Source organism: Pinus tabuliformis, chromosome 1_2, assembly GCF_031772625.1.
Source record: "Pinus tabuliformis cultivar Carrire ecotype Pingquan chromosome 1_2, CPIR1, whole genome shotgun sequence".
Lineage (NCBI taxonomy): Eukaryota > Viridiplantae > Streptophyta > Pinopsida > Pinales > Pinaceae > Pinus > Pinus tabuliformis.
In genome coordinates, this window is record NC_142298.1 from 210,396,052 (window position 1) to 210,540,230 (window position 144,179).

At 37.3% G+C, this 144,179-nt stretch overlaps 1 protein-coding gene, 1 non-coding gene and 1 pseudogene across 2 annotated transcripts; 2 read left to right on the plus strand and 1 right to left on the minus strand.

The window, feature by feature from the left end:
- Positions 1 to 14,261: 14,261 nt before the first annotated feature.
- LOC149205190 (importin subunit alpha-1b-like) lies at positions 14,262 to 106,697 on the plus strand. The gene is made up of 5 exons (XM_089397338.1): positions 14,262 to 14,341; positions 105,812 to 105,870; positions 106,081 to 106,212; positions 106,315 to 106,441; positions 106,535 to 106,697. Exons 1-5 carry the CDS (start codon positions 14,262 to 14,264, stop codon positions 106,695 to 106,697), a joined length of 561 nt encoding a protein of 186 aa, XP_089253464.1.
- LOC149205191 (small nucleolar RNA snoR83) lies at positions 21,987 to 22,108 on the plus strand. The gene has a single exon (XR_016253189.1). It is a non-coding gene; the product is annotated as a small nucleolar RNA snoR83 (small nucleolar RNA).
- Positions 106,698 to 109,988: 3,291 nt separating the features above from the next.
- LOC149205192 (protein CDC73 homolog) lies at positions 109,989 to 118,207 on the minus strand (annotated as a pseudogene).
- Between the last annotated feature and the right edge of the window lie 25,972 nt (positions 118,208 to 144,179).

Below are 144,179 nucleotides of genomic sequence, written 5' to 3' on the forward strand. Positions count from 1 at the left end.
AGGGATGAAAAAATATATGTAAAAGTCGATGAAAACCTAGATGTATATGAGGATGAAATCGTGGATGCAAATTTAGAAGGAAAAAAGGGTGCAAAGGGAGGTGTCAAACTAGGTGCAAATTATGGCACAAGAAAAATGGATGCAATAGTGGACACAATAACAGATGAAAAAGAGGATGTAAAACAATATGTAAAATTCAATGCAAAAAAAGTAGATGAAAACTTAGAGGCAAAACTAGACACAAACCTCGATGTAAAACTTGACACAAAGGGGATGCAAAAAATATGCAAAAATGGATGCAAAAAATTATTTAAAAAATGATGCAAAATAGGATGCAAGAGATGATGCAAAAGTTGATGCAAGTGTAGGCGCAAAAAGTGGATGCAATAGAGGATGCAAAAGTTGGTGAAACAAAATTAGGTGCCAAACTTGATGCAAAACATGGTGCAAAGGATGGAACAAAACTTGGCATAAAACCTGGCGTGAAACTTGGTGTAAAATCTAGTGCAAAACCTATTACAATACCTAGTGCTAAACTTGATGTAAGACTTAGTGCAAACCTCGGTGCAAACTTTGCATCAAGTTTTGCACCATATTTGATAAATGGAGACAAATAGCACCAAAAATGGGCTCTAGAGGAAAAAAAGGAAGAAAAAAAGGATGCTAATCACAGGGTTTTGTTGTAGTGTAGCCAACTCTTCAATATGTCTCTTGAGTTTGCACTACTGCTCGGATTGGTGAGGAGTGCATCTATTTTGTTCACCGGCTGTGATACATGATACATCTCCTGAAATTTCTCTTCCCTAAAGGTAGCAAGTTATGTTCCACTAACATTGCTCAGTACCATTGTCTTTGGATCAATATGCGAGACAATCTAGTGGATCATGTCTGCGCATGGAAATGCGGGATACCTGCATGCAACTCGGTACAAGCGTGACTTGTGCATGTTGACATAAACTATGTGATCCTCCATATTCTCCTCAAAGTTGCCTGAAAATATGTCATTGATGTCCTGCCATGTAATATTGATCTCCTTGTCTATGAACAACTTGATATCTTCATAGATGGGCAAGCTCACAAACACTTGATCGACAAAATCTCCAGTTGTGCTCTCAATGGTGTCCTTTGACCCTTCTCTCTTGGAAGCCATTGTACCTATATTGTTGAGAGACCGATGAACACTAGTGATACCTAGAGAGGAACACTCATGGAAAGCAAACTATCAGTTGAAAACCAAAGGTAACTTGAGGACTGACATGCAACACACTTGATGCAGTTTTCTCTAGGAGAGGCTAGGATACTGACTACTGAAACTGCACAGAGCATAGTCCAGAATTCCAGTGAGTTGACTGACTACTGAAACTGCATAGAGCACAATCTAGCTTGGCCTGCTGAAGACTGGAACTGCGTAATGCATATTTTCAGTTAGCATGACTACTACCCGGAAAATTGCACTGCACAATCCCGGGGGCCAACTGAGGCACTGTCTCTCAAAATTGTCAAGAGCACAGCCTATGAGGCCATTGTGAGGTAGGCTCAATGCAATTCTTGGGAGCAAGGCAAGGGCTTCCATCCTAGAAATGCGCAGTGTAAGCCAGGAAAGGCAAGGTCTAGGCCAAGGCATCTCAGACTTGCCAATGGGTGACTGAAAATCAGTAAGGACTAAATGCATGTGCAAAGCTGAGTGTAGACATGAGTGAATGAACATTCATGCAATTAGTAAATGAAATATTCAGTAAGATGGGAAAACAACGAAGTGTGTGAAGCGAGTTGCCACAACAATGACCATTAGTGCAGAAACAATGTAATCCATGTAGCAACAAGGAAATGCAATGAAAAACTCAAAACAGCACTTCTACAAGCTAACATGAATTTAAACGACAAAAAATGGTCAATAAAATCAAGAAGAAAACACTCACACAAACCAAAGTGTAAAAAGCGACAGAAAAGCAGCAAAAAACATGAAAAGCGAACCTACCTAGAAAAAGTTGTGATGAGTGTACCGAAGGTTCCTAGATGCGTTGGGAATGCTAGAGCTCGAAGATCGAAAGTGAATAATGGGCTTTGAGCGATCGAATAAATATTTTTGACAAGATTAAGGCTTGTGACGCACATGCCACAAATCTAGGAAAAATTGACACTTGGCGGGAGGTTTCTGAAATGACTTTTGCATGTACCTCTCAGCTGCCACAAATGGATCCCTAAAATATAGCAATGTTTTTTTCTTTTTTGGAAAAAATTTCCCATGCATGCAAGGCAAGATTGCACAGTCCTCAAGGGAACCGGTCAACTTGTGAGCACATGCAACAGTCAGCAAGCCATGGAATGACTTCTGCGCATTTCTTGGGCTGAGTGGCTCTAGCTACCCCTTAAGCTCTACGCAATTTCTAGATTGAAGCCAGGGCTGCTAGTTAGCACTGCGCAATTTCGGAGTAAAAGCCCGATGATGGGCTGCTCTACGCAATTTTCTTGGGGAAGGTAGCCTTCCTTCTCTGCGCAATTCTGGAGAGCAGTGTTGGCTTCCAGAATGCACTGCCCAATTTTGGGGCGCATGGTAGGTTGCCCTCTGGTGCTGCGCAATTTTCCAAGTTAGCATAAGAACCGGTTTGAGACCAAGTCACGGGAGGTCAACTTGTGGTTGAAAGACAAACAAGTTAGAAAACACAAGTTGATAAGCCAAAGAAACTCAACTGAAAGCATAAGTACTTGGGTAATGCAAGACATGCTTCTAAGGATGGTTGGTAGGGAGGCTCCAAAATGAAGCTAAGGAAAAATTTTGGAGGATTCTTATAGCCGCTACAACAGACTATGCATGCTCAAATATGTGTGGAGATGGGTTTCAATAAGGGTTTTATTGTTAATATTAATCTGATAGCTCCATAATATGTTTGGGTTCAAAAGTTTGATTATGAAAATGCTTCATTTCGATGTGGAGCATGTTACGAAACAAGGCATGTAATTAAAAACTACCCCAAGAGTTCACAAAACAATAGAGTCCAGAAAATTAATTGAACCCAAATGGTGGGAAGGAGCTAAGAGCGACCACTATGTGATATACAAAGAAGAAGAGCCTTTGGAAAATAAATAAGTAGAAGATAAACATGAAGAAGATATCGTCAAGGAAAATGCATCAACGGTAGCAAAAAATAGCCAAGAAAAATTGAATGTGCCAGAGGACCCTCTGGATTCAATGACAAAGGAAACACAACAAACCTTTGTGAAGGATGGACCCCAATAAATCCAAAAGGAAAAATGCTGGAAAAGCAACTTCTTAGGCAAATTAGGTAGATGAGGAAGATCCTAAAAATAGCAATTCTCACTCAGCGAAGAGTGAGCCATCATAATTAGTGGAAAACATAGGTTGGATTCAAGTTGGGAAGGATGGATAAAGTATTTCGTCAAGGAAAACAAGAATCTAGTCAAAATCAAATTAAAAAATAATTAAAAATGGAATGTAAATGTATGTGGATGAATGTGAGTTTTTTGGAAAAAATTTAGCTAGAAAGGGACTAGGATTTGTGTATCATGGGGTACTCGCTTGAGGGTTTGGATTGAGCCTCCATGCTCAATCTCGTACTTGCAAGGAATATGGCTAATTTTGAATATGTAAAGGTTTTGGCCTTGTAACTAGATGATTATTCAATACAAATCATAACTTGTTTCATTTGAAAAGGATCATTACTCTAAGTCACCCAATTGTTGAAGGAATCTTAGCTTAGAAGTCACAAGTCTCTGTGATTACTTCCACTATTCAAATACCTCAATTTAAAAATAGCTACAACCATAAAAACAAAAACAAAACAAAACAAAAAAACATAGAAAAAATAAACTGAAATAAAGACAATGGCAACACTAAAATGCTAAGACTAAAAACTCTATTGAAATTTTTGGAATGCCACTATGGATGTTGGGCCTTCCATAGATTTGAAGATGTTTGGACTTCATGGATTTTTTATTTTTTTCCCAAAGAAGAGAAATCATTCATTTCATTAAGAAGGATGAGTGCAATTACAAATATTTGATCCAAAATACTTCAAAGACATACAAAACCACAAGACCATCTACTATATCCAACACAAAATTGAAAATTTTCTGGTAGGAACCAAGAAACAACACGATACGAACAACATAAGGCTTAGAAGGAAGAAAACATAATTTTTGAAAAATGGTATGATGTTAGATAGACTGAGATATTAAAAGCTTCAATGGATAAGAAGGAATGACTAGTTTTCGACAAAATTAAATTGTTCATGAGTAGCCAGATATAAAAAAATCACTTCACATGTCAAAAGATATGAACCAATTGAAGATCACTTGAGATCTAAATAGATCCCCTCCTCTGTAACTAAATTCCTCTTCTTTCTTCAAAGAAGATGTGTCCTTCATATACCTGTAGAGATTTCTTGGAAAGATAATCAACTTTTTGGTTCCATTCTCTCAATACATGCTAAAAGTAAAGATTAAGAAAACAACCGTTAAAGATTTGAATTTGATCCATCCAATTCTTGAGCGAAATAACCTTCAAATTGCCCCTCCACATTAGTCAGTCCATCACACACTTTGAGTCTCCATAAATTTGAAGTGTAATAAAGTTCAATGAAACAACAATATATAAGAGGGCCAAAGCAACAATAATCTCTGCTTTGGTATTAGACCCTGAACCTAGATTCATCCAAGTTTGAAATGTCACATTACCTAGGAGAAATGTGATTGCACCCCCGCCACATACACCATAATGATAATCACCATAAAAAACCCTACATTTTCAGTGAGAAGACTAGGATGATACCATATAGTGTGACTCTGAGAAAGATTCAAATGTTCGAGGTAATCAATCAAAAAACCAATTATCTGAGGCAAGATTTTTGCGATCTTGATGGGTTTACCTTCACAAATATATTTATTCCTAAGTTTCTAGATGCCCAGGTGATGAACATGGGTATGGCTTTATCATTTCCCTTATTATGCTCCCAACAGAGGAGATAATGATCATGAGGAGACTAAGGACCAAGGCCAAAAATATTTAGAAACCTGAGTGCAACTGCCCCAACAACCTTCACAAGTTCACACACAAAAAGCAAGTGATTACCAGATTCTAAATCTTTAAAGCAGGATACAAATATTAGCCCTATATATCCTTTTCCGTAACAAGTCCCATGTTTGAATCTGATTCTCAAAAGCCATCCGGATGAAGCATTTCAGTTTAGGAGTAATAGGCCAATTCCATATCTTTTTATACCACTAGTTTTCCCTAGGCATAAAAGAAATAACTGAAAAAGCATTGTAGGCATGACTAGCAGTAATTTTCCTAGATGAGTTCCAAGCCCAAGAAATTGGATCTCCCTACTCTGATAGTATTAGACCACATAGAGTAATATTCTTAAAAAATTTGTCCCATTCGACAACAAGAGCATCGTTAAGACCCAAATCAGAAGAACTTTTCCATCTGCAATAAAAGGGTGCAACAATGATAGCTAGAAAGAATGGAAAAGCCTAGAAGCACCCTGAATATTGAGTTGAGAGATGAGCTCTGGGGATAATTGATACAAGGAAGCTCCTCTAATGAAAGGGTCAATCCCCAACTTTACCTATTTCCATCTCCAACTTCCAGATCAACCATTAGTGATCCAAGGAATGGTGACTAGTAAGCCCCTCTAGATGTTTGATCCAACATTATATTTGTGAGGCTCAAAAGGCCAAAGCCCCTCCGAAACATAAATATTGTGAATATATTTCTGCAATATAATTTTACTTCATCAACCTTTCCATGTGATAGCTTGTTGAAACTCTTCATAACCAATGTAGAACCAAACCATTAGAGGTTCTTAAACCCCCTACCACCTTGACCTTTTCGTTGAGCAAAAATATCCCACTTGACCAGGTGACGATATGTGCTTATGATTTTACCCATTAGAGAAATTTTGAGGTATCAAATGGGCCTCCTAAGGAATATATAAAATAATATGGGAAATAATAAATAAGGTTAGATTACATCATCAAATGTTAGAGGGAAAAAAAGAAAAAACTAATTTTTCAACTTGTATTTTCAACTTAAGTCCCTATTGTTTTATTTAAATTTTGAATGGGAGCACCCATTGGATGCAAAATTTAATTCCTCATCCAAGGAGTACCCATGTTACATAATTTCGATGGGCCCTACCAAACGAAAAATAAGAATCACACAAAAAACGTGTTTGAAATCATGATTTTCATGCATTTCTTATTTTTTTTTGTAGTAGGGCCCATTGAAAGTATGCAATATGGGTACTCCTTGGATGATGAATATGCATCCAATGAGTGCTCCTACTCAAAATTTGAGTTAGAAAATATGGGGATAAGTTGAAAATACAAGTTGAAAAGGTAGTTTTTTTTTTTTTAATATTTTTACTTGTTTACTCCAAAAATAGTGAATCATCCCCCATGGTTGATATTGTCATCTTGAATCCTATTGGTTCTTATAAAGTTTATTTTGGCTGTAAATTTTTGTTTTGAGGCCTATTTTGACCTCAAAATTTCTCTAATGATTCCATAGAAATTTGGTCATACATTGTGAGACCTTATGAAGGGTAGACTTAGCAATATTTGTGAGTGAAAGCCAATATATAGGAATACTTTCCAATACCGGGTTGATTAAAGTAATTTTTCCACCAATCGAAAGCCATCTGTAGCACCAATTACTAACCCTGTCCTCAACCCTCTTTAGTAACCAGTTCCAGTCCTCCACATAATAATAATTTGGCTTTAAGATAACCAAAATAGAGGAATCCTTGTTCCAAAGTAGCCATATTATATGGAAGCAAAGATTCGATATAAGAAATAGTTTGAGCTGGTAAATTTTTGTGAAAAAAATTATAATTTTGTTAACTAATCAACATTCTAGTAGTTGACCAAAAGATAAAGAAAATATTGCTAAATGTGTTCAATTCAGATTCAGAACTATAACCCATAATTAGGACATCATACACAAATAAGAGATGCGTTAGATGGATGGATTTCGATACCTTAACTCCTTTTAGACGTCCCTCTCTCTTTGCAACAATAAACATCATACTTAATCCTTCAATAACTTAGATGAATAAAAGCAAGGACAAAGGACATCCTTGTCTTAAACCCTTGGATGGTGAGAAGAACGTAGATGGAGACCCATTGATGAGCACTACAAAGTTAGCTGACATAACACATCCCATCATCGAGTTGGTCATCATTGCATCCAGACCAATACAGAGAAGAAGAAGGTGAAGGAAGCTCTAGGTCACCCTATTGTATGCCTTGACAAGATCCATATTGAGAATGAGGGCACAAGATTTCCTCATTTTGATATAGTGAAGAGCCTCTTGGGCTAAACCAATGGAATCATGAATCAATTGACCTGAGAGAAACCAAATTTTTCCTTTGTTAGAGCTGAAGAAAAAATATTTTTCAACCCAGAGGACAAGATATTTACAATCACCTTGTATATAAGATCATATAGATACGGGGAGATAGTCGTTAAAAGGTTGAGGCTTAGATAATTTAGGAATCAGAGTTAGAAAAGTAGAGTCAATAGCTCCAAAAACCTTGTCAGTCACTCTCGCCTGCTCCACCAGACACAAGATGTCACCCCCAAATAGATCAAAGAAAGCAAGATAAAACTCAAAAATCCACCCATCTGGCCCTGCAATTTTATTTTTGGCGAATGAATTTAAGATATCATTTATCTATTTTAGGGTTATCAGCTAGCCCATTATGGTAGAGTCCTCATTAGAAAAGATACTAGGAAATTTTGAATTACATTAAGTTGATTATGCTCTTGACAGTCACTAGGATCCTTATATAGCTTAGAAATTGAACACTGGCAAGCTTCTCCAGATCTTGTTGTGAGCAATGAGACTTAACCTTAACACCCAGGATGTCGCAAATAACATTTGTATTCTTCCTATAAGAGGCAAACTTGTGGAAGAGTTTGGTATTATGATCACCCTCCTTTATCCAAATTGCCCTGCTTTTGAGTCTCTAACGTTCCTCCTCAGATTTGAGTAGGAATGCTTTCCTTTCGGCTAAGGAGCATATCCTTTTTTTGAGATCTTCTGGAAACCCTATATGAATGAAAGAATGTTGCCATAAATTAATTTCCAATTCATTAGACTCCAACACACATTATTGCTCACAAATTAAGTTTCAGAACCATATTTTAACATTTGGTTTTGAAATTTCCATTTCTATTGTCCATGAATCCATAGCTAATATGGAGGGATCAACATGGAAATTCATCCACCAATCATGGACCAGGGATTTAAAGGAATCCTCGTTAAGGTAAGATCTATTAAATTTAAAACGGAACTTCGAAAAGGACACATTAAAGTCCAATTGCAATAATTTAGGAAAATGATCTGATCTGACCTCTTCGTAGATCCAAGATTTGTATTTACCCAACTTAGAAATCAATGGGTTAGCAATAAGGAATCTATCCATCCATTTTTCCACCCCCTCAATCCCCATTCTTTCATTTTTCCATGTGGGTCTGAGAGGAGTTGGGCATACATCAATGAGATGAGATTCACATGTGATCTAAGAGATTACCTGAGCAAAGGGATCAGGTCAGGCATTTTATCCCCATATTTCACTATTAGAAGAATTAAAATTCATAGCTCCTGAAAGGATAAGGGAGTGTTTTGAAGAGGTCCACTATTGAACAAATGATTCCAAAAGGATTCTCTATTAAGATACACACCATAACATTTAACAAGAATAGCCAAATCATCCACTCCTCAGAGATGGCCTTCCGAGATTATACCAGCTAAGGAAGAGTAATATCTGAGGGTAGCATTCCTTGGGTTCCATAGGGCAACAAGACCTCCAGATTGACCCACTGCATCCACCGAACAAATGCACCAATTTGGGCAAATATGATGCAAGCCTTCTTTGGATTTTTTTATAGAGACCATAGTTTCTTGAAATTTTGTTATCGAGGGGTTATGTGGAGACACTAATCTATGGAGGGCTCAAAGTTTGGTAGGACCCCCTAATCCCGTGATCTTTAGGGACATGATAATCATCGATAATGGAAGGGAGAGGGTTGCAATGCACCAAGGGCCTTGTTAGGTTCAGAAAGTTGTGATGACTCCACAAAATGATCACCCCAAGAAAAGGATGCTTGAGCGAGATCTTTTTTATTAGACCTCTTCTTTCGAAAAATGACATTATTGAATAATACATCAGTTTATCTTTTAATTGTATTTTGGATAAAGGGTAGGGATATGAGGGAATAAAAACTAGGTTTAAATATTAGGAGTATGAGGGATTGAGAGGGAAAATGGCCTCTTTACAAGACTCCTCCTTAGAAGAATTTGGTAGTAGGTTTTCAGAGTAATAGGCCAAGCATCAACACAGGGGCTAATGGTTGGATCCTGGCTATTTAAAAGGCCAAGTGTAAAGAGAGAGGATTTGGGGATGTCTGAAGAGTAGAGAATGGGGTTTTTATAGACACGGGGAGATGGTTTGGAAGAGGGCAGAGCATGAAAGACATAAGAAGTGAGAGGGTTGCAACGAGGATCATAGGAAGGTGAACTAACATAAGATGAATTATTAGTAGCAAAGGATTTATAAGCATAATTTACAAAATTATCTAACAAAAAAACATCATCTATCGAGAGTGTTTGAAGGAGCTTACCTAAGATGGTGTCCCTCAAAGCCATCGAGTCCCAAACTGAAGAAGGAGGATTTGTAGATCCATCACAAGGGTTTGTGAGAGGACCCTCGCTAGCTTTAAACCCATGTATTTCAGCCATTGAAACTAGAAGAGATGGTCCAATCTCCACCACACAAGAAACATCTGCCACATAATAATTTAGATTGAAGGGATCGTTTCTAAAGGATTCTTGGTTTGAAACACCCTTTCCAAGAGGAAAATTCAACATACTTGTTTTTGGACCATAAGGAGTCCAACCTGAACCTCACAACTCCAATTTACCTACCACATGACCCTAAAGGACATCATTTGAAACTTTAAGAACATTACGGGTCAAGAGTGAAGCCAAATCTCCCCAACTAGGGTTTTGTGAACCCTTCGAACTAAAAACATGACATGTCATCTTGAGGTGGCCCATTTGATGATAGATTGAGCACCAAAAAATGGATTTCCAGTAGTCTAGACATTGTGTGAAGATTAAATCACCCAAAATGATATCCAATTCTGATGGCAAACCCTTTTCTAGGTCCATATCCATAGGTACCCACATAACCCGCTTATTAAAGGATACCAGAGACATATCCTCAATGAAAATGAATTTTATGATGTTGTTGGCTACCTTGATGACTATTTGTCTTGTCCAAAGCTCTAAATGAAACCCTATCAGTTTTACCCATAGGTAGTGAGACTTGGATTTTATAGTAAGAGGGTTAAACCCAATCTGCCAATGTTGCAACCATAAAAGCCTTCAACCAATAACCCGAGCTTGGTCCAGAATAGTAAGCAGGTTTCCTTTATCTAGAAAATGAAAGTGAATCCAATTTTTCATTGGAAGGCTAAAGGTAGGGCAGTGTCCAAGTAGCGACTTCCAATGAATGTTAAACCATGTCAAAATCTTGTCCCTTGAGAGAGATATATAATTGAACTTCCCCATTAAGGCGCATACGGAAAGGCTCATAACCCGATTGATTTCGATATCACTTCCTAGAGAAAGCATAGGCTTCTTAGAACTAAGAGATAATGCCTTTTGGTTATGAGAAAGTGAAAGCAGAGAGATCCCGTTGTTGAAAATGTAGCTAGTTTCGGTCTTCATAATTGTTCTACTCATTTCGATATGTACCCTATGTAACAAACAAGAGAAGAAAAGAAAAATTTATTATTATGAAGCATGGGTTTCATGCTCATTATTGATTATCTTCTAGGCAAAAACATGTTCTTTGTTCTTCTAGGGTCTCTTAAGTATTAATATTTATTGTCATGAGTCAAAGGAGTCAACATCATGTTTATAAGAATGTTGCGGGAAATTTGTAATTGTAAAAAGAATTATTTTTTAGTCTAAAAAGTTTGGGAAACTCCAAAAGTACAAGTTGGCCCTCACAGTTACAAGTTGGCCCGAAGGAGGGAATTCGACCACTTGAGAAGGCTATATAAAGGAAACAATTTGACCTCATTTGGAACTCACTCAACTCAAGAAGCTCAATCTCTCTTAGAAGCTACAGGGCCAAAGGTACAAAACCGGGTACGAAACATGCCTAAGGTACTGAACAGGGTGCGAAATAGGTCAAAGGTACAAAATTGGGTGTGAAACAGGTTGAAGGTACAGAACTAGGTGAAGAACAGGCCGAAGGTACAAAACCGGGTGTAGAACAGGTCAAAGCTACAAAATCGGGTGTAGAATAGGGCAATGATACTAAACTGGTTGCATCACAAGTTGTAGGTACAGAACTGACCGAAGGTGCAAAACTGAGTTGAAGTTGCAAAACTAAGGTAACAGTTGTAGGTTGTAGTTGGTTGATGTAGGTTCAAGGAAGGACTTGTTGGAAGGACTGACTTGGTACTTGGAGAAGGACTTAGTCTAGGGTTTGGGTCTTTCTGTCTTAATTGAAGAAGATTCTAAGAAGAGAGGAGTTTCTGGGTTTTTCTGTTGGGGGGGTTTTTCCCTGGCTTGGAACCTAATTTCTGTAGAAATTTTATAGTAGATCACCTGATAATGCAATATACTAAAGCAAAATACTTGATCTACTTCTACAAACAAACTTGCAGAAGCTTAATAAATTTTGAGAAAGATCAAATAGAACACATATAACATATGAAGAAGAAATCAATCACACATGAACACAAAAGAATAATTTGGAGAAAGCCTCAGCTAAAAATCCCGATCTCTGTATTATCATACAAGTGGAAATATCTCAGGATTACACAAAGCTTTAGCTCACAAGCTATCCGACTCTCAGTACAATCCCTCACTTCTTCTCATAGACAGAATAGACAACACATATGACTTCCTTCAGTCCTCCAAGCCTCCTATTTCCTTATGTAGTTTCTCCTGGGTCCTCTAGCTGTTCTTGTGTGATTCTCACCTCACACACTGCTCTGACCTCTGAAATAACTGTACAATTATGAAGGAGATGATTCCTTCTGCATGGACGAGTTTCCTTTATAGGAAAATTCCTCCAACTGATAGTACACTGTCCCTTCCTTTAATCTCAACTGGGTCTTTCTTTGAACTGACATGCATGAGTTATTTATGAGAGAATATTCAGTTATCTAGAGAACACTAGTTTGCATTAACTGACTGAACTCACAATTTTTTTTTTCTCGATTAAGACTAATTCTATTAAGCAGAAAAATATTGTACAAGAGGATACATTCCAGAGATGCAGTATACCAGCAACCGGAAATGATAGGACTATCAACCTCGATTCCGGGGAAGGAGTTAAGCAAGCAAGGAGCTACAACTAGTCACTGAAAGCTTAAAGAAGCATTGAATGCTACCCTGAAAGGGTAGAGGCTTCAACACGAAGCTTTTTCCCTTTCCTTTTTTTAACTTCAACCCAACCATTTTGGGGTGGATGAGCGATTACAACTTGAAGATTGGGGTCCTCCACAGGGGAGCCCTCCTTTTCTAAATCCGAGGAGGAGGAAAAATGGACACGTTTCTGAGCAATGGCTGAATCAGAGGAAGGCGCCAGGCCATCGGTGGAAGGGGCCACGAAATGAGGGGCCTGATTCAATTCTTCATCGCCATCTTCATCTTCAGAGCTGGAGGAATCAGAATCCACGACTGGAGGAGGAGAGCAGGGAGCCCATCGTTTGGACTTGGGCTTGGAGACGTTGGCCTTGTGCGAGATGGGCAAGTATTCTGCAAATGCCCAGATTGGTGGAAATGGCGGCACTGAAAAGCAGTATTCTCGTAATCCAATGTCTGGGTCTAGACAAAGTCATTTATCTTGAGATTGATTTGTTTTGGAAGACCTTTGCTCAGGTCTAACTCCACACATATTCTTGCATATGAGTAGAGACCTTTGGATTCCCGCCAAAAATCTCCACTGATGAAGCTGCCTAAGGTGTCTCCTATAGCTCTGAAGACACAAGTATTCCAAAGGTGGGCAGGTAAGTTTGGAAGCCGAATCCATACTGGTGTCTTGGTAATGACTACAGTGGCTGGATCAAAATCTGGGAACCAGGGAGTCAAGAATAGCCCTGCAGTTCCCATGAACCAAGGGCCCTCTGCTAAGGCCTTTTCATAGTGCTTATTGTTATCAAATAGAACAATGAAATAACCTTTCGAACAAAAAAAGATCTTACAATGATGTGTCCAGTTTGCATGGATCCATGCATAGAGATCCTGAGATCGCGGCCACAATCCATTAAATCTGCAAATGATGGCTCTTTCTGCAAGTTCTTGAAGATGGGAATCCATCTCTTCATGTATGAGTTCAACAGAGGGAACTTCTTCAATTTTGTCAACCAAGAAGGCCTTAGATTTAAGGGCTTCCGGGGGTTTGGGGTTCTCAGAGTGAACTGCGTCCTTATATGAGAAAGGCCGAGTAGAGGAAGATTGTCCCGCTGCACCTCCTCTCAAACGAAGGGTCACCACCACCGAGCTGTTCCTGGAAATGCTGTAAGCAGAGAGGGGAAGAGGGTTTTCCAGTTGTTTACCTTGAAAGAGAAGTCACAGAAGGCTAGATGGGATCCCCATTTTGCGCTCTAGATTCAGTTTGAGTTCCTGCACCAGATCTGAGGGGCGAACCCATTGCATGATGGTACTGCCTGAAGGTTGAGAAATTTGGATCTGAAAGGAGTCAGATAAGGGCCTTGATCCCATGCAGATCACTAGATCTGGCCAGAGCGCGGGCTTTTCTGCCTTCTGGATGACCAGATCTGGCAGATCTTTGTCAGATCTGAAGCTGAGACTGCGTTTCGGAGAGCAAGTGATTGCCTCAGATCCATACAAAGACCATGCGTATGTTGCATTTTCCTGCTCTCTCTTGCTTGATTCCAAGGTCGGCACGGAAGGAAACAAAGCCAGAGCCGTGGCCTTGACATCTTGAGGCCCTTGCTGCTGAGGGTGCGACAATCGAATCCACCGGGGGGTGCGCGTCCGAGCGAGCGCAGCAGAGGCACTGTCGTCGGTGGCGAGAGCGAAATAGGTCTTCACCTTTACGCCGCGCAAGACCCTGGCGGCATCATCGTATGCACGGGCTGCCTCCTGGGCTGTGTCGAATGTGCCGGGCCACACACGAAATTTCCTCCATGGATCTCTGATCTTCATTGCGAGTCTCCCCCAGGGCCGCTTTCTTACGCTCCTGAGATGGGTTTCTTTGAGGGCCTGGGATTTGTTCTCGTGACCTCCGATCCCTCCACTCGGTCTCCACATCCATCGTTCCAAAGGTAGTGGGCTTGGCCCGGTTTAGACTAACTACTCGCACGACGAGCTACGACCTTGCTCGGGATCGAACACAAGACCGATCCGTCATGACGAGGCCGACTTTACCACTACGCCGCCTCCACGACCTTGACTGAACTCACAATTAGTTCCTCCAACTATTTGGAATTAATTTAACTCGACTTAACTAAGTTAACTCAGCTAACTAATTACAACTCATCCTTATCTCCTTAAGTAAGGGATAATTTCCTCAATCAAAGGGATAACTGTTGCATGTCTTCACAAAGAATTCATGTTTGATTTTCTCCAACTAATTAACTCAAGATGAATTAATTAATTATTTTTCAAACAACTGGTGAGACCAAATTTGAATTTTAATTCTCAATTTTAATTTAGGGACTAATTGAAATTGGAATCTATTCTGAAATGTTATTTATAGTAATGCTATTTTTAGCATTTCTATTTTTTGCTATTTCGAACAGAGTTGGAGTATATCCTGAAATGCTATTTATAGTAATGCTATTTTTAGCATTTCTTGTTGCTATTTTCAACACTCCCTCTCAACAAAAAAGGCATTCAACTCGAACCCAATCCTGAACCTTTAGAATGTTTTGCATGCAACACTTCTCTCAAGTGTTCTTGCTCCAACAACTCTAGAAATAAAAAATATCCAACCTAAATCAGAATGATGCCTCTATCAACTGAAAACTCTGCACCTCTGTGCCTTTTAGTATCTGACTACTCTAGCCTCTGTCACTTTGATCTTTGACTGCATCAATCACACTGATTCCTCCCACTGCATCTGTGCTGCTATTGGTCCTTTCTCCCAGCACTGCATTTGCACTACACCTCCTCTCATCATGTTGCATCATGCTGCCCACTGCTGCACTGCAACTCAGTTACTAAGAAGTAAGTAATTGATCTCCCAACTGACCTCCCTATTGGACTAGAAACACCCTCTGATGTTGAAGCTCCCTCTGCTGCTCCATCCACATCTGTCTCTACCCACTCAGTCAGTCCTGCTACTCCTCGTTGGGGCTCCCGTAGCAAGGTTTAATCAAAGAGGTTGGGTACCTCAAGGATCCTACCCCTATTTCAGCCTTCTTGGGACTATCACTTCACATTGCCCCACCTCACACCTGGAGGTATGGATGCATGTGATCCCTCTACCCACTTGGCTCGAAATTTCCCCCTACTGGACGTCTCTGCATGAGTGGATGCCTCCAATCAGTCTCCTCTCTGCTTCTCCAGTTGTGGCTGCTCCACAACCTCTTAAATCTTTGCTCTAATAAACTTGGCTCCGATATCAATCTGTTTCATCTTTCCCACCATCACGAAATTTTCTAGAAAAAGAGCTGATTTTAAATCAACGATATCTCCCTCATCTGAACTCTGATTCAGCTGATTTTTTTTGAATTTGGGTATTTTTTTTGTAAGGAATCCAGATCTGCTATTTGTTTCTGAAAATTTTGCACAAAAATTTTCAGATTTTCTCTGCAAAATCGTGGCCCAATATTTTTATTTTTTTTTGTACTTCAAATTCTCTTCTTCGTATACTGTTCACTGCTCCGATCATCTTTGCTCTGATACCTTGTAGAAATTTTACTGTAGATCTCCTGAAATGCAATATACTAAAGCAAAATACTTGATCTACTTTTACAAACAAACTTGCAGAAGCTTAATCAATTTTGAGCAAGATCAAATAGAACACATATAACAGATGAAGAAGAAATCAATCACACATGAACACAGAAGAATACTCTAGGGAAAGCCTAAGCTAAAATCCCCAATCTTTGTATTATCATACAAGTGGAAATATCTCAGGATTACAGAAAGCTTTAGCTCACAAGCTATCCAGCGCTCAGAACAATCCCTCACTACTGCTCATAGACAGAATAGAAAACACATATGCCTTCCTTCAGTCCTCCAAGCCTCCTATTTCCTTACACAGTTTCTCCTGGGTCCTCTAGCTGTATCCTGTGTGATTCTCACCTCACACACTGCTCTGACCTCTGAAATAACTGCGCAATCCTGAAGGAGATGATTGCTTCTGCATGGATGAGTTTCCTTTATAGGAAAATTCCTCCAACTGATAGTACATTGTCCCTTCCTTTAATCTCAACTGGGTCTTTCTCTGAACTGACATGCATGAGTTATTTATGAGAGAATATTCAGTTATCTAGAGAACACTAGCTGCATGCATGCATGCATTAACTGATTGAACTCACAATTAGTTTCCCCAACTGTTTGGAATTAATTTAACTGGACTTAACTCAGTTAACTGAGTTAACTAATTACAACTCAAATATAAGTCATCCTTATCTCCTTAATTAAGGGATAACTTCCTCAATCAAAGGGATAATTGTTGCATGTCTTCACAAAGACTTCATGTTTGATTTTCTCTAACTAATTAACTCAAGATGAATTAATTAATTATTTTTCAAATAGCTGGTGAGACTAAATTCAAATTTTAATTTAGGGACTAATTAAAATTGTAATCTATCCCGAAATGATATTTATAGCAATGTTATTTTTAGCATTTCTATTTTTTTGCTATTTCCAACAGAGTTGGAGTATATCGTGAAATGCTATTTATAGCAATGCTATTTTAACATTTCTATTTTTAGCATTTCTTGTTGCTATTTTCAACAATTTCTGTGTCCTCTATTGTTGTTTCATTTTTTATATTTGTTTGATGAAAATATATAACTAAAGAACACAAGAAGAATAACTAAATTAGATTTTAGAGTTTTGTGATTCATATTGATAATAAGATTATCTTTCGGATTAATCACATTATAGAGATTTGGTTAAGGAAAATAAGATTTAAATAAGCTTTCAATTTCCATTTTCCAACATGGTATTAGAGCTAAAGTGAAAAAGGAAGGTAGCTGGAAGGACACTAGAAGGATTTGCTTGTCAAGGGGAAGGAAAAAGGAAACTCTCAAGGAGTGTCTCTTGAAGGAATCAAGTTAAATAATCATTGGTATAATATCTACTGATCTAGGGTTTCTACATTGAAGAAGACCAAGACTACATCAATCTTGTAAGAAGGGTGTTGATCTCGCAAAAGGAAATCTATTTGGAAGGTATCAACCTTGGAAGCTGTTGGTGGAAAAATCCTAGGGAACATATTTCAAGAGAGTCTCTTCAAATATCTTGAAGGCATCAAGAATATTGAAAACACGATAAAGGAGAATCTCAGTCTCAAGTAAGTATCATAGTTTTACATCATGTTTGAATCCTCAAGTCATATGGGTTCTTTCTGAAAGGAGAGAAATTAGCTCTTTGGGGCATCAAACTATCTAGCATGGAAGAAAAAAATTGACTTGATACTCACGAACAAGAAGTGATGGAATATATTACTAGGGAAATCACTTAACCAAGCAAAGACAAGACATAAGAACTAGAAAAGTACAAGAAAGGGGAAGTAAGGGCTCAAAGGATCATATTGAATCAAGGATTCTCTTATTCCATTTATTGTAAACTTGAAGACTTCCAAGGATATGTATGACAAACTAGTGAATTTGTACTCTGTAAGCACATCAAGACAAAATATGTCCTTGTCGAATAAGTTATATATAATGAAGAAATCAAAGGATGAGGATGTAGCATTCTTTCTCATGACAGTCTCTCAGATAAAAGACAATCTGCAAGGACTTGGGGAATCAATTTATGATATGGAAGTGACCTTATGTGATCTAAATCCATTGCCACCAGAATGGAACAACTTTGCAACAAGCATCTACTCCAAGAAGGATTCAACTCCCTTTGATGAGTTGTGTGCCCAATGCATATTGGAAGAATTGAGGAGCAAGGTCAAGGATGATATTGGATCAAATGAGCAATCTCAAGTCTTTTTATCCCAAGTCAAGAAGACAAATAAGGGAAAGTTTGGTAAGTCCAAGAAGAAAGACATGCCCAAGGTTCAATGCTTCAAGTGCAGCGAGTTTGGGCACTTTAACAGGGACTATCCAAGTCAACAAAACAACAAGAGAAAGGAAAGAAGTGAAGCTCATGTAGCGGAGGTAGTGGGAGAACCTGAGAAGAAGGAAAATAATGAAGAAGTGAAGGATCTTTACTACTAAAGAAGGTTCACTAATTGTCAAGTTCTTTATAAAAAATGTTCTTTCCTTTAGATAATATGCATTGTTGATTTTGACTATGTATAAAATCATAGAGAAAAACATATGATAGTAGCATGTCCAGAATTTAGATGATTAAGTTGCTTTGTAGATATCATCGAGATAGATGGATAGATAGACCATTTTTGCATAATGTTCATATAGGTATTATCTAACATTATGTTAGAAGTTGTCATCCTACTTAGTTGGATCATCATGATTCATAAAGGACCATCATTTTGAAAGGTCCTTGGGAAAAACATCATGACAAGGTTAGTAGACATTCCATGTAATATGGAATCAATATTGTTAAAGGGATGAAGGAATGAAATGGGTCAAGTTGCAGGCTCACTTTAGGGCAGATAGCTAGATGATTGAGTGAAAGCATAGGAATGCATGCTAGATGTAAAACTTTGATAAGATTCATCTGTATAGAATATTGTGAAAAGAAAGTTGGTCATAGAATATGCTTACGTATATGGATATATGATGTTTGAAAAAGTAGGATTTGACTTATTTTAAGGTGAATAAAAAAGTAGGACTTTCTCTAAAATATATAAATAGTGATTAACATGCAGTATAAATCTCTGGAAGAAAATTAGTAACTTGGTAATCAAGTTCGATCCTTGATCACTCTAATGCATGAAGGAAGTTTCAAGTGGAGATGGTATATGAGGATGTTGATGGTACGAGAAGGCCATTATGATGAGGTATGTCTAATTTTAATTTTTGTTTATCTAGTTAACATATTATTTTGTTACCTGGAAGAATGTTGCAGGAATACATGGTGACATTTGAGGTAAGTTCAATTGTATAGATGAAGAGTATTAAGGGAAGCTCAATATCTGATAACTGACAACTATGAAGTCAAGATATGATCATCTTGAGGGTAGCAGGGTGAGAAGATAATCTGAAGGTCAAATAAGATCACTTTCATAAGAAAGCCATGATCAAGCTTGAAGTTTGGGAAGGCTCAATGCAATGCCTTCATATCGAAGAAGAAAGTGATGAGCAAGAGAGATGACTTGGATCCTGTCACAAGAACGAAGAGTAGAGATGGCTCCATGATACCTTAAAAAGAAAGCAAGAGATACGAAAGAAAGAGGGATCCACGTAGCTACGAAGATCAAGTAGTTGGTACTCTCATGAAGACAAGCTGAAAGACTTGTGGTGTTGACTTCCCAAATAAAAAGGAACTCTGGAATCTCACCTGGTTTTTGAGAGGGAGCAAAGGAGTCTCATTGGATAAGGAGCAAGGTTCTATTCTCAATATTAAGGGAGAATGGGGATGTCCTCTCTGATTGAGAGGGAGTGATGATGGACATCACATGTGCATTCTATTATTCAGGTGATGAAGAGAGGATGATAAAGGATTGGATGAGCATCTATGGTTTCCTTGAGGATATAATAAAGAAAGGAAAGGCACTAACAGTCTTTGAGGATGGGACAAGAATCTAAGAGAAGAGTAGTTGAAGATGAACAATATTCTTTGAGGGCTCAAGATTGAAGATCCAAGATAAGGATGGTCCTAAAGGGGCATACCTTATGGACATGCAGATGGGGTAATTTCCTTGTAGAGCTAGTGTGGTATCACACATAAAGCCTCTCAAGATAATGCTCTTAATTAAAGAAGAGATTGTCTAGTTATGCTTCAGGGACATTTTTAGTTTAAATGATGATGCTTTATGGCTTATCAATTTGACTCTTCTTATGGGAACTCTTCAATGTGAGAATGGCATTATACAATTATGAATACCCCCCGAGTTAAGAGGGAGCATTGAAAATGTAACTAGTTTCAGTCTTCATAATTGTTGTACTCATTTCAATATGTATCCTAAGTAACAAACAAGAGAAGAAAAGAAAAAGTTATTATTATAAAGCATGGGTTTCACGCTCATTATTAATAGTCTTCTAGGTAAAAGCATGTTCTTTATGATTCTAGGGATTTTTAGGTCTTAAGATTTATTGTCATGAGTCAAAGGGATCAACATCATGTTTATAAGACCCTTCCAGACAATTTGTAATTGTAAAAAGAATTATTTTTGAGTCTAGGAAGTCTCAGAAACTCCAAAATTACAAGTTGGCCGAGGTAGTTACAAGTCGACCCAAATAAGGGAATTCAACCCCCTGAGAAGAATATATAAAGGAAGTGGTTTAACCTCATTTGGCACTCACTCAACTTAAGAAGTTTGATCTCTCTTGGAATGTACATGGCCGAAGGTGTAGAACTAGGTGCGAAAGAGGCCAAAGGTACAAAATTGGGTGCAGAACAAGGTGTAGAACTAAGTAATAGTTGCAGGTTGTAGCTAGTTGATGTAAGTTCAAGGAAGGACTTGCTCGAAGGGATGACTTGGTTCTTGGAGAAAGACTTGGTCTAGGGTTTGGGTCTTTGTTTGTCAATTGAAGCAAATTTTAAGAAGATAATTTTTTTTGAGTTTTCCTCTTGGAGGGCTTTTGCCGTGGCTTGGAGCCTAATTTTTGTGTCCTGAATTATTGTTTGGTTTTTTATATTTATTTGGTGAAAATATCCAACTAAAGAACACAAGAAGAATAAATAAGCCCTCAAAACAAATATTAAAATTAAAAAAAATAAAATTTAAATAAGCAACCACTTTCCATTTTCCAACACCCATCTCTATCACTTGGTATTCATGAATTTGGATGCAAGGAGTAAGATCATTTAGAAAAAAAATCACATAAGACCATTTATTAAAAAAATCACATCAAAACTTAACACGATCACTTGGTATTCATGAATTTGGATGCAAGGAGTAAGATCATTTAGAAAAAAAATCACATAAGACCATTTATTAAAAAAATCACATCAAAACTTAACACGATGCCTAGAAATTTCACAGTGAAACCTAACATGATAACTAAAACACTTTAAAACCTAACATGATAACTAAATAGGGTAAAACTTAATATAGTGTGCATTTATAGAGTAAAACTTAATAGAGTGCGAATAAAACAAGTGGGATGCTAATTGTTATGCAACCGTATAAAACATTTTCCAAAATAGCAAAGAAATTTCAGCATCATTCTTCAAACTTTAACCCCAAACTAACGAGATAATAAACGGACGAATTTATACAAGTCGGGGATTCACATATGCAAAGGGAAGGCCACGTGCTGTATTTACAATCCCGTTGTGCCCAGCGCATATAACATCCTAAAGGGGAATTCTGTAAAGAAGATTTGGTTGTGATCTTAATCCCCCGAGTTGAATAAGGTCCCACCATGTGGAGTTTTAGGTTTAGGGTTAGGGTTTAGTTACAAGGGAGGATGCTACTCTTGATGGGAGAATGCTGCAAGAAACCCAGGAAGGGGGAGGTAAACAAGCTGCTGCTGCTGCTGCTGCAGCATTCGAACTGATGAGAATGCGTTCATTCTCAGGCTCAATTTCTATGACTTCTTTGTAATAAGCTGTAGAATAGCTCATGAGTTCTTCACTGTTCCCATCGCTGAATGCTGCTTTGCGTTTATTATTTAGTCGTTATCCATCTTCTCTTCCATTGCCTTCATAATCCCAGGTAAGCCCTTTAAATTGCTTATCTGATTCATGGGAGGCAGAGATTAACCATGGAAGTTTCGCTGACAGCATCCTTATTATATGGGTGTTTTCTGATAGTAGCTTACCATACAAGGAAAGTCTATCAGAACCTCTAAGCTAAGTTAGTACATTAGGATATATTTTGTTGGTTACTTGGACATATTGTCTGTTGCTTATTTTGATATTCTGGTTCAGTCTTTTTAATTTAACTATTGTGGCAGAAGCAGGCCTTCAACTCCCAAATAAGCTATTTGCATTACGTATATATTTCACTTGGTTCACCGTCTAACACTTGAATATTTTGACAAGGGTGTTTTCTGATCGTAACTTTCTCTACTAATCCAGCAATGTCCCATATACTGTGTTTTATGGCGCTAATAAGAAATACATATCTGCTTCTCTTTTATATTATCTAATCATATACGAAATGAATATCTGAGTGTGCACACAAACGCATCGCTTTTATTAATTTTACCTATCCTGAAATGGAGCTTCTCTTTGCACCGGATCTGTCTGTAAAAGGGTTGGTCTTTGTTACATAGTCAAAGGTTTTGCAGTATTCTTCTTTTCTGCCTGATGTCTCGTTCACTTTGGCATAGGCATTATCCTAAATGTGCATTTCAATTCCATTGTACTAACACTACTTGGCAATACATGGAAAATAACCTAGTTATTTGATTTTTACACAACACGAATTTACTTGACAATTCCATTTAACTAATTTGGTAATATATGGAAAATAACCTAGTTATTTTATTTCTGTTCACTTGAAATTTCTGAAATTGATCAAACATAAAAGAGATCAAAAGAATAAAGGTTTAAACTTCTACTGACTGAGGAGCTCCAGCTTAAGATGGGTATTTGGGAGTTGAACTAATTTGGTAATATATGGAAAATTACCTGGTTATTTTATTTCTGTTTACTTGAAATTTCTGAAATTGATCAAACATAAAAGAGATTAAAAGAATTAAGGTGTAAACTTCTACTGACTGAAGAGCTCCAGGTTAAGATGGGTATTTGGGAGTTAAGGCTCCAGGTTAAGATGGGTTTTTGGCAATTAACAACTAAAAGAAAGAAATAAAGGGTTTAGCACTTCAGCTATTGGACATATATGTTTACCCTCTTTTTTAATCTGCTTTACACCATTGTTGCAAATAACTCTGATTCCTCTGAATATTTTTATTTTTATCTCAGTTTCTCTGGTTTTTTCCAACGTTTTCTGAGTTTTGGAAGTCCAACTGTGTTTGTTGATGCTTCAGTGAATTTCTGATATATTTCCCGATATAAGTTTGTTTGAAGACGCTCAACAATATACTCCCCTAAAAATATTAGCGACACTGCTTTATATGATGTGGAGATCTCACTTACTGGACTTGTAAGAGTATCTCACTTTTTTGGGTACAACCATTCTATCATTCACTGGTTCGAAGAGTTTTTAGTGATCGCTTATAAAAATTTAGTCATTGCATTTATCTGCTTGCAATATTCCAAATGAGGGGGTTCTGATTGAACGATAAAATCCGAGTGCAGCTTTATGTGGTTAATGACTTGATTTTGTTAAGAGTTAGTTTTCTTTTGACATAAGGAAATAAGTTAATGACTTGAGACTAGGCATTTGGCAAGAGTGACAGATCTCACAAGTTAATTATCCAAGATGTAGAGGCATTTGACAAGAGTGACAGATTGCACAAGTTAATGATCCAATAATGATCCAAGAGGTAGAGAGATTTGGCAAGAGTGAATGATTGCCCTCTTCCAGACCAATCAGTAATTCTAGGTGGCATGATTTTCCTTGAATAACAATATAATGTGTCAGTTTGCATTTGCAGATAACAAGTGATCGTTGTCCCCATATTGAGATTCGTAGTCAAAATTTTGTATAATGATAAAACAAACTAAGAGTTAACAGGTAAACCCCACCCCATGAAGAAAAATAATTGCAACTATTAATCTATTGGCCTCCAAATCTTTATGAATTTCTCAAAAAAAAAAAAACAAGTTCTAAAAAAACATAGAGATAGTAAAACACTCTAGTTGCGAGGGCAATTTTTATCTTCCCACCTTTCAAGATAGAAAAGAGGGTTTGTAGTCCTATTTGACCTATTGTCTTTTAATTGTGTTTAAATCTCTTTCGTGATATTATGCCTAGTCAATTTTCTAGGTTTCTCATCTTCCTATTACTAAAGGTTGAGTTTCTTGATTGTCATCATTGAGTTATTTACACCTTTGAATTCAATCTTAGAGTAAAGTAGAGATTATGCACCACACATCCTATGGGACTTTCCTCCATATGCGCTTTTGTAATCCTTTCAAAAATAACATCAAATATAATAGATTGCAGTGGGGACTATTTTCTTTCACTCTTAGTATGAAGGCCCGGATTCTTCTTTAGTACATATAATTTATTTGTATTTTTTTTATCTTTGCTATAACTTCTTAGTGTCTTCTTCTATAATCTTGCATCTAGTTGATGTGAATATAATTACATGCCCTTTATCAATTATTTGGGCTACACTTTGAATGTTTTACTTTAGCCTTTCAACCAATAATACATTAGATGCTTCTTTATTCTTAACATCAATATCAACATTGTACATTCCTAGAACCTTTGCAAGTGTACTATTTCCAAGATTAACTTTACCACTCTTGTTTTTCTTAAGAGATAAATTTTCTCTTATTTCTAGACATGTGATGAGAGCATCCCCTACCTATGTACCATTGGTCTTCTTCTTCAAATGCATAGAAAGGAAAGGAAGGCCACACTTCACTTGTTTCTCTTTCTTCTACTTATTATGAGTAGTGTTGGTGGATCCAACTTTGGTTTATTTATAACAATATTCTTGTTTGGCTACTTGCTTTGGAGGGAATCAACTTATTTTTATACTAATTCATCGTATTGTTTCCACATTCTTTTGCTAAATGTCCAAACTTGTTACATGTATAACACCTTACACCTTTTTTTCCAATAGAAAAAACACTTTCATTAAGATGAATTAAGAAAGTCAGAAATCTAATATGACAAGTCTATCTTGATTGGAATACAGGAACAAAGGTCATTTCAAGATCATCATGAGATGTCTTTACAAAAGCATTAACAAAATAAGAGGGGAAACAAAGAGAAGTCAGTTTAATAAAATAGAGTTACCTTGCAAAACATCAAGATTCCCTCTATTGGCATCTATCAAAATATTTCTAGATCTAGGTGATGCATTGAGGAGCACATGGAGGAATTTGGGAAGGGTCACAAGAGCACGAATGTCAATACTCAAATGTAGGAGAAGACTCTACTATAGAAGAAGTGATGAAAAGTACACCTTCCATGACTTGATTTCTCCATATGCACTTCAAAAATAACATTAGATATAATAGACCATAGTGGGGACTATTTTCTTTTACTTTCAGTCTAAAGAAGTGGTGTTAGATCTCTTATTTTTTACTGGATTCTTCTTTATTACATATAATACATTTGCATTTTTGTATCCTTTTGCTATAACTTTTCGAGTGTCTTCTTCTATAATTTTGCATCCCGTTGATGTAAATATAATTACATGCCCTTTATCAGCTATTTGGTCTATAATTAGAATGTTTTGCTTTAGCCCTTCAGCCAATAATACATTAAATTCTTCTCTATTTTTAACATCAAAATCAACATTATCCATTCCTAGAACCTTTGCAGGTGTACTATTTCCAAGAATAAACTTACCACTCCTGTTTTTCCTAAGAGATAAAATTTATCTTATTTCTAGACATGTGATGAGAGCATTTGTTGTTTAAGTACCATTGGTCTTCTTCTTCAAATGTGCACAAAGCAAGGCCACACCTTACTTGTTCCTCTTTCTTTTGCTTAATATGAGTAGTGCTGGTGGATCCACTTTTTCCAAGTCTATTGATAACAATATTCTTGTCTGGTTGCTTGCTTTGGAGGTAATCAACTTGTTGTTTGTATGAATTCATAGTTTTGTTCTTACATTCTTTTGTTGTGTGTCCACACTTGTTATATGTATAACAAATTACATGGCCAGAGAAGGGTGCAAGAGAATCATAATATTTCCACCTCATATTTCTCCTATTGCAATCATTAGCTCTGTGACCAAATACATTGCATGTAAAATAATACCCTTAAAAGAAACTTGAGTACCTGGGAGCTAGTGATCTTCATGTGGAGTAACTATTTACTTGAGACCTGCACAATCTTCTTCTGCAATTGGTTGCAATGTGTCCATAGTTATGAAAAATAAAACATTCAATATCATTGATCAAAGGAGAGAGTCGATTGTTGTTTCTATTATTGGGAACAAATGATTTCTTTTGAAAATTCACTTTCCTTGATTGTTGATCTGGTTGACTTCTTAATTCTTTACTAGGATTTTCAGAGTTTTGTTTGTTGACCTTAGAATAAGCTTGAGAACAAGATTTTACTTTAAGAGTTTCATAAAAGCCAAGGCTTGATTTGATGGAGGGGGTTGTTGATTGTTAAGAAGATTGTCCAATATCTTGGTACTATCATGAAATTTCAAATGTTTGTCTTTTTCTGTTAATTTACTTTTTAGAATGCTTACCTCAGCCTCCAATCTCTCACACTGAAGGCTACAACCTCAACACTTTCATGGACCATGTTTCAAAATTTTCATCTTGGTTCCACTTATCTAAAACATGCATGCCACCAGCCACACAAACCATATACCAAGATACCAAACACTGAATCATTGAATTACTAAATAATGAAATAATCATTAAATCCATTGAATACTAATATACCAACCATTGAGTACTAATTAAACCACTGCAACCAAGTCAAACCAATATGTCAATGATCATTCAAATCATTGTCTATACCAAGTCAACCAAGCCATAACACTATCTCATCAACCCAAGTTATAAACCAAACCATCAAACTCTTTTTTTCATTATCACTGTCAATACTAAGCCAAATACCAACCAAATCACAACCCTATCAAATCTCATCCACTAACCATCAAGTCACAACCTCTTAAGTCAATGTACAAAGCTTTGCACCAAGCCAATATCATGGCCAAATGTTATATCACTGTCAAGCATCAAGTTCATCAAATTCCTTTTACTACACAATGTAAGACAATAACAACCAACAACACAACACTTCTTTCATTGTGGCTCATCAAACTCATAAGGATCAATTATCAACAACAACACAACTAGATCTCCTATACACAGTCACTGTCAAACCCTTCTTTGCATAGACAATTATCACCATAAACTCATATACTGACAGTTCATCTATGTCAAAGTGTTCTCTATCCAATAAATCACTATAGCAAAGCAATAAGTTCTTAATGAGTGCAATCTCTAAATCATTAGCTCATTCCAATCACAGTTCAAACATGTGTCAAACATATCAATGTTCAGATTAAAAAATTATCTCATTAATAATCCAAAACTCTCTCAACAAACTTTGCAACAAGCCATACAACAATATGGAGTCCTTGCAATATCATATCACTAATCAAAGATGAAGATCATGATACTTTTGTCACTATCAAGCAAAGGTCACTGCTAGCATAATCAATAAGTGTACTCTTGCAACAAACTCAATCTAGGAGAACCAACAACAATGTCAACAAGAGATAAGTACCATTACTCATAAGTTTTTGCCCTAAAGAAATCACTTCTGAACCCTTTTCAACATAAGGATCATCATTATAAATTTTAAATATAACAAGTAATCCATGCATAAAATTTTATACTCTGTGATTACCATCTCTGCAAATCCTGAATACAAACATTTGATCTCTACATATTATTCAAGTCTCAAATGGTTTACTAGCCAACTAGATATACAACCAATCAATACAACCAAGATCTACATACATATGAAGCAACTACGAGCACTAGAGTCTCTGTTACATTGATCCCTACATACACCATTCAAATCTCTTCGATCATGGCATACAACACTTACCTGTAATGGTGACTCAAGACCCTTTGTCTATTTTTTAATAACACATCGAGGAGCAATAATGATCATTCACTTACTATGATTAGAAATCAAACCAAGCATATACATAAATGGAGCTTCACTGTCACAAATAATTGTGAATGAGGATCTCTATAAGTTAATGAACCTTTGAAGTAGATCCTACTCTAATATCTCTACATTAGATCCGCAATAAAAATGACAAGCAATGCACATGGTTTATATATTCAAATCATATAAGTCTTTGACCTCTGGCACTTGCAAACAAGTTATAACACGAGATCTTCATTGCTTTATCTCTCTGTTCTCAAATCACTTCTGATCTACAATTAAACTAGTGAGTATACAAGTAAATCCATCATTAGATTCTCTAGTATCAACTCCATATCTTCAAGCAGACATATCTGAGCCTCCTCTTACCCTTGGTGCACACCTGTTCAAGCCAAAACACATGAAGAAATCATTGAATGCACATGCTCATTGCTCTATTTCAATCTCCTTTTATATCCATATAAACTCCATAACCTTGGGAAAAAACTAATGGTCGCCAAATACTAGAGGCATAAACTCTAAGGTAAAGTTGGACCATGTCAATTCCACCCCACATACATGAATTCTTATGGGCAAAACCATGGTTTTGGTCCTAGTTTTTTATTTTTATTTTTTCCACCTTATTGTGTTGTTCAAAAGCCCCTCCATTTTTTGATTTAACAGTTAATATTCTATTAATAAATGATGACCCTTTATAAAAAATCCTCCAAGAAAAACTTAGCACTTAAGCATTTTTTTTTATCAAGTCAGATCCCTTTAAGAAGAGCAATTCTAGCTTTTATCACATATCGCTGGACCAAGTGTGTCAAAGTTTAATTAACAATCAGGATCCACAAATTGTGATGGAAGGGATCATCGTAATAAACTTAGGATATCATTAAACTTTCCATTTAAAGCTAAGTTGTAAAATGAAGTGCCTATTGTAATCACATATCGGCTTTCACAAAAAGCACAACTCACAAAGTTTGCTGGAATATGTGAACTGCGATATTGTGGTAGAGCAAGCCAATACTTATCGCATCGTGACACTTTACTTAAAGGCCAATCTTGTGGATTACAAAAGTTTGCGAAGCGTGATATAACCCAGACTTGATAAAAATTAATGTTATAAACTATAAGTTAAGTTTGACGCTTAGTAAAAAGACACTTTATGCAATAATTATTTATTTAGGCAGAGTGCACTCTAAACAATGAAAAGTATGCCACTCACCTTGCATCTCGCAAAATTCTAAAAAACTCCAGAAAAACACACAACCAAAAATGCAATATTGCGATAATATTATCGCAATCGCATAATCGGCGTTTCACACTTTAAATTCGCCACATTAAAGTTTTTCCCTTCCAGTTTGCAACGCGGTAATTTAAATGAGTAATAAAGGCAATAATAAAAGATTGTAGTGCCTATTTAACAAGTTTAATGGCATTTATGTTAAGAGCAGCTCGATATGATTTGATATCTTTTCATCTACATTTTGAATAAAAGCTCCTTTCTTGTCACCTTTCGAGGATAACTGTATCATTTAATTCTCACTGTCGTTGTCACTTCGTGTTTATCTGATAACTTCCATTTGCTCCATTTCGGGAAACCTCCGCAGAAAACATTGTCAGAAAGAATGACGAAGAAGGGAAAGGCGACTGCATCTGAGAAATCATACATGGTACTATTTTTCTCTGATACTACATGCAACAAGGATGGAGGAACCATGACATGGGAAGCCATGTATAACCTATTAGACGAAGAGAAGCCCATGCCATTGGTAACAAAGGCCACGGCTGATGCTCAGGAGTCATCTGACGCCTCCTATTTTGAAACATCATGTTCATTCTTACACTGAATAGCTGTGAGACCAAAGATAATACAATACACGAATATCGTAAAATGGGTAATTGATGAGGTAGACATCTCAGATAGAACTTTCAAGAATAAAAGGCAACAGGTCATGGGGTCTTTCTCATCAGACAATTTATGCCTAATGTACCAGCTACTAGAGCCTCAAAAGTTATATAACAAAGAGTTCCTTGAGAATTTCGCCAAAGAGAACAAGGACCCGTTGGATGTTACACAAACTTGGAGGTCAAGCGGAGACAAACTCAAAAGAGATAAAACTGGTATGTACTCAATAGCATCCATCTCTCCCCCTCATAGTTTCGCAGCAGCGATGATGTGTAGGTTATTCGATAGACCTGATAGCACAATATTTTCTATGGGGTGGCTCCTGTTAATAGATACAACAGTTAATGCAACAATTATGAATTGGGGTCAGATTTTATCAGACAATTTAGCAAAGGCCATTATGGAATATAGAAAGAAGAGAAGTGTTTATTCAAGGATTTCCCCCCTTTCTTTATGAGTGCTTTTGTTCTCAATTTCTGAATAGGGGGTGGAAGTGGACTGTACAGAACCCGCTCCCCATCCATATATACCATAGAATTTTTTTGGAATCTCAATTCCACCCCCATTTTTATAAAATTTGTCAGGGTGTTATGCTACCTATTCATAAAGTAGTTTTCCATAAAAAAGTCGTTGGGTTTTCTAAAGAGGCAGAAGTAGATATCTTGCCAGTAGCTAAATGGTTCGGGGAAGAGACATTCACATACATTAGAGTTTTTGGGAGCATTTTTTCTTTGCATGTCCTCCCATATTATGTCCCCGACAAACTAATGGCCAGAGAAATAGCCTACCAGACAATAGAGGAAGGCAGTTTAACCAGAGAACTTAAAGAACAAAAGAAAGCCATCTGGCCAACCTTTGCATTACAATGTGGTGCTTTCACACTACACGATTATGGACATGCAGTGAAGGAATCATAAATTATTATGTATTTGAAATTGGCTACAGTTCCAGGAAGGCAATATGACCCAAATCACGTTGTTAATGAATTTACTACTATGGTAAAAGTCAAACAACACACCCATGAAGAGGATGCCTTTGATGACCTCTTCCAACAAGCATAAACATTTTCACAAGTTCTACATATGACAACATTACTGTTGACCCTGGAAGATATTAACGCCTTTCATGTGTACAGGGATAAGAGAGTGTTAAAGGTCCCATTGGACCTATTGCAGATTGAACCAATAATAGAGCTAACTCCTAGCATAAGCTTGTAGGGAAGTTCCAAAGAAAATTCTAAAGAATAAACCCAAGAGAAGTGGACTCATGATTCAGAGCACTCAGAACGACAATCTCAAAATGGAGGGGGAAACACAAATAAAGAGTCTGAGAAAGACACAACTGGAAGTATAGAGGAGACGACCGAGCAGGCCTTGGCAAAGAAGCAGGCAGAGGTTGCTTCTACTTCAACTCAGTCAGGTAAAGCTCTAGTCATTGACCTGGAACAAAAATGGGAGAAATTCAATAAGAAGCTTCATACAAACACAAATCTTGAGCAAACATCTGAACTGCAAACCCCCAAGCAAGCCCAACAAAAAGGGAACCTAGAAACAATAGGGGAAGGAGCTATAGGTACTCAGGATATTGAGATTATTCCTCTTATTCCTACTTCCAAAATTTTCTTAAGAATTGAGGAAATACCTCCATTAGATATATTCTATAGTCCTACTCACAAGGCTGTAGTTAAAAGACAAAGGAAGAAAAGGAAATAGGACACCACTGCTGTTACAACTTTGGAAAATGAACCAATGGATGTTGGGTGGAAGGACAAGCCTGTCAACCCATAAGAGAATCTCACAAAGTCGTCGCAGTTCGTAGGAGCTTATGCCACAACAACCATTGATAAGACAATGGATGTCGAATGCTGCTGAAGGAAAAGAAACAAAAGTTCTGCTCCTTGAACAACAATTAGTACAAGAAAAAACTAATAAAAAAGTAGAGCAACAGGTAACCCAACTTCAAAGAGAATTCAAGCAGATGATAGTGCAGTACTAGGCCAACTTGTCATAAAAGGATTAAAAAATATGTCTAATGTAAGCTATGGTAGATAAGTTTAGAGATAACCCACAAATTGACGAATTCATCAAAGAAGCAATCAGCCTCAATTCCATATTAATGCAGCAAGAAGAAATATTCTGCCAGAAAATCTCGTAAATAAATCCTTACTGCGAGACCAATGATAAATTGACGAACCAAGTAATTGATATGAGGTTTGAGTACAAAGAAATCCACAAAAAGGTTTCTGAATTTATCACCTGGCAAGAATCTGAGGATGGAAGAAAGTCTGACCTACCAAAATTGGAAGAGTCCCACAAAAGTATTTTGTGTACGGATTAGGATTCTTGGTTGAAATAGGCAGAAAGGGCAACAACGATAGCAGTAGGAGCAACAAGTAGCATAATAGAAGCCATAAATGAAAACCTGCCAACCTTGTTAAGGAGTGTGTACTAGGGTTTCTACCGAATGTCAAACAACTAGAGCAGCAGTGGAAACAAAAAGCATAGGAAAAAGAAGAGGCAACTAAACAACGAAACAAGTTGAATTGGGAGACATACGGTAGTTTCTATTAAAATCACATAACCAGTGGATGACTCTAAGGTGTTTAACAACCTCTACACAAAATATGGTGCCAACATTGATAGATGCCATATTTGCTGGGCAGTTAAAATCTACAATCAGCCAACCGCCTCAGCTCAAGCCAATGATCGATATTTGTGACCTCAGAGATCAAGTTAGCAGATTAACTTAGTTCAAGTTCAAAGGAGCTAGTCATTAGTTTATTTTATTTTTAGTTTATTTTGCCTTTTCCGAGGAAGGTTGTTTGAAACCTCCTCAGCTATTTTTGTAATAATCTATTTTGAGGCAAGTATTTTAGTATTTAAACCCCTCTCATGCATTTAGAGAGGGGTCTAGAAATTTTATCAAAAACACTTTTCAAGACATTACACTTCTGTACTTTTGAGAAGGTTTTGATGAAATGAATGGAACATGATCTATTTTTCTTTGAATATCTAGCATGCTCTACTGAAATGCACTTCTATACTCTTAGAATGTGTTGGATTGAATGAAATTGGGTCAATATTGCTGAAGCACATGAGCATGACTTATCATATATGGTACTTTTATCGTATGATTATGTTTTATTTATGTATTAAGCAATACTTTTTCTATTGATTGTTTTATGTATGAAAGTCAGAATTATAGTTCTGCATTATTGCACTTCTGTATGATGTTAGCTCTGATTCCATTTTTGAATACATGAACGATTTTATATGCGATATATTTCTCTCAATTGTTTTGTCTAACTATTTATCCAAAACAATTATTGTTAAACGATTTCATTTCTTTTGGCAGTTGAATGATCTTTATTACCAATTATTGTAAGACATCATTGTAGATCACATATCTTATTATATTCTTAAGTATATTTATAGTTAGATAATGTTACATTAAGATATATGCATGTGTTTAGTAGTTAGATTAGATTATACTTAGTTGAATCATTTCCCATTACATCCTATATCATCCCATCAACATTATCAAATCAATTCTCTTTGGGAAACTAGTCCCATTATCCCTAGTCAGAGCCACTATACCAAACGAAAAATGAACTGCTTTCAAGGTCCGGATCGGGTGGTGATCCCCCATGTTGCCACAATGAATTTCGAGGCTTCAACATTTTGGCACTAGAAGGAGGGCCTGACTATGAATGGCAAGAAAATCTAAATCAGAAAGCCATTCTAAGAGTAAAACTCCCTCACCATCACCTTCGACTTCTCAGTCACATTCTAAATCCCCAAATCCTAGGCGTGAAGTTGTGAAGAAATCTTTAGAATCCACTACTGTTTTTCCAAAGAAATCAAATCAATCTTCTTCTACAGAAACTACCAAAGTTCAGTCTTTAATCCATAAATTGCAAGGGATTTCCCTATCTCAAGAAGAATCTAAATTATCCCAAGCTAGTGTTTCTTCTCAGTTTCCTTCCTCTCAAAGGTTAACCAAATCGCAGAGCAAAAAATTTGGGATTCCCCCATTTGAATTTCCTCTACCTCATCCTCGAAGGAGAACTAAGAAAACAAAATCTGAAACTCATAGTAAGATTCTCTCATCATCACCCAAAACACCCTCATTCATTCTCCTCACAAGATCAATCATCCACCTCACAACTCCATATCGTGATTTACACTAGTACTGGAGCACAAGTCTCCTCTACCCAATGACCTTCAACTATTGGAACATCTACCTCTACATAGATACCCATGATGGCTCAAAGACCATGGAAAAATCCAGGAGCTGTTTGAATGGCTAGACCATTACATCCACTACCTGCACATCTAGAAAAATGGTTGCCAAAATTCAACCCTGATGATGGTCTCCCTGCTGAAGAACACATAAATAACTTCATGTTTTCCATAAATCTGAATGAAGTGGTAGAAGAAGATGCAGTTGTAAGATTATTCCCTTATACTTTACAAGGATCTGCAGGATCATGGTATTTTTCATTACCATCTGGTTCCATTAATAGTTGGGATGCCTTTCAAGAACAGTTCCTAACCAAGTTTGGAGATGACCGATCGACAACTACTCTTCTCAATGATCTCTCCAACTTGAAAGTTGAACCTAGAGAACCAATTAAGGACTTCAATTCACATTTTAATAAGTTATTGAACAAAATCCCAACGACATCCAAACCCAGTGATGAAGTTCAAAATGAATGGTACATTTCTACTCTTCCCTCAAACGCAACTATTTTTGTCAATGGGGCTGCCTAACCCACTTTGGCAGAAAACATGAAAGAATCCATAGCTGTAGAAAAACACATTTTAGCTTTAGATAAGAAGAATGCATTAGAAGAAATAAAATCCAAGAAGGTCACTTTCAGGGATGAATCCAAGAAGAAAGCACCTAAAGATCCTTTTGATCTTGAAGGTCTACAAAAGGTCCTTAAAACCATGTCCAATGAAATGGTTGATATTAAAAAGTAGGTAGCTGAGACTTCTTCAAGGAAATATTACAGACCTTACAAAATAAATCCTTCCTCTGATCCTAAACCTCCAAATACAATATCAAATGCTGAATCAGATGTGGAGGAAGAGGAAGTGTCAACTGCTGAAGAAAAACTAATGATGAAGAGGTAGTTGAATTACAAGGAATGTGGGATTTCATTCTTCCTAATGAAGAATCACAAGAAGCATTACCTATCGCAACCAGGAGCAGGAGCACTGTTGATTTGCCACAAACAAATCAAAAACATAAATCATCAACTCCAACTCTCAAAGATAAAGCAATAGGTAAGAAATCTTCTCCCAAATCCACTCAAACGACTCCTCCTCAATCAAATTCTTCACCTTCAGCCAAAACCCTGCTAGTATCTGATGAAATGGAATACAACATCATTGAAGATATGAAAAAGACTAGAGCTAATATTACATTTCACGAGCTTAGCAAGTTAAAACATCAACAGAAGCTATTTCTCAAAGAGCTAAAAGCAGTCCCCACTTCTCCTCTTCCCGTTGTTGTAATCTCATAGGCTTCTCAAGAAATGGGTAGGCCTCCTAGTACTTCATCAGACAAAATGAGTTCAACTGATATTTCTTTAATAGGTGGAAGATCTAAATCTCATACACCTCCATTTCTTTTGACTTTTGAAGTTTTCAATAAGAATTTGCACAATTGTTTAGTAGATTTTGGAGCTTCATCCAACATTCTACCAAAAATTGTTTGTGCAAAATTGAATGTGGAACCCCAAAAATCTGTTGTTCGCATTGTGCAGTTAGATCGATCTCAAGTCAAAGTCATAGGAGAACTCAATCAGGTCACTATTAGACTCTCATCTAACCCAAAAGTATGTCAAGTGATTGACGTTCTTGTGGCCAATATCCTTGAATTCTATGGTTTAATCCTCAGTAGAGACTAGTCTGAAAAGCTTCATGGCTATTTTGCAACAGACTGGTCCCATATGTGGCTTCCTTATAACAGCAAGCCAAATCAAATAAGGGTTGACTGTGAGAAACATCAAAAGTATATCGTCACAGAACTGGAGGGAGAAAATGAGCCCATTGCATACAGTAACAATATCATTGGAAATTATTCAGTTGAGTCATTCCTAGGAAATTTTAATGCGAATACTTCACCCTTTTTGGAAAATTTTGTTACATCACAAGTCGAAAACTATTCTCAAACAGATTCTTCTAAATGTATCAATTTTGTAGATAAACCTATAGTTGAGTCTTTATTTTGGAAATTATATTTTGATGGATCTAAATCTAACGATGGAGCTGGAGCAGGTTGCATATTCGTTAGCCCCGAAGGGGAAAAATCCATGTTAGCATTTAGAGTTGAATTTGAATGCACAAATAACACTGCCAAATATTAAACATTAGTTCAAGGGTTGTACAAAGCTATCAACCTTGATATCAAATATCTTCAAGTGTTTGGAGATTCAGAAATTGTAATTAAATAGGTGAGGAATACTATACACTATCTCTCTAGACATTTGAAACATTATCAATCACTAGTCTAGGACCTCACCTCCCATTTTACAACATTCAACATTTCCCCAATTCCAAGACTTCAAAATGCAAGTGCCAATCTTTTGGCTAACATTGCATCCAAGCTCATTCCACCAGGAGATTATAGTCCTGATTGCTTTTCTATAGAATTAATTTTTAGGCCTTCTATTCCCGACAACATCACCAATTGGCGAGTTTTTAATAATGATCCGAATATCATAAATTTTCTAACATCTGATGGCTCTTATGATGACCAAATAATAGATGAAGATTAACATGAGAACCAACTTAAGCAGGAAACAATTGCAAATTCCATACCTAAATCTGTGGTTAAGCTGGAAGATTTATATGATCTTAAGGAAAGATTCAAGAAACCTACTAACTCAAAGCTTCAAAGTTCAACTTTGAGGTTTGAATTAGTTAATCTTGGAACTGACCTTAAACCTCAAAATATTAATCTGTGACTTGGTCGTACATCTGATGAAAGGCTAGCCTTTATTCATTTGTTAAAAAAACACAAATTGTTTTTGCTTGGAACTATGAAGATCTTAAGACATATGTGTTGTTGGGAAAAGTATCCAATACGGAATGACCCTATCCCACTCTAAGGGTGATAGTACCTCAGCAACAATCACAGCAAAGCTATTTGAGATTACTTCTTTATGAGATGTAAAAGAGGGGAGAAAGAGATCCACTAACCGATGTCTTTCGCTAATGATTGATCCAATCTTCTCTCTTTGCTGCTTGCTCCCAGCTCTTTGCTCTTTCACTGGCCCAGCTACAACAAGATCCTGCAAAATGGCAAGAGAGGGAAACTACAAGAAGCATACATTCATAATTGATTCAAGGATTAGAATAAATCAAATACACAAGTATAGCAACACATCATTGAGACACATGTATATAGAAGAACCTCAAATGCTTTATTAATGGAAGAAGTAAAGTTCAGGAAGTGATACAACCATAAGAGGCCCAATCCAGCATCACCTCCCAGCAGAAAGACATCTCCTCTTCACCTCCTTCAAAGCAAATCACCCAATAGTTCTATACTCAAACCAACAGCACTTCCTTACATTCACAAGACTCCAGCCTCCTCAGACCTCATGAGAGAGCTCTATATATAGGAGTTTTGGAGAAAGGATGAGTCAGCTTGAGGCTGGCATGAAGCTGACTAGTGTCCTCTCTCACTTCAGTTATTCTTCAGTTCTTGAGTCCACTTGGAGGTGCTTGCTTCCACTTGGAGATCTAGACCCTCTTACTCATTACCAGTCGAATTCCTTGATCCAAGTGTCATTCTGGAAGCTTCCTGGGCATTGACACCTTGAGGAATGACTGTGCCACATGTCCAAACTCGCCCAACGCAGGTAGCCTTCTTTGCAGTTGACATTCAGCGCAGGTAGACAGTGGAGCACTTGACATTCAGCGCAGATGCTCAGTGGAGCAGTTGACATGATCCAGAATTGCCTTGTTTTTGAGTGTTTTCAGGTGGAGAACTGATATTCAGTGCTGTGGTTTGCTGACCTTGTTCCTCTAGGGGTAGGAACAACATGTTTAGGGACTTTGGATCCCTTAGATTATGGACATTTCATGCTTCATGCTGTAAGGCACAAAAATGTCTATAACAGTTGCCCCCTAAAGTATGAGGTCGTTTATCGGGTGAAATGCTTTATCAGGAGGATCCGAAGTTCATTCAATCGCTGAGAGGTGACCTGTAATAAGATACAATACAATACATTATTTTTCATTCTGCTTTCATGATCTAGCTGAGGCGGGCATTCCCATGCTCAGCTTTATAAATTCATTTTGGTACATAGAACAGACGATCGTCTGATGGTAGACTGATAATTCTCTGTTGAAATTATCATCCTTTGAGTAGGATGATCATCTGCTGAAATGATGTACATGTCAAATGTCTTTATATTTCCTGAATATATATCGCAGCCCGGATGGATGAAACTAGATCCGGGGTCTTCAAACTCGTTCGATCTTCACTCTAAGTACAAGTCGATCCATGTGAGAATTACGCTGAAGTCGAACATGGAAAGACATCGCTTGATTACCGGTCAATGATGTAAACCGTTAACAAGCGCGAGAGGAATCACCGATAATGATAATGACCCTCAAGGTACTGCAGTACAATTCACGTGGTGTGAATAAAGGACTTGGCTTCGAACACCACGCAAAATCTTTCGGTCGAAAGTCATTGATGTATACCTGTCGCCGGAAGTGAGAAACTTGCCATTGAGGCATGCAAGCTTCAAAGTACTGAGGGGGTTGTTCCTAGATCAACTTCTCGGATAATGAGCTGAAGTCGACAAGAAGCGATCCGTCAAAGGAGGGCCTTAATGAATCCCACATCAGTGACACGGAACGGAGCTAATGATTTTAGTGGAGGTGAAAACAGTTTGTGACATATGATTCAGGGTGGCGATCATGGGTGGATGAAGGATAATGTATGGCAGTGGATGGGACACGGTTGACTCTTTCTGAACAACATCTCTTGAACATATAACGACACTGATGCGATGGATCGGTAGCATTACCCCAAATGTGGATGGTTTGGCGAGACCATGGTGATGAGACCGGTGAATGAAACAACCCAACCCGATGTGATACGGAGGAAAAGTGTCATGTTCAAGAGCGACTTGCTACCATTACAGCTTTGAGGTTCTCCCAATTTTTCCCTAGTCATTTCTGACCAGTACCTCTTTATTTTTGTCAAGCTTGAGGAGGATAACATATGCTTGTTCTATAACCTGCCCTTCGGGCAAGCCCAACGCTATGTTTTAACGAGCCTAGCGATAGGGAGACTCGTTCTCGTCTAAAGACAAGTTTGTTGCTATTTAATCATTTTAACGAGTCTAAAGACAAGGAAAACTCGGTCCTTTTCATTTTTAGAGAGTCTGAAAAGGTACATAAATTTAACTCCAAAATTCCTTTTTCGTCATCTAATCCCTTAAGTCCGAAAAAGTATAAAACAATACGAAAGGGATGAGTTTTCGATAATTTTAACGAGCCGAATAAAACAAGCGCTCGACCTTTTTGTGCAATAATCCCTCAGGTCCAAAAAGATTAAAATCTAGAGGAGGGATAGCTCTTCCGGTCACTTTAACGAGCTGGAAGGCCAAAACTCGGCAAACTTTTCATATTTTACGAGTCAGTTGAAAAGAGCTTAAAGAAGACTCGTCTTTTGAGGAACGAGTGATAAACAGGGATAGCAGCAGATTCCAGGTACAGGTTGGAATTTTCCAATCACGACAGTGTCACAAGGATGGCTAGGTGGAATCACTCTTCGCAGCTGTTCCTCAAAATAGGTAAACAATCATATGGAGGTGAACGATCGGCCAAATGAAAGTGAAGGTGGTAGGTGCACATACGACCAAGGCTTTTATGGCTGATAAATTTACGATCACAATGGTTATTTACCGGGATAGGTTCATTTTTTAGATAAAAATGAGCTTAAACTCTGGAGGAAACATTGCTCACTGCTTTTATTTATTTTTTAACGAGCATGAAGACCGCGTTAAAACTGCTCGGATCTTGCGTTTATTTTTTAACGAGCATGAACTTTATGCTAAAACTGCTCGATATACCAGTCATAAGATAAGAAATGTCCCCTGTGAGATCTCTATTTTTTAAGGAGTTTCATCTTCACTAAGCTTTACTCCATATCCTTTCTTTATGTAAGTTCGGAAACGGCTAACCCAAAAAATAGATAAATAACCGTTCTTAGCTTGCACTCCAAAAGGTTTGCATGCCCCCAGGTATGAAATACAATTTCAAGGCTGCCCCTACTTATCCGTCAAAACATTTGTTTTAAAGGGTGAGGCTTACCTCTTTCAGGCTACCCAAAGATTGTTTCGTTAACTTCTTCAAACAAAAACATTTCTTCGGCACTGTCTACCGAAATAGACAAGGGTGAATGACTCTTGTCAAACACGTAACTTTGACAAAAGAATCCTATTCCAGAACAACCCCTCTTCCTCTATGGACGGGGTACGGACTAGTCATATTCTCTCGCGGAAATTCTATCTTATACCCAAGGTTTTCTCTGCCCAAAGCAGACCAGGATGCATGCCCCCTGGGTTCCAATCCCATCTTTCCGAATCACTCGCACTCATCGGGGAGAAGGACTGGGGGTGGAGACATTTCTTGATTGAATAGACCATTCAGGGTTGGAATGTGACTATTTGCGATGCGTGATCCCGGAAATGAAAGTTGGTCTACGAGCTTGACTATTCTTCCTTCGTGTGGAAAACACATTACTCTAAAGAGTGAGGAGACTATTGCTCCCATGCAATATATATAGTCTCGTCCAAGGAGTAGGTTATAATCCAAGGGTCCTTGAACGACCATCACGTTCATTTGAACGGTCTTCCCTTTCAATGTAACAGGCACATTGGGGAGGATCCCTAATGGTCGACTGGTTCCTTTATCGAAACCTGAGAGATTTCTCATCTTAGGCAAAAGCGCCGGGGAACCCAGTGCTTTCCAAGCAACAGAGGAAAGGATACTCACAGATGCCCCTTCATCAATGATAGTTCCAGCCATTACCATTCTGTATATTTGGACCATGATTCTGAATGGTATACTGGCTGGCAACCGGGGTCTGCCTAGTTGGTTCCAATCAAAGGACACAACCAGGTTGCTTGGTGGTGGGACCGAATACACGGCCGGATATGACCCTGACGATGTTCCTTCCTGCGATAAAGGAATGGGTGCATTGCCCTGATGCTCATCAGAGTCTGTGTTGATGAAAAGAATCTGGATGGTGTCATCCTTATTCTCTTCAGTGAGGGTGTCATTTGAAGATGAATCTTCAGTGACGGTGTCATTTGAAGATGAAACTTCTGAAGGAAGAACCGGGTCAACTGCCGTTTCGACCTTTGGACTTTCGTCCGGTCTGGATTCAGTAGGCTCATTTTCAATGACTGACGCTTCAGCTGACCACTTGAGCGGGCCAGCTGTATTTTCAACCAACGAAGGACTTGGCACGAGTTTTTTGTATCCAGGAGGAAGCCTCAACGGTGAAACCGGACGATCTTCCAAAACTCTCTTTGCTTCGTCTAAGAAGGGACAACGGTGGATGGCGTGATCGCCTTCACACAGTCTACAGGGGGATCTTGCTCCCCCTCTTTGTATTGAACCTTCACTTTCGCTGGTTGACGGTAAGCATTCAACATGGCTATCAGAGGTTGATGCTCTCGAATTGTGCAAACGAGGGGACCAGTCCCTTAGTATCCGGGGAATACAGGGACAATCTCTATGGAAGTGGTCTCCTCTACATATGACACATGGCGATTTAGGCCCGGTCTGTGCTGTGTGTGGATTTTTGTCAGATGTCTTTTGCTTGCCCCCAGTCGCCTTAGGCTCCTTCTTCTTCTTCTCTTTCTTCTTCTTCTCCTTCTTCTCCATGGGAGCTTGGCTTTTGCCGGCTCTACCTTGCGAAGATGAAGGATTGGAGGAAGAGTTATAGGAAGTAGAAGGCTGGTGGGCAGCTCTAGACTGATCTAACTGTTGACTCGACTGTTCAGGAACCATGGTGTTCTGAACTACATTGGTTGAGAATAGCCAAATTGGCAGGCCAATTGTCAGTCCTGGAAGCGACAATGTGGCCATGTGGGGTGCACCAACTTCTCCCCAAGAGGAGAAAGGACTAGGATTTCCATCATGTGGAATTCCTTGGTTGGGGCGTTCCATGTTCTCAACTTACAGATCAACGCAGGAATAGGAGGTGATTATGTTCCGTTTAAAATAAATTTTATAACGACGCTTTAGACACAACTTGCTTTTTCACTTTTTAAGAGTCGAGAAAAAGCTAAAGATGACTCTAGTCTCCTTCGATGTTTTAACGAGTCCGAAGTGACAAATGCTCGGATGGACGTTTTCAGTTATATAGTTTGAAAAAGGCCAAAAGAAACTACTCTGGAGTTCTAGGCAGAGGGTGTGCCAAACTTTTCGCAAAACCACAGAATATGTTTTACGGTACGAGTGGTCGATCTTCATGAATGCTGTGTTCACTGCATTGCGATCAGTAGGGCGGCCGACACGGCTTCCTATGGATAAAGGCTTTATTCCTATAGGGGTCTCCCAATATATACGCGACGGTACGTGGGAGCACAAGTCCGTATTGATACTTATCGCTTCACCGTGGAGGAATCACCCAACCACTCAACGCTAAGATATCACGTTTAACGACGCCGGAACACGTCTCTAGCTTAGACCTCTATGTGTTTGCGTTATGTTTCAATGCGTTGTTATGTAAATTCAATTCATTTTAATGTTGATCTTGTTTAGCAGTTTGCCTTTATGGATCACCACGAGATGTATGGTACAACTCCTAAATGCAGTCTAAGATGATAAGCAAGCTTTTCAATCTTTCAACTTTGAAAATCTTAACTACTGAGGGAAAAGAAAGACATCATCTTTTCACACAGATCATAGAGCACACACTAATGCACTTTTTCCTAAATCAACATGCAAGCTGTCAAAATGCTCATGCACAATGCAGGTATTTCTTTTCTCTTTCTTAATGTTGATGTATTACAAAAAGAAAGCTGTTGTATAACTTTGAATTCAATTTCAAGTGAAAGCAAACAAGATTTGTCCAAAATCAAAAAACACCTTAAGATTTACTTGTTTCAACACTAGAAATGTATAAATTCAAACCATATGACGAAAGAAAAAGCTCAATCAGCTTATGAACAGCAAACAAACTAACTCTTAAGATCAGAACGACACTTATCACAGGTCTAGATCTAAGAGGTCACAGCAAGACTAGTTCACTTTCGTTATGGGAAACTGCAAATGATATAAGAAATACACAAAGAACAAACACAGTTTCTTTATACAACCGAGGCGGAATAGTGGCAAGGAAAGGTGGTTTCAGATAGGCACATTGACTGATAACAGGCTGCAAAAACAGGGATGAAAACAGGGCAACAAACAGCAGGGAACCCCAGTTGCACAAGGAAAAACTGGTTCAGCGCAGGTAGTACACTGTCAGTTTGACATTCAGTGTAGGTAGCCCCTTCGGGACCTGCGATGAAATGCAGACTGCCTTCACAGTGCCTGCAATGAACAGAGAAACTCTCGTTTCTCTTGGTTTCCGGGTCACAGATTGCTAAAAAATTCACAGTTTTTGGCCAAATCAAAAGCTATCAATCAAGTACACACTAAAGGGTAATTAGGAGGATGAAAAGCTATCACTAAGAGCTGTTCAGAGTCCTTGTGGATCAGCTCTTCAAATCATAAACATGCCCAGAAACTGAGCTAGAGTAGCTGCCCTCTACTTTGCATTTGAAAGATCCAAACGCAGTTCGATTCGGTACTCCCTGTGTTTATGAAATGAATAGCAAAAACACAAACAACCAACAAGATACGATCCCCAGGGGAGTCGCCAATTTGTTGTTGGGAAAAGTATCCAATACGGAATGACCCTATCCCACTCTAAGGGTGATAGTACCTCAGCAACAATCAAAGCAAAGCTATTTGAGATTACTTCTTTATGAGATGTAAAAGAGGGGAGAAAGAGATCCACTAACCGATGTCTTTCACTAATGATTGATCCAATCTTTTCTCTTTGCTGTTTGCTCCCAGCTCTTTGCTCTTTCACTGGCCCAGCTACAACAAGATCCTGCAAAATGGCAAGAGAGGGAAACTACAAGAAGCATACATTCATAATTGATTCAAGGATTAGAATAAATCAAATACACAAGTATAGCAACACATCATTGAGACACATGTATATAGAAGAACCTAAAATGCTTTATTAATGGAAGAAGTAAAGTTCAGGAAGTGATACAACCATAAGAGGCCCAATCCAGCATCACCTCCCAGCAGAAAGAAATCTCCTCTTCACCTCCTTCAAAGCAAATCACCCAATAGTTCTATACTCAAACCAACAGCACTTCCTTACATTCACAAGACTCCAGCCTCCTCAGACCTCATGAGAGAGCTCTATATATAGGAGTTTTGGAGAAAGGATGAGTCAGCTTAAGGCTGGCATGAAGCTGACTAGTGTCCTCTCTCACTTCAGTTATTCTTCAGTTCTTGAGTCCACTTGGAGGTTCTTGCTTCCACTTGGAGATCTAGACCCTCTTACTCATTACCAGTCGAATTCCTTGATCCAAGTGTCATTTTGGAACCTTCCTGGGCATTGACACCTTGAGGAATGACTGTGCCACATGTCCAAACTCGCCCAGCTGTTATAGACAATTTTGTGCCTTACAGCAACAAGCATGAATTGTCAATAATCCAAGGGATCCAAAGTTCCCTAAACATGATGTTCCTACCCCTAGAGGAACAAGGTCAGCAAACCAACAGCTCTCAGATCAGTTCTCCACCTGAAAACACTAAAAAACAAGCAATCCTGAAATCAAAGCAGGTGCTCCACTAGGTTTCTGTGCTGAAACTCAGTTGCTCCATGGTGTACCTGCGTTGCAAAGCAAGTGGGACATAGGCCACCTGCGCTGAGCGAGAAGGGACAAGTGGCACAGTGAGTCATTGCTTTGGAATCTTCCGAAAATGACACTTGGATCAGGTATTTCGCCTTGTGATGAGTCAGAGGCTCTGTTTCTCCAAGCGGAAGCAAAGTTCTCCAAGTGGACTCAAGAACTGAAGATCAACTAAAGATTAACTGAAGAGAGAGAGGACACAAGGCAGCTACACATCAGTTGCAAGCTGACTCATCCTTTCTCAATTCATCTATATATTGAGCTCTCTCCTATGAGCTCAGGAGGCTGGAATTTTGTGCAAAGTAATGATATGCTGTTGGTTTCACTATTGAGTTATTGGGTGATTGTTTGAGAGAGGTGAAGAAGAGCAATTCTTTCTGCTGGGAGGTGTTGCTGGGTTGGAGCCTTCAATGGTTGTAATACTCTCAGAACCTTTATTTCTTCATTAATAAAAGCTATTGAGGTTCTTCTATGTGCTCTTGTTTCAATTATATATTGTGATGATTGCATGTTTGGTTTACACTAATCCATGAACCAGTTATGATTGCATGCCTCTTGTAGTTTCCTTCTTTGTTATTTTGCAGGATCTCATCGTAGCTGGGCGAGCAGAAGAACAAAGAGCTAGGAGCAAGCGGCCGAAGAGAAGAGTTTGGATTCGACATTAAGCGCAAGGCAACGGTTAGTGCTTTCTCCATTCTCTTTTGCTTTCATAAAGAAGTAAACCTTAAGTAGTTTGTTTTACAGTTGTTGCTAAGGAACTGTCACCCTTAGAGTGGGATAGGGTCATCCGAGTCAGATACTTTTCCCTACAACAAACTGGCGACTCCGCTGGGGATCGTATCCGTTTGATTGTGTTTGTAGTATTTTGCTATTCATTTCCTGAACAAAAGAGTACCAAATCGAAAAGCTTTTGACTATATCAAAAGCGAAGTAGAGGGCAGCTACTCTTGCTCATTTTCTGAGCAAATTCACGATTTGAAGAGCTGATCTACAAGGATCCTTGTAAGCTCTTAGTGATAGCTTTGCACCTTCCTAATCATCCCTTTGAGTGTGCTTGACTGATTGCTTCTGATTTGAGCAAAAACAGTGCATTTTTGAGAAAATTATGACCCGGAAACTGTGAAAACGCAATTCTCGTTTTCCAAAGCAGGTAGTACACAGGCTACCTGCTTTGCAACGCAGGTCCCGAAGGGGCTACCTGCGCTGAGAGCCAGTTTGGCTGTGCAGAGCCTGCGTTGGCCCAAATTTGCCTAGTGCATTTGGGGTTTCCTTTTTTCTCTTGCCTGTTTTCACTTAGTTTTGCTGCTAGGTGTCAGTCTTGTGCCTGTTTTGAAACCAATATTACTTGCCATCATTCTGCCTCTGTTATATAATGAAATTGTACTTGTTCTTTGTATTTCTTACTCATTTACAATTTCCCATAACGAAAAGTAAACTAGTCATGCTTTTGGCCTTTTAGATCTGAACCTGTGTTAAGCATTTTTGCTGGTCTAAAGAGTTAGCTTGTTTGCTGTCCATAGCTGATTAGTCATTTTACTTTCGTTAGTATGGTTTGATTTCATGTATTTCTAGTGATTAAGCAAGTGAATCTTAAGGTGTCTTTTGATTTTGGACAAACTTGTTTGTTTTCGCTCTAAATCGAAATCAAAGTTATATAACCACTTTCTTTTTGTAATCCATCAACATTAAGAAAGGGAAAAGAAAATACATGCATTGTGCATTTTGCATTTGAAAAAGTTTGCATGATGATTTAGGAGAAAGTGCATTAGTTTGTGCCGTATGAACTGTGTGAAAAGAATTTGCCTTTCTTCTCTCTCAGTAGTTAAGATTTTCATCAGTCAAAAAGATTTGAAAAAAGCTTGCTTCTCATCTTAGGCTGCATTTAGGAATTTGTCATATACATCTCGTGGTGAACCTTGAAAGGCAAACTTTAAAAAGATCAACTTAAAATATACTGAATGAACCTAACAACGCATTGTAACATAACGCAAACATCTAGAGGTCTAGGTAGAGACGTGTTCCGGCGTCGTTAAACATAGTGACTGTCGATCTCTACGAAGGTGGGTGATTCCTCCTGAGAGTCGGTGGCACTAATACGGACTTGTGCTCCCACGTACCGTCGCGTATATATTGGGAGACCCCTATAGGCAATTATCCTTTATCCATAGGAAGCCGTGTCGGCCGCCCTACTGATCGCGATGCAGTGAACACAGCATTCACGAAGATTGACCACCCGTACCGTAAAACGTATTCTGTGGTTTCGCGAAAAGTTTGGCACACCCTCTGCCTAGATCTCCAGAGAAGTTTCTTTTGGCTTTTTTCAAACTCTATAACTGAAAAAGTCCATCCGAGCATTTGTCACTTCGGGCTCGTTAAAACATCGAAGGCGACTAGAGTCATCTTTAGCTTTTTCTCGACTCTTAAAACATGAAAAAGCAAGTTTGTGTCTAAAAGCGTCGTTAATAAAATTTATTTTAAGCGGAACATAATCACCTGTTATTCCCACGTTGATCTTTCAGTTGAAAAGTATGGAGCCCACCAACCAAAGAAACCAACCTTGGTGGAAGTCCAAATCCCTTCTCCTCTTGGGGAGATGTTGGTGCGCCTCATATGGCAACATTGTCACTTCCAGGATTGACAATTGGCCTACCTGTATGGCTCTTTTCAACTAATGTAGTCCAGATCGCCACTAATCCTGAGCAATCGAATCAACAGTCAGAACAGTCTAGAGCTACCCACCAGCCTTCCACTTCTTACAATTCTTCCTCTGATCCTTCATCTTCACAAGGAAGAGCCGGCAAAAGTCAGCCTCCCATGGAGAAGAAGGAAAAGAAGAAGAGAGAAAAGAAGCAGAAGGGGCCTATGGCGAAGGCGACTGGGGGCAAGCAAAAGACAGCTGACAAAAACCCACACACTGCACCAACCGGGCCTAAATCGCCATGTGTCATTTGCAAAGGGGCCCACTTCCATTGTGATTGTCCCTGTATTCCCCGGATACTAAGGGACTGGTCCCCAAGGTTGCACAATCCGGTAGCATCAACCTCTGGTAGTCATGTTGATTGCAGTCCGTCAACTAGCGAGAGTGAAGGACGAAGAGGGAGACCAAGATCACCCTGTATATTGTGCGAAGGCGATCACGCCATCCACAAATGTCCATTCTTAGATGAGGCAAAGAGAGTTTTGGAAGATCGTCCGGTTTCACCGTTACGACTTCCTCCTGGATACCAAAAACTCGCGCCTAATCCCTCGGTAGTTGAAAATCCAGCTGACCCGCTCAAGTGGTCAGCTGAAGTGTCGGTCATTGAAAATGAACCTACTGAATCCAGAATAGACGAAAGTCTAAAGGTCGAAACGACAGTCGACCCCGTTCTTCCTTCGGAGGTTTCATCCTCCAATGACCCCGTCATTGAAGACCCATCTTCAAATGACACCCTCACTGAAGAGGATAAGGATGACACCGTCCATATTCTTTTCATCAACATAGACTCTGATGAGCATCAGGGCAATGCGCCCATTCCTTTATCGCAGGAAGGAACATCGTCAGGGTCGTATCCGGCCGTATATTCGGTCCCACCACCAAGCAACCTAGTTGTATCCTTTGATTGGAATCAACTAGGCAGACCCCGGTTACCAGCCAGTATCCCATTCAGAATCATAGTCCAAATCTACAGAATGGTGATGGCCGGAACTATCATTGATGAAGGGGCATCTGTGAGTATCCTTTCCTCTGTTGCTTGGAAAGCACTGGGTTGCCCGGCGCTTTTACCTGAGATGAGAAATCTATCAGGTTTTGATAAAGGAACCAGTCACCCATTAGGGATTCTCCCCAATGTTCCAGTTACATTGAAAGGGAAGACAATTCATATGAACATCATGGTCGTCCAGGGACCCTTGGCATATAACTTACTCCTTGGACGAGACTATATATATTGCATGGAGGCAATAGTGTCCTCGCTCTTTAGAGTCATGTGTTTTCCGCACGAAGGAAGAATGGTCAAGCTCGTAGACCAACTTTCATTTCCAGGATCACGCATTGCAAATAGTCAAATACCATCCCTTAACGGTTTATTCACTCAAGGAATGCCACCGCCCCCGGTTCTACTTCCCGATGAATGCGAGTAATTCGAGAAGAAAAGAATGGGGACCCAGGGGGCATGCACCCTGGCCTGCCTCGGGCAGAGAAAACCTTAGGTATAAAGTTAATTTCCGCAGAAGAATGGACTAGTCCGTACCCCGTCCAAAAAAGGAAGAGAGGGTTGTTCTAGGATAAAATTCTTTTGTCAAAGTTATGTTGAAGCGGAAGAATCGCTCCCTTTGTCTAAAGAAGTGGGCTCTCCTAAGGAGGGGATCTATTTGTGGCAGCAAGAAGGCACCATCTTTGAATGTCAAGCCTCACCCATTAAAACAATATGTTTTAAAAGAGAAGTAGGGGCAGTCTTCAAAGAAAGAGAGGAAATTGCTGCAACAAGTAGTCACCATCCTTAGCAACCTAATGATAGACATCGCCGAAAAGAGAGTTTAGTTTGCGGCAGCAAACAAAACCATTTTTCGGATAATAAGTAAGAGGACCTCTCCCCCGTAACACCAATGTTTTATCTGTTGCGATCTTGCAAAAATCAAAAAGTGAACTGATGGGAAGACAAGTACCATCGGCACCGAAAAATAACGAGAAGACAAGTATCGTTAAAAATATAGCAAGACGACAAATAGAAAAACAAAGGTGGGACGGAGGAGAAGAAGAGCCTTGAAATTATACTTTATACCTGGGGGCATGCAAACCTTTTGGAGTGCAAGCACGGGACGACTATTTATTTTTTGTAAATTTTTAGGTCCTCCCTTTAAACCTGTAGGTCTAACCCGTTAAACTCGTAGGATTAGCCGTTTCCAGCTTGCATAAAGAAAGGATGAAGGGCAAAAGTTAAAACCTGCCAAATTGGAGTAATTAGTGAGGTATCGCTCCTTAAATAAGATTACCTCACCTAAAGCATTCCTTGTATTAAGACTGGTATAATCGAGCAGTTTTAGCAATGTTCATGCTCGTTAAAAAATAAACGCAAGAATCGAGCAGTTTTGTACAGAGTTCATGCTCATTAAAAAATAAACACAAGTTGTGAGCAATCTTTCCCTACAGTTCAAGCTCATCCAGAAAAAATGAACCGGTAAACAACCTCGAGAAATGTAACCTTTGAAAGCCATATTAAAAGCCCATGGTCGTGTTTATATGCCATCACCTCCATCCGTTCATTTTGGCCAATCGTTCACCTCCATATGTTTGTTTACCCATTTTGAGGAACAGCTGCGAAGAGTGATTTCATTTAGCCATCCTTGTGACACTGCCGTGATTGGAGAATTCCAACTTGTACCTGGAATCTGCTGCTATCCCTGTTCATCACTCGTTCCTCAAAAGACGAGTCTTCTTTGAGCTCTTTTCACTGACTCGTAAAATATGAAAATTTTGCCGAGTTTTGGCCTTCCAGCTCGTTAAAGGACAAGAAGAGCTATCCCTCCTCTAGATTTTAATATTTTTGGACCTGAGGGATTATTACACAAAAAGATCGAGCGCTTGTTTGGTTCGGCTCGTTAAAGAAATCGAAAATTCATCCCTTCTGTATTGTTTTATACTTTTTCGGACTTAAGGGATTAGAAGACGAAAAAGGAATTTTGGAGTTAACTTTTCGTACCTTTTCAGACTCTCTAAAAATGAAAAGGACCGAGTTTTCTTTGTCGTTAGACTCGTTAAAATGATTAAATAGCGACAAACTTGTCTTTAGACGAGAACGAGTTTCCCTATCGCTAGGCTCGTTAAAACATAGCGATGGGCTTGCCCGAAGGGCAGGTTATAGAACAAGCATATGTTATCCTCCTCAAGCTTGACAAAAATAAAGAGGTACTGGTCAGCAATGACTGGGGAAAAATTGGGAGAACCTCACAGCATTAATGGTAGCAAGTCGCTCTTGAACATGACACTTTGTCCTCCGTATCACATCGGGTTGGGTTGTTTCATTCACCGGTCTCATAACCATGGTCTTCGCCACACCATCCACAATTGGGGTAATGCTACCAATCCATCACATCAGTGTCGTTATATGTTCAAGAGATGTGGTTCTGTAAAGAGTCAACCGTGTTCCACCCACTGCCATACATTATCCTTCATCCACTTCATGACCGCCACCCTGAATCATACATCACAGTTTGTTTTCACCTCATCACAATCACTAGCTCCGTTCCGTGTCACTGATGTGGGATTCATTAAGGCCCTCCTTTGACGGATCGCTCCTTGTCGACATCAGCTCATTATCCAAGGAGTTGATCTAGGAACACCCCCCTCAGTACTTTGAAGCTTGCATGCCTCAATGGCAAGTTTCTCACTTCCGGCGAGAGGTATACATCAATGACCTTCGACCAGAAGATTTTGCATGGTGGTCGACGCCAAGTCCTTTATTCCCACCATGTGGATTGTACTGCCGTACCTTGAGGGTCATCATCCTTATCGGTGACTCCCCTCGCGCTTGTTAACGGTTTACATCATTGACCAGTAATCAAGCGATGTCTTTCCATGTTCGACTTCAAGAAATTCTCACATGGATCGACTTGTACATCGAGTGAAGATCGGAAGAGATTGAAGACCCTGGATCTAGTTTCATCCATCCGGGCTGCGATATATATTCAGGACATAAAGACATTTGATATGTACACCATTACAGCAGATGATCATCCTTCTCAAAGGATGATAATTTCAGCAGAGAATTATCAGTCTACAATCAGACGATCGTCTGTTCTATGTACCAAAATGTATTTATAAAGCTGAGCATGGGAATGCCCGCCTCAGCTAGATCATGAAAAATGTATAATGTATTGTATTGTATCTTATTACAGGACACTTCTCAGCAGATTGAATGAACTTCGGATCCTCTCAATAAAGCATTTCACCCGATAAACGACCTCATACTTTAGGGGGCATCTGTTATAGACAATTTTGTGCCTTACAGCAACAAGCATGAATTGTCAATAATCCAAGGGATCCAAAGTTCCCTAAACATGATGTTCCTACCCCTAGAGGAACAAGGTCAGCAAACCAACAGCTCTCAGATCAGTTCTCCACCTGAAAACACTCAAAAACAAGCAATCCTGAAATCAAAGCAGGTGCTCCACTAGGTTTCTGCGCTGAAACTCAGTTGCTCCATGGTGTACCTGCGTTGCAAAGCAAGTGGGACAAAGGCCACCTGCGCTGAGCGAGAAGGGACAAGTGGCACAGTGAGTCATTGCTTTGGAATCTTCCAAAAATGACACTTGGATCAGGTATTTCGCCTTGTGATGAGTCAGAGGCTCTGTTTCTCCAAGTGGAAGCAAAGTTCTCCAAGTGGACTCAAGAACTGAAGATCAACTAAAGATTAACTGAAGAGAGAGAGGACACAAGGCAGCTACACATCAGTTGCAAGCTGACTCATCCTTTCTCAATTCATCTATATATTGAGCTCTCTCCTATGAGCTCAGGAGGCTGGAATTTTGTGCAAAGTAATGATATGCTGTTGGTTTCACTATTGAGTTATTAGGTGATTGTTTGAGAGAGGTGAAGAAGAGCAATTCTTTCTGCTGGGAGGTGTTGCTGGGTTGGAGCCTTCAATGGTTGTAATACTCTCAGAACCTTTATTTCTTCATTAATAAAAGCTATTGAGGTTCTTCTATGTGCTCTTGTTTCAATTATATATTGTGATGATTGCATGTTTGGTTTACACTAATCCATGAACCAGTTATGATTGCATGCCTCTTGTAGTTTCCTTCTTTGTTATTTTGCAGGATCTCATCGTAGCTGGGCGAGCAGAAGAACAAAGAGCTAGGAGCAAGCGGCCGAAGAGAAGAGTTTGGATTCGACATTAAGCGCAAGGCAACGATTAGTGCTTTCTCCATTCTCTTTTGCTTTCATAAAGAAGTAAACCTTAAGTAGTTTGTTTTACAGTTGTTGCTAAGGAACTGTCACCCTTAGAGTGGGATAGGGTCATCCGAGTCGGATACTTTTCCCTACAACACCAGCGCAGGTAGCCTTCTTTGCAGTTGACATTCAACATAGGTAGACAGTGGAGCACTTGACATTCAGCGCAGATGCTCTGTGGAGCAGTTGACATGATCCAGAATTGCCTTGTTTTTGAGTGTTTTCAGGTGGAGAACTGATATTCAGTGCTGTGGTTTGCTGACCTTGTTCCTCTAGGGGTAGGAACAACATGTTTAGGGACTTTGGATCCCTTAGATTATGGAAATTTCATGCTTCATGCTGTAAGGCACAAAAATGTCTATAACAATATGATACTTCCATCATTCAACATACAATGCCTATGATATCTGATGAAAAGCCTGTACAACAAAAGTTGAGGAAGATTCACTCGAATTTAGAAAATCAGATCAAATCTAAATTGAATAAGCTTCTCAAAGCCAAAATATTTTTTCCTGTTAGACATTCCGGGTGGGTTTCTAACCTTTTTCCAGTCAGGAAAAAGAATGGTGATATTCGAATATGTATAGACTTTCATAATCTCAACAAAGCTTGTCAGAAGGACAACTTTCCATTGCCTCCTATGGCACAAATACTCCAATTAGTTGCACGCTCAGAACTAATGTCTTTTCTGGATGGATTTTCAAGTTATAATTAGATTCTCGTACATCTAGATGATCAACTAAAGACCACATTTCGAACCAAATGGGGAACATATGATTACCAAAAGATGCCATTTGGATTAATTAATGTTGGTGCAACATTTCAGAGAGCCATGGATATAGCTTTCAAAGGCTCAGTGAATAAATCAATGGTAATTTATTTAGATGACATAACTGTGTATTCAAAAAAGCGCAGCAATCATTTAAAGGATTTAAAACAAATCTTTGAATGTTGTTAGAGATATTGAATTTATTTAAATCCCAAGAAATCTTTCTTTGCTTTGAGTGAAGGAAAACTTCTTGGATTTATTGTATCTAAAGATGACATTCACATTGATCCTCATAGGATAAAACAAATTTCTGAAATATCTTTGCCTCATAATAAAAAATCCATGAAACCTTTCCAAGGTCAAATAAATTTTGTCAAGCGATTTGTCCCTGAACTTTCATGAATTGTTTTACCCCTCCAATCTATGATTAAGAAAAAATTTGTTTTTAAATGGGGACATACCAAGCATGAAGCTTTTAATCTGATCAAACAAGCAATCATAAATGCTTCCTCTTTAGCAACTCTGAATTTTTCTAATCATTTCTTTTTATATACCTTTGCTTCTGAGACATCATATGCAGCTATATTGACATATGTCAATGATGACAAAGATTAATGATGACAAAATCGAAGCACCAATTTCTTTCTTTAGTTCCAATTTGTAGGGGGATGAATTAAATTATTCAGATGTCGAAAAACAAATATTTGCTGTTTTCAAATCAATAAAACATTTCAGACCCTTTCTTCTCAAAACTCACACTAAGGTAGTAGTTCCATTCTCAACAGTGAGAAATTTACTAATGCAAAGAGAAGTAGGTGAGAAAAGACAAAATTGGGTAACAACACTACAAGAATATGACATTGAGATAAGACCAACTAAAATTATTAAAGGTCAAGGTTTTTGCAGAATGTTGGTAGGAGCATCCAACTTATCAACACTATAAGATTCAGGTGATGATATACAAATATGTGAGGTAAACCTCAACGATACTGAATCTAATATGCTAATATCATCTTTTATTTGAAAAATGGATATGGCCCTATGCAACCTAGTTACAAAAGAAAAAGGGCTTTGAGGATAAATGCTAAGCAATATGAAATCATCAATGATGTTTTGTTTATGAAGAATTATGATTCTGTTTTACTTAGATGCCTTGAAAATCTAAGGTAGAAAAGGTTTTGCAGCGACTCCATGATGGACTAGCTGGTGGACATTTTGGAGAAGACACAACAACACATAAAATCCTGTATGCTGGCTATTATTGGCCAACCCTATTCAAAGATGCGCACAAATATGTAAGGAAATGTAAAATTTGTCAAATAGTTGTCAGAAGACAGAGGAAACCTGCATTACAGTTGCAACCAGTCAACATTGAACAACCATTTGAACAATGGGGACTCGACATAATATGCGAGATCGTTCTTCACTCTTCAAAGAAGCATAGATATATCCTTACAGCAACTGATTACTTCACTAAATGGGTGGAAGAAATCCCACTTAAGGTAGTCAATTCTGAAAACATCATTGAATTTATTGACCAATTTATTATTACTAGATTTGGTCTACCAATTACCCTCATGTTTGACAATGCATCTTATTTCACAGGCATTGTTATGATAGAATTTGCTCTTAAAATAGGTTTCAAACTTAAATATTATGCTAAATATTATCCTCATGGAAATGGTCGTGCCGAATCTACAAATAAAAATCTCATAAGGATTATCAAACGAACTATTCATCAAAGTTAGAAAAATTGGCATAAATCTTTAACATTTGCTCTATGGGCAAATCAAATAAAACAGAAGGTCTCAATAGGCACTTCTCCTTTTAATTTGGTCTATGGGAAACAGGTTGTTCTTCCTACAAATGTATCTATTACCTCTTTAGCCCTAGTTCAATTTATTGAAGAAACTCCTTCCTTTTCTATGCAATTAAGGCAATCACAAATCCTTAAGCTAGAAAAGGAAAGAGACAAAGCCAAAATCATACATGCACATCATCAATAGTTAGTCAAATCTTCATTTGATGCAAATTCTGTAAGTCCTAAATCCTTTCAACTCGGAGACCTTGTATTGAAGTGGGATAAAGCACACGAGGAAAAAGGTAAACATACCAAATTCCAAAGAATGTGGCTTGGCCCATTTTAGATTGCGGAACAAATCGACCCATCAACCTTTTTATTGCAAGATTTATCAGGCAAGAGAGATTCTCTGCCTATTAATGGGTAGATTTTGAAGAAATATTTTTCATAGAAGATAACCTCTTCTATCCCTTGTACACTATTGCCTTTACTTTTTCTAGGAAAATAAAAGTTAAATAGTATTTACTTTTGGCCTTTCAATAAAAATCTCTTTTATATTTTGATTTTTTGCTTGTATAAGTAGAGATTGTTGAGAAGATAATTTTCACATTTGAGACATAAGCTAAGTTCTATTTCTCTGAAACTTGCTTGTTTTCCACCAAAATCATTTGTCCTTTGTAAAACCTCAACTTTATAAAGAGACCTTTGTTCTACCATCAGTCAAGAAAAATATCTTTAACAAAGCAAAGACTCTCTGCAGATAAGCACCTTTAACTCTATAATTGTCATCTAGAAAATATTAAGGAGTTAATGATTCTCCCTATCTTGTAAACTTTTCTCTTTTTAGAATGTAATTCTAAAATATACTTAAACTTAAAGGATAAGAGGTCTGATCAAGAGACGACTTACCATGTTCATAGGGAAATAATAAACTGACATTACCAATACTACATATCAAAACAGGGTAATGGCTTGAGATTATTTTAATTGAAAGACACAGGGTCTCATCACGAGCCAACTTGTTTAGTTGAGTTACAATCAATGAATGACAATATCAATTTTGGCCACCAAACCAAGACAATGACCTTTAAGTAGAAAAAATGAATTTTTCAGAAGAAAAAATAAACTATTTAGAAAAAAAAGAGAGTAAGTATATGAATCTGAATTTATCTCTAAAAATTTCACTCTTATCTGGGTGGATACCGAATCATTGATGACTAATAGGTAACCCTAATGAGGCTATGGACGCCTGCTGGTAACAAAGGCTCTACCTGTGACAAATGAGTACATCTAAAAGCTAATCTGCAAGAGCCCCCCTGCTTTATCTTTAAAACCGAGTAAAGACTCATGTAGACGCAAGAATTTTCATTTAAAAGAGGATATCAAATGGATGGTAATTAGGTGGATTTTGCTTTCTTATTCAGATAAATGTTACTTCTCTTAGATTTCATGTAATTCCTATTTTTTGAACTATCTTTATTTTGGAAGTTTTAGAAGTTTCAAAAGACTATTAGAGATAATTGGTCTTTTAGTGAATCGCCAATTCTTGTGCTGTTCAACAACCCCCCCATTTATTGATTTAATAGTTAATATTCTATTAATAAATGAGGACCCTTTATAAAAAATCCTCCAAGAAAAACTTAGCATTTAAGCACTTTTTTTTCTTTTTCTTTTTTTAGATATAAATTAAGATATCAAGTCAAATCCCTTTAAGACTAACAATTCTCGCTTTTATCGCATATCGCTGGACCAAGTGTGTCAAAGATTAATTAACAACCAGGATCCGTGAATTGCGATGGAAGGGATCACCATAATAAACTTAGGATATCATTAAAATTTCCATTTAAAGCTAAGACTTAAGGAATTTCTTGTAAAATTAAGCACCTATCGCAATTGCGTATCGGCTTTCACAAAAAGAACAACTCACAAAGCCTATTGGAATATGTGAACTGCAATATTGTGATAGAGAAAGCCAATATTATCGCATTGCAACACTTTACTTAAAGCTAATCTTGTGGATTACAAAAGTTTGCAAAGCGCAATATAACCCGGACCCGATAAAAATTAATGTTATAAAATATAAGTTAAGTCCATCGCTTAGTAAAAGGACACTTTACACAATAATTATTCATTTAGGCAGAGTGCGCTCTAAACAATGAAAAGTATGCCGCTCACTTCGCATCTCACAGAATTCTAAAAAACTCTGGAAGACACAACTGAAAATGCGATATTGTAATAACCTTATTGCAATCGCATAATCGACGTTTCCCTTTGAATAAAAGCTCCTTTATTGTCACCTTTCGAGGATAACTATATCATTTAATTCTCACTGTCATTCTTGCTTTGTGTTTATCCAATAAATTCCATTCACTCCATTTCAGGAAACCTCCACAGAAAAAATCGTTAGAAAGAATGACGAAGAAGGGAAAGGCGACTACATTTCAGAAATCAGACATGGTACTGCTTTTCTCCAATACCACATGCAACAAGGATGGAGGAACCGCAACATGGGAAGCCATGTATAACCTATTAGAAGAAGAGAGGCCTAGGCCACTAGTAATAAAGGCCACGACTGATGCTCAGGAGTCATCTGACGCCTCCTATTTTGAAATAGCATGTTCATTCTTACACCGAATAGCTGTGAGACCAAAGATAATACCATACACGAATATGGTAAAATGAGTAATTGATGAGGTAGACATCTCAAAGACAAATTTCAAGAATAAAAGGCAACTGGTCATGGGGCCTTTCTCATTAGACAATCTACGCCTAATGTACCAGCTACCAGAGTCTCAAAATCTCTATAGAAAAGAGTTCCTTGAGCATTTTTCCAAAGAGAACGAAGACTCGTTGGATGTTACACATACCTGGAGGTCAAGCAGAGGCAAACTCAAACAGGATAAAACTGGTATGTATTCAATAACATCCATCTTCACCCCTCATAGTTTCGCAACAACAATGATGTGTAGGTTATTCGGTAGACACGATAGCACCAAACTTTCTATGGGGTGGCTCTCGTTAATAGATGCAGTAGTTAATGCAACAATTATGAACTAGGGTTAGATTTTATCAGAAAATTTAGCAAAGGCCATTATGGAATATAGAAAGAAGAGAAGTGTTTCTTCAAGGATTCCCCCCCCTTTCTTTATGAGTGCTTTTGTTGTGGATTTAATTTGTTTTTGTTCTCAGTTTCCAAATATGGGATGGAAGTGGATTGTACAGAGCCCACTCCCCATCCGTATATACCATAGAATTTTGCGGGAATCTCAATTCCATCCCCATTTTTATAAAATCTGTCAGGGTGTTATGCTGCATATTCATAAAGCACTTTTTGATAAAACAATACCTAGGTTTTCTAAAGAGGTCGAAGTAGATATCTTGCCAGTAGCTAGATGGTTCAGGGGAGAGACATTCACATACATTAGAGTTTTTGGGAGAATTGTTTCTCCGCATGTCCTCCCATATTATGTCCCCGACAAACTAATTGCCAAAGAAATAGTCTACCAGACAACAAGGGAAGGCGGTTTAACCAGAGGATTGAAAGAAGAGAAGAAAACCATTTGGCCAACCTTCCCATTATAATGTGGTGATTTCGCACTACACAATTATGTACATGTAGTGAAGGAAGCAAAGATTATTATGTGTCTGAAATTGGCTACAGTTCCAGGAAGGCAATATGACCCAAATCACGTTACTAAGGAATTTACTACTATGGTAAAAGCCAAACAGTTCACCCATGAAGAGGATTCCTTTGACAACCTCTTCCAACAAGCAAGAACATTTTCACAAGTTCTACATATGGCATCATTACTGTTGACCCTAGAAGATATTAATGCCTTTCATGTGTACAGGAATAAGAGACTGTTAAAGGTCCCATTGGACCTATTGCAGATTGAACCAATAAGAGAGCCAACTCCTAGCGTAAGCTTGGAGGGAAGTTCCAAAGAAAATTTTGAAGAATAAACCAAAGAGAATTCGACTCATGAGTCAGAGCACTCATAACGACAATCTCAAAATGGAGGAGGAAACACAAATAAAGAGTTTGAGAAAGACACAGCTAGAATTACAAAGGAGACGACCGAGCAGGCATTGGTAAAGAAGCAAGTAGAGGTTGCTTCTACTTCAACTCAGTCAGGTAAAGCTCCAGTAATTGACCTGGAACAAGAATGGTAGAAATTCAATAAGAAGCTTCATACAAACACAAATCTTGAGCAAACATCTGAACTGCAAACCCCCAAGCAAGCCCAACATAAAGCGAACCCCGAAACAACAAGGGAAGGAGCTACAAGTACTCAGGATAATGATATTATTCCTCCTATTCCTACTTCCTAAATTGTCTTAAGAATTGAGGAAATACTTCCATTAGATATATTATACAGTCCTACTCACAAGGCTGTAGCTAAAAGACAAAGGAAGAAAAGGAAATAGGACACCACTACTATTACGATTATGGAAAATGAACCAATGGATATTGTGTGGAAGGACACACCTGTCGACCCATCAGAGAATCTCACAAAGCTGTCACAGTTCGCAGGAGCTTATGCCACAACAACCATCGATAAGGCAATGAATGCTTGAATGTTGCTAAAGGAAAAAGAATAAAAAATTCTGCTACTTGAACAACAATTAGCACAAGAAAAAACTAATCAGCAAGCATAGAAATAGGTAACCCAACTTCAAAGAGAATTCGAGCAGATGAGAGTGTTGTACCAGGCCAGCTTATCAGAAAATGATTCACAAATACATCAAATGTAATCTATGGTAGATAAGTTCAAAGATAACCTGCAAATTGACGAATTCATCAAAGAAGCAGTCAACCTCAATTCCCTATTAATGCAGCAAGAAGAAATATCTACCAGAAATTTTCACAAATAAATCCTTAATGCGAGACCAGTGATAAATTGATGAACAAAGTAATTGATATGAGGTTTGAGTACGAAGAAATCCACAAAAAGGTTTTTGAATTTATCACCTGGCAAGAATCTGAGATGGATGAAAGGCTGACCTACCAAAATTGGAAGAGTCCCACAAAGAGATTCTGTCTTCGGATTGGGATTCTCGGTTGGAACATGCAGAAAGGGTGACAACGATAGCAGTAGGAGCAACAAGCAACATAATAGAATCCATAAATGAAAACCTCCACGGTGCCAACCTTGTTAAGGAGTGTGTACCGGGGTTTCTACCGAATGTCAAACAACTAGAGCAGCATTGGAAACAAACAACACAAGAAAAGGAAGAGGCAATTAAACAGCTAAATAGACTAAATTGGGAGACATACTAGCAGTTTCTAGTAAAACCACATAGCTAGTGGATGAATCTAAAGTGTTTAACAACCTCTACACAAAAGATGGTGCCAACGTTGACATATGCCATATTTTTTGGGTAGTTAAAATCTACAATCAGCTAATCGCCTCAGCTCAAGCTAATGATCGATATTTATGTCCTCAGATATCAAGTTAGCATATTAACTTAGTTCAAGTTCAAAGGAGCTAGTCATTAGTTTATTTTATTTTTAGTTTTATTTTTACCCAATTTGAGGAAGGTTGTTTGAAACCTCCTCAACTATTTTTGTAATAATCCATTTTGAGGCAAGTATTTTAGTATTTAAACCCCTCTCGTGCATTTAGAGAGGTGTCCAATTTTTTTATTTATCAAAAACACTTTTTAAGACATTACACTTCTGTACTTTTGAGAAGGTTTTGATGAAATGAATGGAACAAGATCTATTTTTATTTGAATATCTAGCATGATCTACTGAAATGCACTTATGTACTCTTAGAATGTGTTAGATTGAATGAAATTCGGTCAATATCACTTAAGCACATGAGCAGGACTTATCATATATGGTACTTTTATCGTATGATTATGTTTTATTTATGTATTAAACAATACTTCTTCTTTTGACTATTTTATGTATGAAAGTCTAAATTATAGTTTTGCATTATTTCACTTCTGTATGATGTTAGCTCTGATTCCATTTCTGAATACATGAACAATTTTATATGTGGTACATTTGTCTCAATTGTTTTGTCTAACTATTTATCCAAAAAATTATCGTTAAATGATTTCATTTCTTTTGGCATTTGAATGATCTTTATTACCAATTGTTGTAAGACATCATTGTAGATTGCATATCTTATTTTGTTCCTCGGTATATTATAGTTAGATACTGTTATATTAATATATATGCATGTGTTTAGTAGTTAGATTAGATTATACTTAGTTGAATCATTTCCCATTACATCCTATATCATCCCAAAAACATTATCAAATCAATTCCCTTTGGGAAACTGGTCCCATTATCCCCAGTCAGAGCCACTATACCAAACGGAAAAGGAGCTTCTTTCAAGTTCCAGACCAGGCAGTGATCCCCCATGTTGTCGTAGTAAATATTGAGGCTTCAACACACCTACGAGTATGATTGTATGCACAATGAGGAGAAATTTCGGTTGGCCGCACTGTTAACATGGCCAATTTTTGGCTAAAGGATTCCAACCACCTTGATGGGCCTTCCTCCATGTAGTTGGGGCTTAATATACCTCAAAAACTTCTCTGCTTAGACTAAAACTCTAAGACAAGCTTCCTCATATTTTGTAACACTTGTTCAAGTTATGTATCACCCTACAATCCTCATTCAAGCCCCTGCAATAAACCAAAACATCAATCCGTATACAATGACTATGACAATCCATCTAACAAATTGTGACGAGGTTGACATCAATGTAGGTTGCCATCAAAGACAACACAAATGACATAATGCCAACAAATCCCAGTACATGTGCAATTTTCGGTCTAGTAGAAACCATTGCCTACATCAAACTTCCAATCACATTGTCATATGGAACATGAGGCATTATCTCTCCCTCTTCTTGTGTCTTGGGATACTGTTCTATAGATAAATTCACCGATAGGAATAGGGAACTTTACCAATTTACAATCAAACATATTAAACCTCTAATATATTGTCTTGATACATTCCCTCTTATTTGAACGTTGTTTCCTATATTCATGTCTCTTTTAATTTCCATGCCAAAAATGAAATTTGTAATACCAATATCCTTCATGTCAAATTTAGAGGACATTTTCACTTGATGGATGATGTCCTTGTCATTTCCAATAAGCAACATATAATCCACATATAAGACCAAATAAATAATATTATCACCAACTAATTTGAAATATAGGTAATGATCCAATCTACTCCTTGTGAAACAATGTCCCAATATATAAATATTAAATTTTTGATACCACTTCCTTACCAATTACTTTAACCCATATAGGGAATTGTTTAGCTTGCATGACAACTTTTTATTTCCTTTCATCACAAATTCTTCTGGTTGCTTCATGTAGATTTCTTCTTCTAGAACTCCATGTAAGAGTGCTATATTTTACATCCATTTGTTCTACTTCAAAAAAAAAAAAAAATAGATGAAAGAAATATAATAGAAGTTAACTTGGCGACAATAGAAAATAGCTCATCAAAGTCAATTGCTTCTACATGGGAATAAACTTTTGTTACTAATTGAGCTTTGTATTTCTTTACTCCTTCTGCATTCAACTTTCTCTTAAACACACATATGTTTCCAATGAGATTTTTTATAGCAGATAACTCCACTAGATCCGAAGCCACATTCTTATTCAAATATGCTTCTTCTTCAATCATGGCCTTTTTCTGGAGTTGTCCATCCTCTAAATCCACTGCCTTGCTAATAGGTCTAGGATCATAATCAATAATAAACAAATAAAAATTTGAAAGGAAATCAAGTGGAGTATACCTTTTTGGCTTCCTTCTTTCCTAAACTAATCTACTTAATACTAAAGTATCAAGTGAGTGATGAGGAGGTGGAGTACTACCAGAAGGATCATTGACATCCTAATCATGATACAATTGGGCAGTACACCTAGGTGAAGATTGTGTATATGAAGGATCACCAGAAGGATTAGCAGAAGGATCATCACCCTAATCATCATGATCTGATGGGGTGGTACTCGATTAAGATCCACGTGTAGTTGTTGCATGCCCATCCCTCTTCTTTACCAGTATCCGGGCAGCTCTGACAATATGATACATAAAACTAATCATATCACACGAACAATCCCTCAAGAGATCTGGGAGCCTAGGATCTATGTTATGAAACCAGCTCACAAAAATATATAAAATATAGAACAACGCCTTATAATTCAGCCTCTTCGAGGGGGGAAACCTCTTTTACATTACACAAATGAACAATTCTTCGATGATTCAAATGACAAGACCTCCTTTCTATATATAGGAGTCTAAGGGGTCATAATATACTCAGAGCCGACATAACAATAATAATGTGAGGGCACAATAATAACAATAATGGGCTTCTATGGGGCACAATAGTAACAATATGGGGACTACATGGGTACAACAATATAATAAGGGGGTTGTACTAATAACAATAAGGGGTTACACTAGTAGTATAGGGGCCTAACATGCCCCTCTCCTTTAAAAAGTGTTGTCCTCAATGCTTGAGTAGTTCTTGATGCTTCTGTATAAAATTCTTGTCCTCCCATGTGGAATCTTCAACAGGTAAGTTCTTCCACTTAATGAGATAATCTGAAATTGATCGATTTCGTAGCTTTTGGGTTCTTGTTTCTATGACTGCTCCAGGTTCCAATATGATTTTTCCTTCCTCTTCAAGTTCTGGCAATATTGTTTGAATTGAGATCTTCTGCAACTTTTGAATGAGTGGCCATACTTCTTCATCCTTCTTCCATTCATCCTTTGCTTCATTTATCCAATCTGGTTGGATAATAGAAAAAGCACAAAACAATGCTTCCACATCCTCTTCATTTCTTGAGAGTGCATCTACACAAAATTTTGCTTCCCTTTTCTATAGATGATGTCAAAGTCATAACCCAACATATTTGTGACCCATTCTGTCTATTCTTCTAAAGATAATAGTTGTTCTAAAAAGTATTTAAGACCATCATGATCCATTTTTACCTTGAAGTGTCTTCCCATTTGGTAAGGTTTCCATTTCTTAAGTGCATGTAGTATTGCCAACATTTCCTTATCATAAATAGCTTACTTGAGATGTAGCAGTAAAAATACCCAATCACCTACATCAAAATTTTTTTCGCTATAATGTTGATCTAACTGTTGTTTCATTCGATTTTTCACCAAAGTGGTGTTATCCTTTAAAAGTTGGAGAACTTGTTGTTGATGCTCTATGTGATATTTCACTGCTTGAACCTTTTTCTCCTTGATATGTCCTTCTATCTTGAGAGTTTGAGGAGTGGTAATTTCTTCCAGTGCTTTGAAAGATATGGTCAGATTCATTTCTTGATGCTCGATGTGATCTTTCACTTCTTGAACATTTTTTTCTTTATATGTCCTTCTATTTGGATAGTTTGAGGAGTGGTAATTCCAGCCAGTGAATTACAAGATATGGTTGGATTCATTTCTTCTTTCCCGATGTGATCTTTCACTTCTTGAACCATTTTCTTCTTGATATGTCCTTCTATCTTAAGAATTTTAGGAGTAGTAATTCTTTCCAATGCTTTACAAGATATGGTCGGGTTCATTTCTTCTTTCCCTGGGGCTGGTTCCTGGAGTATATACTCCTCTTTTGACATTTCTTGATCCCTTTCTTCCTCCTCTCCACAATCAAGGTAAAATAATTTCTTCTCAGCACACTTATGACCTTTAATGTATTTGTTATCACAATTGTAACAAAGCCTTTTTTCACTTTTCTCTTCCAATTGTTGTTGTGTAATCCTTATAGGTTGTGGAAGGCTAGGGGAAACAACACTTCCATCTTTATAGTTATGAGGGGTAGACTTCCTTGTTGCCATAATTTTTCTTTCCACTTTGTAACAAAGCCCTTTTTCTCTTTTTTCTTCCAATTGTTCTGGTGTTGCTCTAAAGAAGGTGTTGCTCTTTGTATCCTCATAATGTGTTATCATTTCCTCCATGAAAATTGACCACGTAACAAGTTGTTTACAAGAACAAAGCCCTTTATACCATAAAAATTGATCTAGTTCTAAATATGAAGATGCAATACATACCATTTGTAGTAGTGGTACACCATGTAGATCAAAATATTTCTCCATCTGTAGTATCCAATTTACTGGATCCTTGCCATCAAACTTCCTCATCTCTCTTTTTCTTGATTTTAGGGGCTCGATATTGAAACAGCTGTAACTCTATAATTTCGGATCTTCCAATTCTAAACTTATGACCTGCAGTATTCCTCTATGTCCTCTTTCCAATGCCACTAGTTTGATCGAAATTGGATTCTCCAAGAAAGTGTTATGCACAATCTCCCAAGATGACTTGATTATACACATTTAAAGAATAGCGAAATTGCATGACGTACCACGTGTCATTATTTTGAACTTTGGAAATGAAAAATACACACAACAGACTAGAGTTTGTTTTCTTTCTATAACTTCTTACGAAATGTCAATCTGATCCTCAGAGAGGAAGTTATGACAATTTTCCCCAGGTCACCTGTTCGGAATGTAATTCGGGAGTTTGAAAAAAGGCCAAATTACTAAGATCATATCTCCGCAAATATAGTGCGAAAAGCTCTAAAATTCGGACCTGAGGTTCAACAGGATTTCTTCTCAAATGGGTTTTGTTTTTATCTTCTGAAACATAACATAAAAAAAGTTATAGCAAAAATTCCACGATGAATTGTTTGGAGCAGTGAAACCCTAGAATCCAAAGCTCCGATACCAAATGTTATGAAACCAGCTAACAAAAATATAGAAAAGATAGATCAACGCCTTAGAAATCAGCCTCTTCGAGGGGGCAACCTCATTTACATTACACAAATGAACAATTCTTCGGTGATTCAAATGACTAGACCTCCTTTCTATATATAGGAGTCTAAGGGGTCATAATATAATCAAAGTTGACATAACGATAGTAATGTAAGGGCACAATAATAATAATAATGGGCTTCTATGGGGCACAATAGTAACAATATGGGGACTACATGGGTACAACAATATAATAAGGGGGTTGTACTAATAACAATAAGGGGTTACACTAGTAGTATAGGGGCCTAACAATCTACCCTAATGTCTTTAGTTATCGCAAGGCAGATTCCCTCCTCAACCAAAATTATAGAGAGTCAATTACAATACTCCATCCTGAATCTGAAAGAAGCCCTATGGGACTGCATACCCGCACTCATCTACATCCGAGGATGTGCCTCACCCATCGCAACCTTGACCATCTCTGCATCTACATCTGGTGGGGGAGGAGGCATATCCCCCATGAATGTTCCAATATCTACAAAATATATGGTACAAAATAATAATTAGGCAATTTCATTAAACAATTTAATAAAACAAGTTAAAGAACATGATAGAATAAATTCTATTCTAATTAATTAAGACAATAAAATGAAACTAGATTAATTTAAAGAAAACACTAATATTACCCCTATCATCTGTAGGCTCATCCGGTGTGAAGAGGATGTTGGGACAATGTTGCCAATCCATCCCCACGTAAGGACATGACACCAATACAAACATGATGGCATCGTGACTGGCCAATAACTCAGTTCTTCAACGGAAATCCTAGTTGTATACTCCATCTGACCCCTCTTTGGCATCATCTCACCCCACAAGTGTATTCGCACCTCATCCATCAACCTAGGAGGGTGACAGTCAAAAGTTGACCTATTCTCCAAAAACCTCTCAAAACATAAAAAATAAATCTCTGAAGCAAAAGGAAAGTTCACCCTCCCATGTATCATAGCACGACATCTATATAAAGCCATACAAAAAACCGTTGCAAAATAATGGCAAACCATCTGATACATCGTGGACTCTGCACCAAACAATCGACATAAAATGAAAGAGGGAAAATAATGCACTACTTATCACTAGTATAGTGTGCAATGGTACTCACTAATAGTGAGAGGCACCTAACCTCCTTTGCACCAAAAGAGGTGATCCGTAGTTGTCCACCAGACACCTGAATTTTTGCTATATGCATTGCATGATCCCCCAACATATCTCTAAGAGTAGGCAAGTTGAATCTCTGCTGCAACACCAGGTGGGACATCAGGGAGCTAGGGAAAATCCTCCCCTCTCATAGATAGGCCAATGATAAAATAAATTTCCTCCTCAGTGGGCTGATACCACTGATTAGGACTGACGTAGAAAGTTTGTTGGTGGAAATCCCGCTGATGGATTAGTTGTGATAACAACCTAGAGTGCCCCTTCAGGGATGTAGCCTCCTCATAGTACTTAAGGAGGCCTACATTCCTTAAGAGGAATTGGGTCACTATGGTAATAAAGCGAGGGTATAAATATCTCTCCCTCTCTCATGCCTCCCACAATCATGCCAGATTATATTGGTCCACCCTTTTCTCTTGTTTTTGTTTCTCCTCACTCTATTGATGTCTATGCATGATTGACTTATAAAATACATCAGTCTCACACATAAAACATAAAAAAAAAAAGTATTAAATGAAAAATGTGTTTATAAATATGGACATATAACTTTCAATTAAAAAAAATCATCCTCGGTGTTAGCACCTAAATCTGCCTTAGGCTGAAGGAAGGCAAAAATTAGGGTAACCACAAACCACACTCAGTCTGGTAGCTAGCCCTACCAGAACAGGAGAGGGCTCTCTCCGAGTCACGCATAGTGAATATATAAGCAAAAAGGGTCTGAGATGACTTACAGTGAAGTATTGATCTTAGGCTAGTAAGTGAATAGGGATACAAGAAACCATTTTCATGAATGACCGAGCTTCTAGGATGGTATAGGTCCAACGCTCAGCAAGGAACAAAGAATTTAATACAAAGGCACAGATTATTCCGTGAGGAAAGGCAGGGGGAAAATGTAGCAATTTAGTTTGGAATAATGCGGAACGGAGAGATTGCTGAGGGGTGTGAAAAGGGCATAGGAACATGAATCCTTTTCAATAGAAGAAGAACACTGAACATGAAATTTTCCCACAGGTAGAGCAATAAAATTGAATTCTACCTAATCTCACTCAGAAAATTTCACTGGAAATGAACATGAATTGAATTATGAAACATAATGAAATACATATGAAAACATAAGAGACACATTTACTACACTCACAACCACAAGAATCTCTTGAAACAGAGCCGCTGCCTTTCATTAATTCTCTGTCAAAAATATATAGTGAAGAAACAGAGTTTCTTTCCCATAGTCTCCCAGAAGTTACAAGCCAACCAACCCTTTGCAAATGGTTTACATACAATATATAGAATGTGCCATGAAGACATAGAACGCCCAAGGGTTGGGGAGTTACTCGAATGATTATAAAATGGAGATGAAGAGCCAACCATCAGCTACAGGTGCAGCGCTACAAACATGACATTTGGCTTGGGTGACCGTTTGCCTTCCTTCGCCACTTGGATAGAAGCCAATCTGGAGAAAAAATACTTTAAATGCCACCTTTGGTGCCAAAAAAACCGAATTGTAGATGAGCGGGTCCACTTGGAGAAGTCGCGAACCAAAATTTCGCGAAACGGAAGCAAATTTGGCAATTTTTCCTCTGTGCGCCGTGCTACTTTGGGGCCTGTTTTGGGGCACTTGTAGGTGTCCAAAATGTGCCCAAGTGGGCTTGTTGGAAAGCCTGTCCTGTCTACTTTCTAACCCCACTAGAATTTTTGAATTTGGTGCTCATTTTCCCCTCCAAATCTTCATTCTCCAAAGACTGCTTCCTGTGTGTCAAAAAAGGGGCTAAGAGGCCATTTTTGGGTGTTTTTTGACCTTTTCGAGACTCATATCTTGCCCAAATTTCTTTTCTGGGCTCCAGTAGTCATGATTTTCCATGCTAAATCCAAAAAAGAAAACCATTCCTCATTTGGAGCTCTAGATTTTTAGCGCGAAAAGCCCTGTGTTTTGCCCAAAAATTTGTCATGTGACCAAAAATTCCCCAAATTTCTTGAAATTCGGGCTGGAGGTTCTCTATGGGGTGTTATGATGGGCCAAGGAAGCCTTAGCCAAGATTTGAAGCTGATCTTACTCTTTTTCCTCTTTTGCGTTTCTTGTTGCTTTCCTTAATTTTGCCTTCAAGCTCCTTATTCGAGCCCTTGCACTCATATTTCGTGTCTTGTAACGATAAGCCATGTGTCTCAGCAAGGCAAGGTCCTGATTGGCCTTGTCTAGCAGCCTCTCCAACTGCATGTTCACGCTCTTGAGATGGGCCTCCCAATCCTCATTGACTTCTTACTCCAATGATGTGAGCTCAACTCTTCTCCTTTGAGCAGCTTGGCGATGCTCACGAATGTTTTGCAGCTCCATAATCACCCGCTGGTCCTCAAGCTGCTTGTTTCTCTGCTCCAGGTACTTCATGTTCCACTTGGCCCTCTCTAAGTCAAGGGATAAGGCCTCAATCACTGATTGCTGCTCCTGGATGATCTCTATAAGCTCTGCATTTGTTGGTTCTGTATCTGTCTCATCATCATTGAGGAGAACGAATTCGGTCTCTCGTTCATCTTATGGACCTTCCTCCTACACTGGTTCCTTACCTCTGCCCTGCTCATGTGATGCCGATGTCAGAAGTGAGGCCCCTTCCACCCTAGGTGGAGATAACACTCGCTTTGCCGCTGCAAACAAATGTCTACTGCCTCTCTGATAGGTGATGAATACTGGCATAGCAACGGTCTCGTGGCGCTCATACTGATGTGAAGGACCACCTATCTCATGCTCTGCCTCTGATACTACATGTGGAGTGCTGAAGAAGTCACGGGAGATGAAGTCCTCCCAAGAAATACCCTGCAATCCCAACTGATGGTCTACCAAAATCCAGATAAGAGAAAAGTGATAAACACTGTTAAGCTGTTGTTGGGGGGTCTTGTGCTGCATGAAATTTTTCATCCTCTCTATGTTCCTGCAGATGAAAAATGGGAGGTTCATCATTCGCACCCTAGTAAAGTGCATGAGCAACCTGATGTGATAGGAATAAAGGCGAGAAAACCTCCCCTCAAAACTAAAGTATTTCATGATCATTTTCATGAGCGGAGCATACTCATCTCTCAAAATTCTGAACGGGAAAACTCTCGTGAGCTGACTCAAACAACTGGCCTTAATGTAAGGCTCATAATGATGCCTCTCCACCTTCTTCTTCTTATGCCACTGTTCTCCAATGTTTGGTATGCCTGTTGCCACTGATACGATTTCGGGTGTCAATGTGAAAGTGACCCTAGCCAAGATAGACTGACCTCCATGTAGGTGAAGCGCAAAAAGACGGGCCAACTCATGATGAACTCTGACATTTGCCACCCTTTGACAAAATTCAAGACATGCTAAATTCTGGAAACATGACATAGCAAGAGGGCATGCCTGCAACTCAATGAGGGTGTTTGGCTCATCCCTAACATGTTTTCCACTCCGGTGATGTCTCCTAGGGGCCTGTTCTCCTGAAGCTGTATCACTGTGGGTTTCCTCCGCATACTCTGATGAAACCTTGGATGCCATGACTGCTGTTTTATAAACTGAATTTTGGCTACCCCTTTGATGATGATGAAAGCTATGTTGTTTTGATAATCTGCCACCAAGGGGACAATGAAACAAGGGAGTATTAGGAGGAGAGTAATGTAATGGGAATAGGGGTTATAGGGAGAAATTTGTTTAGGGATATGGGAGGAGTTTGGGTATTTCGATAGGGTAGGGTTTGGGATGTTATGTTGACCAAATAGTGGAGGGATAGGTGAGAGGGTTTGGTAGTAATTTAGGGCAGGGATATTAGGAAAAATGAGAAAGGGAGGATAGGAAAAATGGTAGGTGAGGGGAAAATGATGGGTGGAATGGAACCTTGGCACTAACAACCCACTTTAGCAACCCTAGCCATCATGGTTTTTTGGTGATTTCTTATGGTTGATTTTATTGAATTTGGTTGCATTCAAACATCGCTATAAACCACCATATCATTTATAAAACTTGATGAACCAATGATGTCAAAGAGCCTACCTTTTAATTTGATGGGCTTCACAAAAATTTGGTGGTGATTTGGCCTTGTTTCGGCCCTTGGTCTATGTGCGTCACGTGCAAAACCTAGTGCACCGCGCCCTAGTTATGCAACGCGCCTGTGGAAAATTTGAACTGCGGGCAGGCTCTGTGTGTGCCGCACCCTTGAGTATATGCGTCGCGCTCCTTCAAACTGCCTCCAACTCCCTCAAACACTCACGATGCACACTCACACCTTTTGAAATGTTTCTCCAAGGCTTGGATTAGCACAATGCCTTTGATTTTGATGAAAACTTGTATATATAGCCTTGGAAGTGATGGGTTAAATTTTTGCTTCCTTGAAAACCCATTTTTCTAATGTTATGTTTTGACACTTTTTCACTGACTTTAGAACACACTGATTTTCACTTTCCCTTTGAAATTTTAGCTCAAACGATGACATTTTCGGCACTCTTTGCAGGGATTGCACAACAGGACATTCGGCCACGGAAACCATGACTGCATCTGAAGAAATCAACTGTAGACCCCTTTTGAAAATTTTGTCACCAATAGCACTGTTTGACTTTTCTTCAAAACAAAGTTTTGAAGAATAGTCGAAGTTTATCAATATGATGATGAAACTCTGTGGATCATTACTTTGCAAGAACATCACTCTGGCCTGCATGGATTTACTGGACATATTTAAAGACCAAATTGATCAATCCATAGACCTAATGACCAAAAATGACTTTTGTCTGTTAAAGGACGAGACCTTAACTGTTATGGACTTTTTGATTATTTGACACAAAGACATAAGCCAGCAGGAACGAGACATGAGGGGAAATGACTAGCATGACCTTCTCCATCAGATTGTGGCATGCCCCTAGCGGAATGCAGCTGAGTGAATGGAGCGGGACACCTAAACATGAAATGCATAAAGAGTTTTGATCTCTGACGGAGGACTGACCAGACCGACTCTAACATTGGCTCCAATGGGGGATTGTAGCTCCTTGGAGGTGCCAAGAATAGCAAATCTCTAGAGGAGCTAGACAGTGCCTTTTTTCCATTGGGCTGTGGAGTCATCATTTCGACTAAAACACAGGACTATGACTTATTTATGAAACTGAAATGACCAAGAAATTGACTCAAACTTGACATTGAAATGTCTGAAAAACTAATTTGACAGATTGAAACCAAACTGAAATAAAAATGGTATTTATAATGACAGTGGAAGCAGTGTTAATAAATCAGTAGTGGTACCACTTGAGCAGCCGACCATTGATCGGCCCTCCTGGACAATCTTCCCCGTTCATTTCCTTCAGAAGAAAGGCATTCTGACCCCTATATGCTGCAATATTGAAAGGACCTTTCCAAAGATTCTCGAACTTTCCATGCTTACCTTTCTCTTCATTCCTTGCATCCCACTTCAGCACCACATCATCCAACTGAAATTTATTTGCCTTTGCTTTTCTTTCATAGATTTTCTTTATTTTCTCCTGTAATTTGGATGTGTTCTTGAAAACTTCTTCTCTTGTTTGCTGCAAGTGGACCATTTGATTCAACCTTCTATGCATGGAATCTTCTTCACTGCTGGCCTCCTGAAGAAGTCTGACTACCGAGGCAACAAGAGAGGTGGGAAATACTATTTCAACTCCATAAACAAGCTCAAACAGTGACATAGCAATGGATTTTTTTCTGATTGATCCAATTTGCCCAAAGCGCATGGACCAACCTCTTATTCCAACTCTTTTTATTTATTTCTAGCAGCTTCTTGATGATGTTGACCAATGATTTATTCGAATACTCCGCCAATCCATTGCCTTGCGGATGATAGGCAGTTGAGTGACCCAAAATGATGTGATATTTGTGACAAAATTCTACCATCCTTTTTTATTTGAAAGCTGCTGCATTATCGATGATTAACTTATTTGGACAACCAAAGCGAGACAAGATGTTATTTTCAAGAAATGAAATGATTACAATATATGTAGCTTGTTTGGTGGGAGTTGCCTCAATCCATTTTGTGAAATAATCTATCGCTGTAAGGATCCATCTATGCTGTCCGGAAGAAGCGGGATAAATTTCACCAATGAAATCCAACCCCCACTGCTAGAAAGGAGCGCTCACCTCAATAGGCTTAAGTGGAAAAGGCTGTAGTTTCTGTTTTCCTTCAAAAATCTGACATTTATGACAACGCTTGACCATCTTGTACACATCAACAAACAATGTGGGCCAATAGTACCCTGCTCTCAAAATTTTATTTGCTGTTGACTTCCAAAAAAGGTGACCACCACACTCTCCTCTATGGAAATCCTTCATGACTTTCTTTGCCTCGTCTTCCACCAAACAATTTAACAAAATGCCACCGGGGTCTTTCCAATACAACGCAAAATTTAAAATGCAAAACTTGGTAGCCTTCAACTTGAGTGTTCTCGCTTTGTTTCTAGTCATGCCGGGCAGTGGTGATAGATTTTTTAGCACATATATTATATCTGAATACCATGGGGACAGAACAAGCATTTCCGATACCTAAATGGATGATATTTCCTTGTTCTCATCAGACATAGCAGCGATCAAATTTATGTCCAAGGCATGCAAGTTTGATTCGGCCATTAACTTTGCCAGCCCCTGTCCTTTGACCAGCTTTGTGGGCTTTATTTCCACATCATATTCCAACAAGGTTGCAATCCATTTGCCTCTTCTTCCTTCCGGATCGGTCTGCACTAAACCATCTTTTACAGCAGCGTTAGGAACATAGGCCAAAATGTGAGAATGTAGAATATATACCCGGAAATCCTTCGATGCCTTCACCAATGCCAGGGCTTGATTCTCAATGATGTTGTACTTTAAAGCTGCATCTCTTATAGCCCTGCTGAAGAATGCTATGGGTCTTTCGTGATCATCTCTTTTCTGCAATAATACTGCTGCGATAGTGTGCTCTGAAGCAAATGAAAACAATATGAAATCCTGAGTGTAGTCCGGGCTAACTAGAATAGGAGCTGAAGAAAGGGCCAATTTGACCAAGCTGAAAGATTTTACAGCCTCCTCTGTCCATTTCACTTGGCTGTCCTTCTTGAGCATGTTGGTCATCTCTCTTAAGTGTTCAACAAGATTAGGCACAAAGCAACGTAGAAAATTCATCTTACCATTGAACGATTGTATCTCTTTTTTATTTCGGGGCAGATCGATTTGCTGAATTGCTTGCACACGTGATGGGTCAATACGAATGCCATCCTTTGAGATAATATGCCTGAGTAATTTTCTTTCCTCCATGGCAAATAAGCTCTTCTTCGGATTCAGTGATAAACCATATTTTCTGCACTTTTGAAAGACAGTTTTTAGATGATGCATGTGCTCTTCATTAGATTTGGAAAACACCATCAAATCATCCAGGTACACCACCAAAAACACATCCTTCTCATTCGCAAAAGCCAAGTCCATTGCACGCTGAAATGTGGCATCTGCATTCTTTAAACCAAAAGGCATTTTGGCATAATGAAAGGTTCCCCATGGAGTGGTGAATGCTGTCTTGTCTCGGTAATCCTCATGGACAAAAATTTGGTTATATATGGAATAACCATCAAGTAGCGACATATGAGATTCCCCCACTACTCGCTGAAGTATATGGTCCATTTTGGGCAGTGGATAGTTGTCCTTCAATAAGACTTTATTGATATTTCTGAAATCAATGCACAAGTGGATCTCACCTGTCTTCTTTCGTATGGGCAGCAAGTTAGAGATCCAATCTGAAAATCTGATGGGCACAATGATACCTGACTTGTACAACCTGTTTACCTCCTTTTCAATACATGGTAGCAACTTTGGATTTATCCTTCTCAGCTTCTGTCTAAATGGTTTTTGATTGGGCTTGATGGGTATCCTGTGCTGGATAATATTGGTATCATAGGTCTTTAAATCAGAATAGTCCCAAGCAAACACATCTGCAAATGAAGCCATCAAACTGATGTATTTTTCCTTGATCTTTGGCGGTAATGCTTTAGACAGTTTTACCAACTTAGGATTGGCAGATGTTCCGATGTTGACCTCTTCTACACCCTTCTCTGTTGGCTGCATTGTTGGCTTGCGGGCTACATCATCCCGATCAAAAAGTTCTTCTATAGGTATCAAGCCTTTAGGAATAATGTTATTCTTCAGCTGCAACACGTCCATTTCATTGATCTGCACTTCATATGTACCATTCCCTTTACCATCGCCGTTTTCTACATAAATTGAGGTTTCTTTGAACTTGCCTTTGTTTTGCAAAAAATCATTAATCTCAGCATCATCTTGAAACACTTGCCAATATCTCTGATTGTCTGGAATGGTTGGACGATGCTTGACATGGATTTCAAATTTATTGCTAGAATTCATTGGGATTTTCAAACTACTTGCTGCCCTGGCAAGAGCGTTAGCAATACTATTTTGTATATGAGGTACACATGTCAAGGTGTATTCTGAAAATAATTTTAAGATGTCTAAAACTGCATTATGGTAGGCCCGCATCCTAGGATGCTTTGCTTGATACTCATCTCTGACCTGCTTTATTACCAATTCGGAGTCGCCATATACTGAAATCCTTTTAGCATTTAGCTTTTTAAGAATCTTCAGGCCAGCAATCAGAGCTTCATACTCAGCTTCATTGTTTGAACACTCAAAGGCCAGCTTGTAAGAGCAAACCCTCACGCTGCTAGGCACTTTTTTTGGGGAAGAGAAAGGACTACGTACCCAAATTCCAATTCCAGCGCCATCATTTCCTACTACTCCATCAAAATCCATGGCCCACAAGCCTTCTTCCTCCTCTTGTAAGTGCTGAAAATCTATTTGTTGTGCCTTGCTTGCTTGCTGTCCATTGCTTTCAGCTGATTGCCCAACATTTTTATGCTTTTCCTGTCCTTCTTTCTTCAAAATTTCTCTGAATTTTTTTGTTATTTCCGGAATATCATCTGCTTCTACTATCTGACTATCTATATCATTTAAACTATTCGAAAACAAAACAAAAGACTCTAAATCTATATGTACATATTTAATTGGATGATTTATAGGTTTCTCCTTGCTTGTGATCATATATTTCATTTTCTGTTCCCGATATAATTTCCTCATTTGTCCAAACACCGGGATCTTTGCATAGGAGAAATCCAGCTGTAGTGTCCCTTTCAATTTCGCTACCCAAGACCTAGAAGGAAGCATGCCAAACCTTGGAGGAATATCTGCTACCACCACATCCATCAAAACATTTTTCATGGGAAGCTAATCCAAACTCACAACCAAGTCTTTGATGAGTCCTATACATCTCACTCTGTTGGAATCGAATGAATAGAGATCATGTTATTGCCGGTTGATGTCCAGACCTTATCCATGATAGCCTTGGGCATGAGATTGTGACAAGCTCTAGAATCGAACATGGCATTATGTAACACAAAATCATGCAATCTTAAACTGATATAAAAGGGTGGCACATCGCTGTCAAGAGACTCACCATTCGATGCTGGCCCAAAAATCATTTCAGGCTGATCATATTCTACATTTACCATGTCGGACATTGGGTCCAAATTCAACATCTTAGATATTTGTGCTCTATAACTGTTGTTCTTCATTATTTCAGTCAAGGGGATGGATACCTTTAACTTAGAAATCTCATTCTCTAAACTAAAGGCGGGAGTCTTTTCCACCTCTTTGACTAGGATTTATTTCTTTTCTTTTTCCTTTGATGCAGCTTGTTGCTGTGATTGTTCTGTTGATTTTGATTTGCTGCTCCCCGGACGAGCCGCCTCATTTCCTTTTCTCTGTGTAGCTGATGAATCATTCTTTGCTGTTTCAACCTCCTTCCTTTTGTGAATTGGTTTGGCCGGCACATCTCTGTTTCTAAGTGAATATCGCTGCTGTTGTGCGGACAGAGAATTCATATACCCCCTTTGATATTCCTCTGATTCTTCTTGTAAAACAGTGTCACTAGCTAGGATGAAATCTGCATCTTTGTGAGCAACTGAACTCACAGCACACTCTTCTTCTTCGGTAATGTAAGTAGGCAACTCATCTGGAGTAAAGAGGTGGTTTTCTTCACCTATTACATTCCCGTCCTCATCTGACTCCGGTCCATGCACAAAATTCTGCTGCAAAGGTGTCTATGCTGGCTGTTGTGCTGCCTTCTCCTGGGTTCGCTGATCTCTCTGTCTTATTCTATATTGTGGCTGTTGTTGGCCACGTAAGTTAGGATTCCTAACTTGTGGCTCAGGCTTGTCGAGTTTCACCCTTTCAAGCATCTGCTCTACCTTTTTGAGTAATTGATCCATTGAAGAAGACTCCTCCTTAACAATGAATTTCTTTTCTACTTTCGCTCTAGCTCTTTTGGACAACAAATTTGTTTCAATGCTGACCGCGATTTTCTACATGTTTTGGATTGTGGCCGGTTCTCTCTCTCTTAATTGGTAGGCAATATCAGCATCAAAACCATCCGGAAATTTCATCATAGCTAGTCCCATGGGTGGCTTTAGATGATCTGGAATTTCGTTGTAAACTGTATTGAATCTAACACAATAATCTTGGACCGACTCACCAGCGTTTCGTTTGATTTGTTCATATTCAGCCAGAATTTGAAGGGGATTCTTTTCACTTCCCATCGGTTTAGAAATTGTCTTTGTAGTTCAGCCAAGGTAGTGATACTTGCTGCCGGCAAACCTCTGAACCATTTCCTCACTTCACCTGCAAATGCCTATACAAAGAGTCTCATTGCCACATTCTCCGCATCGATCTCATGAAGTTCATAGAAGTCTGCCATTTTGTCCACATGTTGCTGAGCAGTAATGCTGTTAGGAGTGCCATCAAAAAACGTGATTTGTCTTTGATAATCTGTGGGCGTATCATCTAGAATTTGAGGCAGAACCAGGGGTGCAAAACGGGCAGCCATCATTCTTGGTGGATTTGGCCTTGGAGGTGTTGGAGGAGTTTGCACAGTTTGTAAGGGGCTAGCAATTGGAGTTTGAGGCTGTGTCGCAATATAATCATCAATTAATCGGTTAGCTCTTTCTGTTTCTAGATCTACAAGAAATTGAGGATTAGGGATAGTATAATCAACATCCCTTTCAGACTTAGACTCAAACAATGATATTTCAAGCCGCTCGTCAAACTCAAGCTCTTCAAGATACTCAAAAATGTCAGGACATGAATGGGATTTGAACACAGGAGTTATGGTGCTTTCTTGACGAAGGAGTCTTGGAATCAAATTGGGGTTTTCGTAAATATGAGGAGGATCTAGGTCTGGATTGGCTTTGGTATATCATCTCGAAGCCAGCGTGCTATTGAGAAAAATCACAGGACACAACCAACTTACTCAACCTATCCAATCCTAATCTCATCATCCGGAAGCTTAGAATTATTAAGAAACAAGGGGATTTGATTTCAGTTTCGGCCCCAGTGTGATTCACCACTATGTTAGCACCTAAATCTGCCTTAGGCTGAAGGAAGGAAAAAATTAGGGTAACCACAAACCACGCTCAGTCTGGTAGCTAGACCTACCAGAACAGGAGAGGGCTCTCTCCGAGTCACACCCAGTGAATATATAAGCAAAAACGGTCTGAGATGACTTACAGTGAAATATTGATCTTAGGCTAGTAAGTGAATAGGGATACAAGAAACCATTTTCATGAATGGCCGAGCTTATGGGATGGTATGGGACCAACGGTCAGCAAGGAACATAGAATTTGATACAAAGACACAGATTATTCCATGAGGCAAGGCAGGCGGAAAATGTAGCAATTTAGTTTGGAATAATGCGAAATGGATAGATTGCTGAGGAGTGTGAAAAGGGCATAGGAACATGAATCCTTTTCAATAGAAGAAGAACACTGAACATGAAATTTTCCCACAGGCAGAGCAATAAAATTGAATTCTACCTAATCTCACTCAAAAAATTTCACAGGAAATGAACATGAATTGAATTATGAAACATAACGAAATACATATGAAAACATAAGAGACACATTTACTACACTCACAACCACAAGAATCTCATTAATTCTCTATCAAAAATATACAATGAAGAAACGAAGTTTCTTTCCCACAGTCTCCCAAAAGTTACAAGCCAACCAACCCTTTGCAAATGGTTTACATACAATATATAGAATGTTCCATGAAGAGATAGAACGCCCAAGGGTTGGGGAGTTACTCGAATCATTACAAAATGGAGATGAAGAGCCAACCATCAGCTACAGGTGCAGCGCTACAAACATGACATTTGGCTTGGGTGACTGTTTGCCTTCCTTTGCCACTTGGATAGAAGCCAATCTGGAGAAAAAATACTTTAAATGCCGCCTTTGGTGCCAAAAAACCGAAGTGTATATGAGCGGGCCCACTTGGAGAAGTCGCGAACCGCAATTTCGCAAAATGGAAGCAAATTTGGCATTTTTTCCTCTTTGCGCCGCGCCATTTTCTCTGTGCGCCGCACTACTTTGGGGCCTGTTTTGGGGCACTTGCAGGTGTCCAAAATGTGCCCAAGTGAGCTTGTTGGAAAGCCTGTCCTGTCTACTTTCTAACCCCACTAGAATTTTTGAATTTAGTGCTCATTATCCCCTCCCAATCTTCATTCTCCCAAGACTGCTTCCTGTGTGTCAAAAAAGGGGCTGAGAGGCCATTTTTGGGTGTTTTTTGACCTTTTGGAGACTCATATCTTGCCCAAATTTCTTGTCCAGGCACCAGTAGTTGTGATTTTCCATGCTGAATCCAAAAATGCAAACCATTCCTCATTTGGAGCTCTAGATTTTTAGCGCCGCGCCGCGCCACACAGGGAGAAAAACCCTGTGTTTTGCCCAAAAATTTGTCATGTGACCAAAAATTCCCCAAATTTCTTGAAATTTTGGCTGGAGGTTCTTTATGGGGTGTTATGATGGGCCAAGGAAGCCTCAGCCAAGATTTGAAGCCGATCTTTCTCTTTTGCCTCTTTTGCCTTTCTTGTTGCTTTCCTTAATTTTGCCTTCAAGCTCCTTATTCGTGCCCTTGCACTCATATTTTGTGTCCTGTAACGATAAGCCATGTGTCTTAGCAAGGCAAGGTCCTGATCGGCCTTGTCCAGCAGCCTCTCCAAGTGCATGCTCATGCTCTCGAGAGGGGCCTCCCGATCCTCATTGATTTCTTGCTCCAACGATGTTAGCTCAACTCTTCTCCTTTGAGTAGCTTGGCGATGCTCACTAATGTTTTGCAGCTCCATAATCACCCACTAGTCCTCAAGCTGCTTGTTTCTCTGCTCTAGGTACTTCATGTTCCACTTGGCCCTCTCCAAGTCAAGGGATAAGGCCTCAATCACTGATTGCTGCTCCTGGATGATCTCTATAAGCTCTGCATTTGTTGGTTCTGTATCTGTCTCATCATCATTGAGGAGAACGAATTTGGTCTCTCATTCACCTGATGGCCCTTCCTCCTGCACTGGCTCCTTACCTCTGCCCTGCTCATGTGATGCCGATGTCGAAAGTGAGGCCCCTTCCACCACGGGTGGAGATAACACTCGCTTTTCCGCTGCAAACAAATGTCTACTGCCTCTCTGATAGGTGATGAATACTGGCATAACAGCAGTCTCGTGGCGCTCATACTGATGTGAAGGACCACCTATCTCATGCTCTGCCTCTGATACTACCTGTGGAGTGCTGAAGAAGTCACGAGAGATGAAGTCCTCCCAAGCAATACCCTGCAATCCCAATTGATGGTCCACCAAAATCTCGATAAGAGCAAAGTGATAAACACTGTTAAGCTGCTATCGGGGGGTCTTGTGCTGCATGAAATGTTTCATCCTCTCTATGTTCTCGCAGATGAAAAATGGGAGGTTCATCATTCGCACCCTGGTAAAGTGCATGAGCAACCTGATGTGATAGGCATAAAGGCGAGAAAACCTCCCCTCGCAACTAAAGTATTTCATGATCAATTTCATGAGCGGAGCATACTCATCTCTCAAAATCTAAAGGGGAAAACTCTCGTGAGCTGACTCAAACAACTGGCCTTAATGTAAGGCTCATAATGATGCCTCTCCACCTTCTTCTTCTTATGCCAATGTTCTCCAATGTTTGGTATGCCTGTTGCCACTGATAGGGTTTCAGGTGTCAATGTGAAAGTGACCCCAGCCAAGATAGACTGACCTCCATGTAGGTGAAGCGCAAAAAGACGGGCCAACTCATGATGAACTCTGACATTTGCCACCCTTTGACAAAATTCAAGACATGCTAAATGCTGGAAACATGACATAGCAAGAGGGCATGCCTGCAACTCAGTGAAGGTGTTTGGCTCATCCATAACATGTTTGCCACTTTGGTGATGTCTCCTGGGGGCCTGTTCTCCTGAAGCTGTATCACTGTGGGTTTCCTCCTCATACTCTGATGAAACCTCGGATGCCATGACTGTTGTTTTATAAACTGAATTTAGGCTGCCCCTTTGATGATGATGAAAGCTATGTTGTTTTGATAATCTGCCACCAAGGGGACAATGAAACAAGGGAGTATTAGGAGGGGAGTAATGTAATGGGAATAGGGGTTATAGGGAGAAATTTGTTTAGGGATATGGGAGGAGTTTGGGTATTTCGATAGGGTAGGGTTTGGGGTTTTAACAAGGTAGGGTTTGGGATGTTATGTTGACCAAATAGTGGAGGGATAGGTGAGAGGGTTTGGTACTAATTTAGGGCAGGGATATTAGGAAAAATGAGAAAGGGAGGATAGGAAAAATGGTAGGTGAGGGGAAAATGATGGGTGGAATGGAACCCTGGCACTAACAACCCACTTTAGCAACCCTAGCCATCATGGTTTTTTGGTGATTTCTTATGGTTGATTTTATTGAATTTGGTTGCATTCAAACATCGCTATAAACCACCATATCATTTATAAAACTTGATGAACCAATGATGTCAAAGAGCCTACCTTTTAAGTTGATGGGCTTCACAAAAATTTGGAGGTGATTTGGCCTTGTTTCGGCCCTTGGTCTATGTGCGTCGCGTGCAAAACCTAGTGCGCCGTGCCCTGGATATGCGTCGCGCCTGTGGAAAATTTGAACTGTGGGCAGGCTCTGTGTGCACCGCGCCCCTGAGTATATGCGCCGCGCTCCTTCAAACTGCCTCCAACTCCCTCAAACACTCACGACGCACACTCACACCTTTTGCAACGTTTCTCCAAGGCTTGGATTAGCACAATGCCTTTGATTTTGATGAAAACTTGTATATATAGCCTTGAAAGTGATGGGTTAAATTTTTGCTTCCTTGAAAACCCATTTTTCTAATGTTATGTTTCGACACTTTTTCACTGACTTTAGAACACACTGATTTTCACTTTCCCTTTTAAATTTTAGCTCAAACGATGACATTTTCGGCACTCTTTGCAGGGATTGCACGATAGGACATTCGGCCACAGAAACCATGACTGCATCTGAACAAATCAACAGTAGACCCCTTTTGAAAATTTTGTCACCAATAGCATTGTTTGACTTTTCTTCAAAACAGAGTTTTGAAGAACAGTCGAAGTTTATCTATATGATGATGAAACTCTGCGGATCATTACTTTGCAAGAACATCACTCTGGCCTACATGGCTTTACTGGACATATTTAAAGACCAAATTGATCAATCCTTAGACCTAATGACCAAAAATGACTTTTGTCTGTTAAAGGACCAGACCTTAACTGTTATGGACTTTTTGATTATTTGACACAAAGACATAAGCCAGCAGGAACCAAACATAAGGGGAAATGACTAGCATGACCTTCTCCGTCCGGTTATGGCATGCCCCTAGTGGAATGTAGCTAAGTGAATAGAGCAGGACACCTAAAGATGAAATGCATAAAGAGTTTTGATCTCTAACGGAGGACTGACCAGACCGACTCTAACACTCGGTGTGCCAAAAAACAAGAATGCACCAAACATGGTGCGCCACAAAAAAAAATAAAGCACCACCCATGGTGCATACATTGACTTGAGACACCAATTTCGGTACACATACATAAAAACAAATTAGTTATTTTTATTTTTTAATTTGGTGCGTCGGCATAACATTTTTCACTGGTGCGTATACACAACCTTTTCACACCAAAAAAAAATGTTCATGTTAATGAACACACCAAGCTATATTTTTTTGATATTTTGCAAGTGGTGCATTTGGTAAAAATAAATGCACTTGGAAGTAACTTTTACTAGATGCATTGTCATAAAAATTGTAACTCTTCCCAATGCATTTCAATTTACCAAATGCACTGAAAAATTGTGGTGCGTTAGCTAAACGCATCAATTTTGTGGTGCACCCTATAAATTTATAGGGTGCACTATAACTTGCACAAGTCGAACCTATTAGAATGTAATGCGCGGGAAAAAAAAATTAAAAAAATTGATTTTTTTAACCTAATTTTCATTTCTACTCCACTAAAAAAGTAAATTAGAGAGAAACATATACATTACCTAGAAATTTGCTTGTCACAAAGGCATGGTCGCCACGTAAATGGAAAAAATGAATCTGACCACTGTTTGAGAAAATTTGAAAGCTACATAGTGAGCAACAGATGGAAGGATGACAAGTAGGGGAAGCACTGATGGTAGGGCACTTCACAGAGTCAAGAGTAACATCGGTGCTTGAGAGATCTAAAACACTGCAAATGGTAAAAATGAATTTTATGGTTGGTAGTTTTTTATTTTATTTTATTTAATCATGTTCCAGTGCGCACAAGTAGCTGTACCAATGCGCAACATTTTCGAAGCACACTGCTATTTTTTAAATTAAAAACCCTATAGTGGTGCAACTTATTCTTTATGCACTGGGGCCTTTTAGTACATAAATAACACTAGTCCTTAGTGGGAGTATACCACCAAAATGGTGAAGATGAATTTACAATTATAAGAAGACTTTCAGTGTAAATCACATGAATAAAACCTTTGTCGACGCGTTTCGAACCAACCAGTGTGGTTCATCGTCAGGACAAGTTGAATGAACAGATCTCACTTTAATATGCAAAGCGAGATCTGTTCATTCAACTTGTCCTAATGATGAACCGTACTGGTTGGTTTGAAACGTGTCGACAAAGGTTTGCTTCATGTGATTTACGCCAAAATTTTTCTTATAATTGTTATGGATCACAGAAGCCTCAATTCAACAAATGAATTTACAATTGACATTTTTTTTTTAACTTAACCTTTTTCTGATGCTATCGAGTAGTATATGCACTGGTGTTCTGGTTTCACCTAGCACATCACTTTTTTTTTTTTTTAATTAAAAACCATATAGTTGTGTACCTTTTTCTTTATGCACTGGGGCATTTCAATACAAGAATAACATTGGTGTTTCTTGGGAGTATAGCACCGAAACGGTGAAAATGAATTTGATGACTGACTTTTTTTAAATTTATCCTTTATCTAGTGTTATCAAGTAGTATACACACCGGTGCTCTGGTTTCAGCTACCACACCACTATGTTTTAAAATTTAAAACCCTATAGTAGTGTAACTTGTTACTTATGCACCATAGTTTTTCAATACAGGAACAACACCAATGCTTCGTAGGAGTATATCACTAAAATGGTGAAAATGAATTATACAACCGATATTTTTTAAATTTAACCTTTATCAGTGTTATCAAGTAGTATACACATCGATGCAGCTGATATAGATAGAACACCGTTATTTTTATTTTTATAAAAAAACAACTGCAATGGTGCACCACTTTCTATTAAGCACCAAGTCCTTCAGTTCAACAAAAAACACCAGTGTGTATAGCATTATAAGTGCACCGCTATTTTTAAGTTAAAAATCACATAACAGTGCGTCATATTGTTTATGCACCAGGGTGTTTGTATATGAGTTTAGCACCGTGCATTCGTGAGAGTATAGCACTGGACTAGGGAAAACGAATTTTATGACCGACCTTTTTTAAATTTAACCTTTTTCCACTGCTATCGAGTAGTATATGCATCGATGCGCATTGTGCATGTAGTGCACCATTATGTTTCTATTTTTATAAAAAAATAACTTTGTCATGATGCACCATATGCTATTAAGCACCGGTGCATATAATTGTACACCACACCAATGCTTCAGTGTATTATAGACACACCATCAAAAAAACATCTGCTAAAACATCTGCCCACCCAACTCCGCTAATGACCTCTGCTACAAACGGATATTTGAGCTATTTTTATAAGGGCACCGTACCTATCCTAGTTGTTCAAATAAAAGAAAATTTTGAGATAATAGCTCTATACAACTGAGGATCACAATGCTCAAGAACCACATATGGCATTTTTAACAAATAGTTAACTAAACCAACCAAAAACTAGAAATAATATTTCATCATGATTAAGGTAAGTGGCCAAGTGGCTAGGTTTGTTTGGGAAGATTGTTAATATGCATAGGTAACACTTAATGTAGATGATATAACACATGTTTAGAGAGTTGTCTATGCAACTACTTACAGTAACATAACAATTTTAAAACAATTCAAACCCTAGAGAAATGATGACACAATTATTTACTTATAAAAATAATAATATAATAGTTAATTCAAAGTGAAACTATGATATTACTTAACTAATTTTCAAAATAATTACAATGTTTTGTCAAAACTATATATTAATTTATTTTAAGAAAAAAATAATCTAATTTTTAAGTTTTTGAATTTCCAAGATTAAGTTTTCATTAGCTAAGTCATTGTGATAAGGCATAATAATTAGCCGTAGTGTGTAGTATTTTTCATATTTATAAAGACATTTAAAAATAAAAAATTTGAGAAATTGACACATACCTCGCATACATTTAAGACCCTAACATATTTAATACCTTGTAATGATATATTTAATAAGTCTAATCGGCTGATGTTTTGTATTGCAACTCGCATGCACAATTCTTTTCCCTCCTCCACATATTTCCATGTTGTGAATTTCACTACATCACAACTAGCATCGTAATGCTTAAAACTGACATTCAAAGCTTGTAGTTGTTTGTACTCTACATAGGTTAACAAAAGATTCCTAAAAATCTCTCACAAAGGTTTGCATGGGAAACAATTCACCGAAAAAAACATTGCAATGTAAGTATCATTAACAATACATGCATAACCAAAGTGTATAACAGATAAAACGAGTATCTCCAATAATGGGCTCAATATTATTTTTTAGATTGTTGGTAACTAATAAGGATTGATTTACATATGTAGTAATGGGTACTCTTAATCTACATTTCTTATGTTCTATAGATAATTATACGTTTTTCTTGGTTTATGGTTTTATTCAAGTCATGAATATCTTATTGAATATGAAATCAATAGTCAAAATATAATGAAAAAAAAAGAGGGAGAGGGAAAGGTGAAGGGATGAGAGAAGAGAATACTTCTAAGGTAGTTTTTGATGTCCCTATGTAAATTTTGGCATGGCCATATTATGAATGAATATATGTATTAGTTCATCTCCATTATAGATTAATGTAAAAAAAGATTTAATGCCAATAGAAGTTTCATGCTAAGAAAGTTCTGTGCTCATTATCACTACTAGAACCTATCATTTCCATTTCAAGTTGATTCATCTTTGCATATCTACATTGATACAAACTAAGTTGATTGATAAATGAAAAATGATTATGTTAAGAACTACTTCAATTGACCTCAAAGGACACAAAAAAATACCATTTTGTACAACAATAACCTCATTTTGATTAATCCCTAAAATTCATGAAGTCTTGGATAAGTTCCCTATATATATAATTCCGATTATCTAAGTGGCTTTCCCTATTCTTGATTGGCTTCTTTAATTGGTCATAAATGGTTGTTCAAGCATTATTACTAGTGCTCGAGTGTGATCCTTTTCTTAATATCTATGCAAATCAATCCTTCATGACTATTCATGGGGATGAATATGATCTTGTTGGGGCTCTTATTCACCAATTTCATTTCATCTTCATCTCAACAACAATACATCTTAGATCCTCTGCACATCAACTTTGTTTAAACCATTGTGTGTAGATGGGAAATGTTCACGACACCATTAAGGGAGAATAACTTTCCTACCAAGAGCTCTCCATGTTTACATAGAAGAAGCCATGGTTTAGGGCATGCACATTGGACCAAATTTCCATTCGTTTTAACCTATGTGTATTATTATACAAGACTAAATTTAGTCACTACTTGGGACCATTCATTTTATTCCTTGACACTACCACCAACACTAACTAAGGGAAGTGACTACACTCAAAAATTAATATACATAGACATAATGTTAAGCTCTGACATATAACCTTGAGGAGTGTTGTATGTGTTTCTTGAGGTAGTTTATTGGGTAGAAACTATGGCAAGAAACCAACTCAACCACTTTAGGTCCAAGCTGGCCCTTGAAGTAGAGGGGTCTCCCTCGAGAGTTACGAGGCTTTAATGTTGTTCAATGTCACTGAACAATAGCCTATGAAGCACAGTCGCCGGATGTAGGGGTTGTTGTATAGGGTGGTTTCTTAGGGTTTCAAACCCTTGCTTAACAAATAAAACCCTCTCTTGGATAGGCTTGATCAAAGTGCCAACATTCAACATGACAAAATAAGTTATATTGAAAGATGAGGATGGAATATCTAAAGAATATATTAGGCAGCATAATCATTCATACTGAACACTTAGGCTAGCTAATAAGATCAAAAAGTGTGAAGAGACACTCAAAAACTAAACAAAATATATATAGGATATTTTTTAGATAGCGACAATCTTGTGATGAGGGATTAGCAGTGACACCACTATCACCTTGATCTACTCAGTAAAGAACATAACTCCACCGTGGGATGTGAGGGAGGTTGAAATTCAACCCATCCTTTCCCATATAAGTAAACAACCCAAGATGTATGTAGAAAATATTATGTATTTATAAGTAAGCACTCACATAGCAACAAATCTGTTAGAGTCTAAAGCCAAAAGCCCTTGATTTAATTAACTCTGTAATATTCATATTTGCAAATATCTCAGAGTTTTGGCATCAAAATCCAACCCTTTTAAAATCAAAATGAAAAAATATATAGAGAAATACAATCTTGAAGTTGTTATAAGCTTTAAGGAATAAAATCTTGATAATTAAACTAAAAATAAATATAATCTCTAATTAGTTGCAAGAGATCTAGAATTGTTCTGTAACCTTCTGCCATTTGTTCACTAAATGCCTTTAAATTTAAGATGATTTTTATTTTGATTATCATAGCCATTTGTTTTCCAATCAATCTTTAATTGACCAAAATTTGCTTGAAAATAGTAAATGCAAATCTTCATTTGCCACCTATCCCTTGAAAATTTCAAATGTGGATTTTTTTGTTGATAATGTAGACCTGGTGAACTTGATACGCTAAAGTATTGCCAAGTGTTAAGATTTGAACACTAAATTTCTGCCATCTCATCTTTGACTGCTATTTTTACTTATTAGGATCTGGACGAGTTAATTCTAATTCTAAAAACAATAATGCATATCTTGTTCCTTGGCAATAAAAGAATCCTATAATTCTGATGTAGGCGTTCGTGTTCCATATCTTTAGCAGACTTCTATAATCAACTAGTTTGTCAGTGATATAGACACCCTTTTTAATTTTTGAAAGTTATGAAAGTTTGATAACCATAACCACCACCAACTGCTCTTTCAAGAGCAAGATACTTTCCTGTTGCTGACCATGTTAGATCAAAGCATACATAACTCACAACGGATTTATACTCAGAGACTTAGACGGAAAAAGTAGAGAATAATTCACAGAAATAGACAAATGGAGAAACAACAAGATTACTTAGTCAGAAACAACGTAATAGATAAAACAATCACTGGAGAATAGAAATCACTTTGCATTACATAATAGGCTTGGGCCTTGGCTTGCTTTCCTTGGCCAGAGAAATTACAAATTTATAGAGGCAGAAGAAGGATCTAGAATCTTGATTCAGATGGAGATCTGGAATGATCTAGAAACTACTGGCGGTGTAGGAGGATCTAGAATCCTGGAGATCTAGAAAAATCTAATCTAGAAGGATCTAGAATATTGCGTGAATTTGGCTTCACACTTAACATTCTCCCACTTGAAGAAAAATAAGAGTCATCAAGTCACAACGAGTCCTACCATGCCTCTACATAACTCATGTTTATTTTGTGGTAGAATCTTAGTGAGCGTATCATTAGGGTCCCTATCTATATGGATCTTTTCCAAGGATAATTGTTCTTCCTCCAACACACGCTGGATCCAATGGTACCTTAAGTCAATGTGCTTGGTTTTTGAATGAAATGTTGGGTTTTTCGCCAAGTGAATGGCACTCTGACTATCACAATATAACACATACTTGTTCTACTTTATTCCTATCTCTCCTAGGAATCACTGCATCCACAACATCTCTTTACAAGCTTCTATTGCAGCTACGTACTCTGCTTTTGTTGTAGAGAGGGCTACTATTCTTTGTAGCCTTGACACCCAAGATACTACTGCACCTGCAAATGTATCCAATTAACCTGTAGTGGACTTTCTGGTACCAGCCATATCTACATCTATAAATCCTTCAAGCACAGTCTCATCATGACCAAAACATAAACAATAATGACTAGTACCCTTGAGATACCTCAAAATGCATTTTACTGCTTGCCAATGTTGTTTTCCTAGATTGGTAAGGAACCTGCTCACTACTCCCACTGAATATGCAATGTCTGGTCGTGTGCATACCATGGCATACATTAAACTGCCAACTGTTGAAGCATAAGGAATCTTGCTCATCTCTTCTTTCTCCTTGTCATCACTAGGACATAATTCAGTACTCAGCTTTGAAGTGGCCTGCAAGGGGTGTACTAACTGGCTTGGCATCCTTCATACTAAACCTGTCAAGCACCTTCTTGATATATTTTTCTTGTGACAGCCACAACCTTTTGTTTTTCCCGTCATGCATAATCCGCATGCCCAATATCTGTTGTGCTGGTCCCAAATCCTTCATTGCAAATTTGCTACCCAACTCTTTATTCAACCTATTGATCTTATTCTTATCATGCCCAACAATCAACATGTCATCCACATATAACAATAATATGACATACTTTCCTTGATCACACCTCATGATATAGACACAATGGTCAGCTTCCAACCTCTGAAAACCATGTTCTAACATGAATGAATCAAATTTCTTGTACCATTGTCGAGGTGCCTATTTCAACCCATAGAGACCCTTCTTCAACCTACAAACAAGGCCTTCTTTGCCTTTTTCTATGAAGCCTTCTGGCTGCTCCATATAAATTTCTTCCTCCAATTCACCATGAAGGAAAGTAGTTTTTACATCTAACTGTTCACATTCTAGGTCTAAAGAAGCAACTAGACCAAGAATGACTCTAATGGATGACATTTTAAGAACAAGTGAGAAAATTTCAGTGAAGTCAATACCTTCTTTTTGGTCAAAACCTTTCACCACCAGTCTTGCTTTATACCTCTCCTTCTTTTCGTCACCTTTATGCTTAATCCTGTACACCCATTTGTTTTGTAGAGCCTTTCTACCTTTTGGGAGGTTTACCAACTCCCAAGTTTTATTTTCCTGCAAAGAGTTCATTTCTTCTTCCATTCTTTACTGTGCTCGACTTTACAAGCTTCTTGAAAACAATTAGGTTCACCTTCATTAGTCAACAAAATATAGTTTGAAGGAGGATACCTTTCTGAAGGCTTATGAGGCCTAGAAGATCTGCAAACCAACTGTGGTGGTGCATTATCAGGTTGAATCTCCTGTAAAGGTTCCTGCAAGATTCCTTCTTCTTGTTGTTCATTATTTTCCACTTGTTGTTCTTCATGCTCCTGAATTTTCTGTTCATTTTCTTGTATTGGTGGTATGTTTTCCTGCTGCTCTTCAAACCTGTCAATAACCTTCTTGACCTCCAACTCACCTACAGTCCTCTTGAACATTTCTGACTCATTAAATATAACATCCCTACTTCTAATAATTTTATGTTTGACTGGATCCCATAGACGATAACCAAGATCTTCATCCGCATATCCCAAAAAAATGCATTTCATAGATTTATCATCTAGCTTAGTTCTATTTTCTTTGGGAATATGTATGAATGCTTCACATCCAAAGATTTTCAAGTGAGAATAATTCAAATTCTTACTAGTCCAAACTTCTTCAAGGATACTGCAATCCAAGGTTGTAGTTGGAGATCTATTTATGAGGTAGCAAGTAGTCTTGACTGCTTCAGCCCAAAAATTCTTCTCCAAACCGGAATTGGATAACATACTTCGCACCTTTTCCATAATGGTGCGATTCATCCTTTCTGCAACACCATTTTGTTGAGGAGTTCCAAACACAGTCTTCTCATGCTTTACGCCAAACCTGTTACAATATTCCTTAAATGCATTTGAGCCATATTCTCCACCATTATCTGTTCTTAAACACTTTAGCAATTTGTTAGTCTCTCTTTCAACAACAACATGGAATTTTTGAAATATTCCAAACACTTCACTTTTATTTTTCATAGGATATGCCCAAACCTTTCTGGATGCATCATCTATAAATGTTACAAAATATGATGCTCCTCCTAATGATTTGATATTAACAGGCCCAAACACATCCGAGTGTACCAATTCTAACACATTTTTCTTTTTGTCATGGCCACCTCTAAGGAATGAAACCCTTCTTTGTCTACCATATATACAATGCTCACAAAGATCAAGATTGTAGGATTTCAAACCTGGCAATAAATTTTTACCAACAAGGATTTTTAAGCCCTTCTCGCTCATGTGACCCAAACGCTTATGCCACAGATCTGCTGAATTTCCTTCTTTTGTGACAACAACGAAATCTGATTTTCCTATCAGTGTTTTCAATGTGTATAATGTTCTTGTCTTCAGTCCTTTGGCCACGACCAATGCACCTTTGCTAATTTTCCAGCCTCCTTTTCTAAAGCTTGTCGAATAGCCTTCATCGTCCAGTCGTCCCATAGAGATTAAACTCATGCGCATTTCTGGTACATGCCTGACTTGTTTCAACAATATATTTTGTCCATCTTTCATCTTGATCTGGACATCTCCCACTCCAACAATACTGCAAAAATTATTATTCCCCAAATGCAGTCTACCATAATCACAGGGATTATATGAAACAAAACTATCTTTGCATGGGGTTACATGGTGAGATGCCCCAGAGTCAAGGATCCAATCAAAGCCACTGCTAGATGTATATACACATGCATCCTCTACTGAAACAGTAAACAACACATCACCATCTGTGGCTCTAGCAGTAGTCTCACCTTCATTTGTGCTGGATGACTTGTGATTTGTACTAGACGGTCTCTGATCCTTTTGTCCTTTCTTCTAGAATCAACATTCTTTCTTCATGTGCCTGGGTTTTCCATAATGAAAGCAGATGATCCTTCCTCTCCTTGATTTTGATCTGCCTCTCGATCTTGATCGCCCTTACCCGCCTCGATCCATTCTCCTACCACGATCAGCTAGAGCTAGAGCCTCTCCTCCCTGGCTTTCCACAATTGACTTGCGTCGCAACTCCTCATTCATTAAACTACTGCTGGCATCATCAAACTTCAGGGTCCCTGTAGTTGTTGAAGTGCTCATAGCTAGAATTAAATTTTCCCAGCTGTCTGACATAGAACACATTAGCAAAATAGCTCTAATTTCATCATCTAAAATGATTTTAATAGAGGCAAGTTGATTAGTAATAGTATTAAATGCATTCAAGTGCTCAGCAACTGAAGCACCCTCCTTCATTTTGAGATTATAAAGCTTCTTCATCAAGAACAATTTGTTTGATGATGTGTTCTTCTCATATAGATCATGGAGCTTCTTCCATAATCCTTCTGCCATCTTTTCTCCAAACATATTGATATTGGCGGATTGTTGAAATCGCCTTTCTATCTAGCTTATTCCACTCTTCATTTGTCATCGATGAGGGCTTCTTTGTTGTTCCCTCAGTCGGCAAATACTGATCCTTTAAAATCAATATATCCTCCATCTGTGATTTCCATAGGGCAAAATTAGCCCCTCTCAACTTCTCCATATATGTAACTATTGTCTCCATTTTCAATCAAATTCACATCCCAAAACACAAAAACTCCACTTAAAGATAAAACTTTAATTATTACTCTTTAAAATTTAGTAATAATGACCTGCCTCCTTTTAAAATACCCTTTTCAAAATTCCTGCTCCATTTTAAAATATACTTTTCAAAATTCCAACATATAATTATATATGTTTCATAATAAATATAAAAACATATATAATGTTTTAACCCTTTCCCATTTTACACATACATATGTTGGTTTGAGAAAAAAACTTGTATACGTGCAAGCTTGATGTAAAAAAAAACTTACGAACACCACGTTTCAACTCCAAATTCCATGGATCTCCATGTTTCAAACTCCAGCAACACGTGTCAACATAGATCCACGACCTTGTTTTTCCTATAGCAACCGCCTTTTAGTTCCTGCGTTCCTCAGCTTTTTCTTGGACAGATCCTTCAACAGCTCCAGGGGCAACAACCAACATTTTAACGAACGCTACCAGAGCAAGGCGATGGCACTAAGCAGCTTGCACGGTGGATATTCAAACTTGGCTTCGATACGAGTTGTTAGATTAGAGCATACATAATTCATAGCGGATTTATACTCAGAGACTTAGATGGCAAAAGCATAGAATAATTCACAGAAACAAACAAATGGAGAAACAACAAGATTACTTAGTCAGAAACAGCGGAATAGATAAAACAATCACTGGAGAACATAAATCAATTTGCATTATATAACAGGCTTGGGCCTTGGCATGCTTTCCTTGGCCAGATAAATTACAAATTTATAGAGGCAGAAGAAAGATCTAGAACCGTGATTCAGATGGAGATCTGGAATGATCTAGAAACTGTTGGCGGTGTAGGAGGATCTAGAATCCTGGAGATCTAGAAAAATCTAATCTAGAAGGATCTAGAATACTGCGTGAATTTGGCTTCACACTTAACAGACCACACGTAGAAAACAGATACAGATTGCTACTTTAGAACATTTGTTTTTTATAATGCATCCAAACTTGTAAGATTCATCACTTTTGAAGGAAAAACATTCATATCAAGTTGTTCAAGGTATGAAAAATATTCAATCGTAGAAGTTGTTCTTACACCTTCACTAGGCAGAAGACTCTCCTTATTAGAACCAAAAACCAAGATTGTAGGAAAGCCTTTCACACTAGACTCGTTCATCAAATTGTTCTTTGAATCACAATTGGCTTGACCCATATTCACAATATATCTCATCTATTTGCTGCAAAACCTTCCTGGCCTCTTTTGATTACCCTTCAACATAGAGAAAACTCACAAGAATATGGCATATAACTTCACCTGGACCATAGTTTTTCTTGAGCATGCTGTGCAAGACCTCTGTAGGATGATCTATTTTATAATTCTCACATAGACACACAAGTAAATTATTGAGGATGTTCAATCAACCAAGTGACCTTCTCCAACATTCCCTTCAATATTCTCATTGCATTATCAACCTGCTTTTAATGCTGAGACAATGCACAAAAATATTAAAGCTATGATACTGGGATTGTAACCATTGTCCAATAAACATTGGGCAATGTCTTTGACCCTTTTAGGCTTGTCTTCATTGTACAGAGGACTGGCAATTGTATTGTAAATAATATAATTAGAACTATGACCAAGTCCCTTTTTGTTTGAAAAAGCTTACTACCTCCTCCATGTTTCCCTTTGCGCTAAAACAATTTATCAGGGATTTTAGAGTAATGGGCTCGATGGAGTTACCTTTGTTTTATATCCATAAATAACACAAGGGAATGGAATAGGCTCCGCATTCTCATTGATGCTATCCAAGCATTCATGTCAGATCATTCGTAATCAAGACACATTATGATCATCGACGAAGTGCCAATACGACCACTTTTCACATTAGAGCAAACATTTGATTTTGAGCAAGTATTTTTCAACTGCTTCCAATACACCTATGATTTCAACTACATTTGTGTCTTTTTGGTGGTCCACGGTGGAGACCAGATACTATCATTATTGAATCTTCCAATTTGTTGGAGTCACGATTGCCGTTACACCAAAACCCGCAGGTGTTAATAAACAGACACATCGTTAGTGTTAAGCACATGCCACGAAACACACGGGAGCGTTGGATTAACACCGCCATTAACGGGAGCGCAACAATCTCCCCCCTCAACGCGAGCCAAGTGTGTTTCGAACTCGATACCTTTGGCTCTGATACCACTTGTTGGAGTCACGATTGTTGTTACAGCAAAACCGGAAGGTGTTAATAAACAGACACATTGTTAGTGTTAAGCACATGCCACGAAACACACGAGAGCGTTGGATTAACACCGCCATTAACGGGGAGCGCAACACAATTTTGCCATAATTCTCAGTGATCTGAGATATTGATGCCCCTATGACACCGTATACATCTTGCATTCCTCTTGGACCTTCATTTTAACTTTTACAAGGGAGGTTATAAAAAACACAGGTGTAGCACAAATGACTCTTTCAGCATTGAATTTCAACTTCCTTAGCTTCAAGCACTTCGAAGTTGTTTTTCCTTTCATTGCGGTCCCTTCAGAAATGCAGCAAAATTTCTTTTCGAAACAACAACAAAATTTCTTTTCGAAACAACAACAAAGTAACATCTTTTGACTGACCACAAAAAAACGAATTTTGGAAGAAAATGTAAGGACAATATGTGGAACTTGCTGCTACTCTCTACGCAAATCCATAGGGTCTTCACTAATGATGGATGCAATGGTATCGTAGAGCATCAATTGGAAATAAATCTAACAAATCGTAGAGCATCAACGAAACCCATAGTGGTAGCAACAATGAAACATCTGCGTATAGGGTATTTCCTATATTTATATTGTACAGTGGTTTTTAAAATCAGACTACGGAGGGGGTTACCACTGGTAAGCAGTTTCAGACCTGGGGGGTGTGTAATTCTCCTGGAAGTGCCACGTTAGCAAAAGTGGGTTACTACTGGTAAGCAGTTTCAGACCTGGGCGGTGTGTAATTCTCCTGGAAGTGCCACGTTAGCAAAAGTAGTTTGGAGAAATACGCGAGAAATAGCTAATTGCTGAAGCCTCCTTTTCTTTAAACATCTTATGAGCTAGGGGGTGCGCAATTAAATCACACTTCTTGTCTATTTGTTGAATACCAACGCCCATCATACCTCAGATGCTTGACATATGGCATTCATCTGTGTGTTCTACTGCTAGCTTCGACCATTCTCTTGCTGGCATTGAATAGTCACCGTGTGCTGGTTACATTTACCACCTGATAATCTTCAAGATAATTAGTTCTTTCTTTTGAAAGTAAAGCATCAGTACAAGTTGTAAATAGTATCTTTCTTACACGTTTGAAGATTTTCTAGACGAGGTTCATAGGGCAAATAAGACAAATGTGCAATCATGTATTAGAAATAACCAAACTTAGTAGGTAATTTATGGTAAACCACTGAAATGGGCCTTGACTTGTTCAATCACTGCTTTACTAGGTTCGCCTTTAGGAGCCATCTATCGAGCTTCTACCATAACAATTAATATGGTTTCTTAATTTATCGACTTTATTAACAAACACCTATCACAAGGCTAAGATCTGCAAATTTATCATATGGGAAATAGGAAATCATTTACTATTCCCATGTTCCAGAACCAATTCAAACTGCAGCAAAACGATGTTCCAAACTTCTCTTTTGCACATAATTATGGTGATTTCGATTTTCACTAAGGGAGCTCTCTTCACAGAATTTAATGCAATTAGCACTCATGAATTTTGGCAATGGTAATGGTCTCAAGAACTGAAATTTAGAAATTGACTTAAATTGGCGTTTGTCTTGATAGGACACATGGACTTCAATAATGTTTGATGGTGCTACCTTCGTTCATGACTGATCATGTTATGTAAACCTGCAGATTCATTTCAACACATGGCGTTCAACGCTTAGCCGATTTTTGTCGCTTGGTATAGTCTTTGGAAGATGGAATGCTTTTCATTATTCTAGGCTTTTAATATTTTGTTTTGGCATTGTGCCGAATATCCCACATACAAAAACCGAATTCATTTAGATTATTTCATATCAGTGCCTTATTATAATTTATTTTTGTTGTAAACACAATGCCTATTGTTGGCTCCTCCCTCTTTATCTTCGATTGTGACTAAAACTTGCATTTGCACATGTTGCAAAGGAAACCCCTTGAGGCAGTGTAGGAAAGAGTAACATTAACTTATTACTCTTTTATGATAAAAGTGAAAATTCTTTCTTTTTGGTCAATGTACATATGTATGAGAGAGAAAATTTTGTTGTATTGTTCTCAAGATTTTATGGTTGTTGATTGTAAAGCAATTCATACTTTTCAATTTTTGATGACCAACATACTTCACGGTATTTGCAATTTAACATATTTACCACAACATTTTAAGTATAAACCACAACACTACAAACAAAAAAAGCCATAACAACGATCAACGTTAAGATTTAGGAGGAAGAGCAAGTAAACTCAATACTGTTGGTATATGTGAGAGAAGAGTTTGCCCCATGCTGGTGAAGAACTCTGAAAGTAGTGCAACTTCACACTCATCAGCCTTTAATACATTTAACAGTTAAACCTTTAAAAAAAATACATTTAACCATTAAACCTTGAAAAAAAGCAATCAAATAGTGTTCTATGGCAAGGTTTGAACAACAATGTTTGTTTGCTTATGCTATTTTTCGTTTTTATGTTGGATATGGTGTGCAGATGTAAATAACTTCCAGTTATCTTTTTGGTTAAGTTGTAGTCCATGAGCGTTGAACTTACATTACAAATCTAAGATTTTCAGAATATTCTGACAAATCCAAGTCAAAATATTCCTAGAATTTTACGCCTTAAAAATCATTCGTTATCACAGTGCGTAACTAGCAGGAAATGTTAATGTAACTAGCAGGAAATGTTAATGGAAGCAAGCTGATATGATCTTGTACTAAATAGTCTTGAATTATTCCGCACCCAATTAAAATGATTTTTAACTTTTACGAAAGGAATTTAAGCCCAAATTTCGACATTAAGATACACTCAGTGTTGCTTGCAGCAAGACCACAATCCACCATATTTTATTATGGATTGATGATGTGTTCATCCTTTATGATGTTACATGATCTTCCGGCCGCGCAAAGAAGTGATGCAGTAAGAAGCATGGTGTACGAAGCTAGCCAGAGAGTTCGAGATCTTGTCAATGGTTCTGCATGTCGGAAATTTCTGGTAATTTCAAACACAAATTAACTGAACACAGAGACAATGCTCTGTTTTTCCGCCACAGGATCTTTAGCACAAGGAAGCAAATAAAATTTCTGAGCAAAGCAGAGTTTCTCAACCAAAATAAACTTGTATTGATTCATAAACTGCATGATACAAATTTCTTCCTCTTATCAGAGGGATTCACCATGAACTTTCAGAAAAAGAATTACTCTGCCTCTTTTACAAATATTTTTACACCGCTGTGTAAAATTTTCATTCACTGCTATGTGAAAAACTTTTACATTCACTGCTGTAAAATAAAAATTCTTACATAGGTTTACTGTTGTAAAAAAAACTTTCACATTCACTCCTGTGTGAAATTTTTCATTACATTCAAGCTGCTCGGTTTTCACATTCCATATTCAAATAAAAAAAATTTACATTACTCTTTTTCACTGCTGTGTATTTTTACATTGCTGAGTAAAAACCCCCCATTCATTTTGTGCTACTGCACATTACATTTCCCTTTTCAAAATTATCCCCTGTTTTTCTTCTTTGCTGCCACGAGCCCTTTCTCTTTTCATCCCATGTGCGATACTAAAAAGTCAACACACAACAAAATATAACACATACATTTCATATGTGTTAACAAAAAAAAATAATATTACATGCCATAAAAAAACTTAAAGTCTTTACCTACGACTATGACAGATTCATTAAATGCATTAATGTTAAAACCGGTGGTCAAACCAAAAAAGTTCAGGCAGGTTGAAAATGATCCTTGTCCGTTGATTTAATCGAACGTATATCACTTGCCTAAGTCGCACAAACCAAACGAAGTTTACCGGGTGGGAGATTGGTGGTTTTAGAATCGTACAGTGGACGTGTGTCGTTTGGTCGGGGTGATCGGAGGCCCTCTGACCAATACAGGCTTTGCGTGAAAGCGGTGCGGGATGAGACAGGCGGTTTTGCTGGAACAACGCTGCAATAAATGCGCGCAGGTGAAATTATAGTTTCAACACTCCCTTTTAATTTCAAGTGCTGGGTTATCAGTCATACCCAGACATTTCCTCAAAAATTCAAAGCTTTTCTGATCCAATGGCTTGGTCAGTATGTCTGCAACCTGTTCCTGAGTCCAGCAATGTTGTAAAACAATTTCTTCATTGTTCACCAATTCCCTGATGTAATGGAACCTTGTATCAATGTGTTTCGTTCTCTTATGAAACACCGAATTCTTGGATAATGCAATAGCTGAGCTATTGTCAGAAAAAATCACTGTTGCTTTTGCCTGCTCTTGGCATAAGCTTCTTAACGTTCTTCTCATCCAAACTACTTGACATGCTGCTGCTGTAGCTGCCACATATCCTGCCTCTGCTGTAGACAACGCCACGATAGGCTGTTTCTTAGAAGCCCATGAAATAGCTCCTGAACCCATATGAAAAACATAACCGGATGTGATTTTCCGATCATCTACACTTCCAGCCCAATCACTATCAGTGTATCCAACTAAATCTGAACATTCTGAGACAGTATATAAAATGCCAAACCTTTTAGTACCTTTAACATACCTCAGAATTCTTTTTGCTGCCTGCCAATGTGCTTCTTTTGGCTTTTCCATGAATCTGGAAATTAAACTAATAGCAAACATTATATCTGGCCTAGTTGCAGTTAAATACATAAGGCTGCCAACTATGCTCTTGTACAAGCTAGGATCAAAATCCTTGCTGCTGTCCTCTTTACTGAGTTTTAATCCCATTACCGTGGGAGTGATTGCTGCCTTGCACTCTTGCATATTAAATCTGCCCAACACTTCATTTACATATTTTGCCTGTGAGATAAAAATTCCATTTTCATTTTGATCTACTTCTATTCCTAAGTATTTCAGCAAACCCATGTCAGTCATTTCAAATTCCTCTTTCATGACTGATTTGAAATTTTCAATGAGATGATCATCATTACCTGTGAAAATAACATCATCAACATACAACACTACAATTAAAATTTTACCATCCTTTTCTTTGATGTAGACGGTGGGTTCTCCCTCACATTTTTCAAATCCATTTTCCAGTAGATATGAATCTATCTTACTGTACCACGCTCTTGGCGCTTGCTTCAGCCCATAAAGAGCTTTCTTCAATCTGCACACTTTGTGCTCTTGGCCTTTCTTCTCATAGCCTGGAGGTTGTTCAATGTAAACCTCTTCCATTAACACTCCATTCAGGAATGTTGACTTCACATCCATTTGGTAAACTTTCCACTTGTTTTGTGCTGCTATAGACAGCACTGCTCTCACGGTTTCCATTCTTGTAACCGGTGCGAAAGTCTCCTTATAGTCTCTCCCATACTGCTGCTTGTATCCCTTGACAACAAGCCTTGCCTTGTGTCTTTCTATTTTGCCTTCAGCATTACTCTTGGTCTTGTAGACCCATTTAACTCCAATGACTTCTTTACCTTTTGGTAGTTCAACCAAATCCCATGTCTTGTTTCTTTCTATGGAATTAATCTCCTCATCCATAGCTTCTATCCATTTCCTATCTTTAATAGCATCTTCGAAATGAATAGGGTCATCAACATGACAATACAAAGCAAACAAGGAATTCATACCTTCATCATATATGTCACTTAAATTCTGAATTTCTTACCTCTTTCATTTGGTGTGCAAGTGCTTGAAGATGCACTTGAATTTCCTCCTTGTGGTGTGCTTGGAGAAGCACTTTCATTTCTCCTCAAGGGTGTCTCTTGTTGTCCTTGTGTTGGCATTACTGTTTGGGGATGTGTTTCAGCCATCTCCTCATCATCTTCATCATGAGACAAACAATTTTTAACATTCACTGTTTTCTCTATGCTTCCATCCCAAGCTTCCTCCTCAATGAACTGAACATCTTTGCTCACAAAAAACTTCTTGGTAGATGGGATATATAACCTGTAAGCTTTGGATTTCTCACTGTATCCAATGAAAATTCATTTCTCCCCTTTGCTATCCAACTTCTTCCTTAGCTGATTTGGAAAGTGTGCATAAGCCACACATCCAAAAACTTTCATGTGGGTGACTCCTTGCTTTCTCCCACTCCATGCTTCTTCTGGCACTTTGTTCATCACTACTTTTGTTGGACACCTATTCAAAATGTATACAGCACAATGTACAACTTCAGCCCAATAATCATTTGGCAAATGCTTTGCCTTCAACATGCTCCTTGCCATATCCATGATGGTCCTATTCTTCCTTTCAGCAACTCCATTTTGCTGTGGGGTGTACCTAGCTGTGAATTGCTTATGAATTCCATTTTCTCTACAAAATTGTAGGAATTCCTTGGAGATATGCTCACCTCCTCTATCAGTTCTTAGAACTTTGATATGCAACCCACTTTGGTTTTCCACAAGTGCTTTGAAATTTCGAATTTTTTCAAACACTTCACTTTTGTTCTTCAGGAAATAGACCCAAGTTTTTCTGGTGAAATCATCAATGAATGTTAGAAAATATTGGCTGCCTGCTAATGATGGGGTTTGCATCGGTCCACATAAATCCGAGTGAACAATTTCTAAGGGTGCTTTTGCCCTTATGATTTTCCCTGATGGAAAACTTTCTCTGTGTTGTTTCCCCAATATGCAACCTTCACAAAGGCTATCCGGTTTCTCTATCAACAATAATCCTCTTACCATTCCTTTTCTACTCAACAAGTTAAGACCTCCAAAGTTGAGATGTCCAAATCTCAAGTGCCACAACCAATTTTCATCTTTTGGTATGCTTTGGAAAGCCTCTTGGGTAACTGCTGCAATTACTTCTTTGTTTTTCAAATCTGCCCTTATTCTAAGAGGGAACATCCTGTTCCTTGTCATCTTCAATTCAGCAATGCATCATTTGCTGGGTGCTTTATCCATGATGGTGCATACATCATTCACAAAGAAAACATTGTACCCCTTTTGAACAAGCTGTCCAATACTTAAGAGGTTACATCTCATTCCAGGAACATAGTAGACATCTGCTATGGTTTTCTTTTCACCTTTCTTTGTAAATATTTTTACTTCTCCTTTTCCCATAACATAAATTTTACTATCAGTCCCAAGTGTGACTTGTGACTTCACACTCTGATCTAAAGCAGAAAACAGGGCTATGTTTCCTGTCATATGGTTGCTGCAACCAGAGTCTAGAAGCCATATATCTTCACTGTTTGTTTCAGCCATATTACAAGCTAACAACACATTATCTTGGCTGATATTTTCTCTAGTGATATTTGCAATAGATCTATTATTCATATCATGCTGCTTCTTCCTACATTCATTGGCATAATGCCCATATCTTTTACAGTAATAACATTGGACATTGGATTTTTCATACCTTTGTCCTTGAGCATGATGTTGTCCACTTTGTTGGCTACTGCTTTGGCCTTGGTTCTGATTTGGATTGCTGCCCCTTCCTTGAGCATTTGCTGGACTGTTCCTTCCACCTCTGTTTTGGATTCTGCCTCTTCCTCTCTTGCTTCCTCTGCCTTGACCTCTTCCTCTTCCAAAGGACATCTAGGTCTTGAAGGCTTGCTCTAGAGATGAGTTTTCATTTCTACTCAACCTCTGCTCATGTGTTATCAGTGATGCATGAAGTTCATCAACTGAGAAGTTTGAGAGATCCTTTGTCTCTTCTATGGTGGTGACAATCACATCAAACTTTGAGGGTAGGACCCTCAATATTTTCTCCACAATCCTCCTTTCTTCAAGAGTCTCTCCATGAGTCCTTATTTGTGTGACCAGACCAATCACATGTGTGAAGAATGAGTCAATATTGTCTGACTCCTTCATGCACAGATTCTCAAAATCTTTCCTCAGCAATTGTAGTTTTGTTGTCTTCACTTTCTCCATGCCTTGATAGGCTGTCTTGAGAGTTTGCCATGCTTCTTTGGATGTCTTGGCTGCTGCTATCCTTGGAAACACACTCTCATGCACTGACTGATACAAAAATATGAGGGATTTTGAATCCTTCTTCCTATTACTCTTTAATAGATCTTTCCCTACCTGAGTTAACCTATTAAACTCATTTTCATCTGCTAGTTCTTCAAAACCATCCTCAATTAATTCCCATAAATCTTGTGAGGCAAACAGGGATCTCATGGTTATTGCCCAATATTCATAGTTTTTCCCATTAAACTGTGGGAGCTGGGTATTAAACATAACCATGCAAGTGCTTGTGTTGGCCATTCCTTGCATTCTCAGCTATGCTTCAAATATTTGATTGTGTATTTAAAAACACTGTCTGTTTCTTCAGCAGTAACACAAAAAAAACTTTGAGAAATACCTTGGATTCTTTTGCTTGAGACTTCACTCTTCTGGAGAAGTTGTTGCAGCAAAAACTCCTTCCTTTAGCTTCTTTGACACCTTCAAAGAGCTTGAATCTACTCTGATACCATGTCAGAAATTTCTGGTAATTTCAAACACAAATTAACTGAACACTGAGACAATGCTCTGTTTTTCTTCCACAGGATCTTTAACACAGGGAAGAAAATAAAATTTCTGATCAAAGCAGAGTTTCTCAACCAAAATAAACTTGTATTGATTCATAAACTGCCTGATACAAATTTCTTCCTCTTATCAGAGGGATTCACCATGAACTTTCACAAAAGGAATTACTCTGCCTCTTTTACAAATAATTTTACACTGCTGTGTAAAATTCTCATTCACTGCTATGTGAAAAACTTTTACATTCACTGCTGTAAAATAAAAATTCTTACATAGGTTTACTGCTGTAAAAAAAACTTTCACATTCACTCCTACGTGAAATTTTTCATTACATTCAAGCTGCTAGGTTTTCACATTGCATATTCAAATAAAAAAAAATTACATTACTCTTTTTCACTGCTGTGTATTTTTACATTGCTGAGTAAAAATCCCCCATTTGTTTTGTGCTGCTGCACATTACATTTCCCTTTTCAAAATTATCCCCTGTTTTTCTTCTTCACTACCACGAGCCCTTTCTCTTTTCATCCCATGTGCGATACTAAAAAGTCAACACACAACAAAATATAACACATAGATTTCATATGTGTTAACAAAAAAAAATATAATATTACATGCTGTAAGAAAACTTAAAGTCTTTACCTACGACTATGACAGATTCATTAAATGCATTAATGTTAAAACCGGCGGTCAAACCAAAAAAGTTCAGGCAGGTTGAAAATGATCCTGGTCCGTTGATTTAATCGGACGTATATCGCTTGCCTAAGTTGCACGAACCAAACGAAGTTTACCGGTCGGGAGATTGGTGGTTTTAGAATCGTATAGTGGAAGTGTGTCGTTTGGTTGGGGTGATTGGAGGCCCTCTGACAAATACAGCTTTTGCGTGAAGGCGGTGCGAGATGAGACAGGCGGTTTTGCTGGAACAACGCTGCAATAAATGCGTGCAGGTGAAATTATAGTTTCAATAGTGCAGGAGTAATTAATGATCTCCACAAAAAATTGGCAGAGCTGCAAGCGCATTTGGATTCCACCCAGGAACGACTTGCTAACATTAGTATGCAACATGCTAATGTTAAGCCTGGTTACAAACTACCATGAAACTTTGGTGCCACAATTTTACGATTCATTACTGTAGGAGAGTGAAGACATTTGCATAATCCAGAATGAATAAGATGACGGCATTGATCGCTTACATTAGTATGCAACATGCTAATGTTAAGCCTGGTTACAAACTACCATGAAACTTTGGTGCCACAATTTTACGATTCGTTACTGTAGGAGAGAAGACATTTGCACAATCCAGAATGAATAAGATGATGGCATTGATCGTATACAGCTATAGGAGACACTCTGGCAATAAACACAAGAAATATTATGATTTTTTTCTTTGTTCCTTCTTTAATTATAACCTTGTTATAAGTATGTAAAAGCTATATCTCTTCCATTCAATACAGTTATGTTTCCACTACAGTCAGTCGCAGTTCCACATTGTAACATTGATTCTATCCGACACGGTTATGTTTCCACTACAGTCAGCTGCAGTTCCACATTGTAACACTGATTCTATTCGACGCAGACATTTGCCCAAAGTTGGTGGAACTTTTATCATGAGTACCATAATCATTAGTGATTTAATTTTTATATAAAGTTTTAGTAGTTAAATAGTTAAAGGTTTGTTTTTATTCAAACGAGGAATCTCATACGGTGTTGGTGTCTGATTTGATATTAGCATTGCAACAATAATAATAATGATTACTATTAGTAGATTTTTTTTGGGTTCCAAACAACAGAAGTGTTGATTGTAACCTTACTATATTCTTATTGTTATTAAAAAAATTATTTCCATTTGCTCCTAAATGAATGAAAATGAATTGTTTGTTTTTCAGGCATCATTCATCATTTGTTGTTATTCCAACTTTAGAAACAGTGGGTAATATTGTCACTGGTGATGATGTGCAAACTCACGTCTTACTCCACACATTCTTCATTCTACTTCTAAACAATTTACATAATACATTTATTTGTTATATTGTATATATTGACATCTGATTTAATAGTCGATACAAGAATCCACCATGCAGAGAGTCTGCAAGTTCAAACACAGGTGAAATTACTTTAGTGTTTATCTTTTTATTGTACATTTTTTCATGTGCAGGTTGTTATTGTAAATCACGCACTTCCTTGCATTTTGCACCTTTTAACAACCAAAGAGACAAGGAAAACCATAGTGAAAGAAGAGTGCTGGATAATCTCCAAGATTACTGCTGGGACGAAAGAGAAAATTCAGGTGGGAATCACTGAGTGTTTATATTGTTACTTGCTACCGGTGTCATATTTTGTAAGACGTAACTTCAGCTTTCTGATTTAATATACTCCATTTTCATTGCAGGCTGTGATCAATGCCCAAATATTACCCCCACTTTTATCCTGCTAGCAAATGCAGAATTCAGTATAAAGAAAGAGACAGCATGGGCAGTTTCAAATGCAACGTCCAGTGGAAGTGATGACCAGATAAAGTATGAAGCTTTCCTTTCTTTACATTCTTGATTTTATACATTCATTTTTTTGATGATGTTAGGTTGATGACATGATTTCTTCTTCTTTTATAGATACCTTGTTAATCAAGGTTGCACACAACCACTTTGTGATCTTCTACAGTGCTCCAATACGAGGACTATAACCGTCTGCCTTGAAGGTCTAGAAAACTATTTGAGACTTGGCGAGGCTGAAAAAAATGCAAGCATCACAGATATTAATGTATATGTGGGCTGAAAAAATGCAGGGATCACATATATTAATGTATATGTGGGCCTAATTGAAGATGTTGATGGCTTGGATAAGATTGAGGGCTTACTGTCTTATCAAAACACACAGGTCTATGAAACAACACTTATGATCCTTGAGAATTATTTTGCCGAGGAAGATGAGTATGTATTTCCAACATCTTGAGACTGCTTTGCTTTTGGTTCTTCTTACAATAAGCAGCCAAGATATCCACCTAGTGGTTTTAATTTCATGTAGAAAGAGGGCTAATCCCCTTGTATATTGTATTTAATATGTGTATATCAAAATAAACTTTAGTGCCACAATTTTACGATTCGTCACTGCAGGAGAGTGAAGACACTTACACAATCTAGAATGAATTATATGATGGCATTGATCCTATGCAGCTATGGGAGACACTCTGGCCATAAACACAAGAAATATTATGATGTTTTTCTCTGTTCCTTCTTTAATTTTATCCTTGTTATAAGTATGTCAAGTATGTAAAAGTGCTATCTCTTCCATTCAATATGGCTAGGTCTCCACTACAATCAACTGCAGTTACATATTATAACTCTTATTCTATCTGAGTTTTTGTGCCAGAAGTTTTACCAGAATTAAATTTATCTAAATATATATTGCAAGACATGAATACATTGCATATGCACTCTGAACATTACAGGAATGCATTTTAAGTATAAAGCACAACACTACAACACTACGAACAAGAAAAGCCATAAAAACCATCAAAGTTAAGGTTTAGGAGGAAGAGCAGGTACATTCAAACCTACTTCCGACTAATAAGATTTCAATACATTTAACAGAAACCTTTTAAAAAAACAAGTCAAATACAGTTCCGTGGCAAGGTTTGAACTCACCAGAAGCAATGTTGGTAGAAACATGGAGCGCTGTGCCGCGGGCTCTGTAGGATATAGAGCAGAAAGAGCCTCCATGTAACCGTATCAATCTTCATTGCACAATTGTTGGGGAGTTATTAAACAGTGTGGAGTATCAATCTTCCTCGTGCAATTGTTGGGGAGTTAGTAACTGCGTGGAGGTATCCATCTTCGCTGTATAGTTGTTGGGAGTTACTAACTATTTTTAGCTACTAGCAATTGTCCCAAAAGGTACAAAGATAAGCCGATAGGATTATTAAATTGGAATTGTTGAATTTTTCTACAAGAGATGTTGGTTCAAGCCTAAAGGATGAGCAATTTGGGATGGCTAAAGGCTTTCTAATTGTTTTTTATTATAGTAATATTTGATAATTCATTGGTTTTACTTTCAAAAGCTTGAAGGAATTTGAAGAGCATGTATAGAATTTCTTTGTGGGATTTGATCCAAAAATCATTGATTTGTAAATACATACTCAATGAAATGTTAATTGGTTGAAACCCTACACAAATGTTTGATATAAGCAAATAAGCTGGAAATTGCTCCAGAAAATTATTTGGTCATCACTGGAAGCATGCATAAGATTTGACATACTCTATTAGATTCTCTACCATGCATTAGAATGATATCGCATACCTTCAAAAACATCATTGTTGATTAAAATTCTCGTCCTTGAATTTAATGTAACTCACTGCCTGTCCCCAACGTTCCCACCATGGTAAATACCCATCATAATTGAGGATTCAGGGTGATTATTCACATATTTATCCAAGAAAACTTTTTCTGGCCAATTAAAAATAGTTGGTAAGTATATCTCTCTTTTGAACTCTGGCACTTCCATGGATTTCAATACATTCATTAATTTATATTGAGGAATTATCCTCTTCTCCAAGCTTAATAAAGGCAGAACCAGATACTTCACCAAATCATCCAATGAAAGACCCGCAAATTTAACCATAAAATCTACATTACACTTCAATTTTTCCACAGAATGGGACAATAGTTGTGGCTGCCGATGAACTAATCCAGACATTTGTTTTTCTGAGAAACCTAAACATATCAAACTCTGCAATTTTCATTCTAATGTTTCTTTCCCTAGTCCCGAAATCGCACATATGGTGGCACTAAACGATTTTGATCCCTTCATAAACCCGAGATTCTCGGCCTGTTTAAAGAGTTCCATAATTTTTTCCACTACAACCCTCAGTAGACGGGGTCACCTCGCCACTAACTATGATAATGTTTCATCATCAAAGCCTGATCTTAGAAGATGTGAAGCTCTCGATTTAAGCTTATCTTCGCTGAGATTAAGTATTCTTGCACACACACTTCACAACAAAATGAATTTATCAAAAAGAATTATTACAGAAAAAAATGCAATCTTTTATAGCTTCTTTAAGGATCCCCACACTATCAATGCTACATCATGCTTATGCTAATCTTAATTAAGTGATAACACGATAGGAAGTTCACATAATTTGTGCATTATTTAGCAGACTAACTCTGTAAATCAAGTAGTAAAAGATGTCTACGGTGAGAACATTTATGCTTGTCAGATGGAACCTGACACACCCTACAAAAGCAAAGGAATTTGGACAAGACGTAGTCAGGAACTTTTGAATAGCATTTTTCGGAAAATATTTGATACAAGCCCAAGCAATCAAGTATGGGATAACCCTCGAAAACAGGGCATATAAAGATTTCAGCCAACATAACCATCTTATCAGAAACTCTAAATTTATAGCGAGTTCGTATGTAAAGTTTTTAGCCAAAAGAACCATCTTACCAAAAAATTCTCAATTTACAGCGAATTCGCATGTAAAAGTTTCAGTCAACAGAGCCATCTTACCAAAAACTTTCTCATAATTTATAGTGATGAAGCCTCTAACTCGCCTATGACAATTGTTTCAGGACTTCAGTGCATAGAACTTCAAATTTTACATCATTCTAAACAACATTATGAGGTAATTAAGCCCTTAAAAACCTTTACCTGACATTTACATGCGCCAAATGTAGGCCCCACCTAACAAGGGCCTTTTAGTGGATACAATTCAACAAGTATGTTGTACAGAGAAAATTCCAAATAGTGTTTGATACTATACCGCATTTTGCTGCCAGAAAAAAGGTATATTTCTACCTTTACGTAGTGGTGTAAAGAGCGTTCAGTTGCATATGACCATTCCAATCTGCTTTGAGCTGAGCAGCGCAAGAGTATCTGTGAATTGGAATTTGTAACATTATAATAATGGGATAGAAAACTACCTAATCCATGTGATTCAACAGTGAGAATCTATGGCTGCAAAAAATATTGTGGCAGCTCAAGGATCTCCTATTAAAGGCATTTTAATATATATGGAAAATACATTCATAAAGGCAGCCTCTAGACAATACTATGAACACTGGTATTTAGAATGTTGATTTGGACCTCCTAGCCCGCATGTATGCATCCAACTTCTCCCAAATCTCTATTGCTGCAGCATTATCTTGATGCTGCTTATGTTTGCTAATCTGCAGGTAAATTACACGAGCTAAACAATAAGCAGACAAAATTAATGGCAAAATAAATGAGTGTACATGATACAATAAGCTCTAATAGACTGAAATTTGTCCCATCATCTGGAACAAGACAAATCCATAAGAAGCGTGTTATAGAAGCAGAGCTTGGAAACTTGACAATACTCGAAACAGTAACAGAAAAGTCTAAATCTCATACCGAAACTATCTTCACATTCCACTACCTCGCAGATTTAGTAGACTCAACACTGTCATCTTCAAAGTGAATGTAAAACCCCAGGACTGTAAACATCAACACAATATATTAGATATTGACATACCATCCGCATGACATTACAATTGAAAAGAAGATCCGATAAATCTTGATCACCTTACCTCCTGCAACAAAGCATTAAGTTTGAGAATTCAACCCATGGTGTTTGTGGGGTCGGATGGATGCATGAAAATTAAATAGGAAAAGGAAAACTTACTTTTATTGAATATCTCTGCATGGTCCATATCACTGAATCTAAATATCTCTCATATTTCTCCCTTTCCTCCATATCACTGAATCTAAATATCTCTTATATTTCTCCCTTTCCTCATATCACTATATCTAAATATGTCTCCCTTTCTTCATCCCATCTTTGGAATGTCTCCCTTTCTTTTATAAATGCCTATGTCTTCCTACCTTCTACGAATGTCTCAAAAATTTGAACTTATTGAATAAAAAAGAATTATTACAGAACAAAATGCAATCTTTTACAGCTTCTAAAAGAATCCCCACACTATCAATGCTACAACATGCTTATGCTAATCTTAATTAAGTGATAACACGATAGGAAGTTCACATAGTTTGTGCATTATATAGCAGACTAAACTCTGTAAAATCAAGTAGTAAAAGATGTCTTCGGTGAGAATATTTATGCTTGTTAGATGGAACCTGGCACACCCTACAAAAGCAAAAGGAATTTGGACAAGACGTAGTTAGGCATTTTTGAATAGCATTTTTCGGAAAATATTGGATACAAGCCCAAGAAATCAAGTATGGGATAACCCTGGAAAATAGGGCATATAAGATTTCAACCAACATAACCATCTTATTAGAAACTCTAAATTTATAGTGAGTTCGTATGTAAATTTTTCAGCCAACAGAACCATCTTACCAAAAAACTCTCAATTTATAGCGAACTCGCATGTAAAAGTTTCAGCCAATAGAACCATCTGACCAAAAACTTTCTCACAATTTATAGTGAGATAGAGACTTAACCATCTTACCAAAAACTCTCAATTTATAGCGATGAAGCCTCTAACTCGCCTACGAAAATTGTTTCAGGACTTCAGTGCATAGAACTTCAAATTTTACATCATTCTAAACAACATTGTGAGGTAAGTAAGCCCTTAAAAACCTTTACCTGACATTTACATGCGCCAAATGTAGGCCCCACCTAACAAGGGCCTTTTAGTGGATAAAATTCAACAAGTAGGATGTTCAGAGCAAATTCCAAACAATGTCTGATACTATACCGCATTTTGCTGCCAGGAAAAAAAAGGTATGTTCTACCTTTACGTAGTGGTGTAAACAACCTTCAGTTGCATATGACCATTCCAATCTGCTTTGAGCTGAGCAACTCAAGAGTATTTGTGAATTGGAATTTGCAACATTATAACAATGGGATAGAAAACTACCTAATCCATTTGCTTCAACAGTGAGAATCTCTGGCTACAACAAATATTGTGGTAGCTCAAGGATCTCCCATTAAAGGCATTTTAATATATATGATAGATACATTCATAAAGGCAACCTCTAAACAATACTATGAACACTGGTATTTAGAATGTTGAGTTGGACCTCCTAGCCCACATGTATGCATCCAGCTTCTCCGAAATCTCTATTGTTGCAGCTTTATCTTGATGCCACTTATGTTTGCTAATTTGTAGGTAAATTACATGAGCTAAAAAATAAGCAGACAAAATTAATGGCAAAATAAATGAGCATACATGATACAATAAACTCTAATAGATTGAAATTTATTCCATCATCTGGAACAAGACAAATCCATAAGCAGTGTGTTATAGAAGCAGAGCTCGGAAACTTGACAATACTCGAAACAATAACAGAAAAGTCTAAATCTCATACCGAAACTATCTTCACATTCCACTGCCTCGCAGATTTAGTAGACTCCACACTGTCATCTTCAAAGTGAATGTAAAACCCCAAGACTGTAAACATCAACACCATCTATTAGATATTGACATACCATCTGCATGACATTACAATTGAAAAGAAAATCCGATAAATCTTGATCACCTTACCTCCTGCAACAAAGCATTAAGTTTGAGAATTCAACCCATGGTGTTTGTGGGGTCGGATGGACGCAGGAAAATTAAATAGGAAAAGGAAAACTTACCTTTATTGAATATCTCTGCATGGTCCATATAACTGAATCTAAATATCTCTCATATTTCTCCCTTTCCTCCATATCACTGAATCTAAATATCTATTATATTTCTCCCTTTCCTCATATCACTAAATCTAAATATGTCTCCCTTTCTTCATCCCATCTCTGGAATGTCTCCCTTTCTTTTATAAATGCCTATGTCTTCCTTCCTTCTACGAATGTCTCAAAAATTTGAACTTATTGAATAAAAAAGAATTATTACAGAACAAAATGCAATCTTTTACATCTTCTAAAAGAATCCCCACACTATCAATGCTACAACATGCTTATGCTAATCTTAATTAAGTGATAACACGATAGGAAGTTCACATAATTTGTGCATTATATAGCAGACTAAACTTTGTGAAATAAAGTAGTAAAAGATTTCTTCGTTGAGAATATTTATGCTTGTCAGATGGAACTTGACACACCCTACAAAAGAAAAAGGAATTTGGACAAGATGTAGTCAGGCACTTTTGAATAGCATTTTTTGGAAAATACTGGATACAAGCCCAAGCAATCAAGTATGGGATAACCCTGGAAAATAGGGCATATAAATATTTTAGCCAACATAACCATCTTATTAGAAACTCTAAATTTATAGTGAGTTTGTATTTAAATTTTTCAGCCAACAAAACCATCTTACCAAAAAAATCTCAATTTATAGCGGATTTGCATGTAAAAGTTTTAGCCAACAGAGCCATCTTACCAAAAACTTTCTCACAATCTATAGCGAGATAGAGACTTAACCATCTTACCAAAAACTCTCAATTTATAGTGACGAAGCCTCTAACTCGCCTATGACAATTGTTTCAGGACTTCAATGCATAGAACTTCAAATTTTACATCATTCTAAACAACATTATGAGGTAAGTAAGCCATTAAAAACCTTTACTTGACATTTACAGGCGCCAAATGTCGGCCCCACCTAACAAGGGCCTTTTAGTGGGTATAATTCAACAAGCAGGATGTACAGAGCAAATTCTGAACAATGTCTGATACTATATCGCATTTTGCTGCCAGGAAAAAAAGGTATATTCTACCTTTACGTAGTGGTGTAAATAGCCTTCATTTGCATATGACCATTCCAATCTGCTTTGAGCTGAGCAGCTCAAGAGTATCTGGGAATTGGAATTTGCAACATTATAATAATGGGATAGAAAACTACCTAATCCATGTGCTTCAACAGTGAGAATCTCTGGTTACAACAAATATTGTGGCAGCTCACGGATCTCCCATTAAAGGCATTTTAATATATAAGGCAAATACATTCATAAAGGCAGCGTCTAGACAATACTATGAACACTGGTATTTAGAATGTTGAGTTGGACCTCCTAGCCTGCATGCATGTATGCATCCAACTTCTCCCAAATCTCTATTGCTGCAGCTTTATCTTGATGCCATTTACGTTTTCTAATCTGCAGGTAAATTACATGAGCTAAACAATAAGTAGACAAAATTAATGACAAAATAAATGAGTGTACATGATACAATAAGCTCTAATAGACTGAAATTTATCCCGTCATCTGGAACAAGACAAATCCATAAGCAGCGTGTTATAGAAGTAGAGCTCGGAAACTTGACAATACTCGAAACAGTAACAGAAAAGTCTAAATCTCATACCGAAACTATCTTCACATTCCACTGCCTCACAGATTTAGCAGACTCCACACTGTCATCTTCAAAGCGAATGTAAAACCACAGGATTGTAAACATCAACACCATCTATTAGATATTGACATACCATCTGCATGACATTACAATTGAAAAGAAAATCTGATAAATCTTGATCTCCTTACCTCCTGCAACAAAGCATTAAGTTTGAGAATTCAACCCATGGTGTTTGTGGGGTAGGATGGACGCAAGAAAATTAAATAAGAGAAGGAAAACTTAATTTTATTGAATATCTTTGCATGGTCCTTGAAAGGCCAATCCTTGAACTGCCATTCCTTCCCAAGCACGAACACTGCAATGACACGACTCCAATCATTGGGCAACAATGCGGATGGTTTATCCCTCACCTCGAACGTAAACCCTGTCCTGTCATGGCCACTCTTCCACTGGATAGTAATACACTCTGGCTTTTTGAGCATCTCCTTCACCTTGGCATCAGGGGTATGGTAAACCCCATCCTCCAAAAATTCCTTCACATTGTACATATTCAAGAGGGTCTGGAAGGCACTGGGAACAAGAATATAGGCACATGCTCACCAACACTACTGTTGTTACATTTAATGCCAGCATTAAACGCTGAGGATAGCCTCAGATTTCCCTTCAACCCATCGTTCTGCTTAGTGTATTTTCCCCCAATATCAATCCCAAGATCCTTCTCAAACCCTTTTTCTTCAAAAGGTCTCTTAATGCCTTTATTGGGTGTCTATAAATTTTCCTTTTCTGGCACTTTTCTTTCTTCGTCCTTCTTATTTTCCATCGCAATAACGTGTTGAAAATTCTTATTCCCTGCACTCCAGAAGGGCTTCTCTGTCCTTCAAGGGTTTCTCCAAAACCCTAATCAGCTCAATCCAATCGATCCCAACGTGGTTATCCTTGTTAATCTGGTTTTTTGGAGACCCCTTTCCATCTATCTCTTCCCTGTGCGTTTTGTTGAACAATCCAGGATCCTCGGGGCAGTATTCCTCGATGGCAGGTTTCAGAACGGGCTGTATGGAATCGGTGGAGTTGATTTTTCCTTGCAGATAGTCCAATAGCGGTTTACGGTCGGGTAAGGAGACGATATGGAACCTGTGAATGCAGGCTTGCTGCACTGAATATGGATGTGGATTTGAATATGGAGTCCGAGCATTGTGCCATAAATTCCACTGACTCTCCTAGAAGCATAGGAAGGCCTATCAGCCTAATTAATCTGACAATAGAAGATGGTTCTATCATCTAACATAGATAATCAAGGGTCCATAATCGCACACGGCCTAATTAATCTGACGGTAGAAGATGGTTCTATCGTCTAACATAGATAATCAAGGGTCCATAATCGCACACGGTAGCAGCTGGGGGTGTTGATTTCAGAGGGAACGCCTTACGGCGTAATTAATTAATAACCCTTGCATGTTCTTTTTCTTTACGCTGCATACATTACAAACAAAATAGTATGCAAAAAAAATACTTTCTAGTAGAGGTTATTATAAAAATAGCCCAAAACGGTCTTTTTTTTTTCTTTACACTGCATATATTACAAACAAAATACTTTGAAAATACTTTCTAGCGGAGGTTATTATAATAATAGCCCAAAACAATCTTTTTTTTTCTTTACGTTGCAAAAATACTTTCTAGCAGAGGTTACTATAAAAATAACCCAAAAACTGTTTGTAGCGGAGGTCAATAGCGGATGTGGAGGTTAATAGCGAACGTTTCTTTGACAACATGTTTAGATTGCTGTCTAGATCACTAAAGTGCACTGGTGTTTTTTTATCAATACATGCACTGGAGCTACATATAACATGGTGCACCATAGATTTTTTTTTGAAAAATACAAAATATCGGTGCGCTAAATACCCTAACGCACAAGTGCTTGAATATTCTCTAGCACCAAACTCCTTCATATAGTAAAACATATCGATACTATTTGAAAATGATGTCCCAGTGAGGTAAACGTATAACAATGCCCAGGGGCATCATATAAAGCTTACTGATTTACAGTTTCTAATTTCTAAAACAATATTGGTGCTATTGTAAAACCATAACACCGGTGCGTTACAAGTAACATAAAGCTTTGACGCATCTTGATAAAGCACTACAATAATTTTAAATTTAAAAAAAAATGGTGCTTTTGTATATAACCCACCCTGGTGCGCTTTGAGACAGGAACCAGAGGAGGGTTAAACAAGAAAAACCCTCTCCGCCAAAATTTTCATTTTTACCATCTAAAACACGAAATAGCTTTGAAGCACCGGTGCCACTCTTACCACATGCAAATGCCCTAATTTCAGTGCTTCTCTTGCTCACCACCTTTTAGTAATGTGCTCATTGTTTGAGTTTCCAATTTTTTCAAACAGTGTGAAAATTTGTTTTTCTCCATTACGTGTCCACAATGCCTTCTCGACGACCAAATGTCCAAGTAATCTCTATGTTTCTTTGTAATTTAAGATTTTAGCGGATTAGAATTGAAAATTAATTTCAATTCATCATTGTTGTTTCAAAAACAAAAATTTTGACGCATAATGCACTCGATTTGTTCGGCTCGCACCGACAATGGTGTATGAACATAACACATCACCGTTGTGGTGGTGCGTTTTGTAAATATAAACGTACTGGGAAAGATGCGACATGAGAAATGGTGCACAAGTATGCCACACCACTATGAAAAGTTAAATTTCTGAAACACTCGCGGTGAACCATACTTATGTGTGCACCATTACTGGTGTGATTATAGTTGAAAGTGCACTGACACTAGTGCATTATTATGTTTTGAGCACACCGGTAAATATTTTTTTTTAGGTTGAAACTTATGTTTCCATAGTTATAAATACATATTTCATTTAATTAAAAAATATATATTTTATGAATCAGGCTAGTTTATTTTATATGCCAATCATGTAGCAGAGACGTCAGTGGAGGGAGCAACAACAGGAGCAAGAGTAGCATGCAAACCCATATAATATAGTCCGACCATGGCAGGATAGAGAGAGGGAGAGGGATTTATACCCTTTCCCTATTACTGCACCGACCCGAGTGATCTTGAGGAATGTAGGCCTCCTTAAGTACTATGTGGAGGGTACATCCCTAAAGGCGCACTTTGTCCTATTCCCACATCTGATCAACTGATGGAATGTTCAGTGTCAAGCTTTCTGTGTTGGTCCTGAGTTGTAGTATAGGCTCTCTAATGAGGACATTTATTTTATCACTAGCCTATCCAGGAGGGGAGGATTTTCCCTAGTTCCATGATGTCCCCCATGGTGTTGCAGTTAAGAGTCAACTTGCATACACTTTGAGATATGTTGGGCCTCATGCAGTCCATCCATTAGAGTTTCAAGTCCATGGTGGATAGCTACATATTTCTTCTTTTTCTATAAAGGAGGCTAGGTGCATCTCATTATTAGTCAACACCATTTCACATTCTTGTGGTGATGGAAAACACATTATTTTCCCTCTTTTGTATTATGTTGGTTCTTTGATTTAGTTGCCACGTTGCAGCAGATGGTCTCCCATTTTTTGAGGTAGTTTTGCACGACTTTAGACAAATGTCATGCATTGTCAAGACATGGGAGGGAGACATTCCAGTTTGCTTCTGAAATTTTTTTATTTATTTTTTGAGAGGTTTCCGAAGACGAGGCCTACATTTACTCGTTGCCCTCCTAGGTCGATCATTGAGGCTAAGATGCATATATAGGGGCATATGAAGCCCAAGAGGGGCATTCTCGAGTTTCCAGCGAGGATTTCGGATGAGGCGCCAGTGTGGATGAGCACGCGTTTGACATGTTAGGGTATCTGTATGCGGGGATTGATTGGAGCAGGTGTTCCAACATCTTCTTTAGAACGAATGAGCCTCCGCATGATAGAGATAATACTAATGTTTTCTTTAAATTAATCTACTTTCATTTTCTTCTTTTAATGAATTAGAATAATATTCATTCTAGAACATTCTTTAACGTGTTTTATTAAATTATTTAATGAAAATTTCTAATTATTTTTCTGTACTATATATTTTGTAGACATTGACACATTCGATGCAGACATGGCTCCTCCCCCACCAGGATGTCGGAGGAGATGAGAAGATGAGTGAGGCCCAAGAGGGTGAGGGTGAGGCACATCCTTAGGGGGGCATGGGCATTCGGGGTTGGAGGCCTGCTATGCGATGTCAGATGGACTACTATGATAGATTGGTCAGAGTTGTGATTCGACTAGGAGTTTGCCCTGCAAGGTCTCAAGATATCAGTGCAAATCTGATGTTACTAGATCTCTATAGGACAAATCCGTGGGATTTGATGTCTCTTATGTGGCATGCCATCATAGCTAGTAGGGAACTTGCAAGGATGAGGGCTACAGGTCATCATGCAATAACACATCCATCAGATGATAAGGGTGATCATGTTGATGATGAGAGCGATAATGATGATCAAGATGATGAGGGTGATGATCATGATCGTGATGATAAGGATGGTGATGATGATGCTTCTAGTGGTCATGCCACCCCATCGAATCCTGGATGCCAAGGTGTGGGTGACCCTTCTGGTAGTATAACTGCTTGTCCTTCACCTGATGATGTCAATATTCCAGAGCTAGATGATGTGCCATATGTTTCTCCTGATAGAGTAGACCGACCACTTCTCTTGTAGACCAATCACGTCCTTCTACTATAGACCAGGCTACATGAACTACCATGTCTATTGTATCAACTATTTGATTGCACTAATTTTACTTCATGATGTAGTTATTTGACTTCTTTGTATATATATATATATATATATATATATATATATATATATATTGCATTTTTTCATGTTTATGTAATTAATTTATCTCTTGGTGTTGATGCGTATATTGTTAGTTGATGTTAGATATGTTCATTTAATGTGCTTGCAGAGAGATGTGTATGTGATAACATTTATTTGACATGAGATTTCTATTAATTTGAGGATGTGTGTGGTGATGGTGTTAGATTACAATCTTTGTGTTTTGTTAGATGTGATCACGATGATGATGGTAAGTTAGATTATTAGATTTGTGTGCTAGCTAATGATGTTTATATGTGCTACTAACAGTGTATATAATTAGATGATGGTAGTGAATTCAAATGCGTATCTTAAATTATGTTTATGTTTATTAGATGATTATCGTCATGATGTCTATTTTTATGAAATAATGTTTATTATACATTATGTATTGGTGAATTTATATCAAACTTTTATATATGAAATTACATGTAAAATGACTTACTTTAAAAAAATGCAAATATATTTTTATAAATTACAAAGTTTGGTATGGTTGAAACTATGATTGAAAAATTACAATAAATATTTTTGTATTGCTTAAATAGTTCATTGATATTCAATCTAACTTAATTAATAAAATATTTCAATACTCACAACGATAAAATAATTTATTTTGTTCTTAAAAAGACAAAAATGTGTAATTCATTCAATTTTTAATATAAAATATTATTAATAATAAATTGTTCAAAAATACAATTGAATTAATTCAATATTGGTTTATAAAATTCAATCTATTGTTAAATTTAAAAAAATTAAGTCATATTACAACGTGCAGCCTAGATCCATCTTAACTCTGGATCTACCAAGCATCGAGAGAGATCAAATATCTTGAGATGCAAACATATTTTTGAGTGAAAAGATATTTGATCCCTCTAGGTGCTTGGCGGATCTAGGAATTTTATATATCAATATATATGTAGTTGACATTGAAATATTTTATTTATAATTCATGTTCTCCATATTAAAATGTTAAAACATGCCCCCTCATATTTTTTCCTGTATGTATACATTTAATTATTTTTATTATTAATATTTTCTAAATTAATATTACATATCAAATCCATATTAAACATTGAAAATTTTACAAATATCCCTCATACATTGAATTAGAAAGCAACTATTAATGGAATAAGAAATCTCTCAATCTTTTTCACTAAGTGAAAATATAAGAAATTTTTTAATTTAAATTACTTTATTTTTCTCTATATAAAGTCTCAATAAAATTATGTTATTTAATATGGACATTGAAATATTTTAGTTATGGTTGTTAGTAAAATACCTTTTTTGTTTTAAATATCACATGTAAATGGAACTTAGAATGAATTATACATAATGTCATATTAATAATACTATTTCTTGTCATGTGAGAAAATTACATTTTTTCCTTGTAAACAGTAAATTATATTTTCTTACTCATTTTATTTCTTCCTCATAATAAAACCATTTTTTTTAATACTTTGAGTTACATTATATCTCTATATAAAGTTATATAAGATTAAGGTGTAAATTGAAGTATTGTAATTATGGTTGACATTAATTTTTTTTCTTATTATTATTTTTAATTTGTTAATTTTAATTATTATTTTACTATTTTTAAATGTAACTTTATGTGACAACATCCATCCCATACTAAGCTATAGAGTGCCTCGCAGTGCAATCAATTTAGATTTAATACAACTTCAAAGATTGTACTTTTATAAAATTTATTTCATTACTAAAGTTATGATATTTTCAAGAAATTTAAATTTAATCTTTATAGCAACTCATACCAGTTTAAATTAAAAATTTCTCTCTCTAAAGATGAGGATAAAGAAATGTAAAATAAGGCCTGTGATCAAGTTACTTGTAGTTGGGGTTTTGCTCTATTGGAAGCTCTCCCTTAAAGAGACAAGTGAAATTTTTTCTAGTAATAACGACATAGCATTTTGATGCTATTTTGGTTCTTTATTTGCTATTGTACTGGTTTAAAATTAAATAATACAATTTAAATTATCACGAGATATTCTTTAAAATTCATGTTTTCCTTATTTCTCCTAGCGAATATTACATCATGTTCACAATGATAAAGACATGTCTAATTTAAATAATTTAGTTACAAATACATAAATAATAGATATTTATTTTACATAATCTAAACAAGAAAAAAAAATGCATCAACAAGTCTATTTGAAACTCAAACAAATGCCTCTTAATCACCATAAAAAATGCAGTGCACTTGGTATGTTCTAATCACATTAGTGCTATCATATTTACCCAACACACTACCTAAATAATATTTAAAAATATAGCTATATATCAGTGCATTAGATAGCGTGAACATTTCGTTCTGGTGTGAAAAATGTTATACGTGCGTACCGGTGCATAAGTATGACACACTGCCATGAAAATTTAAATTTGTGAACCAACCACGGTGCTTCATAGGTAAGTCTACACCGTCCACGATGCAATTGTGTTTGATAGCGCACCAAATCCAATGCATGCTTGTGTTTTTGGAGCATCGATGATATATATATATATATATATATATATATATATATATATATATATATATATATATATATATATATATATATATATATATATATATATATATATATTAAATTGAAAGTTATGTTTCCATACTAATAAATACATTTTTCATTTAATAAAAAAAATGTATTTTATGTATGAGGCTAATGTTTTTTATATGTCAATCATGTAGCAGAGATGTCAGTAGAGGGAGAAACAACAATTGGAAATACTTAGTGAAATAATGATAACAAAAACATACACCAATAATATAAATGATGAAATAACACAAGTACATATAACTCTCCATTGTCATCACCTTGGTTATCTTCGCCGACGCTTGCTATGATAACACTATTGCTCTCAAAAACACGTTTTAATCTAGGGTCTTGTTTTAATACAAACCACCAATCCCTACCTAACACATCTGGTTAAAAAAACAGCTACTTTTAGTGTTTTGGGAAAATATAAGGCTCCTTAAATTCATGCCACATCTTTCTAGAGTTGATATTTATTAGCCCACTATAGCGATCTTCCTTTACAATATTTTGATCAAAAGTGTCCCACCACTTGCACTTAAAACTAACACATTTGAATGAAGAGAAGTCCACTTGAATGATCTCTTGTATCTTTCAAATGTAACCTAATGCAAATATTATGTTTATCCGTTATACATGCATAGCCAAAGTGTATAACAGATAAAAAGAATATCTCCAATAATGGGTTCAATATTATTTTTTAGATTGTTTGTAACTAATAAGGATTTACCTACATATGTAGTAATTGGTACTATTAATCTACCTTTCTCATATTCTATAGATAATTACACATTTTTCTTGGTTTATGGTTTTATTCAAGTCATGAATATCTTATTGAATATGAAATCAATAGTGAAAAGATAATGAAAAAAAAGAGGGAGAGGGAGAGGGAAAGGTGAAGGGATGAGAGAAGATAAGACTTCTAGTGCAGATTTTGATGCCCCTATGTAAATTTTGACATGAGCATACTATGAATAAATATATTTATTTGTTCATCTCCATTACAGATCAATGGAAAAAGGATTTAATGCCAATAGAAGCTCCATGCTAAGAAAGTTCTGTGCTCGCTGGCACTACTAGAACCTATCATTTCCATTTCAAGTTGATTCATCTTTTCATATCTACATTGATAAAAACTAAGTTGATTGATAAGTGAAAAATTATTATATTAATATCTACTTCAATTTACCTCAAAGGAGACAAGAAAAATACCATTTTGTACAACAATAACCTCATTTTTATTAATCCCTAAGATTCCTAAAGTCTTGGATAAGTTCCCTATATATATATAGTTCTGATTATCTAAGTGGATTTCCCTATTCTTGATTGGCTTCTTTAATTGGTCATTAAATGGTTGTTCATGCATTATTACTAGTGCTCGAGTGTGATCCTTTTCTTATTTTCTATGCAATTCAATCCTTCATGAATATTCATTGGGATCAAGATGATCTTGATGGAGCTCTTATTCACCAATTTCATTTCATCCTCATCTAAACGACAATACATCTTAGATCCTATCCACATCCATTTTATTGAAACTATTGTATGTATATGGGAATCGTTCACGACACCATTAAGGGATAACAAATTTCCTACCAAGAGCCCTCCATGTTTACAGAAAAGAAGCCATGGCTTAGGGCATGTACATTAGACCAAATTTCCATGATTGTTGACCTATGTGCATTATTATAAAAGCCTAAATTTAGTCATTACTTGGGACCATTCATTTCATTCCTTGACACTACCACCAAAACTAACAAAGGCAAGAGACTACACTCAAAAGTTAATATACATAGAAATAATGGAAAGCTCTAACATATAACCTTGAGGAGTGTTGTATTTGTTTCTTTAAGGTGGTTTATTGGTTCAAAACTATGCCAAGAAACCAACTCAACCACTTTAGGTCCAATATGGCCCTTGAATCAAAGGGGTCTCCCTCAAGAGTTACGAGGATTTAATGTTGTTCACTGTCACTAAAAAGTAACATATGAAGCACAGTGGCCAGGTGTAGGGGTTGTTGTATAGGGTGGTTCCTTATGTTTTCAAATCCCTGCTTAACAAATAAATCCCTCTCTTGCAGAGGCTTGATCAAAGTGCCAACATTCAACAGGGAAGAATAAGATATATTGAAAGATGAGGATGGAATATCTAAAGAATATATTAGGCATCATAATCATTCATACTAAACACTTAGGATAGCTAATAAGAACAAAAATTGTGAAGAGACACTCAAGAGCTAAGCAAAATACATATAGGACTTTTTTTTAGATAACGACAATCTTGTGATGCCGAGGGATCAACAGAGACATGTTATCAACTTGATCTACTCAGTAAAGAACATAACTTCATGGTGGGATGTCAAGGAGTTTGACATTGAACCCATCCTTTACCATATATGTACACAACCCTAGATGTATGTAGATATTCATAGGTAAGAACTCAAATAGCAAAAAATCTGTTAGAGGCTAAAGCCAAAAGCCCTTGATTTAAAACTATGTAATATTCATATTTACAAAAATCTCATGGTTTTGGCATCAAAATCCAACCCTTTTATAATCAAAATTAACAAATATATAGAGAAATGAAATCTTGAATTTGTTATAAGCTTCCAAGAATAAAATCCTAATAATTAATCTAAGAATAAATATAATCTCTAATTAGTTGCAAGAGATCTAGAATTGTTCCCTAATCTTCTGCCATTTGTTCACTAAATGCCTTTAAATTTAAGATGATATTTATTTTGATGATCATAGCCATTTCTTTTCCAACTGATCTTTAACTGACCAAAATTTGCTTGAAAATAGTAAACGCAAATCTCCATCTGTCGCCTATCCCTTGAAAATTTCAAATGTGGGTTTTCTGTTGCTAATGTGGATCTGGTGAACTTGATATGCTAAAGTGTTGCCAACTATCAAGATTTGAACACTAGTTTTCTTCCAAAGAATACTCTGCATCTTATCTTTGACTGTTATTTTTACTTATTAGGATCTGGATGAGTCAATTCTAATTCTAAAAATAACAATGCATATCTTGTTCCTTGGCAATACAATAATCCTATAATTCCGATGTAGGCATTCTTATTCCATACCTTTAGCATGATTTTAAAATTAACTAGTTTGCCACTGATATAGACACCCATTTTGAGTTTTGAAAGTTATGAAGGTTTGATAACCATAATCACCACCATCTGCTCTTTCAAGAGAAAAATACTTTCCTGTTGCTGACCACACGCAGAAAACAGATTGTTGCTTTAGAACACTTTCTTTTATAATGCATCCAAACTTGTAAGCATCATCGCTTTTGAAGGAGAAACATTCATATCAAGTTTCTCAAGATATGAAAAATATTCAATTGTAGAATTTGTTCTTACACCTTTACTAGGCACAAGACTCTCCTTATTAGAACCAAAAACCAAGATTGTAGGAAAGCCTTGAACACTAGACTTGTTCAATAGATTGTTCTTTGAATCCAAATTGGCTTGTCCCATATTCACAATATATTTTGTCTATTCGCTGCAAACCATTCCTAGCCTATTCTGATTACCCTTCAACATAGAGAAAACTTTTAATAATATGACATATAACTTCACTTGGATCATAGTTTTTCTCGAGCATTCTGTGGAAGATATCTTCATGATGCTCTATTTTATAATTTTCACATAGACAAATAATTAAATTATTAAGGATGTTCAATCGACCAAGTGACTTTCTCCAACATTCCCTTCAATATTCTCATTACATTATCAACTTTCTTTTACTGCTAAGACAATGCACAAAAATATTAAAAGTTAACGATATTGGGATTATAACCATTGTCCAATAAACATTGGGCAATGTCTTTGACCCTTTTAGGATTGTCTAGTTCATTGTACAGACCATTGACAATTGTAATATAAATAATAGAATTAGAACTATGACCAAGTCCCTTTTTGTTTGAAAAATCTTACTATCTCCTCCATGTTTCCCTTTCTGTTGAAATAATTTTGTTAGGGATTTTAGAGTAATGGGTTTGATGGAGTGACCTTTATTTTATATCCATAAAGAAATTATCAAATAACACAAGGGAATGGAATAGGTTCTGCATTCTCATTGACGATATAATGATATAATATCCAAGAATTCATGTCAAATCATTCTTAATCAAGACACAAGCTTTATTTTATGTTGTCATTGATGAAGTGCCAATACAGTCACTTTTCACATTAGGGCCTTCATTTTTGTAAACATCTGATTTTCAGCAAGTAGTTTTCAACTGCTTCCAATAGACCTATGGTTTCAACTACATTTTTGTTTTTGAGATGCCTCTTTAGTAGTCCATGATGGAGACCAGATACTATCATTATTATATCTTCCAATTTTGCATGCATGATCATGATTGCCATAATTCTTAGTTATCTGAAATATTGATGCCTCTATGACACAATCCACATCTTGCATTCCTCTTGGACCTTCATTTGCACTTTTACAAGGGAGGTCATAAAAAAAACAGGTGCAGAAACTCTTTGTAGCACAAACGAGTTCTTTAAGGATTGAATTTCAACTTCCTTAGCTTCAAGCACTTCTAAAGCACTTCGAAGTTGTTCTTCCTTTCATTGCGGTCCCTTAAGAGATCCAACTTTTCCTAGTCCTTTAATTGCATCTAGGATTAAAATTTCTTTTCAAAACAACAACAAAGTAACATTTTAACTTACCACAAAAAACACATTTTGGAAGAAAATGTAAGGACAATCTATGGTGCTTGCAGCTACTCTCTAAGCTAATCCATAGGGTCTTCGCTAATGATGGATGAAAAGGTTCAGTGTCAAAAAACCGTAGAGCATTAATTGACAATAAATCTAACAATTATGGTGTCGACGAAACCCATAATGGTAGAGAAAATGAAACATATTTGTATAGGTTATTTCCTGTATTTATGTTGTACAATTGTTTTTAAAACTAGAATACAGAGGGGATTACTATTGGTAAGCAGTTTCGGACCTGGGGGGTGCACAATTCTCCTGGAGGTGCCACATTAGAAAAATTGGTTTGGATACATAGCTAATTTCGGAAGCCCCCTTTTCTTTAAACATCTTATGAGCTAGGTGGTGCGCAATTAAATCACACTTGTCAATTTTTTGAATGCCAATGCCCATCATACCTTAGATGCTTGAAATCTGGCATTTATCTATGTGTTTTACTGCTAGCTTTTATCATTCTCTTGCTGGCATTGAACATTCACTGTGTGCTAGTTATATATTTTTCTGATTACATTTACCACCTGATAATCTTCAAGATAATTAGTTGTTTATGTTGAGAATAAAGCATCAGTGCAAGTTGTAAAGAGTATCTTTCTTACACCTTTGAAAAATTTCTAGATGAGGTTCATAGTGCAAGTAATACAAATGTGAAATCATGTATGAGAAATAACCAAACTCAGTAGGTAATTTATGGTAACCCACTGAAATGGGCCTTGACTTGTTCAATTAATGCTTTACTAAATTCTTAATATCACCTTCAAGAACTATCTATCAAGCTTCTGCCATGACAATTAATATGGTTTCTTAATTTATCAACTTTATTAATAAACACTTGTCACAAGGAAAAGATCTACAAATCTCTCATCTGGGAAATATAAAATCATATACTATTCCCATGTTCCAGAACCAATTCAAACTGTAGCAAAATGATGTTCCAAACTTCTCATTTGCACATAATTATGGTGATTTCGATTTTCACTTAGGTAGCTCCCTTCACAAACTTGAATGGAATTGGAACTCATGAATTTTCACAATGGTAATGGTCTCAAGAATTGAAATTTAGCAATTGACTTAAATTGACATTTGCCTTGATAGGACACATGGACTTCAATATTGTTTTATGGTGTTACCTTCCTTCATGAAGTCTCATGGCTAATCATGTTATGGAAATGTGCAAATTCATTTTAACATATGACGTTCAACACTTAGCTGATTTTTGGCGCTTGGTATAATCTTTGGAATATGGAATGATTTTCTTTATCCTAGGCGTTTGATTTTTTGTTTTGGCATTGTGGGAAATATCCCACATAAAAAAACCAAATTCATTTGAATTGTTTCATATAAATAAGTAACTCTCATCATACTTGACTCGTAGTGAAAACACAATTCCCCTCGTGGGCTCCTCCTTTGATTTGCGCCTTGTATGTCGAATTTGGTCTTATCGCTTGGCTTGTGACTTGGTGGATTGCTTGAAGCATTGGGCTGATTGGTGGACTTCTTGTCGTGTGACTTGGTGGATTGCTTGATGCGTTGCACTGATTGGTGGACTTCGGTGTTGATTGGTGACTTGGAGATTGGGCTTCGGTCGTAAAATTTTATGAAGAAAAATGAATAATCCTTTCATTTTCATTTTTTTTTTATCTTCATACACTATAAGGAAAATACCTTCTAGCAGAGGTTTTTGCAGAAATAGCCCAAAAAACTGTTTGCAGTGGAGGTCACTAGCAGATGTGGATGAGCTAATGTTTTACTAGATCTTTCTTTGACGGTGTGTCTAAATTACTAAAGCGCACTGGTGATCTATTTTTGTATTATTAGTTTTCTTGTGCTAATAAAAATTACAAATTTATAAATATGTGCTTCCTTATTGCTCCTTGTGCTGAGGTTCCATTAGTTGTTTGTTCATACAATAAGTTAAATTTCCTTAAGTTTTAAAAGAAATTCATGAGAAAAGTAGCTTCTGAAAGAAATATTGAATAGTAAACATGTACAGTGTAGCAAACCATCAAAGGGACACATTAACATAATGTTTTGATGAAGGAGTTCACCCCTCCTGGGCTACAACTCCTTGGTCTAGATTCCATGGCTTGGGCTCCTATATTAGCTCAATGTGGCAAAAATGATGTTTAAAAATCTCTATATCTCCTGATACCTACACCAATTTGTTCAAAATGTCCCAATTAGCCAAAAATGATTATTAGATCTCTGAAAACTGGCTCTAGATTCTTTGGGCATGACCCCCTTCTCTGGTGGCCCTAGGCTTCCCTAAACTTCCCTGTGCAAAAATCAGATCTAGAAGTCTTATATTGCCTCTGAAATCTACATTTTCCAAAATTGGTTGAACATTAAACAAGATATTCTTCATCCAATTTTTTGCTAGGAAACCTGTTATCGCCAAAACTAGCAGTCCTGCCAAATTTGGCTCCTCTGAAACTGACGCCAACTTAATATTCGGGTTAATTAATTTAAAATGAGATTAATTAAGTTAAGCATGATTAGGGGCGCTCTTATCCGTTGGCACAAGCCCTTGGTTCTAATGCTTGGTCGCATGGGGAGGGGGTTGGCTCCCTCCGCTCCTACCATCGACAATCATGGTCACATTAAATATAAGAACGTGGCCTAGATTTAACAAGACCCACACTTGGTTCAATGATATTTATTAGATTTTGGGAGGGGGAGGTCATGGGTTCAACTTGCCCTCCGCCCATCCCATATATAAATTTTTTCCACCGCATATAAAACATTGAACCATTCAAATATTTCGATGAATTTGATATATATTACAGACTTTAAACATACCATTAACATTTAAAAGCACGATTGGATTTATATATGCATATTTTGGATATTATAATGTTTAATATATATATATATATATATATATATAATAGAATTTCCACATAATATTCACCATGAACCATAATTCCACCTTGGAGGACATTAGGCAATTTCACCTTCACACAACCAAACTAGTGAATCCGGAGGTGACACTTGTCACAACCCCATTGGGCGAAAACTAAAGAAGATTCCCCTCGCTGAATGGACAACTCACTGGACTGCCATGTCATCATTCTACCTTATTCTGCAATTTTTTCCGCTGTTTAGGAAAACGAACAGTAGGCGTTTTATCCTTCATCTAGACCCTGTTTTCATTGAAACAAATTACATTGCAATCATCTTGATGAAATGGACACATTCGTATAGTTTTTGAGCCAATATAAGAACTTTATTTTTGAGCTAAATATTGAGCACCTGATCATAACTCCCCACTAGAAGCCTTTTGGACCCTAAAAGATACTATTATTTGACAAGTAGATGAGGGTACAATCCCCTCACCTTTCCAAGATCGATCCAATTGTCTTTTGATGAATTTTTTTCCTTGAGCTCCTCTCTAAGGAAATCAACATTCACTTGCCTTGAGGACCTTGTTCTTCTGTCACAGATAGCGCCTTGTTGAAACTCATTTAGAAATTCAGTAGGAATGCATTCAGAATGTGAAATCTGATCATTTTCTCCTTGTTCAACAACTTGAAGCCTCTTTTTGCAAAACTGACATTAGCTTGCACCGTCGACTTGAAACTTGTGATTGACATAATACTTGTACTTGTCTTTGCCCTTTTCAAGTTGACCTTGCACTGTTTGTTGTGCCATTTTCAGTCGTTCATAGAAACCCATGGTTTTTTCCATGTCACCATCAAAAGAAACATCCTCCTTAGCAAGATGACATAACAAAATATAATGCAAATGGATGACAAATTTCACTACTTGGTTTTCTTGACTCAAGCCTGATTGTACATCTTGAAAGTATGAAATTTTCTGAACATAACTTTCATGTAAAACATAATGACGCTTGAATACAACAGTTACATAACCAATAAGTCTAAAAGGCATAACAATAAACTTGCTGCTTATAGCTCTTTTGTACCTTTGAACCAAGTGAAATTTTTGACAAGTATCCAACCAATGAAAGTGCATGGATCGTTGAAACCTAATCTTTACACCATTGAAATTTTCTAAATGAAATAAGATGGTGAAGTTGCTTGCATAAACCTGAAACTCAAATTAACCTTTCAAGTTTAAAAGATCATAAAAAGGAATTGAACTGATCTTTTGGTTTGAAGCAACACATGCCTCTTTCTATTTTCATCCCCACTAGAAGACTTTGCACACACATGACAATGCATGCCAAGGAGCTTCAAAAAAAGAAATGTCAACAACAACTATCCTCCGACATTGGGCTACTCCCAGTGAAAATCTTATCAATATGACGATCTTGGGCGTTGACCAATCAACAATGGCATCCAACTTGGAGAGGCTTGCCTTTAACTTACCTCCTCCAATATCATGGCCCAAATTCATCAAATAAGTGAAACCCAACTTGTACATTGATATCTTCAAAACATCAAATAGTTTTCCTTCATAGATGACATGTGCATAAGAAAACTTTCTAAACATGTTTATGTCACCCAAGTGGACAATTTCTTCAAGAAATGACTCTTTTTTGCTATAATTCAAATACATGTATGTAATAGATGTGCTACAAAGAACATACAACTTTAAAATCCATACAAACCATTCTTATTTGGTGTTATGTATATTCTTGCACTAACCTCTTCTCACAACTTTGCTTTGGCGAAAACTACTCCTTTTGTCATCATTCTTGAAATACTTACCATTCCTCTTTGGAACCATAACCATCAGTGCACAACATGGCATAAGGGATGATTGAATGAGCCCATTGTTCAAAAAACTTTTGCATTGCATTGATGTCTCTACACTTTGCAATTTTTTCAACCCTTATATGCTAATATATTTCATGTGAAGTTTCTTTCTCCTTGAAAGACGATTCTTTCACAACCTGAAATAATTCATCACTCTGATGAACTGAACCAACCAAATCAGAAGTGAAACTTGCATTACATGCAACAACATTTTCATAAACAATATCATCATTTGGCTTGTACATGAGAAGTACTAAAGTTTTACTTGAATTCACTAGTCATTTTGCCTGCCCTGTATTAACGAAAGAAATGTTCAGCTTTTTGCGATGGGCTTTCACTATATATTCCACACCATCCTTGAACAAGTGATACTTGTTTTCATGGCGGTAAAAGACTGCTTTCCGGTCATACAAATATGGACTACCCAACACCACACCTAAAATATCAAGTGGTACCACATCTAACTCTACTTCGTCAACAAAATTTGTAGTGATTGCAAACTTAAACAAACATTTTCTTGTAACCTGTAAACTAGTGTCTTTTGTTATCCATCCCAAAGGGTATGGTTTATGGTGAGGTACAGTTTCAAGATTCAATTTGTTGACTAAGTCTTCATAGATTAGATTCGCTTGTGACCCACTATCGAAGAGTGTGTCAATATTTGTGTTTTAGATATGACGCTAACATGAAATAACTCAATTCGTCTATTTTCATTTGGAGTAGTACTAGTGTTACAATTTTGTGAACTAGTGCTTGCAATATATTGTTTTCCTTTGATTCCCATGACAATGATTTTTTTTCATCACTTGATTCAGAACCTAATTCTTCTTGAGTGATAGCAATGGTTTTATATTTCCCTTTATTGTTGAACTTATTTGGTCTCCTTTCTGGATGGAGTTTCCAGCAATGATCCTCATTATGTCCCTCTTTTGAAAAATGTTTACAGATAACTTTATGCCCTTCTTTCTTCACACTTGCATTTTTATTTCGTTTCAATTTTCCTTCTTTCTCTTTCTCCTTACCCTTAGGTGGATTTTTATTACTACTCTCTTCATAAGTGTTCTTTCCTATAGATTCAAGATGTGTGGATTGCACACATACTTCATCCAAATTAGTTTGATTGAACATAGGAATAGTGTGTTCTAGATTGGAATGTAAACCCCCAATATATTTCAGCAGTGTATCTTGAGAATTAAAATTCAGTCCTAATAAAAAAGCCATTTTTCTAAACTCCTGTGTATAATCTTGGACTGTTTGGCCTTTAAGCTGCGTAAAATTCTACCAACTCATAATGGCTTTTTTCATAAAGGCTAAAGAATAAAACTGTCTTTTAATTGCAGAAGCAAATTCAACCCAAGTGATGGATATCTTACCATGGATTCTCATTTCCTCTTGAGTCTTTGCTTCCCACAAAAGTAGTGCAGCTCCTTCTAGCCTCAGTGAAGCTAACTGGATCTTTATGTCGTCTTCTTGAAGGTTTTGAATTCTGCAGTAAACCTCCAACTATCGAATCCAATTGTCCAAATTTTCTCCATTCACCTCTCCATTGTACATGGGAAGCTCGAATTTTATGTCCAATTTCAGTATTGGAGTTTTACCTTTTGGGGTTTTGGAATGAGTATGGGCAGTTTCAGTGGTGGTAGTGGAAGATGATGCTGTGTGAGATGATGAAGATGGGAGGAAGATGATGAGGATGGTGGAGATGGAGGTGGATTTCCACCATTTCCTTTGGAATCCTTATTCTCATTGTTTTTGTCCTCTGAGCTTCCTTCTCCATGTGGAGGTTTAGAACTCTGTCCAACCATTCTAGTGTTCCTATCTTCATAGAGGGCTTTAACCATCTCAGTCAAAGTATAGAAAATATTTTTTGAATTCTTCCTCTTCTGAAGGGGGACCTTCAAGCTCTCTTTTTCCAAACATAATGGCTATGGATTTAGGCTTAGAAATTGGTACTGCTTGTACCTCTTTAATCTCAATTGAATGCAAAACTTGAGGAGCTTCAAGTGCAGTTGAAATTGTAACTTTGTGTGGTGGATATTGTGTCCTTGTGGCTCTCCTTCTTCTGGGAATTACCTTAGGAGTTGCAACCAATATCTCCCCTTCTCCTTTCTGCAACTTTAACCTTATAAGCATCACAATTTTGCAACCATTAAAACCCTAATTGCACAAACTCAAGCAATCAAGAAATTCAACCTTTTGTTCGATACCAACTTGATCTGTTTTTGTAAGATTAGTTTTGCTACACTAATAACAATTACATATTTATAAATATGTGCTTCCTTATTTCTCCTTGTGCTAAGGTTTCATTAATTGTTTTTGCATATAGTCAGTTAAATTTCCTTAAGTTTTAAAAGACATTCATGAGAAAAATAGCTTCAGAAAGAAATACTAAACAACAAACATGTACAGTGCAGAAAACCATGAATTGGACAAATTAACATAGTGTTTTGATGAAGGTGTTCACCCCTCCTGGGCCACATCTCCTTGGTCCAGCTTCCATGGCTTGGGCCTTTCTATTAGCTCAATGTGGAAAAAATGCCATTTACGAAGCTCGATGGATTCTGATACATGCACCAATGTGTTCATAATATCCAAATAGCCAAAAATGACTATTATATCTCTGAAAATTGACTGTGGCTGCTTTGGGCATCACCCCCTTCCTTGGTGGTCCTAGGCTTCCTTGAACTTCCCTGTGGAAAAATCACCTATAGAACTCTTCTATTGCCTCTGCAACATGTACCAATGTATTCAAAAGGTTGAAATCATCGAAAATTGATTATTCATATTCCAAAATTGGTAGAAAATTGAGCAATATATGCTTCATTGAATTTTTCCTTAGGAAACCCCACTAAATCTGGAGAAGACTCCAGTTAGCACAACTAAAACTGGCAATCCCGCCAAATTTGGTGCTCCTTTGAAACCACCACCAACTTAATCTCTGGGTTAACTAATTTAAAATAGGATTAATTAAGTTAAGAATGATTAGGGGCGCACTTATCCGTTGGCGCAAGCCCTTGGTTTTAGTGCTTGGTCGCATGGGGAGGGGGCTGGCCCGTAGGGCTAGCTCCCTCCGCTCCTGTCGTCGACAATCATGGTCACATTAAAAATAAGAACATGTCTTACATTTAACAAGACCTATGCTTGGTTCAACGGTCTTCATTGCAGTTTAGGAGGGGGAGGTCACGAGTTCAACCTACCCTCCACCCATCCCATATATATATTTTTCCCACTGCATATAAAAGATTGCACCATTCGAATATTTCGATGGATTTGATATATATTACAGAATTTAGCCATAACATTAAAATTTAAATGCGCCATTGTATTTATATCTGTGGATTTTGGATATTATAATGTTATATATATATATATATATATATATATATATATATATATATATATATAATAGAATTTCCACATAATATTCACCATGAACCATAATTCCACCTTGGAGGACATTGGAAAATTTCACCTTCATACAACCAAACTGGTGAATCTAGTGGTGACACTTGTCACAACCCCATTGGGTGAAAATTGAAGAATATTCCCCTTGCTGACTAGACCACTTATTGGATTGCGATGTCATAATTATGTCATATTCTGCAATTTTTTTAGCTATTTAGGAAAATGAACAACATGCCTTTTCTCCTTCATTCGGACTCCGTTTTCAGTGAAACAAATTGCATTGTGATCATCTTGACGAGACGAATGAAGTCATGCAATTTGAATCTGAGAATTTTGATTTTGAGCTAAATACTGAGCACCTGATCACCTAGTGCTTTCTTATCTATACATGCACCAGAGCTGCATATAACATGGTGCACCATATAATTTTTTTTTTTTTTGAAAAATAAAAAACCACGGTGTGCTAGATATCTTAACGCACAAGTGCTTGAATATTCTCTAGCACTAGACTCCTCCATATTGTAAAACATATCGGTACTATTAAAAAATGATGGGCTGGTGTGGTAAAAATATAATAACACCTCGAGACATCGTATAAAACACATCGATAAAAGATTTCTAATTTCTGGAAAAAGATCGGTGTTATTGTAAAACCATAGCCCTGATGCGTTACAAGTAACATAAAGATTTGATGCATCTCAATAAAGCACCGCGATAATTATAAATTAAAAAAACATGGTGCTTTTGTATATTTTCCTTCCTAGTGTGCTTTGAGACGCACACCAGATAAGGGTTAAATAAAAGAAACCCTCTCGCCATAATTTTTATTTTTACCATATATAGTGTGAAATAGCTCTGAAGCACTGGTGGCACTCTTTCCATGTGCAAGTGCCTTAACATTGGTGCTTCTCTTTCTCACCACCTTTTAATACTGTGCTCATTGTTCGAGTTTCCAATTTTTTCAAACAGTGTGAAAATTTGTTTTTCTCCATTACGTGTCCAAAATGCCTCCCCAACGACCAAATGTCTAGTTAATCTCTATGTTTATTTATAATTTAATATTTTAATGGATTATAATTGCAATTTAGGTTGAATTTGTCATTGTTGTTTCAAACAAAAAATTCTACACATGATGTGCTCGATTTTTTCATCTTGCACAGCCAGCGGTGCATAAACATAATGTGGCGTTTTTGTGGTAGTGCATTTTGTAAATATAAACTTACTGGGAAAAATGAGGCATCAGCAACAGTGCATAAGTATGCCACACAACTATGAAAAATTAAATTTCTGAAACTCCCATGGTGCGTCATACTTATATGTGCACCATTACTGGTGTGATTATAGTTGAAAGAGCACCAACACTGGTGCATAACTGTGTTTTGAGCACACCATTAATTTTTTTTTTAGATTGAAAGTTATACTTCCATAGTTATAAATATATGTTTCATTTAATTAAAAAAATTATATTTTATGTATGCGGCTGGTTTATTTTATATGTCAATCATGTAGCAGAGACATCAACAGAGGGAGCAACAACAGGAGCAGGAGTAGGAGAAGCAAGCATACCCATGCAATATGTTCTGACCATGGTAGGCAAGAGAGAGGGAGAGGGATTTATACCCTCGCCCTATCACTGCAGCGACCCGAGCACTCTTGAGGAATGTAGGCATTGTCAAGTAATATGAGGAGGGTGCATCCCTAAAGGCACACTCTGTCCTATTGGTGCATGTGATTTGTCGATGTAATGCCCAATAACAGGCTTACCATGTCGGTCTTGGGTTGTGGTATAGGCCCACTAAGGAGGACATTTACTTTATCACTGGCCAATCTAGGAGAGGAGAGGATTTTCCTGAGTTCCCTGATGTCCCCCATGGTTTTTCAGCTGAGAGTCAACTTGCATAGTCTCTGAGATATGTTCGGCCTCATGTAGTCTATCCATCATATTTTTAGGCCCGTGGTGGATACCTAGAGATTTTTTCTTTTGCTACAATGGAGGCTAGGTGCCTCACATTATTAGTCAACACTATTTCACATTATTGTGGTGATGGACGACACATTAGGTGCCCTCTTCTGTATTATTTTGATTCTTTGATTCAGTTGCAACGTTGCATCAGATGGTCTACCATTTTATGAGGTAGTTTTGCACGACTTTAAACAAATGTCATGTATTGTAAAGACATGGGAGGGAGATCTTCCCTTTTGCTTCCAAACATTTTTGTTTATTTTTTAAGAGGTTTTTGGAGATGAGGCCTACATTTGATTGTTTCCCTCCTAGGTTGATCACTAAGGATCATATGCGTATATGGGGGCAGATGATTCCCAAGAGGGGCAGGCCAAAGTTTCCGATCAAGATTTTGGATGAGGCACTAGACCTACTGGCCAGTGTGGATGACCATGCATTTGTCATGTTAGGGTATCTATACACAGGGACTGATTTGAGAGGGTGTCACAACATCTTCTTCACAATAGATGAGTCTCCAAATGATAGAGGTAATATTAGTGTTTTCTTTAAATAAATCTACTTTCATTTTCTTGTTTTAATGAATTAGAATAAAATTTATTCTAGCATGTTCTTTAACTTGTTTTATTAAATTATTTAATGAAATTGTCTAATTATTTTTCTGTACTATATATTTGGTAGACATCGCCACATTCAATGTGGACATGGCTCCTCCCCCACCCGATGTTGGAGGAGATGAGGAGATGGGCGAGGCGGGTGAGGGTGAGGCACATCCTCATGGGGGCGTGGGCATCCAAGGGTAGAGGCCTTCTATGTGATGTCAGATGGATTACTATGATAGATTAGTTAGATTTTTTATTCGGAAGGGAGTCCGCCTTGCGAGGCGTCGAGATATCAATGCAGATTAGTTAAAATTCGAAACTAGGGCTAAACTCCACATGGGTATTATTATTATGACAAATGATATTTCTCTTGGATTCCTCTCTCTGAGAGGTGTAGGATTGATCTAAACATCATCTGATTTTGACATGTACAAATGAAGTTATGAATTTATTTTGATTATGGTCAAATTGTCAATGTCTCAGAAACCCAACAATCACGTCTATTCATCCTCAATGTTACATATAAATAGAAGGTGACTTAGCCTCATTTCGACGCACTCATCTTCACACTTCTCTCTCTCACCTCATTGATTGGGTACGGATTTCTGGGCCTCTCTCTCTCCACATGTGTGAAATTTCAGGAGAGAAAAATTTCAGGAGGCCAAAATTTCAGGAGAGAAAAATTTCAAGAGGCCAAAATTTCAAGAGGCTGAAACTTCAGGACGCTGAAATTTTAGGAGACCGAAATTTCAGGAGACTAAATTTTTGAATAGTTTGACCAAGTGTTGACCTCCTTTAACTATGTTTTTCTGAGGGCTATCTCTTTTTCGGTAGGTCACATTTCTGGGCACAAAAATCAAAGCTAAACATTGATTGTTGACCAATGTTGAATACAGCTAGGGCTGAATGCAGGTGGGATGTTTGACTAGAATTTGGCTGGGCCAAATTTGAATATTTTGAAGATGTTTTTATCTTGTTGTTTGGAGGTCGAAGTTGACTGAAGTTGACCAATTTGATGAGGGTCAAATGTGGCCTGTTGACCAGTGTTGAATTTTCTGGTTAGGGCTCTTTTGCTGCTGTTATAAACTATCATATTTGTAAATTGTACTATCTCTCTTTGCTGAACTATTGAAGACTAAAAGAAGATTTGATCAAGGGTTTCCCCACATTGGGGTTTGTCCCTACCTGGTGCCACATATTGTGTCATCTTGTCTTGGATTGTCTTCTACTGTTTATTTTTATGTTCTATCTGAATTTTACTATCATGTTGACATGATTACTAATCTGAATATTAATACCGGGCTAATAAAGAAATTGAAGTAAAATTGAGCTAAAGCATAGAACATACCATTGTTTCCTAAAATTAATATGGTATCAAAACTGAGGTGAAGACAAATCCCAAGCAAGAGTGCAAGATAAATGATCAAATATGGTTGTACAAGGACAAAAGGTTCAATGGATTCCTCATCCTACTTCCCGGCTGAAGACAAGGTCCATGATAAATCTGATTATCATGTATGGAAGATGTCTCTTGATGTGACCTTGGAAGAAAAAGAAGTGATGGTCTATGTGAAGGGTAAAATCCATGAACCTCCTTCAAATGCACCAGATGTTGCGAAGACCAAGTAAAATAGGGCTGAAGTCAAAGCAAAGAAGATTATCAAGGATTCCATTGATAAGCATCTGGTGGCCTACATCTCCGAATTGAATACCGCCAAGGAGATCTACGACAGGTTGGTCGACATGTTCAAGGTTAGTAATGCTAATCAAATTCCATTTCTCAAGAATAAGTTGAAAGATATTAATAAGGGCAAGGACGAGGATATTCATTCCTATTTCTTGAGGATTACTAAGATCAAGAATTATCCACTCTCAATTGGAGAAGTCATTCATGACATGGAACTTACTCTCACCACCCTTGGAGGACTCCCACCTGAGTGGTATGTATTTAGAACCACCATCCTAAAAAATGATTGAATTCCAGGGTGTTGTCATTCTGTATTTTTGAGGTTGATGGAGTAAACACATAGGACAACATCAAAACCACTTTGGAAGCTGGGATCTGGCCCTGCTAGCATCAAAGAGGGATCTCTCGGTAAAGTTTAACTATGTTTTATGTGAATTTTATGCTAGTTATTACTATACTGATTGTTTTTTATTGGATTTCTTGGTTGATTAAATTGTTATAATTCCATTGGGCTATGAAGTCTAAAGATTAACTGGATCTGCAACAAATTTTGAAGGAGTTTCACACGGCAAGATAGGTTTCACTAGTTGGATCTTTTAGAAATTTAAATGGATTATGAAGCATAATAAATGTAAGATTTAGTAGAAACTAAGGAGCAATGAAGGATTCCTTAATTTGAATTTCGTAGAAAACATATAAATTACTAAAATCCTGAATGGGGTGTTCTGTATAACATATCTTATTCATCACAATTTTTGTTATATAATTAAGATTTTCAGAAATGACAGAGAAAGGAGAAAATGATTAAACAGATAAACTGATGAAAAACATCACCATTTCATACATCACATGAATCCTGTGAAGAATGTCCTTGTATTATTGATGCTTTTAGTAAATTGGGAAATTACAATTCGCAGAGGAAAATATATTCAACAATCAACATGTAATACTTCAAACGATGAAGTATTTATAAAAATAATTACAAAATAATTACAAAATCATTGTCTCAACCAACAACGTACTATTAGCATTATCCTAAATAATAAAATCGATCTTTTGTAGAATGATAGGCAAGGTGGACATCTGCATGAATAGGTAGTTCTGTTTGGTGGATTTAGTTGCTGAATCAGCCTAAAACTGTGCTGCGCTAGCTGTTGTGCTGGATGATAATTCTTACTGCATTCGAGTTACTTTTTAATCCAGTAAATCACATAGTTCCTTCCACCTTTTTTCATATGGAATGGTTAACTTAATTACCCTTCAGTAAATCTCATCAACCTTAGTATACTTTGTAAATGTTGGCCTTACTGTAAAGACATGTTTTACCTCATTCTAGATTAAGAAGTCATTTCCATAGTCTCTAAGAATGCTCTCACTGTCATGTTTCCTTTTATACCACTGAATTTGATACTGCTTCTAACCACTTCCTTCATCTTCAGAACATAATCTTCTTGAGTAATCAATTTGTCATTAGTTACATATATGATGGTAAATCCTTTCTGAATTAATCCTTCAATCCTGTTGAAGAATCTGTTTACTCCCAACTCCCGACTCCAATGTTCACATTTCTCTTCTAATTGATCAATGTGACTTATTTTAGTCAAAAATTTCTTGACTTCCAAGATGGTGGCAATCCTATAACTAATTCCTAACTCTTCAAGTTCAAGTTCATACTTATTCTTTGAATTCAAGAATTTGATGATATTGGAGGCTTTTGTAAGCATGTCTCCCAAATTTTCTCTTACTTGAACAATGGTTTCAGTGGCTATTTGTATTAGTTCCTTTTGTTCAAAAATGATTTGGATACATGGCAAAATATCATTCATGGAGTCCAGAATACCCATCCAAATGGTTTCCTTCACTTGGGCCAAGGTTTGACCAATTGATGTATCCTTCTCCACCTTTTGTAATCTCTCTAGCAGCCTTTGTGACTTCTCCACTTCAACTAAATGAGAAATTTCAATTCTGGCTTTCTATTCTTGCAAAGCTTTGAGCTGCCCATGCAACTTATTAATTTCTTCTGACTAGATTGACATATTTTCTAGTGTCTTTGTCACTTATTCAACACTTGTAGTTTGAGTTAAATAAGTTGTTGCAGTTGTTGTTCCTGTAGTTGGGATTTGAGTGATGGGTATAGTATTTAGGGGGACTATGGCTACCCTTTGACTTTGTTCTTTCTCTTTGATCAGTTTCTCCATTTCTGCCTCCATCTATCTGATCTAAATATTTTTCTCTATGATTAGCTTCATCATGTCAACCTTCAGTGTCTCATTTTCTTTAATGTCTTTAGTCAAGGGATCCTCTGTGGCTGGTAGTTTCAGTTGCTTTCTCAATGCTGCAATGTGAATATTTTTCTTCTTGATGATCTCCCCTGCAACATTTATATCTTTAGGATCATATCCTATCTTGACTACTAAATATTCCAAATATTTGATCCTATTTTCCTTTGCTAAAGAATATACCTTTTCCATTTTTAACTGGGACTGAATGTTTGCATATGAAACCTGCAGCTTAGACAATGACATGGCAATATTAGTTAAGGTAGAGGAAATCATCTCACTGGTCTGTTTATGCATCTCCATTTTATCAGTGGGATGGATATCTTTGGTGCTGAATTCAAATGATGTGCTCTTGTAATCTGCTGGTGTCTTTGGATGTGGAATTTGGGCCTCAAGGAAGGCCACCTACATCTTTCCTTGTTCTGCATCAAAAAATAATAGTATTCTACTCTATGAAATCGAAGTCTGCTTCCAAAACTGATTGTAGGTGTTGTTCTTAAGAATTTCATTCTTAAGTTTGATCTCTCGGTACCTGTCAAAACACTTTTTTCCTTTTCTCCTTGGAAATATTGTGAAGATATATCTATTTCTTTTTGACCATGTGAAATTGAAGGTCCTGTAGGAGATGCAACAACTTGCTACTTGTAGGTGGTTATTCTCCAATTATGATGGTAGCTTGGTCTTCTATCTCCTTTTCTGCATCTATCCTAGGAGTCATCTTTTTTCTTTTCCTGTAATTGATTCTAAAATCTTTGGCCTCACTACCTATTGTTGATGATGATCACTCCTCCCTCTCCCTTTTACTTGTTTTCTCTTGAGGAGTGGGAGTCTGTAAATTTGAAGTAGAAAAAATTTTTGTTTAGCTTCTTGCAATGTATTCTCTACCCATTATGATTGGTTCATATATTTCTCTATCTCAGGCCATGAGGTATGGATATATGGAGTAGTTTTGTTTTATACTCTCAGATTAGAAATGATACACCAAGGGTCATAAGACCATGTGAAACTCAGGGTGAATTTCATCTCGTTAAGGATTTTATATGCTTCTTCTCCTACTGACCTAGTGTTTTCATATGAAAGGGCCCACCTGTGTCTTTATCCGAAATTGGGACTTCTTCTTTGCCACCACAAAGTGAATATCATCTGAATTTAACATTTTTATGATGTATTCTAGGGAAAAAATTCCTAATGGGATGGTATTTTGGGAGCTTGTAAGGTGCTAAATCACATCCATAAACTCTGATTTCTATGTAATTCTGGTATAAATACCAGTCTCTAGTCCTTGCCTGATCTATCAAATGTAGAATCCTTTTGATGTCTTCACTGATTTTGGGTTGTGCTAAGTTGTTTAGGATATTCATAACTGGGTGAACAAACTCTTCAATGAACTATTTGTAGGAGTATTCTTGTTGCTCTTTCGTCACTAAAGAAGTCCAAAATATCATAGGCTGTTGGTTTCCCTCTTCATCTAGCTTCTGCATGGAAAAACCGAAACATTTTGCTTGAGAATATAGAAACATATAAACTAAAATTGAAGTATAATTAAACACTTGTTCTGTTGGAAATTTAAGAAAGTGCTCATGGATGTTATCAGCCAGGAATTGCCTGAAATTAAACAAAATAGATGGTTTTCTATTTATGGAAAAAATGGAAAGGAAGCCTAGAATGGGTTCATCTACCCACTGATTAGAATAATAAACCAAAATGTATGAAATTATGGTTATGATATGTTTAACTTGATCAGGGAATATTGAGGAAGGATATGGAGGATTCTTCTTTGGCAATTGGGCATTTTCTGGTAAGAAGATCTAAAAAATATTGGCTTTTGCAGAAAAATCAAGCTTCTGATAGAGTTGGTTGAGGGATTCTAAGGAAAATGTGGTGTTGTTTTCCATAGGGGGAGCTAACATCATCTGGTTTATAGATTGGGAAGTGATTGAAAAAAGGATCTCACCAGACGGGGTCATAATGGCTCTTTCGCTGGAACATAGCAGGATTGGCATTTCCTGGTGAATTCAGGGGCATGGGAGGTCAGAGGGAAAATATAGTGGGGAAGACTGGACTCCCAGAGTCCAATTTCATCTATTTTATCAGCATGCTTGTCCTCCAGCCAATAATTAAGCTCCAAAAATTGACATTCGCATTGTGTCTTATTGATCCTATAATCCCTATTAGCTAATGGAATATGATATAAGTCTATGGATGGAGGGATTAGTGGATTAACAAGGTTTTGTTGTGTCTTTCTCTTTGGAGGCATGATTAGATCAGTGAATGATAACAATGATGGAAAGAAAAGATTACCAGGAAAAATTTCAGGTTGTGAGACGTCAGGGGAGGGGAAACAAAATGATGACAATTTTAACTACTTCAACAAATCTTCTGAAATGGTAGCATTGCAGTGAAAACCTGGGAATTATGGAGAATAAGCCAGTGAAAGGGACAATGAAGATGGTTCAATTTTTTTTAAGGAAGGATGGCAAGTTTTGTTGGAGGTTTGCGTAGGACCATTGAAGTTGAACGGTTACCTGAGAAGAAAAGTTGAATGCTCAACAGTAATTTTTCCCGGAAAATGTTTAATTGGACAACGACTAGGAATTGTGACGGGATAGGAGTGGCAGAGATGTCGGGTAGGGACCCGATAAAGAGATGAGGGGAAGAGAGTTTTTAGAGGGGGTAGGAGGCGATAAGTGGTATTAGCTGGGGGAGTGCGAAATGAGGGGAAGATTCCATGTAAGGATGGGGCCCGATGGAGAATACCACCTTTTTGGACCCCCCTTGGCGATAAAGGTAGGATGGAGAGGGGGGGCCAAAAATAAATGAGTGTCATTGATCGTGAAGAGTGGAGAATCCCGATGCTTTGACTGCGGCCTCCTTTAACCATAAACGACAAAGCAACTTCTTGTCCATGTGTGCCTTTGATTTTTTTCTTTTGGAACCTAGGATAATATTTGGGATACAAAACATGTTAGGAATTTACATTATCCCATTGTGCATTTTTCTAAAGGGATGCATTTAGACTAGCAAACCCATAATTATTTTCTGTTATGGAAAATCAAAAACCACTAAATCCTATCACTTATTTCTCCTATAGATTCGGATTAAATAGTTGAACCAATGTCATTTTCTACCTAACTATTGATTTACCAAGATTAAATTGTTTGGAAAATATTTATTCTCTAGTCTAATTTACAGAAATTCAAAACATGTTTAACCATGATTATACTGTATGATTAAAAAATAACTAGTCATTGTGGCATTTTAAACAAGTTGCACACAATCTTT

Excerpts from the sequence above, each read along its gene's own strand:
- LOC149205190 (XM_089397338.1), top strand. The coding sequence starts at position 14,262 with ATGGGTTTCTTTGAGGGCCTGGGATTTGTTCTCGTGACCTCCGATCCC. Across the intron at positions 14,342-105,811 it reads CCACATCCATCGTTCCAAAG|GCATCATTCATCATTTGTTG; the intron begins GTAGTGGGCTTG and ends TTTGTTTTTCAG. Across the intron at positions 106,213-106,314 it reads GGACGAAAGAGAAAATTCAG|GCTGTGATCAATGCCCAAAT; the intron begins GTGGGAATCACT and ends TTTTCATTGCAG.